Raw genomic sequence first — 133,448 nt, 5'->3', positions numbered from 1 at the left:
AGGTGTTCTCTGCCGTGATATTACTGGAATATTGCTAAAAGCGACGTAAATCCATTCTCACTCACTCATTGTCTTGCTAAAGGATTCAATACTGACCCAGCTGATCTGATTACAGGTGATTTGTTTTAAGGATGTAGTTTTGTTTGTTTGTTGTGTAAGGCCACACTCAGCGATATTCAAGCTATGTAACGGCGATCTGTAAATAATAGGGTCTTGACCAGACAATCTAGTGATTGACATCATGAGCATCGATATACGCAATTGGGATACGATGACATGCATCAACGAAGTCAGCGAGCCTGTCCACCCGATCCCGTTAGTCACCTTTTACCACAAGCATGCATGGGTTACTGAAAAATAATTCTACCCAGGGTCTTCACGGGTTTAAGGATGTACTAGTGAGTGGGACGAATCAAAGTTTCAGAACGAACTATCTTAACCCGTGAGAGATTCCGGGGTAGAATAGGTCTTCAGCAACCCATGCTTGCCGTAAAAGGCGACTATGCTTGTCGTAAAAGGCGATTAACGGGATCGGGTGGTCAGGCTCGCTGACTTGGTTGATGCATGTCATCGATCCCAATTGCGTGGATCGATGCTCATGATGTCAATCACTGGATTGTCTGGTCCAGATTCGATTATTTTACAGACCGCCTTCATATAGCTGGAATATTGCTGAGTGCGGCGTTAAACAAACAAACAAACAATATTTCATGTCGTCTGATCACTTGATGAAGTGAATGCTTAGGAGAGTTAATGCCTGACAAGTTTCGTAAATAATTCAGCCGTAAAAGACGCAGAAAAACATGATAGTTTAGAGGACAAACAAATACAATGTTACAACAGCCGAAAAAGATTTTTTTTTTTTTTAATTTTGACTTTTGTTACATTCCCATTCGATTCCCAAATTGAAACTAATTCCCTGATAGGAAAACTATTTTGGAATGATTTTGGACAATTAATTTGCTCAGTAAACAATCGGTCATGATTAGGATTACAGAATTAATTTCCAACATTTCAACCATCTATCATAACAAAACTACAGGCCAAATCCCTGGAATGAATGCCAGCGAATTCCAAAGGGACGGAATAATTTCAAAATCAAATAGAAAACCTAGAACACGTTATATCCGTGCGCTGGTATGCAATGAACAGATCGCCAAAACGGAGCACGACACACCGCTCGACAAACTAGCTCAGCTCTCTTTGGGACAACAGGCGTGTTGACACGGCTGGAGAGGAATTCCGTAAAATGTGCTTGATACAGTAAATACTCGACTGTATCTGTCGGAGAGAGAATTCAACCGTCATGAGTTAACCTCATCACTGTAGTCGACATAGTGATGATGAAAATGGATCTATCAGCCGAGTTGTGTCTGTCGTTTGGACTGTTTATTACGCTATTTCTGGGATGCAGGGGTGAGTATGTAAATCGTTTAATGGATATTTAGAGGGCGTTTCGGAACTAAGCAACTTAGCAACATTTCGTCCTAAACACATTGAACATATTTTTGGAAACTGAATTTGAATTCATTTTTATTTTGAAAGAAAATACTTCAAATGTTATGACCCGAGGGTGAGTCAATGTGAGCACTCTTGAGGCTCCAATTTAACTCTATACTTTACACAAACTCACACTTACTAAACTTGCGATCTAGAAAGATGTATGTGTCTGTCTATATTGCATGCCTTACTTGAATATCCGTATTTTTGTCAATTCTTTTGAAATTTCATTGTGAAAAAACTCCGTGAACTATTTTCAATAGTGTTGGAGAACCTATTACTAATTTTAAATTATCGAAGTATTGTCTATTAAGAATTGAATATTAAGTACAAACGCGAAAATCTTAAATAAGACTAATGCCATGACAAAACGGGTTATTCCTTCCTTTTCGAATCTGTTTTGATTTCTAGAATTAGTTCACAGCTTGACAAGAAGGAAGTCAGGATTCAACGTGTGTAGGCATTATAGTTGATAGATCCGCAAAAGTGTACTGACAAATACACTGGCTATCTAACCAACCGTGTGTTGTGTTAACCTGGATGAACAACAACGTACATGTAGGTTTATGATCAAGTCAAGTTAACGCTCAAGTCCCATGGAGCGAACATTACGTCACACAGGGCGAGGGGTCTTATGTTCATCTAAGTCCGCGTTTTGGTGAGAAGTACTGCCGCTATTGTCGGTCTGTCCGGAAAAGGCGGCTTCTGATGGAGTGTGATGTTCAGTGGTAATGCTGTAGAATAAGTGTGACATATTTATGATATTAGACTAACATCTAATCTCTGAAATGAATATATTTTACAGAAAAAACAGTTGTTAAATTATAGTTATGAAATATAATAAAGGAACCCAGAGACTTTCTTCCTTTTCAGCCTGATACGGCAGTAACCTAGACTTGCATGGGCTGTATTGGATATATTTGTTTCAGGGTCTGTATGACAGACTATTATGACTGATACACTAACAGTTTCACATAATACATTCAATTTTTTGGGGCAGTCAAGTTACTGGTCGCGACACTGATCGGTCAAGTAGTGGTAAAAGTGCAAGTAAGATATCGTAGTTTGTTTGTTTTTTGTTCTTTAACGCAACACTCAGCAATATTCAAGCTATATAATGGAGGTCTGTAAATATTCGAGTCTGGATCAGGCAATCCAGTGATTGACATCATGATCTTCGATCCACGCAATTGGAATACGATGACATGCACCAACCAAGTCAGCGAGCCTGACCACCCGATCCCGTTAGTCGCCTCTTACGACAAGCAAAGTCGCCTTTGCTGAAGACCTATTCTTCCCCGGATCTTCAAAGGTTGGATATAGTAGTTGTAGTAGTAGTAGTAGTAGTAGTAGTAGTGGGTGGGGTGTGGGATGGGAAGGTGACTTGTTTGATGTAAGTCATCATATCCCAAGTGTATCCCGATGCTCATGATGTCAATCACTAGACCTCCTGGCCCGATGTTTTAGAGACCACTACGACTGGAATACTGTTCAGTAAAAGTAGTAGTTTGTGTTTCATTGTTAAACGCCACACTCAGCATTTTATTCCAGTTATGTGACAGGTCACCCGCTAATAACCGCCTCTTAGGGCCAATCATACATGTTAGTAGTAGTAATAATAATATATAGGATAGTAGTATTAATAGTAGTAGTAACAGCACCAGTAGCAGCAGCAGCGGTAGCAGTAGCAGTAGTAGTGTAGCAGCAGTAGTAGTCGCTGTTGTAGTAGTAGTAGCACTAGTAGTAGTAGTAGTAGTAGTAGTACTGGTAGTAGTAGTAGTAGTAGCAGCAGCAGCAGTAGTAGCAGTAGTAGATATGCCAGTAAATATATCAGACGTCGGTTTGTAGTGCAGCAGTAGTGGCAGTTCTACTTCACGATCTAGAAGTATATCAATCATTTCAAATCAGATCTTTTACTCCGATACAATACCTCTCTACGTAGGATCTGAGGACACCTTCATATAATAGGCCCTGAGTGAACTTTAACCGCCCAATCTAAATGAAGACCTCGATTAAGAAATTCGATTTATACAAATGAAAACCCAAATATAATAGTAATTCTCCTTCGACGGTATTCCGTGTTGGGTGTAGATGCCACGGCGCGCAGAACGACAAGGTGTGTGAATAATCCACAATATATTGGAACCATTATAGTTTTCTCCTTTCGGAACTTCTCGGTTCAGTTCGCTTTCGAGATACAGAAATCAGACATACTGGTTTGAATTCTTAGCTTACTCGTACCGAGAATTTAGAAGCCTTAACGCCGATCGGCTGATTAGATCTTATCATAGAGAGGTATCACGTTGGGTCATAAGAGTGAGTGAGTGAGATGGGTTTCACGCCGCTTTTAACAGTATTTCAGCCATATAGCGACGATATGGAAGAAGACAGTAGCAGGGTCGTAGTATAATTCAGTATCAGTATTCAGTCGATATGAAAAAATATATGTTGGTATTGGTACAAGTAGTGATATCAAAAGCAACTGTAATATAATGATAGTAGAAACGAGTACTAGAAGTACGAGTGGCTTGAAGTAGAAATATTAGTAGAAGTAGTCGTAGAATTAGTAGAAGACGTATTTGTAATGTAGTGATGGTAAAAGTAGTAGAAATAACAATACTAGGCGTAGCAGGAGTTACTTCCAGTAAGTATTCATTAGGTGGGGACAGATCCCGATGTTGAATAAGGGGGGTGCGCACGAAGTGTACAGCATCACAAGATAGGGTGATAAGGATAAGGAAGCGCAAAAGTTTTTGCGGTATTTCGTTGCCAAGTTCCGAATAATTTGTTTATTTCTTGTTTAGTTTCCTTCAGCAAACCTGGGCTTGTCATAAGAGGCAACTAACGGGATCGGGTGGGCTGGCCGACTGACTTAGTTGTAAGAGGCGACTAACGGGATCGGGTGGGCCACCCACTTTTGCTAACTAAATGTAGTATGTTGGAGGCAGTAAAATTCACTGAGAGAGAATTTTGTTATTTTGGACCCCTCCCTTTTATTAATGATGGATCCGCCCTTGTGTAGCCATATATGTGTTATATGCATAGACATGTTTGTAGGTTGAATAATCACCGCAGATTGCTTCAATGGGACATTCATACGTTGTTGTTCATGTTGGAGTGCCTTGCAATGACCGCGTCTGTAGATACTGTAATATTAATGACGCGTTTACCCATACTGTAGAATACACAGTACACATATGTCGCGATAAGCTGACCCTTTGGTCACGTGTGTGCATGTTGAGGGGTGTGGCTCACACTGCCACATTGACTCTCTCGAAGAAACAATTTATCACTCTCAGCCCACGATATAAAGGGAGGTAATGATAAAGAACCTCTTGACCGACCGCTAAGATAAACACAATTATTAAGACTCGTAAATTATATAGTCTCTGTATTACAGGTCTGTTTGCTCAGGAAACTTTGGCAACGGATATTAATATGAGTCAGTTACAAACAATGTTTATGAGATGGGTCAAGTCGACGTTCATCCGGTAAAATCTACCTCTATATTTTTGGATATAATCGTTGATGTACATTTCACTTTCCTTTTCACTTCTGTCTTGGCATCTTTCCAAATTAGACTGAAAGTGCGAAGACACGCCCTTGTGTAACATGATGTGCTGTGTATAAACGAAAGGAATATTCACACTATATTTCTCAAGATTCGAATTACATTATTATAGGAGCAAGGAAGCTTTTACTTGTAGGATGAATTTTAATAAAAGCAGATTAAAACATCAAAACGCTAAAAAGATGTAAAAAATAAATTCATTTATCGTTAAGCATAAGACGGTCATTATTAATATACTATCAATATAATAATGGTTACAAGTTAAATCTGTGTCTTTCCGTTACCTCTGATTGCATATAACTGTCACCATGGTAATATTCCTTTTGTTCATTCTTGTTGTTTGAAAGTGACTTTTCAAAATGTCATTCTTCTTTAGAAATACCAAGAATTTGATTAAAAGAATAATATGTATAACCTAATGCCATATTTGCATATTGACAAAAAGCGTTATGAAATTAATTAATACCACCCGCTTGCATTTGATGGTGACAAAAATACTGGAGTAGTTTGCATACGTTGTTCTACAGATAATTGCAATTTCTAAGTTTGTTTTGCTTATATTTCCGTGCACTTTTACAAGTCTAATTTCAATTGAAGTTCATAAAATACACCATAAAATGGGTTTCACACATTGTACCCATGTGGGGAATCGAACCCGGGTCTTCAGCGATGAGCGAACGCTTTAACCACTAGTCTACCCCACCGCCCCCTTAAAGTATAATAAGAATGGCATACCCGACTCTGATAAGCATGTTATATATAGACATTTTGAACATGAAAACTTGAAATAATTCGCATTCGCAGCTACCCGTGGAGTGTGTGCACATTATAAGTCATGTCAGTCCAACACGTTGCTATGACTATATGCAAATCTATGATGAAATAGCTCAGGCAGATAACGGACCGAGGTACTTTTGAAAAAATGCATTGTTATCGTATTTCCTCGATTTTCGAGGGAAACTCCGCTGTCTTTTAACATTAACTCCAATAAGACATAAGTCGGAGGCTTGTTCTAGTCAAGGGTAAGGCACGGTCTGTTCAAATAGGTCCGCGCTCATGTGTTAATATTCATAGAATACAGGACGATGTACCCATTTTAATTTGTTTTCCAACAATGCAACATCAATATTCAAACTTGAATAAGCCCTGATATCAGAAGTTATAGGTTCTGTGCGGTGTCATTTGGACAAATACTTATCAATCAAACATAGTACTAGCATCTGCCATGGAATTCATTGCAAAGGACAAATATATGTTACCATGGTAACATGTAGGGGACAATATAGTTGTGTACATTAACAGCCGCAGTGTAGCGCCAGGCACGTGTCTCCATAGTGACGTTTGTAAGATGCATACGGTATACCAGATGTCCAGCACTGTATGTCGTGTTTATTATCATACTGCCAGTTTGTTGTTGATTAATTGTATGGATCTAATCAGCTGTATCGATGTAATTGGGAGATATTTACGTGGTCTATAGCAACAAGGTCGTGATGCCATGTTGGAGAACGTATAGATTTGCGAGGGTATCATTTGTACCCACATCTTCCCGAGGCAAGTGAGTTAACTGACTATAAAAAGTCCAGTTTCCACCCTTGTCGAACTAGGCTGGTATTATGAAGTTACATTTTGGCTGGACTAACGAGTCTATGCATAGTCCAATCAAAATCGCACAACGAAATCGAAATCCGGTTCGTAAAATGTCGTGCAGATTTCTGTTGATTGCAGGATTTGCAAAGCATGTGCACCGTCAACTCGTTGTAAACAGATATTTTCCAAGTCTTTTCATGTTTTTAATCAAGGTGCTCACGTGATTTGATGCACTTCGCTATGTAAGACTCGTTTCATCACAATATAGATCTTGATTATCGATCAGATCGTCTTGACTTGGCGCCGCCATTTTGTTTGAAACAAATGCAAGTGATACGAGAGGTGGAATCTGATTGGTCAATATGAGAAGCTTAGTACACAACGCGTAATAGCCACTGGTGGCGCTACGATCGAGCCCAGGAATTCCGGCCCAGTTCCGCAAGGGTGGAAACTGGACTTTTAAAGTCAGTTAACTCCCTTGGCTCGGGAAGATGTTGTATCCAGGTCTATATCGAACCCGGATCTCATGCACTGACTTAAAAATACATGTGCAATATCGAATTTGCATTTTCATGTTTGCTTTAATATCTAGGTTCGATCCTCCACATGGGTATAATGTATTAATTACATTTTTGGTTCCCCGCGATCCCCCCACAGAAATGTTCATAGAATATTGCTAAAACCACCCCCCCCCCCCCCCCCCCCCCACCTCTATCCCTCCCATATTCACTTACTTAATCACAAGTTCTCAAGATATCCGACCAGCCGAGGAAACATGAAATATTATAGTAAAGAATAATTAATGTAGAAAAACAGCTGATGAATACATGACTGCATCTTTAATAATAATATCCGAATGGCCCTTTTAGAAGGTGTTCTGATTGTATAATTGTACATGTACACGGTGATTGCAGGTAAGCAAAGCAAACTATGCTTGTCAGAAGAAGTGGATGGTCAGCATGTATCATCAACTCTATTGTTCGTGATATCAATCACTGGTTTGCCTGGTCCAGATTCGATCGTTTACAGGCTGCCCCTCATATATAGATGGAATATTGCCGACTGTGAGGTTAAACAACATATAAGCATACATTCTACCATGAATTTGGAATTTACTCGTCTCTTATTGGTCAATCAGAGGCTATTAAATCACAATAAACCCCCTCTGATTGAAACAGCTGGTTTAACGACCGCATCACCGCGGAAGCTAATATTCATAGAATAGTCCTTTTTTCCGTCATTGTCGGTAGGCATATTTAAATAATTTTTATCTACTATTACATGTTACAAAATGCACAGACGCGGTTACTACAATATTCAAAGGATGTGTGGCAATACATTTCGTGGAGAAAACACGATAGAAATCTACAAAGGGAATGTATTTATTTTTTGGAGACAACAGAGAGCTTGGAATTTTGGCGCTTTTCTATATACAACTGTGACGTCATATCGTTTGCGTCACCGCGCTCACGCTGTGCGTTCGGTTCCAAATTCAATTTAGCGCGGTTAAATCTACAGGCAACCTAGCTCTACATTGAAAACCCAGTATGTTTATCTCCTAAATATCACATTTGTGTTATAATATAGGACGTGGCATTGTACATGTCTGCCTGTAATAAAACAAGATAAGACATTTTATGAATGTTCGAAATTGTGTTTCATGTATTTATGCTCAAATATGTATATAGCTGCTTTACAAATACCTGGTATCACGCGGCCCATGATAACAGTCTATATGCAGGCATGTTAATATTGTGACAACCACACAACCCGCAAGGGCAGTCTTTGACGTATGTCTATATCAGAGGAGGAAATTCGCGCCTGCTTCTGAGATAACAATTAATCCACAAATGCTCTTCATTTATATATTGCACGAAGAAGAATTTAAAACAACATCAAAGTAGACTATATTGCTGGTGTGTGTGACTGGGGTACATGTCAGATCAGATTTGTCAGACGACATGCTGTATCATGAAATGTTTCAAGGTTTATAAACTACCCTCCGTCCCGTGGGGATCCTGGGTTAGAATTGATCCCCATCAACCTAAGCTGGTCGTAGGGGACGAGCAAGTGGATCGGGTGGCCGATGCATGTCATCGCATCCGAAGGTGTGGCTCGGTGCTCATGATATCAATCACTGACATCCGTCCAATACTCGAACGTACAGCTAGAATAGTTCTTAATGCGACGTTAAACAACAAACAAAAACATAACAAAATAGCCTGGTAACTATTTGTGTATTTGTTTTCCCAGAACGCATTTTTCTAATTCGTTAACAACCAGGGTGTCGTTGCACAAAACGATGTTAGCGCTAAGGTGATCTTAACGCCCACACATTAACACAGACTTACGACAGTTGTAGCGCTAAGCTATAGGTTGTTTCTACAAGGTCAAGTGGTCCCCGTTCCACAAAGCGACCGTGATGTTTCGACTGTCGTAAGTCTATGTTAAAGTATGGGAGTTACGATCATTTTAGCGCTACGATCGCTTTGTTGAACTGGGCCCAGGGCAGCATATATTAGAAAGGGCGGTGTTTCTTCTGCTACTACCCTGGTAATCAAACAATTAATTCCAAAGCCGGATTTTAGAGCGGAGATAACCTAAATATATGTATCGCCCTGAAAAGCATATCACGTTCACCCTTTTAGATAACCCACACGATGAGGAAAACCCGAACTTGTATGACCTAAAAAAATATTTTATATTTATTGCTGTCCAACAATAAATAAATTGTTTATTTATATCCGATTTACGGATTTATTGGCTGAATAACAATGAAGTAAGTCGGACACATGTATTGTAAAGTGCTGTATAAAGCATTTCTGCTTTTATTCTCCGTCGCCATGAACAGTGTATTTGTCGAGGGACTAAACTCATGAATTTTTCATTGTTGGCGGTATAAACCGAGACATCAGCAACATGGAACACCGAATACGGATGGTTTAAAGAAATAATGTTGTGTTTATTTTTTTCAGATTTCAAACGTCAAACCTGTATGTTTATGTGAGTTGATTTAGTAAAAAATACCAAATGTTTGGATTGGTCACGTGACTCCAGACACACAAACAGAGATACCAATTTAACAATGAATGGATGCACACTACACAGACATACAGATAGAAATCAGTCATTTCATTACCATTTTGATATTTTCTATATATTTTTCTTATCACGGAGTTACGATGTAGGGATCAATGGCTTTGGGAACATTTTAATGTAATTACACGTAATTAGTTTCAGTGAGTGTTTAGGTAATACTAAACACTATTCCTAAAGTATGTCATTTAGCCCTGAGGTACTCTAAGCGTGAGGTGAAATGGGGTTTACCGTCGCGTAGCGACGTGCATTCATGCACGTGTGTGTGTGTGTGTGTGTGTGTGTGTGTGTGTGTGCGCGTGCACTTGAAAATTAAATTTGACCAACAAATTACAAACGTTATCAAAACGTTACTTGGCAGGAAACAGTCACCGAAACACAACATATCAGAGGAGGAAATTCGCGCATACGTCTGAGATAACAATTAATCCATTATTGTCATTATTTACATATTGCATGAACAAGGATTTAAAACAACCCTCCGTCCACCATAATCCCGTGGGTATTCCGGGTAAAAATTGATCCCCAGCAACCTCAGCTGACGAGCAAGTGGATCGGGTGGTCTGTGTGTGTCATTGCACCCGAAGGCGTGGCTTGTTGCTCATAATATCAATCACTGATATCAGATCCAAACTCGAACATACAGCTGGAATAGCACTGGGTGTGGCGTAAAACAACAAACACAAACAAAACAAAATAGCCAGGTAAGCATTTCTGTATGATGCCCCCGAAGGCACATTACTTATTCCATTTGTCGTCAGTCAGGGCGTATAGAGAAGATAGTGTCTGATGCCAGTCAGGGCATATGGGGAAGATAGTGTTTAATGTCAGTCAGAGCGTATAGAGAAGATAGTGTTTGATGTCTGTCAGATCGTACAGGAAAATAGTGTTTGATGTCTGTCAGATCGTATAGGGAAAATAGTGTATGATGTCAGTGAGATCGTATAGGTAAGATAGTGTTTGATGTCAGTGAGATCGTATAGGGAAGATAGTGTTTGATGTCTGTCAGATCGTATAGGGAAAATAGTGTTTGATGTCTGTCAGATCTTATAGGGAAGATAGTGTTTGATATCAGTCATGACGTATAGGGAAGATGTTGTCTGATATCAGTCAGGACGTATAGGGAAGATGTTGTCTGATATCAGTCAGAGCGTATAGGGAAGATGTTGTCTGATGTCTGCCAGGGTGTATTGGGTGGATAGTTCGTGGTCATGTAGTACTATTTCTTGTCGTTGATTGGCATAATGCGCTTCGTTCCACGCAGCTGGGATACGATGACATGCATCAAACAAGTCAGCAAGCCTGACCACCCGATCCCGTTAGTCGCCTTTTACGGCAAGCATTGGTTGCTGAAGATTTATTCTATACCGAATCTTCGCGGGTCTATTAATCTCTTCTCATGTATTTGAATTTATCCATCCCTATACGCAAACATTACGCTCCAAACATCAATATCGCTTGACCGCACCAGCTTATAAACTGAAGAACGTTGGTCTACGATCATTCCTCAATACAGCTTGTGTCTTGGGAATGACGCTCCATGCTGCCAACAGACGCTGGCAATGTGGACACATTCAAACCCAGACTTGCATATGTATCTTCTTTGTATTACTCCCCACAACACCTGTTGTTGTCCAGTCTCCCCACGTATGTATGTTCATGTATCAAGTATATACTTTTTGTCCACACTGTAGTACCTTGAGCAACCCTTGCCCTGGAATGGCGCATAAATACTTACAGGTTGTGTTAGTAGTAGTAGTAGTAGTAGTAGTAGTAGTAGTAGTGTTTTGTTGTTGTTGTTGTTATTATTATTGTTGTTGTTGTTGTTTTGTTGTTGTTGTTGTTGTTGTTATTATTATTATTATTATTCCAGGTGTTTGCCCGTCTGTTAACTGGGTTGAGAAGGACAACATGTGCTATCTGTTCCAAGCTACGGCAGTTTCTCACCCTGATGCAGAAGCGTCATGCGCAGAAAGTGGCGCAAACATTGCTTCAATCAAAAACACTGACGCAGCTTATTTCGTCAAGTCGTTGTTCACCTCCAGCAGTGATATGAGGACGGTGTGGTCTCGCTACCTGCTGATGAGAGGCGACGGGGACGCGTATGTAACGACAAGACAACAAAACGTCTCAGACTGTATCGGATGCAATTCTCTAAAATCCTCATTCATTGGACAAGGGATGAATGCATCGTGCATTGTGATTGGTTCAATAACTGCATCTTCAGCTACGTGGAATACAGCGGACTGTTCCGCAGTGCATCAAGTGATATGTGAGAAAGCATCAGGTACATGTCAATTGGGAAATTGGGCAGCAGGGGATCGTGAGAAACACAGTTTTTTGTGATATTTATGAAACATATTGATGTTTTGGTTTAGTTACAATCCTGAAGCGCAGTGACTTTCTTGACATAACAGACTAGCTTGGCAAAAGAACAGACGTGTATTTATTTGTATATGACTGTTCTCATAGACCGTGTACGCCTTGTAGTTTTCTCTACAAATATGTGCTATTAAAACCTTCTGTAAGGAAAAGGCTCTCAAAGGTATGTCCATTACTCAAGCTGTTGGTTATTTATAAATACCGACTGACAAACATACATATAGAGAGAGCGAGAGCGAGAAAAGGTAATAAATTAAGGATGTGATTAAAATGATTTTTTTTCCATCTTTCAGTATTCAGTAACCTGGCAATTAAGGATATCGCCGCCATTGCCTGTCTAGCGTTCCTCGTCGTCAGTTTCATCATTGTCATCACCATCGACCTCTTGAAGAACCCCGTGCCTGAAGACAGGAGGCGGATCTTAGAGGACCGGAACCTGTAGACAGTGCATGCTGGGAGAACCTCTGCCTGAAGACAGGAGGCGGATCTTAGAGGACCGGAACCTGTAGACAGTGCATGCTGGGAGAACCTCTGCCTGAAGACAGGAGGCGGATCTTAGAGGACCGGAACCTGTAGACAGTGCATGCTGGGGAGACCTCTGCTTGAAGACAGGAGACGGATCCTAGAGGACCGGAACCTGTAGACAGTGCATGCTGGGAGAACCTCTGCCTGAAGACAGGAGGCGGATCTTAGAGGACCGGAACCTGTAGACAGTGCATGCTGAGAGAACCTCTGCCTGAAGACAGGAGGCGGATCTAAGAGGACCGGAACCTGTAGACAGTGCATGCTGGGAGCACTCCGTGCCTGATACAGGAGGCGGATCTTAGAGGACCGGAACCTGTAGACAGTGCATGCTGGGAGAACCTCTGCCTGAAGACAGGAGGCGGATCTTAGAGGACCGGAACCTGTAGACAGTGCATGCTGGGAGAACCTCTGCCTGAAGACAGGAGGCGGATCTTAGAGGACCGGAACCTGTAGACAGTGCATGCTGGGAGATCCCCGTGCCTGAAGACAGGAGACGGATCTTAGAGGACCGGAACCTGTAGAAAGTGCATGCTGGGAGAACCCTGTGCCTGAAGACAGGAGACGGATCTTAGAGGACCGGAACCTGTAGACAGTGCATGCTGGGAGAACCTCTGCCTGAAGACAGGAGGCGGATCTTAGAGGACCGGAACCTGTAGACAGTGCATGCTGGGAGAACCCCGTGCCTGAAGACAGGAGGCGGATCTAAGAGGACCGGAACCTGTAGACAGTGCATGCTGGGAGAACCCTTGTCTTGAGACAGGAGGCGGATCTCAGAGGAGAACTTCGTTACATCGTGACATCAGTCATTACTTGAAGTCATCATAAAATCCCTCATTGTGGCAGTGGAGCATTGCTAATTTTCAGTTTTGTCGAACTATTGTTAACACATTTCTGAGATGCAGTGTAAACCGGAGACTAAGACTGTGATATATGTTAGACATTCACGTTAGTGTATAGGACATTACTCGGCCATGTTCGAGACAAGAAGTGTCACCTCCTGATAGATCACTTTCAAGTGGAAGTTACGCATATCTTCACTGAAATAAAGCTAGGGATCATGAATATTTTGGGGGATATTTTTTGTAGTAAAGACTGGACACACAAGCTCATAAAAAACATCCACTAAATATTCGTGATCCCAAATTTGTTTGTGAAGTATAGAAGAGAACAGAAGAAGTCTATCACAGGGAGGTCTTTTGACAGTTTGACATGTTCCGCCGAGTACCTTCGACACATATGGGCGTCAGATAACGCATAAGACATGAAAGCAATGCATGATCAATGGAACACTATCGATACATTGCAGATGATGCAGCGTTATATTCCTTGTTGAAGTTTCACTATTCGTGTTAGGCGATATTTGATGAGCCCGAATGAATGAGTGAGTGACTGAATGATGTTTAAGGAGTAATCCTAACTCTAATCAAGCTACATTCCTTGTAAGTTACATTCAGCAACCATTTTGTCCACCGTATCCTCAATCCTCAGCTGTTTGTGATTGTGTATTGTGTGCATTAGGTTATTCGTTTTATACACTTTGCATTGTACTTGGAAATGCTTTCGTGTCGTGTGTTGATCTACACTGTCCTGTGCCCTGAAACACTGATTTAGTTACGTCATACATGTGATATTTCTGTGACAAGTCAAAAATATTTAGTCCCGCTTTGATTCAGTATCATCGGGGTACGGTTGATAAAGCGCTTGCCCTGAGAGAGAAAGTCGGTGGATTGATCCTCCAACCGAATCAAACCAAAAGTCGTTAAACGATGGTACGTTTTTTTACCCTGCCTGGCACTCTAGGAAAACGACAACAGTTCCGACTTAACTGCCGGGCAAAAGAAAGTATACACCCATGTTTGATGGTAACTAATATGAAACAAACACAAAATGGTCTGACGTATTTCATAAAGGTTTCATAGTTGTGTTTTGTACATAACGTTTGCCGTGTTTCGACGACTGTTTTGACTGTTTTTGATACTAATGTTTTGATAACGTTTGTAGTGTTTTGGACAAATCCAATTTTCAAGTGTATAATTTCTTTTACCCCGGCAGTTTGGTACAAACAGCCACACACGTCGCAATGTGAGTGAAATAATTCTTAACAGGACGTTAGACCCAATTTCACTTAACTTTACCCCATCGTTGTAGGCATCATCATCATCATCACCATCATCATCACCATCATTTCACCTGACACTCACCAAAAGGACTGGAGCATCAGTTGCAGTTTAAGGCAGTGAAAGCTGTGCAGAGTTGCTTCCCTTAGCCTTGTCCGCATACGCTGATATTGGATTTTTCATCCTTGTCGACATCAGACGCATGGTCGTTGGTGTCACCAAGGTGGTAAGCGTTTACTTCGAGCTGTCCTCCGACACAAAGCTGACACGGCGTGATAAATATAAGATACTGTGAAACTCTTGTAACGAAAGATACCACTCCGCTCAAAGCAATCCATGCTTGTCGTAAGAGGCGACTAACGGGATCGGCTCGCTGTCTTGGTTGTCATCGATACATGTCATTTTGTATTTGGGATAAAGCTTTCTTAGTAAAGTACATATTCTCGTACATGTTTGGGTAGAGTTCCGTCCGAGATTCGAACCCACACTGTCAGAGTGAGCCACCTATTCGCAGCACACATGGTAGTTCTTTAGGTGGCATCAGAAACTGTAATATTGACGAAGACATGGAGGATTTCAACTACTGATTCTGCGACGCGCCTTTATTAAGCAATTCAAGTGCTTGCCAATGACAACATGACGAGTTCAGGAGTAAAGAAACTTACATTCGGAATTCAGTACCCAGCGGAACTCAATTGCAAAGGCGCATCAGGACTCTTCGTAAAACTGCACGTTGTTATTTCTTTTGATGAAGACGTCACTGCACTACTTCATTAAAGGGGCGGTCGGGTAGCCCAGTGGTTAAAGCGTTCGCTCGTCACGTGGAAGACCCGGGTTCGATTCCCGACTTGGGTACAATGTGTGGAGCCCATTTCTGGTGTCCCCCGCCGTGATATTGCTGGAATATTGCTAAACGCGGCGTAAAACCATACTCACTTACTTCATTAAAGGGCAATAATACTCCAACCCTCAGTTGTCCTTACGGCGCTGCTTTAGCCCGCGTTATCACCAGATTCCAATCAGCGCTGAACACAAGTCAAACCAGTCGAAATTATAGACTAAGTCCATAAAATGCAAATTTTGAATCCCCGGAGTTGGAGTATTGTTGCCCTTTAAATCATCCCACGAAACAACGGAAAGTTGATGCAAACAATAAAAAGTTCCCCGTGAAGATCCGGGTTAGAATAGGTCTTCAGCAACCCATGCATGCTTGCTGTAAGAGGTGACTGTGCTTGTCGTAAGAGGCGACTAACGGGATCGGGTCGTCAGGTTCGCTGACTTGGTTGATGCATGTCATCGTATCCCTATAGTTCAGCTGTCAATCACAGGAAAGCTTACATTGTATGTCATTGTAATTGTCACCTATACAAAACCCTATATTCCCAATTAAAGTAATTCATTTTTGTTTTAAAGAGAAGTAAAAATAACCGCAAATGAAAGAAAGAAATGAAAGATTGTTGACAAAGGGAGGTAAGTCTTGTAGCTCTACTGTACCATCCTCATTATCGCCCATGCCAGGTGTTCAGTGATAAAGACCCTCTCAAACTGCATCCGTTGTTTTGAGCTTGTTACTTGGGGAGTTTGTAGCTTCGCCTGTGCGGGTATATTACCGGACATGGTTGCCCTGTCATGGACTGTTCTAATTAGATCTTGGATGCGCAACGACGTTCGACACTTGCCATGAAAATACACATAGGGTATAGGGATCAGGAGAATAAGGTGGTTGCTCAAGGAGTTCTGATCGGTTGATTCATTTCATTGCTTCCCAATCATACACTTGATTTGGATCTACTTCGTAGGAACACTTCGAGTGAATCATATATACATAGCAGTAACCACTATATGTTCTTGTGCATTTTGATAAACATTGCTCTGTAAATCGTTTAATGGAACCAAACATTTCGATAAACATTGCTTTGTAAATAGCCTAACGGACCCAAGTCCTATTTTTCCGAGTAAATTAACGGTGTATACTACATTTGAAGAGGGTTATTTGATTTTTACAAACAACAGGCGGGTGATGTGCGGAAGCCTAGTTGTTAAAGGCGGTCTCGACGAAGGCCGGAGTTCAGTTCCAATTCGTGCGTTCCCCATCGTGATATGGCTGGAATATTGCAAAAAAACGATGTAAAACTACATCCACTCACTCGTCGCCCCAACCTAAACCCTGATACACTCCATATACTTAAAGGGGGCACGGGTGGCCCAGTCGTCTAAGGCGCCGCGAATCGCTGTGCACAGTCGCGTCCCTTGGGCACGCAAGAAACCTATGATCGTGAGTTCGAATCCCGGTTCGCCCCGATTATGTTTCTAGGTTTGTCAGCACCATACCCGTGCCCGTGGCTTTCACCGATGTGGTAAACGTCCGAGACCTGCATCACTTCGGGCTTTCCTCCCACATCAAGCTGTCACGCCGTGATATAACTGCAATACTGTTAAAAGCGGTGTTAAACCCAACTCACTCACTCACAGACTACCCATCGCCCCCAGCCCCTAGAAAGTATCTGACAACATAAATACTTTTCACTCAATAGCATGAAACCAGAATCGTTGCTTTTGATATCAGCCACTGTTCTGTCCGACCCAGACACGATTATTAACAGACCGCCGTCATACAGCTGGAGCAATACTGACTGCTTCACTCAAATAGAAGCAGCAGAGCTGGTATGACCTTCCGCCACTGTCCGTGCCCGAAGGTTTCCCCGTGGACACTTATACGATTTAGGGTCCATGGTTTCCCCAAGTAGCCTGCATCACTTCGGGCTTCCTTCACACATTTAGCTTACACATTGTGTTTTTTTCTGCTCAAATGGACGTTCAACCCAACTAACTCATTCTTAACAGTGAGGGAGTTGTGTTTATTTGATTGTTTATCTGTTGATTAACGTCTGGAGACAATCATCATGAGCATCGATCCACGCAATTGGGATACGATGACATGCATCAACCAAGTCAGCGAGCCTGACACCCTGATCCCGTAAGTCGCCTCTTACGACAAGCGTAGTCGCCTTTACGACAAGCATAGTTGCCTTTTACGACAAGCGTAGTCACCTTTTACGACCAGCAAAATGGATACAAGAAGCGGACCATTATTACGATTCCAGACCTGTTGTAATGTCCTCCCGTGTATCGTACCCACGGATACGCCCATTCGTGACCACTCGCCCCTTTCCGTTGTCCCGGAATAACACGAGTTGGTCATGAATGGGATACGCCATTCATGTGTTACCACAGCAGGTCAAAATTTTATGTCCGCCTGTCACTAATATTTCCGAACAACAAATACCACTTTATTTTTCTTTATTCAATTAACATTTCTGTATATTTCTACAAATTGAACATGACAGTAATATTTACAAACACCTACAAATCATGTGCCAATATACAAAATGCTAAGTAAAAGACAAAGAACGGAAAGACAATCATAACGGGATCATAACACACAGCTACTGCTATAATGTACAGTCTGAGAAACTTCTGAAAACAAGTTATGCCACAGCATTCAAACAAAAACAAAACAACGTGACGCACCTGTACTATACATAACTAGCCTCCATTGCATGAAATGTTATATTCCCGAATATGAATCTGTGACAGTGACATGATAAAAGGATGTGAAACACGGACTCGAACCAGTTGAGTGCCTGTGCTTTCTTTAATACTTGTCTACCTTTGTTGACATCTCTTTGTTTGCGGATATCAATGAGTTAAGTATGAATGTGTTGTGTTCACAGCGGTATTTACAGCAACTATATCACGTGAGAGTCAGTGTTTACAAAGTAAGCTGCAGTTTGCATCATACATATACGTCCGTCAGAGACACAGGACAGTTCATCTCCAAGTCACGCTCAGGTTGATGTGTGTCACCTGTCTTGTGTGTGACACTTCCGCCCTGATCAATCCACTCCAAATTGTCCATGTCCTTCTGTTCTTACAAGGGGTAGATATATTCCGGTCTGGCGGGACTATCCAGCCAATCACAGTCCGTGTGCAGCAGCACGCGCTTCCCGCGTTCAACCAGCATCAGCTTCCCGTCCATGTCTGTCCCACCTGTAGACAGTAAGAGTGAGTGAGTGAGTATGGTTTTAGGCCGCTTTTAGCAATATTCCAGCAATATCACGGCGGGGGACACCAGAAATGAGCTTCACACATTGTACCCATGTCGGGAATCGAACCCGGGTCTTTGGCGTGGCGACCGCCCCCGTAGACAGTAAGAAAAGCAGAAAATATATATGACTTCATATTATTACGTATGCGTCTTATTCCGTTGTGTAGAGTTGCGTCCCTTATCCGTGCCATGATCAAAGGATCATTTTTCGATTATGATCCTACGTTTAATCTGTAGTTTTAACAAAAGTCGCATACCTATGTGACCTGCGTCTCCCCCCCCCTCCCCTCCCCTCCCCTCCCCCAACACACACACGTCAAGCTGACACGCCGTGATAGCACTGAAATACTGTCCAAAGCGCCTCTAAAACAAACTCACTCAATCATTCCAAGTTCGCCTGCCACATATCAACTGTTGCAACCAACGTCGAACAATGTATTTTCATCTGACCACGAGTCACAATCGCGAACTGACACTTCACAGCTTCTGCTGCAGCTACTGTATGTTATTGTATTATGAATTTGTGTAGCCCACTTTCAAATTGATAACTGCTCAAATGGGCTTTGGCCATGACAGATCTCATTGTTACCCAGGTCACTGGATCAGCGTGCAGTCGAGTTTCATTCTCATCGCCATGGGGAGTATATAACCCAAATAGCCTGTGATGCCAAGAAAGTTAAAAGTCTTATTACCAGATCCTCCTACCGGGTACCCATTCACTGTTGGGTGAACACAGGCATATTACGTCACCAGCCCAAAGAGACACCACAAGCGTTACGTGTGCTTCAGTGTGGGGCAGGACAGAAGCCCAAGAAACCATCAGGAGTCAAGCTGGCCAACAGGATCACCCATACAATTACTCTCCGCAACCGACGCTGCTTTGCTTCACCTGCACACGTGTGACCACGTGCCTCCCACTCCTCCCACTAGGTGTACCCTTATACACCCCGCTGTACCGTCCAAATAACAGTAAACCCGCAAAACGTCACTCATATAACACAATAAAATAATTTTGTTTGGGATTTTGTAAAAATTGCCATAACTACAGTAAACTACGTTTATAACGAACACGCTTATAACGAACTGACGGATATATCGAACATTTTTTTTGTCCCCGCCATTTGCTGTATATATGCTGTTTATATGCTTATCACGAACTACGGTTATATCGAACTAATGTCAGTGGTCCCTTTGAGTTCGTTATAACCGTAGTTTACTGTATTTAGTTTCATCTTTTAAATTTATATTTTCACTGATCTCGATCATTTGTCGTGTCGAGGGGCTTTGACTCATAAATATAATGCCATATTCTTTCCATGCTAAGGGGCGGTGGGGTAGCCTAGTGGTTAAAGCGTTCGCTCGTTACGCCGAAGACCCGGGTTCGATTCCATACATGGGTACAGCCCCTTTCTGGTGTCCCCCGGCGTGATATTGCTGGAATATTGCTAAAAGCGGCGTAAAGACTGACTGACCGTCCATGCTTAACACGTGCTCGTCGGCATACCTTAACATTGATATCCCACTCGAAAATAGGGAACAGCCAAAAGTCGATTCCCTTGAACACCGTTTTCGTCACAACCTCCCCAATCAGTAACCTGCAAGAAGATTCGGCTTTTCCAGGAATGACGAGTTGGCCAAATGGAACACCGACACAAACATTCATGTCGACTCGTGTCCACTAGTGAGCCTTTTCTTACAGGTTACGGAAAAGGTCGAGTTGTGATTGTGTTGAGACAGATGCGTAATGCACAAGAAGCGGACGTACAATACACAATACGTTCCTTTATACAATCGAAAACCTACCATCCTCCATCTTCCCGAGGCAAGAGGGTTAACCGACTTAAAAAGTCCAGCTTCCTCAGTTAACTCATTTGCCTCGGGAAGATGACCATCCTCACACGACCACATGATTTAGACCTTGTAGTTGTCTAACAGTATGTTTGTTTGTTTTACGTCGCACAGTATCCAGCTGTATGACGGCGGCCTGTAAATAATCGAGTTTGGACCTGACAATCCAGTGATTGATAGTGTCCAACAACACACCATCTGTAACACGCAAGCAGTCATGTCATCAGGCCGGACCACCCGATCGTTTCGGTTGCCTCTTACGACCAAGATAGGGGACCGTTTCTCACCCAGAATCCCCATAGGGCATTTAACAGTATGTCACTCCTAATTATACAAACATTATTTAGTCTATTCTTCTAGACCTATTCTTGTCAGTTCTTTTCGGTTTAACGTATAAAGACCGCCTCCGTTGTCAGGTGGTAGAGCGCCCGCCCGGAGAGTGGAAGGTTGGGGGTTCGATCCCCGGTTGTGTCATACTAAAAGACGTTAAAAAATGGTACTTGTTGTTACCCTGCTTGGCGCTCGGCATTAAAGGGCTAACACAAGGACTGGTCAGCTCGGAGTCAGTATACTGTGTCTGAGATGGGTAGCCATGTTAAACTGCGGCATGATATCTCAGTGGGCTAGCACTAAAAATCGGTCCAGACTAGTCCAGACTAGTACAAGCAGCGACACACACACACACAAGAGCTGACTAACGGTATCGGGTGGTCAGGTTCGCTGACTCGGTTGATGCATGTACCGTATCCCAATTACTGGATTGTCTGGTCCAGACTCGATTATTTACAGACCGCCGTAATATAGCTGGAATATTTCTGAGTGTGGCGTTAAACAACAAACAAACAGACAAACATGTTTATGTATATTATGTTGCTATGGTAACTCACTGTTGGTTCTGGACAGCTGGAAGTCGTAGAAGGGATCCTCCTCCAAGGGGTCGAGTCTCATGCACATGATGGCGTCCCTGTCGGTACCTCTGTAGCCAACATTTCTGAAAAAAAGATGTATATGTCATAGATATGATCACATGTCTGTTTATATAAACGTTTACATAAACACGGCATGGAACATCACCTCAAAAACTGATGAAAAGCTCCTAACTGAAATGGGGATCGGACATATATAAATAACACTGGATTTGTTTGCTCATACTATTGACCACTGGTTTTACCTTGTTTAATGTTTAATGCCATATTCTTCAATATTCCAGCTCAACAGACGACGAAAGAAAGTATACACTTGAAAATTGGATTTGACTAATAACTTTATCAAAGGCTGACATTCGGCGAAACACAACAACCAAAACACAACTATGATAACCGTAGTCAATACATCACAATCGAATAACCATTTGTTGGTTGTTTCATTTCCAGCCAGCATCAAACATGGATGTATATTTTCGTTAATATTACGGCGACATGTAAATGATAGAGTCTGGAGGAGACAAACCAGCTCTGTTTTTGTTTATAGCAGTGAATGGTTTAAGCGGCATTTAACAATATTCCAGTTGTATCACGGTGGCCTGTTTTAATAATTGGCCGTAAAAAACAGTGGTCGACATTATGAATGCCTCCTCACATCGTTGGGGTACGATGACACGCAGTCAGGACATGCAGTCTACCACGTCATCGCGCCTGTCCGCCCGATGACCAAATATGGAACCCACCTGATGACGAAATTGTCCCTGTCCCGCGAATCACAGTAGAAGATGTAGCGTTCGCCGTTCAGGAGCTGCAGCGTCAGGTTGCTTTGGGCGAACGTCAGGTGGTGCGCATGTCTGTATGTGTAGTTCCAGTCGCCGAGCAATTTGGAGGGAAACTTACATCCGGGACCTAGAGAGGGATGACTGATCATCAGTTATCGTGGGTGTTTGGAGGTTTTCGAAAACATAATATTGGGAGTCGAAACGGATGTATAGAATTATATGATAATAAGTCAATGCAATCGAAACATCGAGAATCAGAATGTGAAGAAAATTGAATGAGTGAGCCATTGTTGTTTTACGCCGCACCAAGGAATACTCATCTAAAAAACGGCACAAAAGACAAATCGAGTCCGGACCAGAAAAAAACAGTCACTTATAACACAAGCGGCCACTCGCGTCACTGGGGCACGATGACGCAATCAATCACCCCTCTGAAACCGGCCTATTTGTATAATAGTCGCGTCCTAAGACCAACAATGGGATATATATATACGAGGGGTGTTCATTAAAGATTTCCCCTAAACCACTTAGGGTTATCATATTTGGTTGAAATTTCACATGTGTAATGAGACATGTATCTATGGGTTATGTCTGAATTTGCAGCACCGAACTATTAATCTTACCACTTTTACAGGTGTTATGATCGAGTAGGGTGTGACAATGGAGCCAGTAGAATACCGAGCAGTGATTAGGTTTTTATATTTGAAAGGTCGCACACCAAAAGAAACTTTCGATGAAATGAAAGCAACTTATGGGGAAGATGCCCCATCATATGACGTTGTTAAACACTGGCATCGCCAGTTCAAGTGTGGTCGGACATCTGTGGAAACAGCTGCCATTCCTGGTCGCCCCCATTCAGCCATTGATGAGGACACTAACCATCAAGTGGAGACCGCCATTTTGGCAGACCGACGTATTACTGTTCGCCAGTTAGCACAAGATGTCTAGATCAGTGTAGGGTCTGTGGAAAATTTCATCCATGAAAATTTGAACATGCATAAGGTGTCTGCACGATGGATTCCCAGGTTGCTCACACCTTTCCAAAAGCAGGAACGAGTCAATTTCTCAAAGGATCTTTTGGACATGTGCCAAAAAAAACAGGCAAACATTTTTGACAGACTTATCACACAGGATGAAACATGGGTCCATCACTATGATCCTGAGACTAAAGTTCAGTCGATGCAATGGAAGCATGTGGAGTCACCACCCCCAAAGAAGGCACGTCTCCAACCCTCTGCAGGCAAGGGTCATGCTCACGGTGTTTTGGGACCAGCACGGAGTAGTGATGATGGATTTCTTGGCAAAGGGTACCACAATTACAGGAGCTTATTATGCTTTACTGCTGCGGAAATTGCGGGACGCTATCAAGCTTAAGAGGCATGGCATGCTGACCAAGGTGTCCATCTCCTGCAAGACAATGCTCCACTACAGGTCTCGGTCGACGGCAAGATTTACAAAACATGTGTACTGGGTGTCGACATAAATTTCCCATGATATTTTCATGATTTTAATGAAGGTGCTCAAGTGATTTGATGCACTTCGTGAGCCGTTTTATTATCTTGATTATCGATCAGATCGTCTTGACTGACCGCCATTTTGTTTGAAGCATATGCAAGAGATTGTGATTGGTCAATAGGAGGGACATCGAAGGGACATAACTCGTAATAGCCACTGGAGGTGCTACGATCGAGCAACGAAATTCCAACCTAGGTCGACAAGCGTAAAAACAGGACTTTTATAGTCAGTTACCTCACTTGCCTCGGGAAGATGTAGGGGCTACCGAGAGGCTGATAACGAACTTGAGCGACCAAGGAACGAATTTCTACAAGCACAGACAACGCTTATCCAGTACCTTGGTGGACATTTGCACAACGACTTGCCATCCCATTCTCATAAATGAGTCACACACTGGGTATTAGCTGTGCAATTAACCATACTTTTTTATCCTATTTGACCAAAGGCATATCTGACAATTGCGAAAATACCAATAGGTGAGTTTGATGTAACACTGCTTTAACAGTGTTTTAGTTATAATAACGTGCGTGCAAGGAAGCACGAATTGACGCAGGTCGTAGAGTTGTGCCACTTCGGTATGAACACAGGAGCACAAAGACAGTGCTGGCAAGCCAAGGGTTTATCTGGAATTGATGACCCGTAGATGTTGTTGCCAAGGGCATCCCAGACAACGTAGTCATATCTGAATAAAGGTAAGTCCAATTGAGCCAAACGTTGTAACAACGAAGCCTAATGACACTCACCGCGCCATCATTGATATAGTAGGTACACAAGGCTGTCCGTAGTTTCCCATCTCCCACCAGTTCCGAAGTAAATGAATAAAAGGTTTTTGTATCTCAATTTTCCCCGCCGCTGTGGAAAATTATGCCCCATGTGATAAAAAGATACTACTATTACACAATCATGAAAAATAAGGTCGACGTCATAAATTAATTGATTGACTACTTCCAAGTGTTTAAACTTCAATTCACACAGTAAGTTATTTTTATTTTATTTTTATTTCGCCCGCCCGCTTTCTTGTTGGCTGAGGTTGGAGATGAGAAATATAAATGTATGAACGGCCTCAAGAATATAGGTTCATTCATAAGAGGACACGGACAGTTTAATATGGAGTATACACATTTTCCTTTATAACGTTAGCAATGTACACAGCCTGATGTTACAGTTGGGCTTTAGTTTGTGAAACTCACTGGACTTCATTTGGAGTCTCCCACAAAAATAACTACTTGTGTTTGAGACATATCAGCAGAAAAATGATATTCATCTTCGATTGCATCTAAATTTCACACCATAAAACATCACCCCATCAGATTGACACCGATCCAGATCACGTCAACCAGTCAACCAGACACAGTTCACATGGTTCGTTCACAATTGATGTGATGGTCTTCCTTGAAGTAAGTTGCAGTTGAAGACGTCACCGCTGCAGGAACTACGTTCGCAATATCTGTACTTGAGTGTGTGTTTGGGTGTTTGTCCTGTATTCCAGTTATATCGCGACGTGTCAGCTTACCGTGGGAAGAAAGCCCGAAGTGATGCAGGTCTCAGACGTTTACCACATCGGTGAAACCCACGAGCACGGGTATGGTGCTGACAAACCTAGAAACATAATCGGGGCGAACAGGGATTCGAACCGACAATCATAGGTTGCTGTCGCGCCCAAGGGGCGCAACTCTGCACAGCGAGGAATAACTGTGGGGACATTGTGTTTCAGTGTCATTAAACTACTTGCAGTTATGTTGCGTTTCTTTCGTGTTTCAGTATAGTTACGGTAGATGGGATGCGTAACTTTAAATGAGCTTGAATCATCAGTGACATTAAGTGGCATACGAGTTGAATATCACAAGCGCATCTAACTCTGTATCTAACTGCGCCATGTGGATGTTAGTGTTTAGCTATCTCATCTTGGAACGGTGGAAATTGGCAATATCCTCCAATGTTGGCTCCGTGCCCTTCAAGTATATCACTTTGACAGCATGTTAACATTTGAGGTTTTTTAAAGACGTTCTTGGCAAATGGATAGAGATTTCGTGGTCAGTATAATTCTTGTTTGGGCTGTACTGTTACTATAACGGTTCACTGCAGAATCGGTGTATTGAGACAATGTATCTGGTCACGAGTATCGGTGTATCGAGACAATGTATCTAGTTACGGTATCGGTGTATCAAGACAATGTATCTAGTCACGGTGTGGGTGTAGAGAGACAGTGTATCGAGTCACGAGTATCGGCGTATTGAGACAATGTATCTAGTCACGATATCGGTGTATCGAGACAATGTATCTAGTCACGGTGTGGGTGTATCGAGACAATGTATCTAGTCACGGTATCGGTGTATCGAGACAATGTATCTAGTCACGGTATCGGTGTATCGAGACAATGTATCTAGTCACGGTGTGGGTGTAGTGAGACAGTGTATCGAGTCACGAGTATCGGCGTATCGAGACAATGTATACTCAACAACAAAAGTTCCTGTGACACCAATATTTTAGTATTTTTTTCAAACAAATAAAGTTTGGTTTTCAATATTGTAGTACATGTATGGAATCAAGTCACAAAAACGCAACTGCTACAGAAAAGCATGCATTCCATGCAAAAGTGACTTTTATGCAAGCCCCATGCATTTCACTACCCCAAAATGGGTATTAAAACATGTTCGTTTAGCATCGTGCTGACAACAACCAGTCAGAAAAACAAAAAAATTAGGCAATTATTCAACATTACGAAATGCCACGCCTGTCCGAAAATGGCAACAGACGAATGCAGTCAGAGACCATCCTCGGGGTGACAGGCCACGCGTAACCAATAATCGACAAGACAACTGGATCCGAACAACACACCTACGAAATCGATTCCAGCCAGCAGGAGTGACTGCGAAGAAGCATCCCTGGCCTTCGACGAATATCTTCACAAACCGTTCGTCGTCGCCAAAGATGTGAAAGGATTGTCGCCAGAAGACCCGACAAACGTCCAATTTTGACAGGAAACAACCGTCAAGCACGTCTACAGTGGTGCAGACAGTGTTTACTCTGGACGGCCATGCAGTGGGGACAAGTTCTATTCACTGACGAGTCTCGTTTTCACCTCTGCCACAGCGATGGGCGGTGTCGAGTGTACCGACGTCGAGGTGAACGTTACGTCAATCATTATGTCATGGAAGAAGATCGGTTCGGGGTTGGCAGCGTTATGGTATGGGTTGGGATTACGGCAAGACAGAGGACCCGTTTGATAGTGGCAGAGGGAAATCTCAATGGACAGCGCTACCGCGACGAGATCATCAGCCCTGTTGTTCTACCGTTTTTGCGTCGTCATGGCCCAGGCGTTACCTTTCAACATGACAACGCCCGGCCTCATATTGCTCGACTTGTTCAGGAATCTCTTCAACAAAACAACGTGAATGTCCTCCCCTGACCGGCTCGCTTCCCTGATCTCTCACCAATCGAGCACATGTGAGATGAGATGGATCGGCGCCTTCGACGTCAACCACGTGTCCCACAGACACACCAGGAACTTCGAAACATGCTCCAGCAGATATGGACAGATATCCCAAAGGACTTTGTGCGACGCCTGGTCCATTCCATGCATCGCAACCAGAGGTGGACACACACGCTACTGATTTGTAAATTGACATTTTGGCATGTTCATGGTTTTTTTTATGAAATCACGCATTTTCTGAAGCCAGTATGGCAAATTAAACCATTTGAACACTTACAAGAGTCTTGTATCTGTTGCAAACCGGAATTGTTTCAGATTTGGTTAAAAAAACATAACTTTGCATTAAATCTTATTCAATGTCACAGGAACGTTTGTTGTTCAGTATATTTCGTCACGGTATCGGAGTATCGAGACAATGTACCTAGTCACGAGTATCGGTGTATCGATGTAATGTATCTAGTCACGGTGTCGGTGTATCGAACACGGTATCGGAGTATCGAGACAATGTACCTAGTCACGAGTATCGGTGTATCGATGTAATGTATCTAGTTACAGTGTCGGTGTATCGAGACAATGTATCTAGTCACGGTATCGGAGTATCGAGACAATGTACCTAGTCACGAGTATCGGTGTATCGATGTAATGTATCTAGTCACAGTGTCAGTGTATCGAGACAATGTATCTATTCACGGTATCGGAGTATCGAGACAATGTACCTAGTCACGAGTATCGGTGTATCGATGTAATGTACCTAGTCACGAGTATTGGTGTATCGATGTAATGCATCTAGTCACGGTGTCGGTGTATCGAGACAATGTATCTAGTCACGGTATCGGAGTATCGAGACAATGTATCTAGTCACGGTGTCGGTGTATCGAGACAATGTATCTAGTCACGGTATCGGTGTATCGAGACAATGTATCTAGTCACGGTATCGGAGTATCGAGACAATGTATCTAGTCACGGTATCGGTGTATCGAGACAATGTACCTAGTCGCGAGAATCGGTGTATCGAGGTAATGTACCTAGTCACGAGTATCGGTGTATCGAGACAATGTATATAGTCAAGAGTGTCGAGTGCTTAGAGATAGACCATTCGAGGATAGGACTTAGGGGCAAACAATTTTGCCCGAGGTTTTTCCAAAATCATAATTTTGTCTTTTAATACGCTGAATATCCTGAAATGAGACAAAATGAATTTGTACCGAACGGCACCTCCTCTCAGAGAAAAAAAATGTATTGCAGGCATCGTGCTGACAAACCAATGATAATAGTCGTGGCGGACGTGGAGTCGAGTCGCGGTGTGTATACCAGTGTCTCCCCGCGCCGTTGTTAGTTTGACTACAGTTAACAAATTAGGTAAGGCGGAACGTGACAAGAGTCGATTTTCTGTCTCTATACCAATTGCCTGGTGACAGTGTATCAGGCTATTACTGACTGTGAAATGCTAATTGAATAGCGCGAACGTAAATGTTTTTTTGTCAGAATGATGTTTAAATGCAACCAGACCAATATTGAATTACCTGCTTCAGGGTGTTTTTGTTCATTACGCCAAGGCACAGGAGGCAAATATTTAACAAGCTAACTTATTGTCAAGCTTGATTTGGGGTTTATTTCCTGAAATTACTCTTTGAGTTGAGTAAAACGGTTTTACAAAACCAAAACAAAGCGGCACATTGATTTATTTCTGTGGGATTTAAGGTAGGCTGCTTCAAAATGAAACAAAACAATTGTGGCCAGATTATGCATGTAAATGTGTTTGTTTGTTGTTTGACGCCGCGCTCATCAATATTCCAGCTATATATATGACGGTGGTCTGTAAATAATCGAGTCTGGAGCAGACAATCCAGTGATTGATATCATGAGCATCGATCTACGTTATAGAGATACGATGGCATGCATCTGCATGTGTAACTGTTCTGCACGACCTTGGCGTTTCAAGGACTGAACGACATTCATGTGTAACTGTCCTGCGCAACTTTGACGTTTTATAACCTGACCGACATTCACGTGTAACTCTCCTGCACGACCCTGGCGTTTCACGGACTGCACGACATTTACGTGTAACTCTCCTGCACGACCTTGGTGTTTCAGCGACTTCACGACATTCAAATGTAACTGTCCTGCACGTTTAATAACCTGACCGATATTCACGTCTAACTGTCCTGTACGACTTTGCCGTTTTATAACCTGACCGACATTCACGTGTGACTGTCCTGTACGACATTGGCGTGTCATCACCTGCATGACCTTGGTGTTTCAGCGACTGCATGACATTCAAATGTAACTGTCCTGCACGACCTTGGCGTTTTATAACCTGAACGACATTTACGTGTAACTGTCCTGCACGACCTTGGCGTGTCATCACCTGCACGACTTTGGCGTTTCATGTCATTTGGTGTCATCATCTGCACGACATTCATATGTCTTGTCCTGCACGACATTGGCGTTTCATGGACTGCACGACATTCACGTGTAACTGTCATGCACGACCTTGGTGTGTCATCACCTGCACGACATTCACGTGTAACTGTCCTGTACGACCTTGGCGTGTCATCACCTGCACGACATTCACGTGTAACTGTCCTGTACGACCTTGGCGTGTCATCACCTGCACGACATTCACGTGTAACTGTCCTGCACGACCTTGGCGTGTCATCACCTGCACGACATTCACGTGTAACTGTCCTGCACGACCTTGGTGTGTCATCACCTGCACGACATTCACGTGTAACTGTCCTGCACGACCTTGGTGTGTCATCACCTGCACGACATTCACGTGTAACTGTCCTGTACGACCTTGGTGTGTCATCACCTGCACGACTTTGGCGTTTCATGGACTGCACGACATTCACGTGTAACCGTCCTGCACGACCTTGGTGTGTCATCACCTGCACGACATTCACGTGTAACTGTCCTGTACGACCTTGGTGTGTCATCACCTGCACGACTTTGGCGTTTCATGGACTGCACGACATTCACGTGTAACTGTCCTGCACGACCTTGGTGTGTCATCACCTGCACGACATTCACGTGTAACTGTCCTGTACGACCTTGGTGTGTCATCACCTGCACGACTTTGGCGTTTCATGGACTGCACGACATTCACGTGTAACTGTCCTGTACGACCTTGGTGTGTCATCACCTGCACGACATTGTTATGTCTTGTCCTGTACAACCTTGGCGTTTCACCTCCTGCATGAAATTGGGTTGTCCTGTCCTGCCCGTCTTCCGTTTCCAAGATGAACATTAGTTTGTCGTTGAGGAGCAGGAAGCACAAGGCGTATTATTACACCTGGGAGCTATTGCGGACTCAAACAATATTTGCAGTCAAACCAAAGTAACATATGCAATGAAACCTTGTTAATCTAGACAGTGGCGTTCCCAATTTAACTTATGCCCGCATTTGCAAATCATGATTACTGCCGCATTACTTTCCGGATTGAAAGGGTTAGACTGTAATAAGATACAGACTCTATAAGCTGGGACATCAATGTCACACACACGCACGCAAGCACGCACGCACGCACGCACACACACACCACACCACAGACACACACACACACCACACCACAGACACACACACCACACATACACCACACACACACACACACCACCACACCTAAACACACACACCACATACACACTCACAACACATACACCACACACACACACCACCACCACGCACACCACAAACACATACACCACACACACACACACACACACCACCACGCACACCACAAACACATACACCACACACACACACCACACACACACACACCACCACCACGCACACCACAGACACACACACCACACATACACACACACATATACACACACCACACCACAGACACACACACACACACACACACCACCACCACCACAGACACACACACACACACATACACACATACCACACACATATACACACACCACACCACAGACACACACACACACTACTTACTGCGTCTCTTGATGAAGGTGTACAGTCTCCGGTCGTGACCTTGGAGAAATTCACACGAGTTGTCGATGTTGATCTTTGACCCCCTGCCGATGACCTTGGGACTCATGATGTGTGAGGAGACCCCCGGGGCTATAAAGCATCAACTGAGTCTTACATCAGATACAAATGCACACATTAAGCATCGCAATAAACATGCTAGAATGCCTAGCTCAACTACATCATGTCAAATCTGGCCAATTTAAACGTCAGTAATCATACTATGATTTTTTACAGCTTATTCCCAGACGAGTCGCTAAGCCGTTATATTTTAGTCACACGTGCCGTTCATTGTTATGCGGCTTTCCGGAAAATGTGGAGGAGCTTGATTTCCCAAAGGTTCCATAAAACTTAAAATCAATGCCGAGACATAAATAACCTTTAATTCTTGTAGGGGTATATCAACACCATTTTAGGGGGCACGGGTGGCCCAGTCGTCTAAGGTGCCGCGATTCTCTGTGCAGAGTTGCGTCCCTTGGGCACGCGAGAAACCTATGATTGGGGGTTCAAATCCCGGTTCGCCCCGATTATGTTTCTAGGTTTATCAGCACCATACCCGTGCTCGTGGGTTTCACCAAAGTGGTAAACGTCTGAGACCTGCATCACTTCGGGCTTTCCTCCCACATTAAGCTGACACGCCGCGATATAACTGGAATACTGTTAAAAGCGGCGTTAACCCAAACTCACTCACTCACTCACTCACCATCATTTTACAAATGTCGTCAGATATTAGTCCGACCGCATTATTGTGCAATGTAAATCATTATACATACAATCACTTGATCATCAAAGTCACTGTGATCTGAGGGTTGAGGTTTTCTCAACATATATAACGTCTTTTACTCTGGATATAACGAACACCAAGTGACTCTAAAAGTTTATTCATTTTTTGTGTGTGTTTTTTGGTTTTGTTTTTTTATTTCATATTAACAGTAACAGTGATAACCTCTCCCAGGGCTTTTTCTGGTTTCCCCATCGACATTGATCACAGCGGCCTGCCTCACTCACTCTCTCGAGGGAATTGAAATTGTTAAAACCGACTGCTTGTCATCTTCCCGAGGCAAGGAAGTTAATTGAATATAAAAGTCCAGTCTCCATCCTTGCCGAACTAGGCTGGAAATTCGGTGCTGGAATAACGAGTCTATGTATAGTCCAATCAAGATCGCGTAACGAAATCGACATCCGGTTTGGAGCCTGCCGTGCAGATTTCACAGGATTTGCAAAGCATGTGCACCGCCAACTGGACGTCAACAGATATTTTCCAAATCATTTCATGTTTTTAATCAAGGTGCTGACGCGATCTGATGCACTTCGCAAGGTAAAATCCGTTTTAATATGATATAGATCTTGGGTTTGGATCAGATCGTCTTCACTAACACCATAGAAGGGACATCACTCGTATTAGCCACTGGTGGCGCTACGATCGAGCCAAGAAATTCAAGCCTTGTTCGGCAAGGTTGGAAAATGGACTTTTATAGGCAGTAACCTCAGTTGCCTCGGGAAGATGACTGCTTGTCTGTGTGTCAAGTTCTTAGTTTGTTTAAAGCCGCACTCAGCAATATTCCAGCTATATAACGGCCGTCTGTAAATAATCGAGTCTGGACCTGACAATCCAGTGACTGATTTCATGAGCATCGATCCTAGCAATTAAATTCAACCGTGAGTCAAGTAATGAAGATCAGGTGGGTACAATGTGTGAATGGAACGTGTCAGCGTGCCCCGACGGCGAGGGTAGTTTCCGATTATGTAAACCCGTTTGCCTGACTCAGACACGGTCATTTAGGGGTCGCCGGGATGTTCTTGTGGAAAATTGATGATTGCGGCGTAAAACAACATTTACTCACTCACTCAATAGATGTTCCCACATGTGATTGTAATAGTCTTTGTGTTTTGTCTATCCAGGACTACAGTAAACCTTAATACGGGCATACCTTTCACACAGGACACCATGCCCATGAAGATCCAGGTTGGAATAGGTCATCAAGCAACCCATGCTTGTCGTAATGGGCGACTAACGGGATCGGGGGGTCAGGCTCGCTGACTTTGTTGATGCATGGAATCGTATGCTCATGATATTAATCACTAGATTGTCTGGTCCAGACTCGATTAGTCACAGACCGCCGCCATACAGCTGGAATATAGCTGAGTGCGGCGTTACGCAACAAACAAACAAATACAGGATGCCATATAAATTAAATTAAGAGTATTGACAAAGTTTACTAAATGTCATAGACCTTCATTCAAGCCAAGGTCCACTCCAACTCGCGGCGTGCCTGTCTTTTCCGTCGCATTTCAATACGGTCTATCAAATACTCGTCACTCGTGTTTGCTTGGTTTTAATAGTCACAGCTCTTGCTGTCCGTGAAGAAATGAGATCAACTGAAGTTATTTCGGCCACGAAGGCTTATAAATGGCGCCGTGAAGTGTTATTTCTGTTTTTTTTTGTGGATAACCTATTATAAGAGGTTTGCTTTTGGTTCATTTCTGGAATAATTTAACATTTAATTGCATTGAAATATGTCGTTTGTCTTACAAGATTATGACTCATGTGCGTTTACTAATTAGTCCTTATCTTTTGTGTTATTTACATTCGCACAATAAGCCGGACGTCAGCTTACACTGGTATATCGACGCATCATAAACCCCGGATTTAATCAGTGGTTTTACGTTGTATACAGAACGGTGTGATAAGGGTTGTGATAAAATACATAGCCAGGAATTCCTGAGAGTGGAAACGTTCTCGAGACCAAGCTGCGAGTAAGGTTTTCACGAACATTTAATTTCGACAGAGAAAAACTTAAACACTATGCGGGAGTAACGAGTACAAATTTCATGACACAAAAATAAATCCGCATTTTAATGTGTGGTTTTCGGCTAATGTAAGGTAATCGTTGAGTGCAGAGGCCTGGGGAAGACATTGCTAGGATTATATGTCTAAGTCGTGAACAAACCACGGCCTCGAGTGCCGCTCGCCGATCGAAGTGTCAGAAAAAGTACATTGGGTCTCCTGATAAAAGAAGTAATATAGCCAAATGAATTACAAAAAATACGGCTTTGGAAAATTAAATGTTCCCCCTTTGCCCTTAGTTCCTGTCTGGGGTGTTACATGGTGAATAAGACCTGTGTGTCGACATTAAAACTCTGAACAACCACTTAGATAGGTGGTGAGGTGAGGTGAAATGGGTCGCTTACGGGAATATTGCTCTTATATAGCGACGTGCGTGTACGTGTGTGTGTGTGTGTGTGTGTGTGTGTGTGTGTGTGTGTATACTAGTCCCGAGTAATGCTGGTTTAATAGTGCTAGCACACTGACATACCATGCCGCAGTTTAACATGAATACTCCACTCAGACACAGTATACTGACTCCGACTCCTTGTTTTCTCCCCTTAATGCCGAGCATTCTGGTGTCCCCCGCCGTGATATTGCTGGACTATTGCTAAAAGCGGCGTAAAAGCATACTCACTAATGCCGAGCACCAGTCAGGGTAACAAAAAGTACCATTTTTAACGTATTTTAGTATGAAGCGAACCATAGGTTTTTCCGCCCTCTGAGCAGACGTTCTATCCACTTGACCACGGAGGCGGTCTTCAGATTTGTGTGTTCAGGCTTCAGGGACGAAACAGTCGACATACAGCGTTCTTGGGACTATCACTACCCGTTTTGAGTAATCACGAGTTCGAGACAAGAGGAATGCCGTAACAAGAGACTGCCAATTTGGATTGTTAACTTCGTGTTAACCGATATTTAGAGTGACCGAGTGAGTTGTGTTTAACGCCGCTTTTAACAATACTCCAGTTATATCACGGCGTGTCAGCTTTATGTGGGAGGAAAGCCTGAAGTGATGCAGGTCTCAGACGTTTACCATTTTGGTGAAACCCACGACCACGGGTATGGTGCTGACAAACCTACAAACATAATCGGTGCGAACCCACAATCATAGGTTTCTGGCGTGCCCAATGGACGCAACTCTGTACAGCGAACTGCGGCGCCTTAGACGACTGGGCCACCCGTGCCCCCCGATATGGAGAGTTTTTATACGTTGTACAATTACAGTGAGTAAATGAGTTGAGTTTAACGCCGCTTTGACAATATTCCAGGCGTATCACTGTCATAGCGACTGATTTACGACATCCATTGTCTGAAGAACATTTGATTGCAAAGGCTCATTACCCTGGAGCCATGACATCTATATGCCTTGAAAGACTTAATTGCTGTTATTTATTAGATGCTAATCCTTTTTGTTAATCCCCATTTTTGTGTACATCGACCGTCTGCCAACAGGATGTGCAAGTATGTCACTGATGATTTACTGTTTACATTTATATTTATTACTTACTAAATGTCAGGTGACCTTGGCTATATAAGCCTTGGTCCAGAGAGAGAGAATAGAGAGAAAGAAAGGTCTTACCCTTAGCCTAGCTAGGGTTAGGCAGGGTGCTCCGGAGCACCTAGACAACAACCACTACCACTATGTGCTGACCAGGCACATAGTGTCTTTTGTATGTATATATCAACATGTATAAAGTATAACTGTATATACCACAAGCCATCGTCTCCAAGTTGTCACTTCCTACTGAGAACCATACGTCGGCCCCTTGCATATACGAGTATGCAAATTGTTTATTAATCAACGCCGGACCCACACGCGTTGTTAATTTGGTGGAGCTATCGGGTATGACAGACTTCTTAGTCTGTCCTTTCCTGTACCTCTTTGCAGCATGGCATATGGTTCACAAAACTGTAGGAAGTGACAGTCTCTTATTAAAAGGATATACTACCTTCCTGGGGGCCAATCACCAAGAACGAAGAAATGGCCAAGATTGAAGAAAGAACAAGAACCTCTCCGATCAAGAACAAGTTCTCCGATCCCAAACCTTCCCTGCTCGAATATTTTAGCAACACTGCTAAGACTTCCCCTTCAAGATGTCGTTCCTGCACATGATCTAAGAAAAGAAGTATACACGCCTATCCCACAGAGACCCGACCACAGCCATCTTCATGCAGACCCTGCACAATACAGAAACCGCCCCACGGGCACCTACAAGATGGACACCGTGTACAAGATATCACATTGGGACTTACTAATTTGTGTTTACTTACATGGACTCAATCAAGGATATAAATTGTGTGACTGTTGAATAGTGCAACCAGGTATGTTTAATCAAAGCCAGTATATTAATGCCAAAATGTGTCTTTCCAAAATTTAGTTTTGTATGTGTGCAATATACTCCAAATTACATCTTTAGTCAAGCTAGATCTTTGAAGTTATTGTGTAGGGAATCTTTGAAATGTCTCCAGGCCACGCCAGACATATAGTTGCAGCTAGGGCCCAAACAAACCTAAGCTGTAGGGTTATCGAGTCACACCTCTAAGCTCGACTCGTAATTTCAAAAATCTAAACGACAAAATTTGTCATTTGTTACAAGTAATTAATGTGCACAGTTTGGTACAAAATTGAATGTATTGTCTAGGACTTTGAATTCAGATTAGGGATATTCTTGGGTGAGCCACCCCCACACATATGTTTATTTTATGTCAGTAATAAGTAATTAACAGCACAGCAGTATTCAGCATTTCAGAGTTTTGATATCGGAATTAAGGATTTTTTTTTCTTGGGCATCGCACCCACAATATCTGGGCAAGCTCCGTCAAAGACACGGGAAGAGCACCCATTGTACTTAAAAGGGCAATATTACCCACAAGTACCGTTTGAGTCACGCGGTAAAGCTAGACTCCTGGTTTCAAATTTTTTTATGCGAAATATTTGCTGAGATGTTTAATTTTTGCTTTTTATGACATTACTCATTATCATTATTCGGTACTGAGTCACGCACGCCAAGCCAGACTCCTGAATTCAAAGAACCTTCAGTGATATATTTATTGAATCTGTGCAAAGCGGTAATTACCTTGTAGTGAAATTGCACATTATAAAGATCCCTTGGTCAGTTTTCAAACTGGCACTAATTCAAATTGGCTAGATGATCACTTTCATACCGTCATTGCATAGATATATTTGTTGCATAAGGATTTCATATAACTGATTCTGATCACATTTGCATGGTTGTTTTCCTTGGTGAAAAAGTTCACACAAATCAATTTGGACTCATGTAAGCTTGGGGTCCAAGCTTCACGTAACGGAGGGAAGTTGTCATAGCGACTGATTTACGACATCCATTGTCTGAAGAACATTTGATTGCAAAGGCTCATTACCCTGGAGCCATGACATCTATATGCCTTGAAAGACTTAATTGCTGTTATTTATTAGATGCTAATCCTATTTGTTAATCCCCATTTTTGTGTACATCGACCGTCTGCCATCCTGAACAGGATGTGCAAGTATGTCACTGATGATTTACTGTTTACATTTATATTTATTACTTACTAAATGTCAGGTGACCTTGGCTATATAAGCCTTGGTCCAGAGAGAGAGAATAGAGAGAAAGAAAGGTCTTACCCTTAGCCTAGCTAGGGTTAGGCAGGGTGCTCCGGAGCACCTAGACAACAACCACTACCACTATGTGCTGACCAGGCACATAGTGTCTTTTGTATGTATATATCAACATGTATAAAGTATAACTGTATATACCACAAGCCATCGTCTCCAAGTTGTCACTTCCTACTGAGAACCATACGTCGGCCCCTTGCATATACGAGTATGCAAATTGTTTATTAATCAACGCCGGACCCACACGCGTTGTTATCACGATGTGTCAGCATAATGTGGTTTGAAAGCCCGAAATGATTCTTCGTTGGTGAAACCCACGAGCAGAGGCCTCGAGAAAACAGATGCGAGAGTAGGAGGGGGGTGTTTGGTTTCGAGCCGAATGGGTCATTTGAATATTCAGACGTCCGATCTTTTATAATGAGTGAGCAGGATTAAATGCAGCTTTAAAGTTAAAAAGCATGTCCATATATGGTATCCTTGTGGGGAGTCGAACACGGGCCTTTGTTGCTTCAGACTTACACTTAATACCCACTAGGCTACCCAATGAAACCTTGTATAGTAGAAAGAATTAAACTCGGACAAATTTGTCAAATGATCATTTGGCTTCAAATGGTTTCAGCGATATGAAGCTACGTGATCGTTTCCCATTTTCGAAATGTTTGGTCGGCACATCTACTAACGAACACTCACGTTCATCAAGTGTTGTGATACTGATGCTATAGGGTGAGTGAGTTTAGTGTAACCGCTTTGAACAGTATTCTAGTTATATCACGGCGTGCCAGCTTAATGTGGGAGGAAATCCCGGAGTGATGCAGGTCTCCAACGTTTCGGTAAAACCCACGAGCACGGGTATGGAACTGTTTGTTTGTGTATTTGTTTGTTCAACGCCGCGCTCAGCAATATTCCAGTTATATGACGGCGGTCTGTAAATAATCGAGTCTTGACTAGACAATCCAGTGATTGACATCATGAGCCTCGATCTACGCAATTGGGATGCGATGTCATACATCATCCAAGTCAGCGAGCCTGACCACTCGATCCCGTTAGTCGCCTATTAGGAAAGGGTGTGGTACCAGCAAACCTAGAGACATAAACAGGAGAACCGGAATTCGAACCCATGATGATAGATTAGATGACTGGACCGCCCGTGCCCCCTGATGCTATAGAGTGGGAAGAGAGGAGCCCAATGGTTAAAGCACCAGCTCATCCCAAGGTATATTGTGTGGCGCCACTTCTTAGTGCCTTACCTTGATACTGATGGAATATTGCCCAAAGCGGAGTTAAACTCATCGCACTGACTAACTGACACTAGACACACTTACACATGAGTCGGACGAGGCTGAACTCGGCGTTAGGGTGATCCGCCAGATAGCTAAACCCGATACACAAGACGCCATCCTTGCTGGGCTCGAACCGATTCTTCCTGGAAACAGAGAGTTGGTAATGTGAATACAAGACCCAGAACCAAGCCCATGAGAAACCTGGTCCAACAACATACCAGACTGTTAGATTTGATTTAATATACTTATGTATTTGTCATATTCGTGTTGACAGGAAAAGGCGTCGACTTGAAGACAAAGCGTTCATTTTACGCTGAAAACCAGGAAGCCCATAATGTTGAGTGAGTGAGTGAGTTGGGTTTAACGCCGCTTTTAACAGTATTACAGTTATATCACGGCGTGTCAGCTTAATGTGGGAGGAAAGCCCGAAGTGATGCAGGTCTAAGACGTTTACCACTTCGGTGAAACCCACGAGCACGGGTATGGTGCTGAGGAACCTAGAAACATAATCGGGGTGAACCGGGATTCGAACCCACAATCATGGGTTACTTGCGTGGCCAAGGGACGCAACTCTGCAGAGCGAATCGCGGCGCCTTAGACGACTGGGCCAACTGAGCACCCCATCCCACTTTGATTATGACAATGTACACGCCGAGCTACAGATAAACTGCGTATTTGCGTAAAATACCCCCAAAACTATTCAAAACCCTATTACTTCAAATTAACTTGCGTACAGAAACGCATGCATTAAATGGAAAATTCAATTGTTTGAAAAGAGCACGCGTAAATATCCAAAGAAGCTTTTACAGCATGCGTACAACGGAGCTAATTTCCGAAACACAATTACGAGCTAATTTACTTTCCGAGTCAAGCCTATATTCAGAACCGTTTTATAACATTATTTCATATTTTTTAAATCTCAAATGCTTACTCATTTTGGGAAGAACCCAATGGAGTGATGAATAGATGAGTGGGAAAATATTGGTTACCCAATGAAAAATGTAATAACCCCAATAAAATAAAAATTTCCGAGTTCAAACTCAATTGCTCAAAATGTTATCTGGAGCTCTGCACACGCGTTTGCCGGATGTCTACTGTTCTCTTTGTTCATTCCTGTAAATAGTTGCGTCCCTTAGGCGTGCCAAACAAATGGTTCGAATACCAACTTCGCCCTGATTAAGCTGCTTCGTGTGTCAGATGTTCGTGGGTTGCACCACACTGGTAGACGTCTAAGACCTTCATTACTTCCGGTTTTCCCTCCACATGAAGCTGAAACGCCGTGATACAACTAATAGACTGTTCAAAATAGCGTTCAATCAAACTCACTCACTCACTCATTTTTCACGCAACCCGTGAAGATCCGGGGTAGAATAGGTCTTCAGCAACCCATGCTTGTCGTAAAAGACGAATATGCTTGTCTTTGGACGTGACTAACGGGATCGGGTGGTCAGGCTCGCTGACTTGGTTGAAGCATGTCATCGATCCCAATTGCGTGGATCGTTGCTCATGATATTAATCACTGGATTGTCTGGTCCAGACTCGATTATTTACAGACCGCCGTCATATAGCTGGAATATAGCTGAGTGCGGCGTTTAACAACAAACCAATATTTGTTCACGCTGTTATTATATTCCCTTGCTGGATATAAAATTAATTTATCAAAAATAATATATATGAAGAGGCAAATATCTATATTGATACCGAGAGTAATAGATTCTCTAGAAAACAATCACAAACAACAATTACAAAAGTGGGGCTGAGTGTTTGTGAGATCGATACTGCGACAAGCTGTGTCCTGATGCTCTGTACTGACTGCAGGAAAGACGGATCCGCGTGTGCTTGTATAACTACAGATGAAATCACTTCCACTCGGACGCTGTCTTGAGCATCACAACGTCCTGATGACCATCGAACCAGAAAAAAAACGCGTAATTGTCACACTAGTTAACATACGGTCACGAGTCTTTACCAATTATTCTTTAACTTTTTTTTATCTTTCGAGTGTTATGTAGGCGGCAAGTCCACGTACATTCATATCCTTAACCAGTTCGTTTGCAAGGTTTTATAAATCGTGAACTCAATTCCATTAGACTGACATTAAGTCCAAGAAATACATTTATCTTATTTAAAAATTTATATCTGCAAAACAAAAGAATCCAAATTGAGCCAAGAAAAATCCTTAATTTCAGAGTGAGGCAATCTAGACTTGCCAAATCATTATAGACTTGAGGTGAGGTGAGGTGAGGTGAAATGGGGTTTAACGTCGTGGCTAAGATTATTGCACTGATATAGCGACGTGCATGCACGCGTGTGTGTGTTTGGCTGCTTGTACTAGTATATATATAGTGCTAGCACACTGAGATACCATGCTGCAGTTTTAACATGAATACCCCACTCAGACACAATATACTGACTCCGAGCCGACCAGTCCTTGTTTTAGCCCATTAATGCCGAGCGCCAGACAGGGTAACAACAAGTACCATCTTTCGCGGCCGGGGATCGAACCCTAGACCTTCCGCTCTCCGAGCGGACGCTCTATCACTAGACCACGGAGGCGGTCTATAGACTTGAGATAGACTTCTTTTTTAATTTCTTCTCTAGGACCTTCGGGGACACACTATAAATCAAGTTACCCTTTATCACACAGGATGCCAAAAGGCATACATTTTTGTTGGTTTGTCTGTTTGTTTGTTGTTTAACCCCGCACTCAGCAATATTCCAGCTATACAACGGCGGTCTGTAAACAATCGAGTCTGAACCAGACAATCCAGTGATTGTGGATGCCATATACTCTCTATAGGTGAGGTGATTATTTTGCGACGTACATGCACGTGTGTGTCTGTGTGTGTGTTCGTGCGTGCGTCTGTTTGTGTCTGTGTGTGTGTGTGTGTGTCTGTGTGCGTGCGTGTGTCTGTGTGTGTATGTGTGACTGTCTGTGTGTGCGTGCGTGCGTGCGTGCGCGCGCGCGTGTGTGTGTGTGTGTGTGGCTGCTTGTACTAGTCCGGACCAATGCCGACTTATAGTGCAAACCCACTGAGATACCATGCTGCAGTTTAACATGGATACCCCATTCATACACAGTATGCTGACTCCGAGCCGACCAGGAATCTATATACCTGGCAGTATCCACAATTAATTATAACAGCCGCCAGGTATAAGAGGATTGGGTTAAGTAGTCGCAATCCGATTTCAGCTAAGGGCGGATATGTCCAAGTGCTTATCAAGTATTTCGTTATATCCCTTGTTGAAAGTGTAACAATTAAAAACGAGAAAAAATAGCAAATAAGATTTTGTTTAATTATTGGTTTACGGAAATGAAATTCAGGCATTCTGTGTACCAATTATTTTTTCTTGGCATCCAATTTAAAAAAAACCATTTGAGTCACATCAGTACACAGCTGGCTCAAGTAAATCAGATTTTCACATAGAGTGTATGACAATCCGTGCTCATAAGATAAGGGCTAAATATTCTATTGATTTTGAAAGACAAAAAATAAATTTCAACACCGCCATCCGCGTACCAGATAAACATGACATGGCATCAAACTCGCACTGCGGCATCCGGTCTACACTTAACAGGGCTCTGCCTCCGGCGTACCAAGGGGATTGGCACCCCCATTTGTCGGTTGGGTGAAACAGAAAAAAATGAAACGAAAGAAGCAATAATATAATGACACCAAAGGTTGAGGATAGGCTATGTGTATCAACTGGTTGATTTTAGAGTAAGCAAGCTGGGTTAAACGCCGCTTTGAACAGTATTCCAGTTATATCACAGAGTGTCTTGCAGCTTAATGTGCGAGGAGAGTGATGCAGGTCTCAGACGTTAACCACTTTTGTAAAACCCACGAGCACGGGTATGGTGCTGACAAACCTGGAAGCATAATCGGGGCGAATCGGGGCGAATCGGGTTTTGAACCCACAATCATAGGTTTTGGGCGTACCCAAGGGACATAACTCGAACGACTGGGTCACCCTTGTCCACTCTTCATTTAAGAGTGTTTTTTTCAGGAACTGTGTTATTCATGTTGATGTTTATATTCTCTTTTTCACTCGTATTTCGACAATGTATTTGATCCCTGTGAGCCTTGTCCAAACATATCCACAGAATTTCATAATGATATTCAAAACTTGAATAATTCGTGAGGGAAAACGAACTTTTATCATAATTCGTAAGGATATATGACAATCAAAAACGAAGGTGTGTCTTATCCGTTTCTGGCTGAAAATGAACCTCGTGTATATTTTCACATATTGTATGACTGCGTTGTCAAGGATAGGATGAGCACGTGCCAGCTCGCGGGAGCTTGACGAAGGCGTGTCGATTTCACTGCCAGATGCACCATGCACGTGTTTGAAGTCACTCACAACGCCGCCCTAGATCTAACGGAAAGCACGTCGTTAATGAAACAACAAATATTTATGGAGGAGGGTCGAAGTGCCCCGTTCGTGTGTGTGGACCTACCTCATTAAGTAAATATTCCCTCTGCTCTCGACGCACTTATAACGGATCCTGTGGTTCCTGTCCGCGTGGAACTGAACAGCTGATCGACGAATCCGAATAAATGTGTTTCGATTCTGTCCTTGAAAGTACCATTTGTCCCTCAGTCGATGCTTGAACTCGCACCGACCAGCTGCAGAAACACAAATTTCATGAAGTAAGACATTACATGTTATCGTGACTTGTGTTGTAAGTGAAACCCCGTTAACCCGGACTATATGGTCCCCGCTCCATTAGGCCGGGTTAACAACTGTCTGGATTAATAAAACATTAGTCCCTATATGATTCAAGGGATAGACCCGTTTGAAATTGTCCGGGGCATGGTGTTTCCGGATTAACGGAGTTCAACTGTAGCTGTTAAGTATAACACCTACATCATGGTCTCTAATTACCGTGCCTAGATCAGACAAACCGGTTGGTTGGTTGATTTGTCGTTTAACGCCGCACTCAGCAATATTCCAGCTACAAGACGACAGTCTGTAAATAATCGAGTCTGGGCCAGACAATCCAGTGCTTAATATCATGAGCATCGATCCACGGAATTGGGATCGATGACAAACCGGGGATCGATAGTACAAGCACTGAGTCGCGCCGTCGGAGTACGAAAATAAAAACTGGGGCTCAAAAGAAAGTATACAATTAAAAACTGGATTTGAAAAAACAATTAAACGTTATCAAAACAAATGTTACCAAAACACTGCAAACTTACGATACAAAACACAACTTTAATACCCGTATCAAATACATCACCATCTCGAATAACCTTTTTTTTTCGTTTCATTTTTAGCCACCATCAATCATGGGTATTCTTTCTTTTGCCAGACAGTTGGTGGGTTGGTTTGTTGTTTTGCGCCGCACTCAGCAATATTTCAGCTATATAACGGCGGTCTGTAAATAATCGAGTCTGCACTAGACAATCCAGTGATTGATATCATGAGCATCGATACACGCAATTGGGCTCGATGACATGCATCCACCAAGTCAGCGAGCCTGACCATCCAATCCCGTTAGTTGCTTCTTACAACAAGCATAGTCGCCTTCTTTACGGCAAGCATGGGTTGCTGATGACTTATTCTACCCCGGATCTTGACGGGTGACAGGTTATTAGATCAGCCAGATTAAGCAGTACAATGCAGCCCATGCTGACATCCAATACTCATTTCAGTAACCAAGTACGTAGTTTCTGCATTAGCTCAGCCCACCGAAGACGCGGCTCGTTACCTGGCATCGGCAATATGAACGTGGGTGAAATACTGCTGAGGGACTGACAATTTGATGTACTGGGAGGGGATTTTTAATTAAATAATTTGTTTTTAGCTCTGACACACAAAATATCGTTCATTGGACGTGTTGATCGAATGTTGTTTAATGCCGCAGTCAGCAATATTCCAACAATCTTCGTTGTGCAGAGCTGCGCCCCTTGGGTACGAATTGCACGCCTTAGACGACTGGGTTTACACGAAATGGTTTAATCTCGTTACGCCGAATGCCAGGTTTGTACCAGCCCATGTATGTATTATTGCTGGAATATTGCTAAGTGCGGCTTAGAACCATACTCAATTGTTAATTCGGATGATTTATCTGTATAGTATTAACAGTAGTGTCCGGAATAACGGGGGTTCGTTTAATGTATGATCCATTACGCTCGTACGTAGTTATTTAATGTCTCCCTGGACAACGATCACACGCTCTACTCCTTTGATATATTCGGCCATGAAGCTAATTAATACCACTGGTTAGGTGCCGTCGGATATTTAATCACAGTAAATTCCCAAGACACATTGATAGTAAGGCTACTTTACAACGTATCTCTTTAATTAACGTGAGTTGGAATTCCAGATTTGTCTTGATTATGGTCACACGTTAATCCGCATCACCTCTATACTGGTGGGGTTCGCCTAAGTGGGGTTCGCCGAAGACCATCTTCCCGAGGTAAGGGAGTTATCTGACTATCAAAGTCCGGTTTCGACCCTTGCCGAACTAGGCTGGAATTATGGAGTTATATTTTGGCTGGATTAACGACTCTGTGCATAATCCAATCAAAATTGCGTAACGACATCGACATCCAAATCTTTTCATGTCGACATCCAAATCTTTTCATGTTTTTTTCATCAAGGTGCTCAGGTGATTTGATGCACTTCGTGAAGTTAGACCCGTTTATAATTTTGATTATCGTTTAGATCGTCTGCACCGTCATTTTGTTTGAAGCAAATGCTAGTGATATGAGAGGTGGAATCTGATTGGTCAGTAGGATGGCCATAGAAGTGAAATTCCAGCCTAGTTCGGCAAGGGTAAGAACTAGAATTTTACAGTCTGTTAACTCCCTTGCCTCGGGAAGATGTCTGAGACCTGCGTCAATTTAGATATTCTCACACGCCAGGCCGACTCGCCGTGATATATAGTCTGCAACCTCGGGGTATCGCGGTACTTGTCATGTACGCTAAACGGAACAAAATGTACTCACTAACCTTTTTGATTATTCGTGTTCTCTGTGTCAGATATCATTCATTTTATCAAACAATGCATATTTTACTGATAAAAGTTCATTTTTTACATTAGTAGCTCCGAGTAAAAGCCGGGCATCGCGCTCTGTTTGACAAGGGAGAGAACTCCATCGTATCGCAGTACAGAGAAAAGTTGTGTATGGAGGTCCGAATTGGACAAAAAGAGGACATAATTCTACCAGTGAGTGAGTGAGTGAGTTGGGTTTTACGCCGCTTTTAACAGTATTCCAGTTATATCGCGGCGTGTCAGCTTAATGTGGGGGGAAAGCCCGAAGTGATGCAGGTCTCAGACGTTTACCACTTCGATGAAACCCACGAGCACGGGTATGGTGCTGACAAACCTAGAAACATAATCGGGGCGAACCGGGATTGGAACCCACAATCATAGATTTCTGGCGTGCCCAAGGGACGCAACTCTGCACAGCGAATTGCGGCGCCTTAGACGACTGGGCCACCCGTGCCCCCCATAATTCTACCAACCGCTTGGTATGATCATGCCAGACATCAGTGATTTGTCCAGACAGATGCAAAGACAGCACAAGTAAAATTCTAAATGTGTTATCAGCAATAGGTATTGAATGCATTTTTACCGAAAAGTAAGAGAAAAATATTTTTATAAGTCAAAAACAAAATATCAGAAATGATATTTTAAGATTGTCTAAAAAAAAATTGGATGACAATTATTTGTCAGAAAATGGAAAAATGTTAAAAGTCAACAATAAATATATAAAAAGCACTCCTAGTCTGCCCAAAGTAGGTATTTATCTTTTGATTACTAGTGAAGAACGTATTTCTAAGTATGGCATTATGGCCCTTATGATCTCCCAATAGATTCTGGGCACAGAGCGGGAAAAAATGTGCGGACTACGTAACTTCCGTTACCTCATTAGTCGCCATGAATATGCAGATGATCTATAGTTCAGGTCCATAGAGAAAGTTTACTTGGGGAACTGCGGGTTATATCGTTGGCCATTGATAGATGGGGGTAAGGCAATATTTCAACAGATGCCAGAAATATGTATCAACGGATTAATAACTCCTTACTTACAGCAGACGGAACATTCCGAGGAAATTGAAATTGTTTACGAAGTGAGCACTTCCTGGTTACCGATTTGCATTAATAGACAGCCGCTAACAGGCGTGTCCCGCGTGAACTACCGGAAATCACAAATGCCGCGATACGATGAATGCCGCGGTACCATGGGGCCCGAGTGTACATAGAATACTGAACGAGCTCCCGTGTAATACCAATTTTATGAGACGACTGAATAGTTGTTGTATCTGACTCGCTTTCGCGAGTCAGATACCACAACTGTTCACGACGGGTTTTTTATTACTTGCCATTTATAACGTTTTTAGAATTATACTGTTGAGTGTGAACAGGCTGACACCTACACGATCCATGGCATAATCCAATTGAGTTTAACAGAATAATACTTCAAATACTTCAAAAGTTGAAACCATAAGTTGAAATCTGAAGTTAATACCATACAACGGTCCACCTGAATTCAGGCTTCCGTTCCACAAAGTTATCGTAGCGCTAAGGTCATCCCAACGCACATACTTTAACATAGACTTACGACTGTCGTTGCTCTACAGTACGATCGCCTTGTGGAACGGCAAAGTTTAGAATCACGTCACAATACCCGATGACGTAATTTGTGGAATTTGCTGACTTGGTTGATGCATGTCATCGTATCCCAATTGCGTGATGTCAATCACTGGATTGTCTGGTCCAGACTCGATTATTTACAGACCGACGGAATATTGCTGAGTGCGGCGTTAAACAACAAACAAACAAACAAACAAACTAAGCATACATCCATTGAATATTAAACAGTCGTTGTATAACCAATCCTTTGGACCCAACTCAAAACAGGGGTGCTAGATTAATGTTATAGATTCTCTGGTCAAAATGAGAGAAGAAAAATCGACTTCGAGGTGGTCATCGTTTTGTCTTTCAAACTGTTTTGGAATTCCGTACTAGAATTCTCATTGAAAGCTTACCTTCGATGATATAAAGCATACTTTTTTGGAGATAGATGTGAGAGTTAAAGACAGGTATATTTATAGTTTCCAATAGTGAGTGAGTGAGTGAATATGGTTTCACGCCGCTTTTAGCAATATTCCAGCAATATCACGGCGGGGGACACCAGAAATGGGCTTCACACATTGTACCCATGTCGGGAATCGAACCTGGGTCTTCGGCGTGACGAGCGAACGCTTTAACCACTAGGCTACCCGACCGCCCCAGTTTCCAATATATTTCATAATTTGTGATCAACCTTAGATGACGGAAAGCGCAGATTGGTAGACGTTCCTAACGATGTCGATCCTGAGGACATTGCACAGATGATAAAAATGATGATAATAATTAATTAAGTGTACACACGCCTCTATTAATGACGTAGTTTCCATAGCTTTATTGTAAAATTTCAACATATTTTTAACGTTTTACCATAGCACACTTGTTTTCAAAGTTTTGCACAACTCTTTGACGCTTTTCATTCATGGGAATATATTAAGATAAGCATGAATGTAAGTTTAGTTATCTTGATAAGCAAGGACTCAAAGGAGATATTTCCAAAAAGTTTTAGATCTTAATGGAGCTTTAAGGACCCTGTATTACACTTTATATAGCTAGAAGTCTACTTATCGACTTACCTCTGTACGAAACTCGATAAGTGTTGAAACAGGGTCTCAATTAGTATCGGAATTGGCTACGAAATAAAAGAATTTAAAAAGGCCGGATCAGGCAACTGTCGTTCGTTTTTTCAGTTTTCTCTGAAGTGGTATTGCAAAGAGCGACTGCTTTCATTTTGATTTATCTCCGAGCGTTGGCAAAGAAATGAGGAATGGGGCCCATGTTAGATACGTCTGTCTAGAGCTATTAGGTAAACCTGCCTTCAAGTAAAATACCAGGCGTTCGTCACCGGAGTTCTGAATTCTTCATCACCCTGAAATATGTGAAAACAATTATCTTGTTGTATGTGAAGGCTTTGTGCGCAGGTTGGGGCGACCTCCATTACTTGGCATGCACCGGGGCAACGGCAAATCCTATTGTATCTCAATGTCTTCAACATGTTGTGAGAAGAGTTCGGCTGTTTAGGCACGTGCGTGTTGAGATCAAGCTGTATATAATTACTTTGAAACGAATCTGTACCGATATAATGAAATAGATTGAATTTATTTTCATTGAAACGTTTTCTTTCAACAATTATTTGGCGAGGAAATCGTGAAAATATATGTCATCATTATCTCATGTCATCAAACGTTCCTTCGTTTCACTGTAGCTACTAGTCTGATCAAACGTTCCTTCGTTATACTGCAGCCACGTGTCTGATCAAACGTTCCTTCGTTATACTGCAGCCACGTGTCTGATCGAACGTTCCTTCGTTATACTGCAGCCACGTGTCTGATCGAACGGTCCTTTGCTTCACTATAGCCACGTGTCTGGTAAAACGTGCCTTTGTTTCACTGCAGTCACGTGTCTGATCATACGATCCTTTGCTTCACTGCAACTGAAGTCATGTGTCTGATCATACGATCCTTTGCTTCACTGCAACTGAAGTCACGTGTCTGATCATACGATCCTTTGCTTCACTGCAACTGAAGTCACGTGTCTGATCATACGATCCTTTGCTTCGCTGCAGCCACGTGTCTGATCAAACGGTCCTTTGTTTCACTTCAGCCACGTGTCTGATAATACGATCCTTTGCTTCGCTGCAGCCACGTGTCTGATCAAACGGTCCTTTGTTTCACTTCAGCCACGTGTCTGATAATACGATCCTTTGCTTCACTGCAGCCACGTGTCTGATCAAAATGTTTTCTCTACACAGTAGCCACGTGTTTGATACAATACTTCCTCTCTACACAGTAGCCAAATGTTTGATCATACGGTCTTTGACGTGTTTGATACGATGCTCCTTCCCTAGACATTAGTCAAATGTTTGATCATACAGTCTTTGACGTGTTTGATACGATGCTCCTTCCCTAGACAATAGTCAAATATTTGATCATACATTCTTTGACGTGTTTGATACGATGCTCCTTCTCTACACAGTAGTCAAATGTTTGATCATACTGTCTTTGACGTGTTTGATGCGTTGCTCCTTCTCTAGTAGTCAAATGTTTGATCATACTGTCTTTGACGTGTTTGATGCGTTGCTCCTTCTCTACACAGTAGTCAAATGTTTGATCATACAGTCTTTGACGTGTTTGATGCGTTGCTCCTTCTCTACACAGTAGTCAAATGTTTGATCATACAGTCTTTGACGTGTTTGATGCGTTGCTCCTTCTCTTCACAGTAGTCAAATGTTTGATCATACAGTCTTTGACGTGTTTGATACGTTGCTCCTTCTCTACACAGTAGTCAAATGTTTGATCATACAGTCTTTGACGTGTTTGATACGATGCTCCTTCTCTACACAGTAGTCAAATGTTTGATCATACTGTCTTTGACGTGTTTGATACGTTGCTCCTTCTATAGTAGTCAAATGTTTGATCATACTGTCTTTGACGTGTTTGATGCGTTGCTCCTTCTCTACACAGTAGTCAAATGTTTGATCATACTGTCTGACGTGTTTGATGCGTTGCTCCTTCTCTACACAGTAGTCAAATGTTTGATCATACAGTCTTTGACGTGTTTGATACGATGCTCCTTCTCTACACAGTAGTCAAATGTTTGATCATACTGTCTTTGACGTGTTTGATACGATGCTCCTTCTCTAGTAGTCAAATGTTTGATCAAGCCCTCCTTCTGACCACGGCATCCACAGTTGATGCGATCGTATTTCTCTGTCCACAATGGCTACAATTTGCAAAGTAAGCACCACGTCACACATGAGCCAATCCTTTTCTGCAGGAGTTCTGTAGGTTTTGGTCCGTCACGCCGTAACGTCCAATATTGGTACAATGCGTAAATACCATAACTGGTGCCCTTACGAAGTGAACTCACCAACACAGAATTCGTGAGGCCCCTGTTGCTTCCTGTATACATCTAAATTTATATGCCATTTTTCATTTTTGTACGAGTTTAAAAATTAAACCAATTCTATTACTACTGCGCGGATCACTTTTTAAATTTCTTATAATATGCAGCTCTTTGCAGACGGATTTTACGTATAATCAGCTATCATGAGCACGATTCTTATTTCAGGGGAGGCTAATCACTACTATTGCATTATTGTGAGTAACAAGCTTCGAATATAACCAACGGATATGGCGGCCTCTTGGATTTCCTTCCAGACGGACCTCATCTCATGGATGCTTACCCGCAGCCTTCAGGCGTAGTTGTGATCAAAACTGAGATGAAACCTCTATAAGCTGGTTGATTACTAACATACCTTTGTATCTGTTTAATTCCTCAATACTCCATCTAAATCTAAATTATTGAGTCCGGACCAGACAATCCAGTGATTGACAGCATGAGCATCGATCCTTGCAATAGGGATAGGATGGCTTGCAACCAACCAGTCACCGAGCTTGACCACTCGGTGCATCTAGTGGCCTCTTGCGACAAGCATAGGTTGCTGGGGACCTATATTGTGACCCGGAATCCCTATGTACTTCATGAGGATATAGTATGAATAACATTGTTGTTAACTAGGTGATAATCATCTGTGTGACGAAGACATTGGAATGTACACCGTCACGTCTCCACAATTGTAATAAGGAAGTTAATCATCCATATCTTGTCATTAACTACATATCCAACTTCTAAATGCCCTCAAATATACATTGTAAAAATGTGTTTATAATGGAAACAGCAACAAGACATTTTTAGGAACACCTTAACGGTAATGTTAAATCTAATCACGTTTATGGTCTTAACTAATGAAATGAGCTCTCGCCTGACAGCCAAAACACAATATCCCCATAGTGTTAAAATGTTTACTCATCATCATCATCATCATCATCATCATCATCATCATCATCATCATTACATCATCATCATCATCCTTATGTTGTTTAATCATCATCATCATCATCATCATCATCATCATTACATCATCATCACCATCATCATCATCATCACCACCACCATCATCATCATCATTACCACCATCATCATCATCATCACCATCATCATCATTACACCATCATCATCATCCTTATCCTCATCATCATCAAAATACGAATGATCAATATATTCAAACCTTTCAACTCATACGTAGCTGTTTCTTATCTGGCAAGGATATCAGCTGTGATACAATGGAATGGCATTTCACATTCATTTTCATCTCCTAGGAATGATAAAAAAGTACGAAATTGTAAATTACAAACCTGTTTCTGAAATGATGAATAATATAAGGCACGTACACACGCTCAGAGAAGTCTGCATAATCTGAAACATCACAACACATCAATGGTCGGTGTGTATCGAAACTGATCCACGGCAGTCACTCAACACCTCACATCTGAGGCCTTTCAACACAAACTGCCGGAAACTATTCATCTCCATAATGGAGGTTTAGGAATAAGTCGCACATCGATAATAAGAGTGTCGCAAAAAAATATGGATTAAAAGTGGAACGTTTTCTATTAATATTTCTTTGATTTTAGTAATGAAAGGAAGTGTATTAAGATCGTATACTCGGGGGAAGTAGGGAGACAAAATGTCGGACAGTGATGCTAAAAGAATATTCCCAGATCAAGAGACAAAATGTGTTGCATGCCATAGAAATTCCGCGCATTACTCGCTCTTCGGGGAGGTGGGCGAGGTGCGATATCAATTAGAGCAACTCGAACGGTCAGTTTCTTTGGCATTGATTGTATTGTGAAGGACGTGCATTCAAAATAACCTTTTGTTCTTCGACTGGTGAATGTCTGTGGGGCATAGATGAAGAATTGGACCATCTCTCCGAAGTTTATCAAATCCGGTCGACAGTTGAGGTTGGACATAAGTCGTTGTTGTTGAATGGTTCAAATATCGTATTGTCAGACGCCCTGTTTCGATACTATCGGTATGACTTAAAGAGTATATAAACAAGTAATGGTACTTCTTATGGTCTTTTTTCCTTCTTATTGATAATTTTCATGCCTCAAAAAATATATTTTAATGAGCTAGGCACAATATTGTTTTGTTGGTTCATGCTGGTTTTGAGGTAGCTTAGTGGTTAAAGCGTTCGTTCGCCATCCCGAAGAGCCGCGTTCGATCCCCACAATAGTACATTGTGGAAAAAAACTGTTATATTGCAAGAATACTGCGTAAAGCGTCAACCAACAGACTCACAGAGCGCACAGTGTAATGTCACACAATATCTAACGTGGAGAAATTAGATAAGGCGAACTATTACTACCTTGTTAGAACGTCTGGGGATGGGAGTTTAACAGGTATAAACAATATTTGGATAAACAAAGGTATGCGTACAGTAAACATTTCAATATTGATAAAGTAACGGTACCCCATAACCCCGCACGAGGTAAATCTACTTATCACGTGCAGGTGTGTTTACAAACGATAGTGTAACAAGAATATAATTAATTAGACACAGAGAAATTGTTTCAACCGAAAAATCATACCTTTTCACCAACATGGAACCATGCTGCTATGGAATTGTCCTACGACATCAGCAAGAAACGGGAATGCTGGATGTCGCCAAAGACGGGCAGATAATTGCAGCGTCCCTAACCATGACTAACAATGCTCTGTCCCCTTTGGCTAAATTTGTTTTTTGCGATAATGACATTTCATGGAATCACGTATTATATGTTGCAACGTTTCCCATAGAAGGTATTTTTTGTGCAAAGTCTCCGCATAAACAAGTTGGACCCTACGACAGACATACTGACGAAAACATGTTGATTCCAATTCGATGAATACAAATGTTAACATTCAAATGTGACAACTATACAATTTATCAATTATAATACCTAATGCTAGTTAGAATATTAAATTCTAAACTTAAAGTACAGTTTATACCAATAAAAAAGAGATAAATGCATTTTGTGGGTTATTTATGTGCGTGTTTAGAAGCATAATTCTAGGAGTAATATTACCTACCATTGTGAATATATCCTTGCCGTAACTGTCTTTAACATCCCATCACTGACGCGAACACACAAACCCTCTTGTTTATATCGATAACTGGATCTCCTTCTTCAAGCCAGGGCATTTTAGAATCACTTCCGCACATCCCAAGTGCTAGCAGAGAATGGCCAATTATAGCATTGGAAGCTAATTACTTCCCCTGCTTATAAGGGACTTTCACAATCGAATCAGCATGTTCAATCCATCGTGCGCGGATCCGAGAAGTGAACGGATTGCTCTACAGAAAAACATACAGCGCTCAACTATCGGCACTCCGAGACACAGCCCGGCCGAGATTCACCGAGGTCCTCTGAATGCACTTTATCGGATTCGCATGCTCAACAAGTGAAGAAGGGCCTTAATATGAAAGGCTCTATCATTATGGTAATTGAGTCAATTACATCTTCGACCTCTTCTGACCTTGTCGATTGCGTTTCTGGTTTAGCTATTCACAGCTGAATAATACTCTCTGAATTGAAAGAGATCTATCTGAGGAGATCGGAGATTAAAAGTGGGCGATTGTGAGGAGATTCAAATGGTTCCGAGTTAAAATGGTTAGAAGACAAAGGATCGTAAATTAGCAAGTACGACTAACATGTTTGTCGATTACGTGATGCAAACAGCAAGAAGCATGAATCGCACAACCGCCCAGACAAAACTTCTTCTCAGCGTTTTAGTGCATTTAGAAGATTCGTGTCATTTAAAGAAGCGTTTATGTCCCTTTTAATGATTTAAGAGTACATTACGGTGAAAGATTTGCGTCGGGAGTATTCGGGTCAAACGTTGACAGTAGGAGGATCAACGGAGATATTCTTCTTTTCTCGATCAATGGTTCTGTAAAGGAAATGTACGGGCTGTCTGTACCAGAGTTCTCAACAGGAATTTCATCACTCACTTCAACATTGCTTTTTAAACATGTTACCATTGCAATGTGCACGTACAATCAGATTGATCTGTTTTCAACAAAAACACCGCGGAAATTTCCGGAAATGAACTTCGGACAAAGACACCATTTCTACCGTCGAACATGTCTCTTTACTCGGCGAAAAAGAGCATTGATATCTAAATTTGGGTATTTTGATATTTGAAATACCATGTTCGTTTTTCTAATTCTTTGTGAATAGTAACCTGTTTTCTCAGCTACTCTGCTGTGGAAGACGGATTACGTGTTTGAAAGAGAAGCTGCAACATGACAGGATTTATTTTGTAATCTACTATGATTGAAAATTGAAAAGCCTGTCGTATTTTTTCAGATATTGGATGCAATGCTATATTTCAAGAGGTGCCGTTACGAATCGAAAGAAGCGCCCGTGCAATCTCAAAGCAATTAACCTAGTTCGAATATAGCAGCAGAACTCGTGGCTTACCTCCAGAAAGTATCGAGAATGAAGGTTACGGTTTATTATGAGAATGAAGGTTACGGTTTATTATAAGAATTCAGTGGGTGGTTAGGGTGCCTCGTCAGTATACTGACACTGCTATCTTTTATGACGCGTGGCAAAGAATTCTTCTACGTGATCCACGTCCTTTGTTGGAGTCCAGGATTAAATACATCCTGAGTATCAGAGGATATTCTAAGGGGCACTGACATTAGTGGGTTGGGTTTAACATGGCTGATTCAGTTACATCACGGTGACGCATTGTAATAGGAGCAAGGCCAAAGTGACACTGGACGTTTTCTGCTTTGGTACTTCAATGATGTTGACCGACAATGGAAAGCAATCTAGGCGAATCTGGAATCCGTACCCAGAAACAGCGGATCATGGCAAGGCTAAGGGGCGTTACTCCTATAGCAGCTATCGGCACCGCTGACCACTAGGCAACTCTCTCTCTCTCTCTCTCTACGTACCCTTTTTCTTTCTCTCCCTTAGTATCACTCTCTCCCTTCTCATTCTCTCTTCTCTCTCTCTCTCTCTCTCACTCTCTCTCTCTCTCTCTCTCTCTCTCCCCTTACCTTCATTCTCTTTCCCCGTGCTATCTCACCCACTTCCTTTCTCTCCCTTCTAATTCTCTCTCCCTTCTTTTTCTCCTTTCTCATTCTCTCTTCTCGATCCCCCTCTCTCTCCGTCTCTCTCCCCCCCTCTCTCTCTCTCTCTCTCTCTCTCTCTCTCTCTCTCTCTCTCTCTCTCTCTCTCTCTCTCTCTCTGTGCAGTGTTTTATTGGCTATGTTTGACGGCACGTGTCGAGTATGTTCAGTCAGACGACGGCATGGCTGCCTAGTCTCAATTTTCTTAATCACATCATCCCTGTAATCCACCGTAGGGAAATATATCTCCTTCTGTATGAAGCCAACTTTCAGATGACAGGATCATGTGCGTTTGGGGAGAAGGGTATTTTCTAACTGGGCGTAGGAATATCTGCGGCATGACCGATTGCGAGGTCCCAGCTGGCGTGTTGAAGATATCGGGATTATATCTCCGCCGATATATTGAACATTTCATTGCTATCTTTTTGAATCGATGACAGTTTATACCGCACTTGTCAGAAGGTATCACTTTCCTCGTATTGTTATCTCCCTTTGATGGGCACTTTTATGGCTTTGAGATTGATTTTTCTGTTTGTCGATTTTATTCATATTCATCATCGATTGGTCCAGCTCTTCCAGAGTCGATGGGGGCTTCAGCGAAAGAAAGATAGGCTTCTACCCTTCCCTCACTGTAAATCAAACTGCAAACGTAACAAGTATATACGTTTTAGTCAAAAGATCATTTATAGAATATTATTGTATGTTAAGCTTTGTCAAGAGGAACGATTCTTTTCACAGCTTCATTTTAAGCTGAATCAAGACTGACATTTAGTCCCAGAAATATTGTTGTGTATCTTTTTTAATTTTGTCAAATAGTGCCCCCATTGCTCTAATACGCATGCAACTGTTTAATCGCATAAGTAAATTTACTTAGTTTATTTACACAGGTCAAAATATTATTTTCACAGAGGCAAATTTCCTCATTATGTCAATTGACCACAAGGCCACGGTCAAACCTGACAGGAAACAAAACTCACGTGGGTATTTGTGTTTACCTCCAAGTAGAATACTGTAGGTTTCTTTTCGTGCATCCATTGACATATGAACCCAAAACTTCTTGGCATAAGATGTTCCGTCATTTCATAACGACTGAATCAAACACATTCTTGTCCAGTCGAATTCTATTACACCATTCACTTCTAACATGGCATCGACTGGGAGATAGTCTTTAACATTATGTACAGTCTCTTTAAGGATGTTGATAAAATTACAAGCTTTAAAAATATTTACCTAACGTTCAATAATGATGACTGCCTGGATAGACTCCGACCTCGAAAATGTCGGACATGTCCATTTTACGAACAGGTGGGTTAAGTTTGATATTTCCCGCATACTCTCACAGTCCTCACGTTGATCATCCGTCGTTCGGCAACTGCGTCTATCTGCGCAGTCCAGCTACATCTACGGGGAACAACTTACTTGATACATACCTCTAAAAAATAACGTTATCCGATGTGTTTCATCAAGTTGCGAGCGCATATTCGAATCTCCAGAAATGTGTATTGTGAAATAAACCACGCTTCGTTCTTCACTGTTCTTTGCGATTTATCGCGCAGCTCTCTTATATTTGACAAGAAGATATCCTTTCCATGGTGATATATTGAATTAAACTAAAACCATTACAGCCTACCGGCCAAGGTAAGTGATATAATACTCGCCGTGTTTTAACGCCTTGTGCTCACAGTAAACGTGCAAATGCTTGAGTGACCCAGTCGTCTAAGGCGCCGCAATTCGCTGTGCAGAGTTGCGTCCCTTGGGCATGCCAGGTGTAACGGGTTTCACCAAAGTAGTAAACATCTGAGACGTGCATGACATGGGGCTTTCCGCTAACACCAAACTGACACACTGTGATATAACTGGCCTCCTGTTTAAAGCGGCGTTAAACCAAACACTCTCACACACGCGCACATGCTTTCGTGAGTCAATACGTTGCGTACCTTAGCCGTGCCAGGATCCGCTGATCACGGATTCTAATCCCAGATTATTCGACACCCGTGCTGATTAGCTTCCCAAATTAATAGGCTAAACGTCTACGACCTGCGTCTGAGGTCTGACACTGACGACGTGAGGAACCTTGGTTAGAAAAGGTCCCTGGGATCCTGTGCTTGTCGTAACACTAAAGGGACCGTGTGGTCAGACTCGGTGACTTGGTTGATTGCGCGTCGCTTCGTACCCCGGCGGTGTGGACCGTTGCTCACAATGTCAATCACTAGATGGTCTGGTCCAGACGTAAGAAGCTACTACATGGATCTGGTGGTCGGGTTCGGTGACTTGGTTGACACAACGTGTCATCGTACCCCGACGGTGTGGACCTCGTCACACATATGATCATCTCCTGCTTGACCATTCGTGACAAACTCGTGTTATTCCGGGACAAGCCGAATAGCGACTCGTGCCCCTCTTGACAACTCGTTGCGTAATGTTTCACACATTTCCCCATATATTATATATATTTCAGATGCAATTTAAAGCACATCGGGACGTGTGGAATTATACAGTATGATTGAACCCATATAACTGTGTCTTTGGTATATTTTTAGACGCAAGACATATGTTAAATCAAAAATAATTTTGAGGGATTCTTTGACGAAGAACTTGAAATCATTCGTGCATTCTGATTGGTTTGTCGTATTTTCGCACATAACATTCATCGACAGAGGGACGAGTCTTCTTGCGGGTTACGGAAAGAGGCGGGTGGTGACGAATTCTGCTTGACAAAAATGTTATTCATACTATATTATAATCAGTGAGTGAGTATGGTTTTACGTCGCTTTTAACAATATTCCAGCAACACCACGGGGGGAGAAACAAGAAACAGTCTTCACACATTGTACCCATGTCGGTAATCGAACCGGGGTCTTCGGCTTTGACCACTAGGCTACCCGACCGCCCCATTATACATACCCGTAGGAATTTCAGGCCCCCAACAATCTATATACTTGTCGTAAGAGGCGCCTAAATAAACCGAGTGGTCAAGCTCGGTGACTTGGTTGGCTGCATGTCATCGTATCCCTATTGCAAGGATTGATGCTCACAATGGCAGTCACTGGATGGTCTGGTCCAGATTCGGTTTTCTACAGGCCGCAGTCATACTGCTGAAATAAACATGACATGACCGAAACAGTGTTCAAAGCGACGTTAAACGCACTCACTCACACTCACTGTTAGATCTACAAATTACAAACAGTGATGTTTTTTAACAATGACATTGGAACACTTATTGCCTTATAGGTGTCAACCTCTAGATGTCCGACAGTCCGAGAGAAGAGTACAAAAGAAGAAACATCCAATTGGAAACAACTTTTTGTGTGCACTTCGCCATGACCCCCCTCCGCCGTTGTTTAGAACTAGTCTCCCGGCACGTCCCACGGACGTATTGGCTAGGCTAGAACCTTTAACACAATCGTTAAGCAAAAGTGTAAATATTGGTTCAAGTTGCCGTGCGTGATCCCAGTATTTGACTCAGATTTGGTGATGTTAGGGCGCCAGGTCCCCCAATTAGTGGAGAATAACCGCGTTGGACTGACCGCATAGGTAGATCGTATGTTTCGCCCAATTGTTGTCTTAGAAATGTACCTTCATCTACGGAATCCTCTGAGTAACGGTAAAGAGTGAGTGAGTGAGTGAGCATTTTTGCTAAATACCGCATCATTAATCTTGCAGCCAGGGTAACGGTTATAATAACGGGGACATAGGGAATAGGTTTTACAGGTTCTTGTGTTTGTTTGTTGTTAAATTCCCTACTATTCCAGCTCTGTGATGGTTGTCTGCAAGTAATCGAGTCAGGAACAGCAAATCTAGTGATTGACATCGTATCATGAGCATCGATCTGCGTAATTGGGATATGATGTTATGCAATCAAGCAAGTCAGCGAGCTTGAACACCCGATCCTGTTAGTCGCCTCTCACGACAAGCATATATATGTTGCTTGGGGTCGTGTTTCTTGTTTCCATACGAATCCACGATTCGAAGCCGGTGTTCGGCATGACACGCGAATCCTTTAACCACTTGGCTACAAAAACACTCTCACTAAAGGTAGGCCAAATATGATGTGTGCCAGTGCACGAGTCTGAAAGTTCAGTATCGACTCTTTATATATTCAATGCTTGACGTCTGTAGTTGGACAGTCAACCTTCAGCGTGGGCTGTGGCCCGGAACTGGACCGGGCACCCCAGTGGTCAAGTCAGCACGCTCCACGTTGTCTTTGGCGGTCGGGTAGCCTAGTGGTTAAAGCGTTCGTTCGTCACCCGGAGACCCGGGTTCGATTCCCGACATGGGTACAATGTGTGAAGCCCATTTCTGGTGTCCCCCGCCGTGATATTGCTGGAATATTGCTAAAAGCGGCGTAAAACCATACTCACTCATTCCATGTTGTCCTCCGGGGTTCGAACACATGATGTCAGTGAGTTTGGGGTTTCTGTGTGTCGCCCGTTTAGAGTTAGTGGGTGTGGTTTCATGCCGCTTTTAGCAATCTTCCAGCTATATCACCCTCTTAGATACATCAGTAATCCTATATTGTAGCCATTATGTTCGCCCTATAACTTAACTCTGGCAACAAACAAGGAATCGTGGGGATATTTCGAATCACGGAATCTCAGAAGATATAATGAATGATGAATGAACTTCCTATAAAGTTGTATCAAGAGAATGGGTTGTATTTGAGGCCTCTTTTAGCAACGTCACGGCGGGAGAAACCAAAAAATGTGCTTCACGCATTGTACCCATGCATGTGGGGAACCCAGGTCTTCGGCGTGACGAGCGAACGCTTTAACCACTAGGCTACCCAGCCGCCCCAGTTGTAGCAATGTAAGCTTAGTGGAATTCAATGGCGGGATTATTGTCGGTCGGGTTGTCATGCTCTTTGACTTGACTGGTTCCGTTTCGCGGTTATCAATGTCGTGGATGGCTTCTCGTGCCGTCACTGGTTTGTCTGGTCCATGCTCGATTATTTACAGGTTGCTGTAGTGCAGCCGGATTAGTTTTGATGCGAGGTTAGCATCATTCACCACTCTCTGGTAACTATCTATAAAGGCTTCCAATGTAAATATTTTAAAGAAAAAGGTCACACTACGTATGATTGGTATGTTTTGCAATTTCAAAAGTGCCTTTTAAAATAGTAATGTAATGTGTTTTAGGACTTTTTAGAAGTGACTAAAAGTTAATTACGTCCTTAAAATATAGCATCGTAAATACTGCTCGGTTTAAGTACACCACGTTCATTACATAGCGTTCACAAGATTGTAAGGTATTGACGATGTTACCTACAAAATCTAATTTATACTAAACCGGAAGTTTATATCAATCTGAAAGTCTTGTTTTCAAATAAAACCCCAGTTTGTTTTTATTTGTTTTCAAATTTGAATCATCTCCTGTACATATTGAAGTGTTGAAATATAAATTTCAGTTTCTTCCACGTGACGAGAATTAGTATTTTCAAGCAGATGTTCGAATAACTACATACGATTAACTTTTCTCATTTACAGATAGATCGTTCCATTCGAAAAATAATGAAAACCAATATTGTGTGAAAGTCGTTTTATTTCAAATTTCAATTTTTTAACGGTATGCAGGTTTAACTGGTATTATATGACTGACTTCCCCTGGAGACACCTGTCCGAGAGGTGGCGCTGTTTCGTGATGGGCAAAGATGCGGACACTTGTTGATAGAAGTCACACCTGAGTCTCAAAACGGGCAGGGAATATTTGTGTTTGTGTTATCAACACTCCAAGAGTCTCTGTGAGGTAAATACACAAAAACCGCGTCTGATCAGGCGACTAAATTCGATTTTTACCCCTGTATTTACAATGTTTATGTTAAGTCTGTCACACCTGTGTTCAACTTTTGTTTGAAACCCAGCATGTGTAAATGTTTTGAAACACTGTCGCGTGCTCATAGCGATCATGGCAGATGCTCATTGATTTATAGATGTCAGCTGTTGTTTTTATGTGAAAATATGAAAGCGATGACGACTGTCGTTATCAGTAAAGTTTCAAGCGACAGAACGCTTTTTTGTTGTCATGATCACTTTGTTGACGTTTTAACTGTAAGCAGGTAAGATTCAAGTATTCAGGTGGTATGAATGAAATGTTATCTAATGTCATGCCAGTTTGTTTTTAAGAAGCTTGATACACAGTTTCACGTTTTACAGAGTGTTTAACAAACAAAAATGATCATGACAGACATTCTGAATATTAAACACCTCTGTACATCTCGATATGAACTTGCTGGTAATCATTCGGCCTATATGTCAAATTATGACAAAGAAATTATTCAAAAGAAAGATTGGGTCCTGTGATCGAATGAAACAACTGAAAGTTGAAAATAGAGACGTGTGCGAAAATATTAGATCTGGGTATTTCATTGTGTCATTTTTTATTTTTTTTTAAGTACAGACAACAGCTCACTGTTTTTTTTCTTAAAAACTGATGACCATTACACAACATATGCAAGTATGGGTTGTGTATATTGAAGTGAGAAGAATGTTGCCCCGCATTGCTTCAGGTTCACAGTTGGTGACCTAATTAACATCTGTATATCAATTAGCACAGCTAATAGTATGGTCCAATGTATGCTTTAATTATGCATGTTTTACGACAAATCCTAATTTGCTAAACATTTACAAGGGTTATAAAACTATTTACCAGCAGCATGAATAGGTCCATGCCTTTTGGGTAGTGGTTATGGCAAAGCATTACATGGAGAGCAATATCTAATCAGGCTGTTATCTATCACTGCTCTGGAGCAAAGCATTACATCCTTACCTGTCCAGACTCTGTAATCTATGATCATGATGCTATTGAAACGTTACTTGTCAAACATGCCTCACACATGTGTGACCGATGACATTGAGATCAAAGATAAGGTGATCAGTCATGGTCAAGTTGTGGTACAAGCCTTTTCAATCAAGTTTGTGTTACATAATTCCATCTTATGAATGTTGTGTTAGTAATTTACACTTCAATCAGCTTTTAGCATCGATACTGCTTCATGATTGACTTGATGTCACCAAAGGATTGAGTGTAAGTGTTTACATGGCATGACGCATCTATCAAGGTTTGTAAAAAAACTCCATGGTAAATTGTCCTTTGTTTTCTTCAGTGTCATGTTAGAATATAAGAGGTTAGACTAAAATCTAGTCTCTGAAATGAACATATCGTACATAAAAACAGTTGTTCAGTTATCTTAATAAAAATATAATAAAAAGAAGCCCAGTGACTCTCTTCATTTTCAGATACTGCAGTGATCTAGACTTGCCAAATATTATAGACTTGCATGGGCTGTATTTGATATATATTTGTATCAGGGTCTGTAAGACAGACTAATAAGAGGTGGAAATAGCTGCTTTTTTAAAAACATTTTTTGATTTGACAAAATTGGTGAGTATATGCAAATTGTAACAGAACAAGTTACAGTCATTTGAGTTAAACACAAACTGGTTGGCAGCAACAAGTTCTTGTTGGACATGGAATATAATGGTGATGTGTGTGTATGTAATTATCACAAAACATATCGTATCAAGTATTACCATATTTGTCAGTATTTGGGGTAGGCGTAGCGTGACATCCCCATTTTGCGACCACCTCCGTGGTCAAGTGGTAGAGCGTCTGTCCGGCGACTAGAAAGAAGGGGTTCGATCCCTGGTCAAGTCGTACCAAAAGACATTAAAGGATTTGGTATACTGTGTCTGAGTGGGGTATTCATGTTAAACTGTGGCATGGTACCTCAGTGGGCTAGCCGCACACACACACACATGCATGCACATCGCTATATAAGTGCAATAATCTTGAACGCAACATTAAACCCCACTTCACCTCACCCCTTATTTAATGGACCACTGGGCAAACGCCAGTAAACTTTAATAATGACCGGTAAGTTTAACTTCGGGTGGTCAGACTGGCAAATGTAAAACAGTTAATGTCAGTCTGTTTGTGTTACAGAATGAAAGACAGAAATTGGAGGAATATTTTTGTTATCAAGATGGTGAAAAATAGGACTTTCCTGGAGTTTTGAGATGTAGTTTGTTGTCATTGTCCAATCTTTCACCAAAGTAGTAATATCTGAGACCTGCATCACTTCAGGCTTTCCTTCCACAGTAAGCTTACACACTGTGATATACATGGAATACTGTTCACAGCAGCAGTAAAAAGACTCACTCATTGTCAAATGAGTTGCCATTTCAAGATGCAGTATTATCATCATCAAGGCAAACAAGACAATGTGCTTATAATGAGCCTGTTAATCAAAATTCTCTAAAGCATTTATGTCAACTGATAATCACACTATGACAATGTTGTTGTTATTTACAGATGTGTTGATTCCAAGTAGCAGGGAGGATGTGGAACCCATCACATGTTCAGTTTACAGGTGAGATACAGTTATGGTTACACACTGATTCTTGCAGGGAAAGTATTAACCCGCTGTCATGCCCACACACCAATCTGTGGGTACTGTCCTGCTCACACACCAATCTCTGGGTACTGTCCTGCTCACAGACCACTCTGTGGGTACTGTCCTGCTCACAGACCACTCTGTGGGTACTGTCCTGCTCACAGACCACTCTGTGGGTACTGTCCTGCTCACAGACCACTCTGTGGGTACTGTCCTGCTCACAGACCACTCTGTGGGTACTGTCCTGCTAACAGACCACTCTGTGGGTACTGTCATGCTCACAGACTAATCTGTGGGTACTGTCCTGCTCACAGACCAATCTCTGGGTACTGTCCTGCTCACAGACCACTCTGTGGGTACTGTCCTGCTTACAGACCACTCTGTGGGTACTGTCCTGCTCACAGACCACTCTGTGGGTACTGTCCTGCTCACAGACCACTCTACGCCCTACGTTACAAATGGCTGGACCATCCCCTTTTTTCAATCCTGGCCCCGCCCTACACCTTATGCTTATAGTGACTGCCACTTACAGCATGTACAAGATTGGAAACTGGTTATCTGTCTTGCCCGGGATCCCTACAGGGAACTGAAGAACTGGTCTGTCCTCATGCTGGACATTTTTCAAATAATCACGATAAAGGTGAACAAGTTGCTAGAATAATTAAACTCTGACATAATATAGCACCCAGGGCAATAATTCTATTGGCTACAGTGTGGAATTGTTGTGTACTGGTAGACACTGGGCCTTGCGTAATTGTAGACACAATGTTTGACTTGAAGTTTGCCCTGTACTAGAAATGTACCTCAAGGACATTTCCTGGAAGTGTTCTGTTGTGTCTAGGCTATTTACACAAGGAAATGAAAAACTTCTGCTTATCTGCTAAGTTGAAGCATAGACATGATAGAGTTACAAGTATTAAATATATTATGGGCAAGCACCGAGAAATTGGTTGAAGCAACTTTTTTCAAATGTTGGATAATCATGATGTTTTGTGAGTTATGGAGCTGTTTTGTGTGACATGTATATGACATTGTGTAAATGATATCTGTAGATAATAATTAAGTATTTATATTTATTTATAAAATATTTATTATAATAGTGATGATTATTGCTCTAAAAATTCATATAAAATAGTCATCAAAGCGATCATTGATAAATTATGATAATTTGAATTTTTTTCGCATCAAACAAAAATTATTAAATTACAGTAATTATTAGTTTGAATTTGCTGATACGTAACTGTGTTTGAGCCAATATGAAAACAGTGCTTAGTTTACTGTGGTGATATATGATGTTTGTTTGTTTGTTGTTTAACGCCGCACTCAGACATATTCCCGCGGTCTGTATATTAATCGATTGTGGGCCAGACAATCCAGTGATTGACATAATGAGCATCGATCCACGCAATTGGGATCGATGACATGCTTCAACCAAGTCAGCAAGCCTGACCGACCGACCCGGTTACTTGCCTATTACAACGAGTATAGTCACCTTTTATGGCAAGCATGGGTTGCTGAAGACCTATTCTACCCCGGATCTTCACGGGTCTGGTGATATATGAATCCAATGGCATCCATGCCTACCAAGAGCAAGTTGATTGCCACTGTTGCTATCAGTCATTTCAATAGGAAATTCATCAAGTTTATGGTCATTACCTGACAAAATAAAATATGTTCTCAAACTAAATCTATATTTCCAATTTCCTAATTATTTTGTTCTATATTGCTCAGATATGACTGTAGATTGATAAACGACCTGACTGTCAGGATTGAGTTATTGACAAATTATTCAACCAGTAGCCCCAGCATTAATGATAGGGCATATGACTCCTGCATCTGTAACGCTACATGTGTTACAATACAGCTGATGTCTTGATAGCAATAGGGGCGGTCGGGTAGCCTAGTGGTTAAAGTGTTCGCTCGTCACGCTTAAGACCCGGGTTCGATTCCCGACATGGGTACAAAGTGTGAAGCCCATTTCTGGTGTCCCCCGCCGTGATATTGCTGGAATATTGCTAAAAGCAGCGAAAAACCATACTCACTAATTGATAGCAATAGGTTGGGAAAAACAGCCTCAGAAATTAGTCTTGTTTAAGAAGAGTATAGAAGAACCTCAGTATTTTACAAGTTCTCAGAGCTTGGACCTACTCCTGCTTGAACAAGACACTTTCTGTCAGTTGTATTCTGTTCCTATTTGTAGCAAACTTGATGCATTTACAGTCCTCAAAGGTTACTGGTCAATGAGGACTACAATCAATGGATTTCACTTGTCCTTGGCACAGTTTAGTCGTCTCAGGCGAACAGATGACATGAATTTTGAATGCTGGACTGTCAGACACTTGTCCTCATCCTGAGGCAAGGGAGTTAACTGACTGTGAAAGTCCAGTTTCCACCCTTGCTGAACTAGGATGGAAAATCTGGATTCAAACGTAGCCCCACCAGTGGCTGTTATGAGTTACGCACCTTCTCTGTTCCTCCTATTGTCCAATCAGATTCCACCTCTTATATCACTTACACTTGCTTCAAATAATTTATGTATGTTGTAATATCACGGGTCTTACTTCGCAGAGTGACACAAAGTTGACACCAAGTTTTCGATATACATGCTTTGCAAATCCTGCAATCGACAGAAATCTGCACGGCAGTTTTATGCACTGGAATTTTATTTCGTTATGGGATTTTGATTGGACTATGAATAGACTCGTTATTCCAGCCCAAATATATCTCCATAATTCCTGCCTATTTCGGCAAGGGTGGAAACTGGACTTTTATAGTCAGTTGACTCTCTTGCCTCGGGAAGATGACACTTATTGCATCAGTTGACACCAAACTGTTGTGAATCTTTACACCCCTACTCAAACTGCATATCATATGGAACAGGAACTACTTAATTATGTCTTTCAAGAACTTGTCAGGAAGGTGTGTGTAAATGATTAAGAGGCCATTATATATGTAGTAAACGTACACTAAGCTATATGTGTCGCCATGGTAACCACCAGGTAAACAACCACACTAACCGTGGGTCATTGTGACCTTTCAGATCATGATAGTGGGTAAACAATTAAGCTGTAACCACTTTGATTGTGAAGTCTAATATTTGCATAGTGATTACGAGCTTGTTTAATGATTTTGATCTAGATGTTTTGTTCTGTAGGTTTGCAGGCTGAACCTTGTCTGTAAGGCATGCATTCCCCAGTCCTAAAAATTTAAGTAACACATCTGTTTTACTTAATACATTTATGATTAGAACGGAGATAAAAAATCATTAATGGTGACTTACATCATGTACATGATGAAAGAAGTCTGCCGGTATGGTTTTGTGTTCTCTGCACAGCTTGAAGTGTCGTTATTGGGAGTGCTTTATCTACATAAATGTTGTCAGTTTCTATTGCAATTATAAGCTATACAGTCAGTAGACTAAATAGAATCAAATTGCAAAGATACGGACTTGTTTGGGTCAGTGGAATATTGTATGTCCTCTTCTCTTGTGTCTTAAGAGGGACATTGAACAGGCTAATTTAAACGTAACCATCAAAGCGTTTATGACTTGGCTGAATAATGAAAACAAGTTATAATGTCTACAAAAAGTTTGAAACTCGTTAAGTTATTGAGCTCTTACGATAATAATTGTGATGTAAATAACTTGGGGGATACATGCAGGCACTATAATTCTCTCCTGGGGGTATTAAATGTGTTTTTAATTATAGCCATAGATTAGGAATAGACGTTTTAATGACCTGTATGGCATGTGTACACATTAATGATACTATGTGTTCTGAATCGACCCTATGCTGACATGTATCGCCGTAATGTATTGAAGAATAAACTTTATGCACTCAAGTTCAAGCATTTGACATGTTCAAAAGTTAATGATGTTTTCCTGTTATTTCAATTATTGTTGTGTTTCTTTGTATATAAAAAGTTTCAAATTAAAAGTGAAAATACAAGGGGCACTTGCAGAAAGTCTAATGGGAAAATTCAAAGTTTTAGGATGTCTGTAGATTTAAACACAGCAGAGACCATCTATTATATGGTCTCTGAACACAGTTACAGAAAACATCAGTGTCCTGACAACCTCCTTAGTTTCTAACACTGCATAACAATATGTGGGTCTGTTACTGTCAGTTTAAAAAATATAAGTTGAGGGTTAATGATCTCATTGTGGTTTTATTTAAGAGACACTGAAAAAAAATTAATATTAATATGGTAATACAGCCCTACATTTTGTATATTTTTTAAAAATATTTCGGGAAACTTGTCAAGTTATTAAGTTAATAATACTTCATTTTTATACAATATGAAGTCATAAAGACAACTTGTGAACAGCATGTTCTGCCACGTCTATTAGCTGGCCTTATCCCAGCTTACAGGGCTTGACTGTTTGTTTTGAAACCTGATCAACATTATCCTTACATAAACATATAAACAAACACTTAACTGCTTATCCCAGGTGAGCTGATTGTTACGAGGGATAGTTCCTGTGTCCATGAATCAACAGGACACAGCAATTATCATGGTAATGAAGCCAATGTTAACAGCAAGGTGATAATATACACCAATAATTGAATAGCCTCAGTTGGTCAAGTAGGACGCTTGTCCACGCGTGTGTACAGTCCCCATCAAGGGGTACATATCACATTAGCATGACTGAGGTCTTGTGGGTTCTTGCAGCCTTCATTGACAACATGATTGATGGTTGTATATGAACATGTGTTGATTGCCATACATCCTGACTGTGTGATATAGTAATGTATATCATATTTATGACAGATTGATCAATATAATGTTTGATCGAGGTCATAAGGTTATTGATGTTGTGTTCAGATGTATTCTTGCGTATTTAGAGCTTTTTTATAGTTATGTGGATTAATCAATATGTTGGTCGCATTATTGGCATGTTTAAGTTGAAGACTACTTATTAATGGAAAACATTATGTCAGTGATAAATATTGATCTCAGATCATGAAAATATAATGGGATATTGCACATTTTATTACATCTTCCGAGTCAAGAGAGTCAGCTGACTGTAGAAGTCCAGTTTCCACCCTTGCCGAACTAGGCTGGTATTATGGAGTTACATTTTGGCCTGACTAACAAGTCTATGCCTAGTCCAATCAAAATCACACAACGAAATTGAAATACGGTTTGTAAACTGTCGTGCAGATTTCAGCCGATTGCAGGATTTGAAAAGCATGTGCACCGCCAACTCGTTGTCAACAGATATTTTCCAAATCTTTTCATGGTTTTAATCAATAGGCCCTCGTGATTTGACGCACTTTGCGATGTAAGACCCGTTTTATCACAATATAAATCTTGAATATCAATCAGATCATCCTGACTTGGCGCCGCCATTTTGTTTGAAGCAAATGCAAGTGATACGAGAGGTGGAATCTGATTGGTCCATAGTAGAGCCTTAGAAGGGACATAACTCGTAACAGCCACTGGTCATGCTGGTGGCGCTACGATTGAGCCCAGGAATTCCAGTCTTGTTCGGCAAGGGTGAAAACTGGACTTTTGTAGTCAGCTAACTCTCTTGCCTCGGGAAGATGATTGTATTATTAAAAGGTATGCATTTGTCTGTGGTCTTTCGTACAGCTTTTCAATAGTCATTTTGGACACCAGGACGGACGTCCAGCTAGTCTACTAGTCATTTTCAATGCCATGACAGATGTCCAGCTACTCTACTAGTCATTTTTGATGCCATGTCCGACATTTAGCTAGTTTACTAGTCATTTTGGACACCGGGACAGACGTCCAGCTGATCTACTAGTCCTTCTGATGCCCTGACAGAAGTCCTAGTCTCTAGTCGTTTGAAACTAGTTATTTGTGTATCATTTATACTGCATTGTGGCAAAAATGGCCTTTAGTATAGCAGTAGCTCTCCTGTGTTGGTGGATGTGAGGCCATGTTGAACCCTGTCATGGCCTTTTTGATATGTAGAATCATACATACTCTAACATGCTGCTTATGTGCATGAGATAGATTGTAACTGGCTAGTCATGGAAAGGACAGAATATATCTGTTACGGGCAAGAACAATTGCTTCTAGACAACTAGGATTAAATTAGTCTCCAGCAGCATGTGACATCCTCATATGAATTAAGTAACCTCAACTAGGGCTGGAGTCTACAGTCCAAATGTACCACCCAGGTACCCCTCACCCTATTACCCGACCCTACCCGGGTACCCATCACCTACCCGACCCAACCCAGGTCCCATCACCCTATTACCCGACCCTACCCGGGTACCCATCACCCTACTACCCGACCCTACCCAGGTACCCATCACCCTATTACCCGACCCTACCCAGGTACCCATCACCCTATTACCCGACCCTACCCAGGTCCCATCACCCTGTTACCCGACCCTACCCAGGTACCCATCACCCTATTACCCGACCCTACCCAGGTACCCATCACCCTATTACCCGACCCTACCCAGGTACCCATCACCCTATTACCCGACCCTACCCAGGTACCCATCACCCTATTACCCGACCCTACCCAGGTACCCATCACCCTATTACCCGACCCAACCCAGGTCCCATCACCCATTTACCCGACCCTACCCAGGTACCCATCACCCTATTACCCGACCCTACCCAGGTCCCATCACCCTGTTACCCGACCCAACCCAGGTCCCATCACCCTATTACCCGACCCAACCCAGGTACCCATCACCCTATTACCCGACCCTACCCAGGTCCCATCACCCTGTTACCCGACCCAACCCAGGTCCCATCACCCTATTACCCGCTGTAAATATCTAGAGATAGGTACAAACTGTCTGATTTGGAAAAGTTTCACCATAGCCCTGGCAAAATTTATTTAGATACATGTGTAAAACAATCTGGTCATGCATACACTGAAGTTTACTGCATGAAGTTTTATCTTAATTCAAATATTTAAAAGTCAGAAGGAATGGTGCATAGTCACAGTTTTAGTTACAGTTTTAGATCATTTTTGTCATTAAAGTTTAATGATTAAACAGTATATTACGTGACTATCTACGGGTCCGGGTAGTCCTGTGGGTACCCAGGCCCTTCTCAGGACCCACTTGACCCAAGTACCTGAGTTACCCGTCCCAGCCCTAACCTCAACATATCTTTATGAATTTATTAGTAACCTCAACATGTCCTTATGAATTTAATCTAATCTTTCACAGGTCCTTATGCATTTAAACTAATCTCAACTTTTCCTTTGATGAATTTAAACTAGCCTCGACATGTCCCTATGAATGTAAACTAACCTTGATGTGTCCTGAGGAATCCCAGAAGCCTCAGGGTTACAGATCAGCACCTGTGCTGCACCTTTACCTCAAACCAGTAATTCCAGCCGCAGTGAGCCTCACAACCAATGCAAATTGAAAATGGGGATCGGATACCTGCAGTTACCAGTGCTTGAAATTATAGGTAATGGGCGTCCAGGGGTCCCTGAGATTTGCACCATTAGTATTTGAATTAAGGAACCCTCCATACCTTTAACATTTAACACAAGAGCTATGAAAAGACCCCCTCATGTATAACATCAAATACTGAAATTTTATTTGACGTCAAATGTTCATCTTGTCACTGGTTGTTCGACTGCTAGGTGATGACTCAGCTCGCAAGTCAGTGCCACACACGTGTAGCCCCTTTGCCAACAACAACCCACCGGTCATGAATTGTAAATGCCGAAAGGTTACTTCATGCTGAATATGACACAGTATCTTCGATGATTTGACCACACAAAGATCATGCTAAGTGCATGACATATTATCACAGTAAGGAAGACCTGTGTGCATCTTATTGCTGGTTTGACCAAAGACATATATATATCTTTGGTTTGACTTAGTAAGATTACAACTTAGCAGAGCCCAGGGGTGTCAGTGGATTAGCTTGGGTTCTAAGTGACTTAAGTCTATTGCTTGTTCAGTGTTCCTATTTACCAGTATTTACCCGTTTTTTACCTGTAAAATTAGGCTTGGACTGGTTATTCATGTGACTGCCAGTCCCTGTAGCAAATAGGGTACCTTATAAATCTTTGCTGTTGAACAAAACATCGGCGATATTCATAAAAGTATATTTTTTCAAATGAAGTCAGCCTGTCTGTTACCATCAGGGTTTCCCCTTGTTGGTTATTATTGCAAGGAAATAACATTTTGCTTTGCTTCGATGTTAAAAATATATCTGTAGCGACCTTGTCTTGAAATATATAAAAAATAAATAAATAAAAGAACTTTGTGGTTATGGTGTGTGGATCTAACTAAGTTACTTCAGAGCCGACTTCAGTGCATTGAACATGATGTTGTAAGAACTATAACCAGGAAATATTTGTTCGTTTGTTTATTTGCTGAAGTTGGAACTGACATAAATAAGTTGGGACAGGTAATTTTTAGACGCCTCTGAACTAGAGAAGAGAGCAAGAGAACACATTGCAGGCCGATAGGATAGTACTGACTATGGAGCAAAACAGTCCTCGCTCCCAGACACTGTTGAGCTGGTATGTGTCGTTATCCCATTGATTCCGTCCACGGCAGGTCAGCACCTGGCATCAGGCAACATGTGTTACTGCCCTGACCCACACAGGTGAATAACAGATGATCAGGTCAGGGGTTATGATGAATCAAAGAGGATGTGTCTGTCTATTGTCCTCTGACTGCTGCAGTGTAGTGACAGCCTGATGTGAACAGTCTGTTGTGAACTGTGATCGCTGAATGCTGTTTGTGCCAGGAGTGCCAGGATGCATGTGAGTGAGTGAGTATGGTTTTAGGCCGCTTTTAGCAATATTCCAGCAATATCATGGCGGGGGACACCAGAAATGGGCTTCACAAATTGTACCCATGTCGGGAATCAAACCCGGGTCCTCGGCGTGACGAGCGAACACTTTAACCTCTAGGCTACCCGACCGCCCCTCGCCTGGATGCATGTACTGTTAGAGCAATGTTTAAGACATCTTCCCGAGGCAAGGGACTATAAAAGTCCAGTTTTCACCCTTGCAGAACTAGGATGGAATTTTGGAGTTATATTTTGGTTGGACTAACGAGTCTATGCATAGTCCAATCGAAAACAGATTTCGGTCAATTGCAGGATTTGCATAGCATTAGTACAAACAAATCTTTTCATGTTTTTCATCAAGGTGCTCACGTGATTGGATGCTCATAATAGCCAATGGTGGCACTACGATCAAGCCCAGAAATTCCAGCCTAGTTTCCACCCCTTCAAGAAATTCCTTTACCATTATTTTCAAGGGGATGTAATTGGAACCTTGGAACCACAGATTTGTCTATTTTTGTCTCTGCTTTTTAGGGCACAGCAATATCACTGTTAAAGAGTTGCCCCCCTTTGGCATGCATGAAACCTATGATCCTGGGTTCAAATCTTAGATATTCCCTGATTATGTTCCTAGGTTTGTCACTGTGTCAGTACCATCTTGCTCGTTGGATACACCAAGGTGGGAAAAGTCCGCATCACTTCAGGCTTTAATCCTTCCCCCATCCAGTAGACATGCCAGGATATAACTGAACTACTGTTCAAGTCAGAGCTAAACCCAACTCGCTGACACCTACGTCTATGCAATGACTCCAGATTGAGCCATTATAAACATACACTAATCTCTAGTGTACAAATAACTGAATTCTACACTGAGTCTGTCTGACCTGTGTCTACTAGTTAGAACTGGTCTTCGGCAACCCATGCATAAGAGGCGGCTAACAGGATCTGATGGGCAAGCTCACTGACTTCGTTGATGCATGTCATCGTATCCCAATTGGGTAGGTCAATGCTCATGATGTCAATCACTTGATTGTCTGGTCCAGACTTGATTATTTACAGCCCGTTGTCATCTAACTGGAATATTGCAGAGTGCGGCGTAAAACAACAAACGAACAAAACCAACTAACTGTGAAATAAAACAACATTCACTCACCTCCTGTGACAAAAGACAAGATATTCACATCTAAATATTTTAAACAAACACAACTGAATTGACCAGACATCAGCCTGTGATCAGATTCTGCCGCATTCCACATTACTCATTCATGTGCCTCTGAAACCACCCTGGCTGTTGACTGAGTGGGTGTATTTTAATGTTGGTTTGATTGACAGGGAAGTAGCCATTCCTTTGAAATACCTTCCATTCAGCCAGCTCTGTCCCTGCTTACCCAAACACGGTGTTACAAGGGCTGCATTGTAAGTCAGCAGACAAACTTGTTCAGCCATTTTTCTTTGGTTTGTCCTGGCACTCATGGAGTGTCACTAGTTCGGCATTGGACATGTTCAGGACATGTATAATATTAGATTTGTGGTTTGGGTGAATATGGTGGAATTAATTCTTTTTTGATGTTGATGTTGTTGGAATAGTGTTTATTTGCCAAGGATGTGTGAAGTGTCTTATTCATAATATTTGTATAAACAGAACAAGAAATGAAGAAATTATTTGAACTGACAAACTCTGATGGCACTTTCATAAGTCTTTGTTCATGGTTATAAACTAGTATTGGCATAATTTTGTTTCTTTTTCTTGTTTTTTTGTTTCTTTTCTTCACATTAGAATGAATTCAAAGTATTTTCAGTGTTAACTGTAAATATTTCATGGATGAAATTAAGCATAATAAAGTCAGGGGTCATTGTCTTAACCCAATTATTGATATTTTAATATTTACAGAGTGAGTATGGTTTGGCAGTTATTCCAGCAATATTATAGTGGGTGACACCAGAATGGGCTTCATACATTCTGCCCATATGGGAAATTGAACCAATTCCAGAGCTTGGCGTGATGATTGAACACTTTGACCACTCTGCTACGCCACTGCCTCGTTTCAAGATTTAGGAGGCCCTGGATCATGTGGATTAAATTAGTATTGCACAAATCAAGGACACCCACGACACGTCATTAATTTTATTACACTGATGTGTAGTCTTTAGAAATACCGTGGTTGGACAAAATATGTATTTCTCAAGATCAATCTTGTTTTGACAATTCAATTTTGAAAGGTTAAATCATGAATGTTCCTTTTTGTGTTCGCGTAGACATTCCCGGAATGAGATGGAAAGCTGTGATTGATCATAAGTCAGTCATCAAAGTGATGATCGTTCCTGGTTTATGATCAGATCCCGAACACTAAAACCAATTCAGTATCGTCTGATATCCCACACTCCCATAAGCCCCTACAACAACGTTCCTGACGCCCTCAGCAAGCCATGTGTGAATATGCACACCTCTCCATTCACTCTAATGACCTCCGTGTACACCAGTGTATTAACATAATACAGTGAGAATATTCACCCGGCAGAATATAACAGTCTATAACTCTCCCCACTGAGGGCCAGGTTATGTCAGCGATGAACTCACAATGACAGGAGTGGAGGTCAGTGAGTTTGAGGCCCACCCAGGTACATTAAATCTCAAGCGAGGAGACAAGTGACCTCGAGGTCAACTCCTTGCACATATCACCTGTTCTTCTTGTTCGGGTTTGAATATGTCTGACCTGGAATGGGAGAGCTGGTTTTTGGGTGATGCCTAATACAGGAAGTGTTGCTGTCACTGCCGATGTATCATGCATGCTTTGATCGGAGTCGGTGACCTTGGTTTGGCGTGTCTGCATAGCTGGGACAATGTTTGTTGAATACCATTAATTTGTGTTTCAAGTCAACTGGTTGTACTCGGAAGTGATAGACAAATATAGTTTATACACTGACAGGTACATGTTCTTGACTTCTCTTACAGGGAAGCTATATAAATTTATTCTCTATAGTTGAATTACCGGTTACAAAAGTTGGTGAAGTGCTGTCTCGAGCCAATTTGCAACCCTAGCAAATTTGATTTTAGTCATTCAAAGCCTCCTATACTTGTCTGTTAACTCAGCTGAGTCAAGTATTACCAGTGAGCATGAAAATCAAGGTATCGTCATTTTCTTTGTCCTGAGGTTAAAAGGTATAAAATTTAGGGCTCCCTGGATTTAAATACTAGGAGCAAACCTCAAGGACTAAGTCCCCTTTCATTATGAAAACTCATCACTGTGAGACAATGTGCAATTTGAGTTTTCATGTGATGATACGATACACGATACGTTCTCTTCCTTATCGGAATAAGCCGATACACTGCATAAATGAATTACTTACTACTGCTCCCACTCACCCACCAGCTTTTGTCAATCAAATATCGCAAACTGTATTGTAATTAGCGTTTGAGTTTACTGCTAAAAATAGCCGTGGTACGGACATGTGTCTACATTAGCAATTCCTTTGGATCCTGCTCTGAAATAATTATAATCAAGAAGTTTACACGTGATCATACGTTTATATGTGTTTCATGATACATATCGTATCGTGACCTTTCTGTTTCATTTCACCCCTAAAGTCTTAGTTTCATACGAGGCACAAATGGCAACAAGGTGTTTGAATTTTGAGTCTACCTCCACTGAGGAGATTGGCGAGATTCACACCATGCCTAGCAAGTTCAAGACATTAAGACAAAACCTTGTTGGTCCGCTGACTCAATTAAATTAATTAATTAATTTGATCATGCTGATAAGGAAGATCAATCTAGCAATTATAGATTACCCAAATACACAGAGACAGTCTGAATTTCCTGCATTGCACTCATTACAGTAGACCAAGACTGACAATAGCAGGCTGTCTTTAGGAAGTATTGAGCCTCACTCACCATGCTCACTCACTCCAATACAGAACCCTTTTTATGGATAACAACTTGTTTTATTCTTTGTAACAACTACAGAGTTACTTCATGCCCCTTCATCAGGTGAATACTGAGTCGAATGAAGTCTTTGATAGGCATTCAGAAGTTGGAAGATGAATTGGCAAGAAGTAGCTCTAAAGTGTCGTTACACACACACACAAAAAAAAGTTGTTATCCATAAAAAGTTTTATGTATTCATGTTCTTCCAACTTCTAAATGCCTGTCAAGGGGCACTAGACGACTGGGCCACTGTGCAGAGTTGCATCCCTTGGGCACGTTTATAAGAAACCTATGATTGTGAGTTCGGATCCTGATTCGCCTTATTATGTTTCTAGGTTTGTCAGCACCATACCCGTGCTCATGGGTTTCACCGAAGTGGTAAATGTCTGAGACCTGAATCACTTCGGGCTTTCCTCCCACATTTAGCTGACACGCCGTGATATAACTGGAATACTGTGAAAAGCGGCGTTAAACCCAACTCACTCACACTCACTCAAAATGCCTGTCAAAGACCTCACTCACTCATTCAATTTTTGACTGAATGGTGCATTTAAGACATATTGAATACAATTGCAGGTTTTTTTTATAGAAAAGTGAACCTTGTAAGACAGATGTTTTTTCTAAAACAAGTGCTTATATATGTGGAATTTTATTGATTACCCAAGTAAATAATTTATTTTTTTTAATTAGGTCACGCCTGCTATGAGACTACTGTTTCCTGATTGGCTGATGATAAAAGGAGCTAGTCTTGCATTAGTGTCTGAATGATGTCACTGATTTTGTATCGTCTATTCATTAATGAACAAATAAGCAGTTTGTAAAGTTATTATTGTTGACATACAATATATTTATAAGACGTTATTTCAATATGTTTTTGCATGTATAGAGGTATGAGAGAGGATTGGGTGTCACATGACCTAGTTGTGTGGATGTTTGCTCATGCTATCAACCATTGGCTGGCCCGATTCAGACTCGAAGACTCTCACACTGCCGTGAGCTTACTTGCATATTATAGGCTGAGACGCAACACTCTTTTCATCCACTCACTCATTCACTGTATTTTCCTCATGAAAATACTATAGTTGTTACTGCTGTACAGTAAGGGTGTATCATTCAGCCCTCGTTGAATGCTGTCGATTATCTAGCATTTAGAACGTAAGGTAAAAACGAAAATGTTTACATCACTGTACATGGTTTTCATGTTTTGTGATAACTTAAGCATGATAAGAAAACAATATAATTAAAATTGTGTCTGGTTCCTCCAAGTTCTGGTGTTAGCTTAATCACATTAGTCTAGGCTATATATTGATATCATGCACATCCAACGCGGACAGACATAGTAGATTTCTGGAACATGATGAGAGATATTTGAAATTTTGATCTGAGCATATTAAATTATGTTGAAACTTTGCCAATTAAGCGGTTACGAGAAAATGTCATGTTCGAAATACAATATTGCCTGACTGATTAAAATTCTGATAAATGGCATATAAATGTTGAAGGTGTTATGTCAGATTCAAATTTGTCATTAGAATTATTGTGATATATTACCAGAAAATAGAATGAAAATTGACATCCCGTACGTTTCCCATTGATGTCACCGTACCCTTGGTACAAGCTGTACCTTTATGATCAAGAGCCTGAAGGCTTGATCTGGTCCGTTTGGGGGAGAGAGTTTTTTAAATGCATAGTTTGTTCAGAAATTGTGCCCAAAATTAATAGTTTGTAGTCAGTGGTGAAAAAGGTGAATAGGTTCTTGGCAGTGGTGAAAAGGTGAATAGGTTCTTGGCAGTGTTGAAAAGGTGAATAGGTTTTTGGCAGTGTTGAAAAGTTGAATAGGTTCTTGGCAGTGGTGAAAAAGTGAATAGGTTGTTTTGTCGAAAATACCCACACATCAATTTGTGTTCATATTGAAAAAATGAATAGATTGTTTGAATGCGTTCAGTAAGTGAATAGTTTGTTGGATACAGCTGGGGAAAAAATAGATTGCTCTACAAATGTCCTTTAGACCCCATGCGTACGAATCAAATGGATGCTCCCTTGGATCTGCTCAAAGGCTGACTTTCTGACACAATCCCCAGCAAATTGTCACTAGAAATAGTTCTAACTAATGTCAGAGGTAGATGTAGCTTGGATTTCACTGGCAGGACAAGTAATGAGAAAGTGGCTTCCCAATGTTGAGTGTTACGTTATTACATTGAATGCAAAGGGTTATTAAGTTAGTGGTTAGTTTGAAATCTTAGAATATTTGAGGAAAGTATGCCCAAAATAATAGTTACACTGACATACAACAGCTGCAATGCAAATTGTAAAGTGACAATTATTTTGCATGGACTGTCATTTGTTGCGAATTCCCTGATGCTTTTAGTCCACTGCTTAGTCCTATTAACACCCTATCAGAACAGTAGATCAGTATTAAGCATATACTGTTCTGTAGACGAAAACCTGCTTTGCCTTTATTACCTGTCCCGGCTCTCATCCCACCTGTGTAAAACATCAGAGGCAGCGGCCTAGTGCTTCACTGAACACAGCTCACATTACCCACACAAAGGACACATAATAGGCCATTATAACTAATTTGAATACACAGATCACCCTGTTCCCAGCTCCGTATATCCGTGTATATCCGTGTATATCGCAATATGAAGTGTGACTGTGTTAACCCAGCAGGGCTGTCCTGTTGTGTGTGTGGTATTACATCGAGGCGGAAGGTGATCACTCTCCAGTCTGTGGATGAATGCCGAAATTATGCCCAGACGAGGGTCCCGACAGCTTTACTGATAACTGTAAAACGACTCTAAAGCTATTGTAAGTGTAAGATCAGTGTTATTTTTATCTTAATTTTTTGTGTAAAATTGCAATTTAAATGGAACTTAGTGTACACAACTATGATATTATGACTGTTTATTGGAAAAGTAAAATAGTGACAAGTTATGAAAATAGTGTCATTCTTGGTCCCACTACTTTTTTTGATAGTTATAGAGACAGTTAAAAAGTAACATGCAAGCTGTTGGGTTCCAATTAAAAAAAGAAATCAGAATCAAGAATATATGTTGCTGTGTTAAGTATTTACTAGATAAATAAAATTACAAACTGATTCATCTAAATTCATATTACCTTCTACTGACAAAAGGTCTAAATTTGACTATCGGCAAATGTCTACCCCATTTGGACCCTCATTATACAACAAGGGATAGACCTGATCTTGGACATAGACAAGGAGTTTGCCTGATGTAAGTGCACAACACATAGGTTAGGTATTTCCCCTTGACAGTCAAGGGAAGTGTATGTTAAAGGAGTTTTTTATGGATAAATCATGTCGGGGTAACATTACAAGGATGTGACATTGCTAGTCACAGGGATAAGTATGTGTGTGACGTCATCATCATAGTTAAGATCAATGCTGAAAGTCAGTTCGGTGGTCTTGTGTGTCGAACACAAAAGCTGCAACACAGTAACATCCTTCACTGTGACATTCCTGTTCTGCAGGGGAAAATTAGGTGGTCCAGTCGTCTAGGGCGCTGCAATTCCCTCTGTAGAGTTGTGCCCCTTGGGCATACCAGGGCACACTTGCACAAAGCGATCTTAGCGCTAAGATGATTGTAACTCCCATCCTTTAACATAGGCTTACAATAGTTGTAGTGCTAAGATCGCTTGGTGCAAGTGGGCCCAGGAACCTTTGATAATGGGTTTGAATCCCACATTTTCTCTGATTATGCTTATAGGTTTGTCAGCACCATACCTATGCTCATGGGTTTCACCAAAGTTCTAAGACAGCATCACTTCGGGCTTACTCCTGACATGCGTGATATCAATCAAATCCTTTCAAATCCTCGTAAAACCCTCTCACTCATTCCTTCTCTGCACATAATACCTGGCACCTTGATTGAACATAATTTCAATAAAAGCGTTTATTTGAGTAAACATTGAAGTATCCATTGATTGTTTTGCACCAAGCTGATTGTCAAGCCAGTTCAATATTAGTGTTTCTCTGAAGTGTCTACAACCAGTACGCCATTAGTCATGGCGGCTGTTCTCACTGTGTGCTGGGAATAATGAAGAGTTACATGTTTCAACTGTAGGATGCTGGTACCTACTTGAGATCTTGAAGCATCTTGGCTGCTTTTTATTACTCATTGTTCTTGGTCTTATTGGTAGAAAAACCCTGGCATGCTTGAAATAGCACAATAATGTTATTGGCATTAGCAACACTTGACGTGATCGATCCCAGGAGGTTTATCTAAGAAAGACTTCTCATTGACCCTACAAATATTGAAACTATGACATAAGGGTTTCGGCTGATCATTGTGATGGATGCCAAATTTTATCTGTGTACTGTCCAATTCAAACCTAAAGATAGTAACAGCGAGTAGTAAACTTGACCCTTTCATGTTTTTAGACTCATAACTCTTATATAAATGCATTTCCAGAGGAATGGTTTGGCTGTATTCAAAGATAAATTGTTTGGAACAAAGGGTATGACACTATCCGTGATATTTTATAACTTGCGTCAGACAGAGATTGTGAAAGCTGGGGACTAGGATGGGGTGCAGTGGAAAGATGATCGGCGGAGAGAGGAAGGTACCCCAGCCGCATCATACCAAAAGATGTTAAAAAATAATAATTGTTGTTACCATGTCTGGTGCATTATGGGGTTAAAACAAGGACTGGTGGACTCAGAGTCAGTATACTTGGGTGTCCATGTTAAATTTTAACATGGTCAACACTATAGAACTGGCGCAAGTTTGGACTAGTGCAAGCAGCTACACACACATGTGCATGCACGTCGCTATATAAGTGCAATAATCTTGAATGCAGTGTCAAACCCCATTTCACCTCACCTATGGCTGGACCCGTGAATATCCGGATTAGAAAAGGCCTTCAGCAACCCATGCTTGTCGTCACAAGAAGCGACAAACGGGATTGGGTGGTCAGCCTCGCTGACTTGGTTGATGCATGTTATCGTATCCCAAATGCTTGGATCGATGCTCATGATATCAATCACTGGATTATCTGGTCCAGACTCGATTATTTACAGACCACCGTCATATAGCTGGAGTATTGTTGGGTGTGGCTTTAAACAAGTGACAAGTAAACAAGCAAACAAACAAACAACACCTGTTTCTGGTGCAAAGTCAACATCAGACTTTATGGAACCTTATGAAGCCATGAGTTGTTGTGTGTTAATAAACAGTAGTAAACACGAAGCAGTATGAAGCTACAACTTCACAGCCAATACATGTTGATACATCATTGCAAGGATGGCTCTCTCTGTTCCGTTTGAAAGGCTGTATCAAAATCTCATTCCTATGCAACTCAAACCTCTGAGGATCAAACTTCACTTAATTTGCTTGTTTTCGCGGCTTGAAGATTAGTTTAATGCAACAGGTTCAGCTATAACTTGCTTCTGGAATCGATTAACAGTCTAAATTAAATTGAACAGAGTTAAATACCTCAACTTGTGGAACAAGCCTCACACGACACAGAACATAATCACATCAGCAGCCAGTGCCGGACCAGATGTGTCCAGTCGCCTGCCTCCTTGGCAGCGTATTAGATCATAAACTAGCAGCCAGTGCTTGAATCACTTATTGAATAACATGTAGATGATTGAAGCATTAGGGTACAAATGACAGGTTTACCAGCTTGGGCTGGAGCCAGAGAGAGTGTTTATAGTTTGTGTAACCGAGTTAAGTGTCTTCCCACGCAATGTGACCGATGTCATCTTGAGTAAACAGCAGTATAAGATCTGACTTGTCATTATTCTGTGTAATACAAACTTGATAAATCATCACTTTTTCAAATGGAGGAAATTATGTGAATTTGAAAAAGTGGGTAATTTGCTTTTTTTATTACTGAAATGAGATTATTACTACAAATGAAAAATCTTCAATTAATGTGCAACATTAAAATGAAATCATCATTTTTATGATCATTATGTTATAATCAATTTGAATTTTTAATGTTCTGTGTTTAGCATGGAAATCAATTGTCCATGTCATTATAAATTCAATCAAATTCAAATAATACAGCAGCAAATTCTGGACTGTCATGAACACTCATTTATCGCTCTAAAAATCTGTGTGGAATTACTATCGTTTTGTTCAGATTACATTTTAGAATATTTTTAATGTAAACTATGCCATGCAAAATAATTCATAGTTTCCAAGTGTTTTTTATTGAGAACCTTATTTGCTACACAATGCTATAGTGGTGTTGTTCTATGCTACATCAGAAAAAGTTTTGTGCACATGATAATTATCGCGTGCACAACAAAGTTGGCGGGGGAAATAGAAACAGACTACGTCCGTCCGTCCGTCACATTTAGTTTCAGGAGCATAACTCAGAAACCGTTCATTATTTTTTCATGAAACTTTGCAGGTCTGTCAAGTACATGCTGAACTGGTGCCTTTTGCTATTTAGAAGTTTTTATTTTTTACGTTTCCATGGCATCAAGATGGACTTAGGTTCTGTGAGGGTAGGGTTGGTTTACGGAGCATAACTCATAAACTGTTCAATTTCTTTTTCATGAAACTTTGCAGGTCTGTCAGGTACATGCTGAACTGGTGCCTTTTGCTGTTTAGAAATTTTAGAAATTTTTATTTTTTACGTTTCCATGGCAACAAGATGGACTTAAGTTCCAAACTCTTCTTTTTTTTACAATTTCCATGACAAGTTCCACCTCAGTTAAAAAAGGTTAGAGTTTGTTTAGATTTAATTATGTCATAAATTCTGCAACAGGGGCGGGGGATATAGCCACGTTAGTGGCAAACTCTTGTTATCTTTTAGCGTATCAACCATGTCAACAATTTAGGATGTGGTAATTGCTGTCATGAAACAAAAAGAGATTTCAAAGTATCCAGAATCTATGAGTAGAAGTTAAGCCATGCCAATTTAATTGCTTGTTTTATCTTGCCTTTTGACATTATGTCAGAAAACAAGTATGGGACAATAGAATAAAATTGCCATGTGGTTAACAATTTATGAAAAGATGCAAATCTGTATAACCGATAAAAGGCCATGTTCCCCAAAACACAGATTGCCTCAATGTCAGGCAGTGGTCGGGATCGTTTGATTTTGAGTTGAATGCCCTCATTTCCTTATCACCATACAATAGACACACATCACTACTACACGCCATTATTATAAACGGCCGGTTGTATTCATAGAGCATTGTTGTGTATACATAACTGTAAAGTGTGGACGATGGGTTTCACTTGAATGCGGCATATTTAAGACAATTATTCACCCAGAAGACGTAATCATATTTTAACAATTTGTTTTTGTCAGTCAGGATTGGTTCGTACAGAAACATTGGTAACATTGCTACATGACCATGGTAACAATGTACAAACCTTAGTTCATGATTAACGACATGTTTCAATCAGCAGAACGGTCATGATATTCATGAAGACATGCACTACTATAATATAACCATTTTTACTTGAAAGTTATTATTTTATTTGGTCAATTTCTTGTAGACTAAAATCTACTGTATGGCTCCTAATTTTGCTCATGACTCTTCAACATGTTCAGGGGGCGGTTGGGTAGCCTTGTGGTTAAAGTGTTTGCCCGTCGCGTTGAAGACTAAGGTTCGATTCCCGACATGGGTACAATGCATGAAGCCCATTTCTGGTGTCCCCCGCCGTGATATTGGTGGAATATTGCTAAAAGCGGCGTAAAACCATACTCACTCACTCAACATGTTCAGAACTGTATGCATTAAGTTTTCATCAGCTAGGTGAAGTCATGAAAGTCATTTCTCCAACTCATGTCATCTTATAAGTACTCCATGTTAGAGATTTCATGTTAAAAAAATGTGAATTCTATTTCTGGGGTAGTCAAACAAAATACTTAATGCAGTTGTGAAATCCTCTCCCTCTTGGGAAATTACTGATTTTGTATTTTTTGTTAAAAAAAGGAAGATGTTATTGATTCTGCATATCATATATCCCCCCGTGCAACTGTTACTGTTAGTGACCCAACCAGCTTGTTCATGTTTTCATTAGTGCCGAGGAAAATATTTTTTAGTGACAGCTGTTCTCAATGATAGACCAGTTACACACACATGCAGATAACTTTAATGAGAGCAAGTTGAGTACAGCCTTGAGATGTGGTGTAGGCTTTTAAAGTGCAGTGTTAAATGATAGGCACAGTTCTACCACAGTAAGTGGGTGAGTGGATGGTTTATGCTGCTGTAGCCAAACTGAGTCTTCAGGAGAGGTGGGGTTGCCTGGTGGGTTTGTCACGCTGTGTTTACTGGTGATGTGGTAAACCTTACAATCATCTTAAGGATGAAGTCTTTTCCTCCAATACAGTATCTTTGTGCATGAAGGTCTGACAGACCTTCCAGACAGGTCTTGTCAGATGAGCCCTGAGCGTATGTTGACTGCCAATCTACATAAGAGTAACATGGTTCTTGAGCTATTCAGACATCAGCTTTCTAAAATGATTTGGCTTCATTTTTTAAACATCTTCATTCAGAAATTTCAATCATTACAAAAGAAAACCCACAGAGAACTCAAGTACATTCCATGGTGCATAGAAAAAACACAGGAATTAAATATCAACACCAATCTAATAGCACAGCCTATTTTATGTTCCATTCAGAACTTTCTGTTTACATACATTTTCTGAGAATTAACAAGCCTTGGCACTGATCGACTGATTCGAAAGTTTTCAGAACACTTTATGCATTGAGATATCATATTAAGAGTAACAAATCTGACTTTGATCAGCGTGGACTCCCTCACAGGGTACAGTGTGAAGCCGTGCAAACTCCAACTCGCTGTGAAGAGTTGACCCACTCACTCACTCACTCACTCACTCACTCACTCGTGACTAGCACTGCAAACTATCTACTACCATAGAATAACAACATGCCCAAAGTCATCTATAAAGTATTGCTCCACACGAAAGAGACCTATTTCCTTGAGCTGTTTTCCAAAACTAGTGTAAACATATCTAGTACACTTAAGCTCTTGGATCAAACAGTTTGTAGCTTTGGTTCTTTATTAAGTAAGCTGTAATATGGATGTCCTGATTCACACAGTATCACTGAAACTCCCTATGCCTGCTGTATTGTGAAGGGTGTCCCATCCATTGTTGGGGATATTTACACAGGCAGTTAGCATGCAGGTATACCTGGCGCTATGTGGAAATAACTCTTGAGAAGTCTGATATTGGACAATGGCATCTCTGTGGTCAAGAGGTCAGGTGGGCATTTAATAGATGTGATAAGGTTGTATCCACATACACAGGTGTAAGTTCGGCGAGTGTATTGAATACTGGGAATGATTATTGTTGATAATACTCACATCTAGACACTACTGTAAGTCTTCTAAAAATATGAACACTGACGATGTTGAGGTTGTATAGGCAGTCTGCAACATTTACCACTTGTCAAAAGTCAACGTCCCTAAACATTTAGTCTGACATACAGACCCTGAAACAAATAAATCCAATACAGCCTGTGCAAGTCTATAATAGTGGACAAGTCTAGATTACTGCAGTTTAAGAAGAGCGTTTCTGGACTCCTTTTTATTATATTTTATCAAAATAATTTACCAAACGTTTTTTCTCTAAATACTTTCATTTCAGAGACGGTGATGCTAGTCTTCTAAATTCCTTTTGGGCTATCTAGTTAGTTTAACTAATATTTGCTGGTACCATTATTATTGCTAGAAGTTGTTGATAGAGTATGTGATTGGGGGTGGAAGGGCCTCATGGTAAAAGCTTTCCCTTATCATGCTTATCGCATCAAATTCCCTGGTTCAATTCCCAGTATGGGTATAACGTGTGTAGACCATTTCTGATGTGCCCTGTGGCGGTATTGCTGGAATCTAATTAAAAGGAGTGGAAAACAATTTCACTTACTCACTGATTTATGTTTGCAAATTGAATGGGGTTTTTTTTACATCGCAAACCATTTGTTGATGAGAAATAAACATGATAAATCACATAGTAGGGGCATGATGACACGCAGCCACGCTGCCACGCTATTGGCCAGGTCGGACATTGTTACCACCACCAACATGGCCTGGGGTACCGAGTCCTGGTTCCTCCCATTAGTGATGACAGGTAAGGGCTGTATTTCACAACAAGCTTTCACATGATGGAAGGAATCCTGTGTATTTGACATGATTTTCATCTAAAATACTTCATCATATTTCTGATTGGTCATGTTGCCAAACTACTAGTTCGACAAAAACACTCATTGGACTGTAACAGAAATCGTTAATCAGCTCATTATAATCGTACTTCAATCAGCAGAATATATTTTCGTTTTCAATATCGGGTAGCCTAGTGGTTAAAGCGTTCGCTCGTCACGTTAAAGGCCTGGGTTCGATCCCCGACATGAGTACAATTTTTGAAGCCCATTTCTGCTGTCCCCTGCTGGAATATTGCTAAAAGCAGAGCAAAATCAAACTCACTCACTCACTTGTAGACAAAAAGTTAAACTGTGTGGGGCGATGCTCATCATATCAATCGCTGGTTTGTCTGGCCCAGATTATCAATTATTCACAGGTTGTCCTACAGCGGGAATATGCCAGGTGCAGGTTTAAGCAGCAAGAACAAACATGGGCTCTGTATGAAACCTGTGAGAGGTATTACGGTAGTCGAGGTGTAAATGTTGTTCTACACAACTGTGCCTGATACTGGAGATAAGACTCAACATGTAATGGTCGAGAGCTGACCATTAAACACCTAGCTATCTGCAGCCTATTAGAAGATACACTGTTAATGTGTTTGATATTGCGGTGTTGTCATGCACCCAGCTATTACAGACATGATACAAGATAGGACGTTCATGTGTTTATGAGAGTCGTGTTCTCACATGTGGAGCTGCACAAGTTTATCTCTGCCTGCAGCATGCAACACGCAAACACAGGGCTGTAATGATTGGAAATAAGCCGTGTTTATTGAAGTCGAATCCTTTGAGAGATTAACGAGAATATAATGCCACTTAATAGAGCATTTACGATGAAAATAATTTCTTGGTGTTTAATGGTTCAGTGGTTGTATGAAGAGGTCATGGAGAGGTTATGGAGAGATTAAATGTAGTGATATTAATTTGAAGATGAAGCATGTTTTCCATACTGCTAATGTCCGAGAACATATGCACAAGTTCTTGCATTAACTATTTTCATTTTGACCAGAGCTTGTATCAGAACTTCATGCATCCTAAGAAATTCATTTTTCAAGTGTAAACCATTTTCGCTAGTCCTCAGAGTTTGCAGCTAATCTTTCTTGAACAAAACAAAAAACTTTGCTGGTTACATTCAGGAAGAGAATTTATGAATATCAACTTCTTTTTTATTATCATAATAAGACCACGTCATTCAAAGTAATTTATCTATCACTGTTTTTAAATGCAGAATATTTGTATATTTTAATTTTCGGCTAATCTCGTCAACATTCGCCAATAGCTTAAAGAATGGTGTAAATCCTGCTGGGAATGGTGTAAGTCCCCATGGTCCCTAGTATGGTGGCCTAACTTTAGTTGTTGGTGATTAATAGCCTGTTTTTATAATGTGTCGTCTGTCATAATCCAATCATTTTATTGATCTAAAACTAGTTTTGAATTATAATCTGTGATATCTTGCTAGTTGTTGTACTATATGCTATACCTTGTTCAAGTCACGATATGGCTAAAATATTGCCGATTATGACTTTAAATGTTAACTCACTCACTCACTTTTTATTATCATAATCATGATAATAAAGAAGTTGACATTCATAAATTCTCTTCCTTATGTGTTTCACTTCTAAATGCCTTTCAAAGACTTACATTTAGTTCCACCTTTGTTGCAAAATTGGATCATTGAGAACTGGATCAAAATGATATCCCTCAAATGCTACAAGTGAATAAGGACTTAGTGACCATCATTGGATGTTTACTTGTCCTCGACACAGTTGAGCTGTTTAGTCCTGGCTTGGGTGTCTGTGTGAACATGAAGTCTCAGTGCAAGGGTGTTCAGTTCTATCTCCCTCTATGCCCCACGTGACAGTAGCTTAACAATGCCAATGTTGTAACAAGCATAGGATGGTGTCACTACTCAAGGATACATGAAGCGTGGCCCTGAACCCATATTTCAAATACGAATTTAGCAAGGATATATTTTCTTTTTCATTTGCATACACGTACAGCAAGTCCAGTGGATACTGTTTGTCTGCCTATTCGTGATACAGTGCTTGTATTCTTCAAAGACTAAGTTATGACCAATGTGTCTTTTCGAAATAAGCGCTACGTTAGGCTGAACATTCTGAATGAATTCTCGACATCAAGCAGTCAGGGTGGCCTCTTTGGGATGTGGATTTTCAATTCCTACTGCAGGACCCGGTTTTTCGCGTGCGTGGGCAAAGTCAATGAAGCGCGTGTAAAAGGACTTTGAATATCCTGTGTATTGGTGTCACTTCACCGTTAGCGCTTGGTTGATTCCCGGCCTTCATTACCACCAGTAGGCTCGTTTAGCTGTCCGCGGCCTGTGCGGTTAGCGGGTGAATGTGAATACATGGAAAGACGTGTGTGTACTTGGATGTGTGTGATTTAAAATTGACGTGTTGCACTATCAGGATTGTTTGAAAATTATTACGTGAACTTCACGAGTTTAGTGGTTTATCTATTCATCATAGCACACAATGAATGGTCTACGATTTAATATGACATTCAGTTGATGTTGAGAGTTCACACAATGTGTGTGGGTATTTCCTATATCAATTACCCGTATTTTCTTGAGTATGGTGCGCACCCCCCTCTAGGGCATTCAGTATTTTGGGGGGAAAAATCGAATGCTAAGTGCAGAAAAAAATTACACCGTAGATCTACCCCTTCAGCGAATTCCGGTAAACGAACGGGTGATGAAAAACTTGGTCAGTACAAATTCGAAATTTGAGATAAAAAATCACCAGACATGTTTATTTACCGTTTAAATTGGATTTTGTGTTCTGCCAGGCGTTGTTTTACATCCAGGGATTAAGATTACCTTGTGTATTTTCTCGTAAACTAAGCCGGACACAGCAATCAGCTGTACACACGTATTCTTGGAATCTACCGGTGATTCGGTCAAGACACACCCAATGATATATAACTTTACAGTATTTTAATTCAAGGATCGGCAAAAATTGTATCTGAAACTATTTTTTATCAGGAATAATATATCCCAATATCTTGTTAATTTAGTTGCGGCTTTTACTAAACAGATTTTAAATAATAATATCCCTTAGCGAAGCAGCTGATCGCTATTGCCGGGTAATTCTTTTTCACATGGAACCAGTCTGACCAGTCACCGTCAAGGCTCTCGCGCACGTGATCGCGAGAACTACGTGTTGACATAGAATCGTCAAACTGTAACAAATATGACTTTTAACGAGTCAAAGTATGGCATTTATGATATATGTATCCATTCTCTGTGAATTAATGTTCGTTTCAAGGCGTCAATAGCGGTAATCTGACCGTGGTTGCTGTTAATAAAGGTGAGTTGCGCGATCTTCCGCTCGCTTCACACGCGATTTCGCCGAAATTAATTAAAACAATATTAAAAGGAATTTTGAATCAAATTAATGAAATAAGTTACATGCATAAGTCCAGATATACAAAAAAACAACACTTTTTATAGCCAGACAGTGTTATTACATGATTAATTTTCGTACTTCAGTATGGATTTGTTGACATGGTATTTCCGGTGTTACGTGCTCACGGCAATATCTTTCCATGGGGAAAAAAATTATAAAAACTCATTGTTTCGTGTACAGTGCGCACCCTCTTCTACACAGCTGTGTTTTTTTGACAAATATTTCTCACTATACTCAAGAAAATACGGTAGCAGCTGATTAGTTATTTCATCCACGTCATGGAACAGTTAAGGCATATCTTTTTGATCGTTTATTTGAGGATGTTAGAAATAAAAGTCAACGGAAGAAATCCGTACGCCTGTTGTCTTGTTTCTTTGCTTTATGAAATATTTAGTCCCACCAAATATACATGTTCATTCTGAAATCATGTTCAGATGTCATCAACAGCTCCATTTATTGGTGAGCACTTACAATAATAATTATGGGATACATCAGCATCACAAAGAGCACCACGTGTTTCAGGCGGGTGTTTGTAGCAAGTTCAATTGCGCGTGTTATGGCAACAGTATGTTGCATTAGCTATAATTTACACTATAGCAAATGCAAGAATAATAACATCAAACATAAATATAAATGGGGAAGAAAACATGATCTTTTTCAATGACTAGACAGATGGTTTACGTACTTGTCCGTTGTCGACAGGTCGGAATTCGCTTTATGCAAATATTTTTACCCGGGCATAAATTCCATTGGCCAACTTGGTTTTTCAAATTCTGAAAACACGTGGACAGTATGTTTTCTACACACAATGTTGCCTGTGATATTCACTGTGCGCGCGTGTTTACGTGTATGTTTCATCGTTTCTACCGTTATTTATTGGAATTAAAAAATGCACTGCGGTTAAACGATAATAATTGACTCCCGGACTTCATTACGGCGAGGTGACTTGTTTCTTTGTGGGGTTGTTTAACACCGCACAGCTGGGTGACTGCGGACTGTAAATAATCAAGTCTGAACCAGACAATCCAGTGAATTCACGAGCATACGATGACATGCATCAATCTATGCAGCGAGCTTGACCATCCGATCCCGTTAGTATTGGTTGCTGAAGACCAATTCTAACCATGCTAACCCGGATCTTCACGAAGATATTGATATTAATAATACTGTGTACTTATTTTGTTGTCATTTAAATGTTACGATAACGATGCTACACAGTTTTGGAAGGTCCAATGAATTAACATTACGTCGTCCAGAACGGAAAAATAGACACGTTTTGTAATTTTGAACCGTTGTATGTACACTTAAGGACATGGGTATTTTCTACAGCAGCTGCCAATAATATGTTGAAACATGACAATCACAAGTTAGTTGTAGTAGTGTAACAAACAACCGCGATGTGGTTCGCTATGTTAACAATGAGAAGAAGAATCGACAATTTGACAAACACTAAGCACACTATGTTGATATTTTTTTTCTTGTTGTGGGAATGTGACCGGGGCATATTTCACTGTGAAACGTCCTCCTAAGGTCGGATGTGTTCATCGTACAGTCAGGTCCTGTTAATCCGTCATTATTGGTTGCATATAATTATGTCGGATAAACGAAATTAGGTAGTATTAACGTTCGTGATCGAAAATCGGACAACTACACGTTCGATAACAATTCAAACACGTTGTACTAAAAAAGGAAATAATCATATTGTTATGTTACTATGTTAGCGGAATACTTTTTCAAAAACTACTGATACGGACTGTTTGTCTGACTTAAAATTCTTTATAAGGCATAGTTGGGAATGCAAGTCGCCAATTTGAAACTAGTGCCGCAAATGCTTAGAAAGCTGCTTTCTTAGTGGCTTATGTCGACTTCCTGTTAGTAATTTCATTGGTCGGTGAAACTTCGCGGAAGGTCGTTCTGACGTGACCTGTAATGTCCACAGCGGTTGCGAGAATTTGTATATGAGTTTAATGAGATAGAGGTAATCGAGGCATGTGATTAATCCTGTTTTGTTTATTTAAAGCCGTAATTGTTTATTGTTAAGCAAGTTTATCTCTGCAGACGTTGAAATATGCAGCTACTCGACTCGTCTCGCATCAAAACACTTGTCTGTGAACTCGCGGGCAGATAACCACGGAGTACGTTGATCACTGTGTCGGATTAACGAGGCTAATTAAAAAGTGATTTCAGCAGTTCGTTGCAAATATGGTGTGTCGATGTCGGGAGTGCGAGGCTGTCGAATTAACGGGTCTAAACAGCGATGAAGTATATTGTAGATGTATATTGCTGCACGGTCGATTGTCAAACAATTAAAATCATTCCCGGGTTCACGTTGCCATACAGCCAATTCAAGGAATTCGAGACGTGCACGTCTGTAAAAAGTTGATATAAGTGCCTTAATGCATATCCCAGAAACTAACCCTTACTTGTTGACAAAGAAACTCGTAAGGTTGTGTCATTGTAAAGTACAGCCTGACGCGTTATTGTTGTGACTGTTAATTTGACGCATTCATTACTGGATGAACGTTTAGGAGTAAATCAGACCTCTTATTGATATGTCCATGTATTTGTACATGTTTATGTACATAAAACATATTAAATTAACTGAAACATGAGGCACTCAAGATGGGTGACAGCAGCATAAAAATGTATTATATTAAAATAGCATAATATTTTTAGATAATAATTTGTTTTAAAATATTTTACCCCGTTATCAATTCCATATGATATTGGGCAATTCTTGGTATATTATTAATGTTAAATGTGTTCATATACAATCATATAGAAAATATTTCGATATTGACATCAATACGTTAATTTTCGCTTCGCTTCGATTCTCTTACACTTTCACAATTCTTCGCCAGTGACTGGACGGATGAACGATCGAGCGAATTCCGATTCAAGTAATCGTTGCATTCTCGCAAAACGCCGCGCCTGTGATGTCGATACATAGTACTTTGGCTAATTCGTGGTGTCATCAACTATCATACCACGGAAAGAAATCGTGATTCTCTCATATATGAAGTTTATATATATATATATATATATATATATATATATATATATATATATACCTTCTGAAATGAAGAATATTTTGGCATTAATTACGGGATATTGTGCCAAAGCGTGCACGGTCTAATTGGCTTTGTATATATATTAGTTGCTGATGGAATGTGCAGTTATCCCCCTGTTTGTCAATGTAAACAAAACAAGAGGCGACATATTTTAACGTGGAGGGGTAAGTTCATTTATGGAGAAGTCACGTGCTGTATTGCGTCATCCCAGTTGACCGCAGGGTGATCACTGGCTCCCATAAATTTCATGCTGTTTCCCATTTGATTACGCGTATTTGGTGATAGCACAGGGATTACCTAATAAAATAATATCCAAAAAACAATGAACACATGGTATTTTTATTTGTTTAAAACACACGACGTAGGTTTTCCGTATCTGGACCTAATTATGATCCGACTTCCATCTTCATCAATTTAACAAATCAATCTTTGCTGTGACTAGTTTTGAACATCAGGCTGTCGCGTATGTAAGAGTTAAAACTAATCTGAAACTACATTAAAAGTGAGAAGAAGTGAGTGCTGAAATCATACTGGGTATATAAAAGTCCAGTTCCCAGTTTTTTCTGTACCAATTCATCATGGCATCATTGAAAAGCAGACGACAAGCATTGCGGAGAAGTCAGCGTTGATCAAGAGAGAAAGAGATTCACAGGCTAAAGACAGAATCGGAGGCCTTGGCATGAAGCAGGAAAAGACGGGGTACGACCAGACACTGGACAATGCACTGTTTGCGTGAGTTACGCTATCCCGACATGACGGGACACCCATCTGTGGCGAAGTTATGAAATTTCAAGCCCAAAAGATTATTTCCTTCATGTATATCTTACCATATTTGCATTCAAATGGGCCCAACAGTCAAAGTAGTTAACAATAACGGAACATCAAAACTTCTACAAAAGATCGATCTTACTCATTTATGCACATACGTCCTCAAGTGTGCATATACAGTACATGTATTTGACTCCTCTTTAGTTCAACTATCACCCGACCTACATTCCATAATTGGAATAACACGGGGGTCGTCCATGGGCCCCGAGACCCGCGTTATCGCGGGGGATGACTGTATAACTGCCAATCACAGTGGATAATTAAATATACAGAGTTTCCTGTGTATGGCAGATGTGTATGCCGATTGAGGAATTTGCATTATTTCTAGAAGTACTGTATGCATATGAAATATATATTAGAAAATCACCGTGGGCATGTGGACTGTAAATGTCAAATGCCCCACAGCATATTAACAATATCAAATAACAATCTTATGTTATCCCATACGCATGCAAGCATTATGAAATCGACGCTAAAAACAAGGAAATAAATCTGTTTCACCCAAGGTGATGTGTTTAAGAACATCGGTTTTGTATGAAATAAGACACCCCGCAACATGTAATAAGGGTTAATCATATTTTATTCATCTGAGATTTGATAACAGGCCAAACTGGCTCATGTAAATAACGCTCCCTCCAACACAACATATATTAAATACCTCATTCAGCAATATTCCAGCTATATGACGGCGGTCTGTAAATAATCGAGTGTGGACCAGACAGTCCTGTGATTGACATATTGAGCATCGATCAACGCAATTGGGATTGATGACATACATCAACCAAGTCCGGGTCGCTGACTTTGTTGATGCATGTCATCGTTTGTTTGTTTGTTGTTTCACGCCGCACCCAGCAATATTCTAGCTATATGACGGCGGTCTGTAAAATAGTCGAGTCTGGACCAGACAACCCAGTGATTAATATCATGAGCATCGATCCACGCAATTGGGATCGATGACATGCATCAACCAAGTCAGCGAGCCTGGCCACCCGATCCCGTTGGTCGCCTTTTACAAGCATGGTCACCTTTTACAGCAAGCATGGGTTGCTGGCATGTCATAGTATCTCAATTGCTTGAATCCACATGCACATCAATTCCAACACATTTCTCCTGGGTTTTTTATCTTTTTTCGCCACGGCGTAAGTCATGGATGTAATCAAGGTAATCGCCGTTTCACTTCGACTTACCCGATTTCATAATGTTTTATGCAGTAACTAAACTGAGCAAAAACTCCGTGAAACTATGTTTACCACAAGTTCGGTGTCGCTGTCTCGGCGCCTTATAACATGTATTAAAAAAAAAGCCCGCAAGCGCTTAGCACCACTGGTAATGCAAATATGATTCGCCAGGCATTTCCCTTAAAGAACCACCAGTTGAAATGGGTAAAAGACATATGCGCAACACGTTGGAATTTAATGCTTGCTAATCGTATATTTAAGCAACATTTATCCAATGAGGACAGTCGGGATTTTACTATCGATTTTATTTGTGTGGCGGCAGTTTCATATATAATATCACCCCAGATCCATATTGGTAATGCTTTACGCATGGAAATCAACCGCGATATCGTGGTTCTAAATATTTGAATCTGCTGTCACAATTATTTTGATTGCTATTAAAATTCCACATGCCCCCCAAATCCCAACACATTTTCCCTGCTTTGATCTTTTTTCACCACCGCGTTACGCATGGAGGTTGACGAAAATAGTCGAAAACAACCGTGTGTTCATTTGTGTAAGCATTTTCATAATGCAGTGTCGATACGGAACATTGAGGTAAACATCGCCATCACACACACATATATGCTGTCACAATCAAAATCGCTAATATTATACCACATGTCCCCCAATTTCGAACATATTTCTCCTGCTTTTGATCTTTTTTCTTGTAATCTCCGTTTTTGACGACTGTTGTTTTCGATTTATATGTATGATAAAACAACACATACATATTCGTCAGGCGGTATCCTTGGAAACCATCATGGTTATCATGTTTAAAAATATTGAAATCTGCTGTCACAATTCCAACACATTTCTCCTGCTTTTTAAATGTTTTTCGCCACCGCGTTACACATGGAAGTTGGCGAAAATAGTTAAAAAACTGTTCCGTAAGCATTTGCGATTCTAATGTTATCAAATTCGTGGATTCAAGGAAATGCCATAAATCCCTGTATAACAACTTCTGATAAGTTTATTACATAAACAGAACCACCTGCCCGACATGCTCATTACCGAACATTTCAATACATACACGGCACAGATCACTTTTGCGTCGTGCCATGACCTCATTGTAGACATGATAGAGCTACTGGTCACCGACCAGTTATCGCCATTTGTTTTTTCATTTCTGTCACTCCGTGATTTCAATTCGTGAAATAAGATTCAGTTGATCTCTGTTAGAACTTTCGCGTGCCACGTGCCACGTGATCACGCATGCGCTTCAGTTATACAAGTGACATTACCAATTTGTCGTCTGCAATCTGACAAACCAATGTTCCCCAAATTCGATCTCTACATGCTTATCTTATGTACTATGGATTTCGATATATACCCATGCTATGTACAGCTCAAATAGGTTCCAGAATTGTATTTTGAGAAAGAAATGACTGACCGATAGAAAGCAATGCCAGAACGGAAGTGCGTCATTGTGGGTTTTTTTAATGTTTGAGTGAATTAGTCGCGTTAGCCCGCATGTCTTTGATAAAACTGTATTCGAGCTTGGCGATTATTGTGGGTTTTTAAAAAAAATATTTCCTCACTAGTGTTTTGTTTATCATTTTCGGATAAATATTTCTCTCTTCTAATGAAAACGAGCAAAATTAAAATGATATCCCGTGCGACAACGGGGAGTTGGCGATAATTTATAGCCAGTAGCAATACAGTCTAAATAATTATGCCAAATAATATGTAAAGCGCACAGAAAGGCTTGCATTTCTAATTTCAGAATAAGCGCGTTTGTTTACGAAATGTTGTGTCACATGATATGCAAATTAGGTGTAATGCCAGGTCACCACTGCGCCGGAATAAAGCTTTTTGCCGGATCATGGTTGGTCTGATTACAACAATGCTTATGGTTTTTACTGAATTGTTATATTCTGACCGTTCTTCAGATGGAAATCGCGCGGATGTTTAAAATATGGAACTTCGTGGACATATCGTGGTTGGTTACCACATGTGACAAAGATTTCTCATGTATATATTCTGGCATTAAACATCGTGTCCGTGCCGATAACTCGAGGTGACAAATGCTGACTGACATGACTAACATCACACGAACGTCTTTCGCATGCTCGAATTATTCCGTACCGTATCGCCACATAATAAAGTGGCGGAAGGGAACATTGAGGTGAGTATCGCCATCACACACACATATATATGCTGTCACAATTAAAATCGCTAATAAAATACCACATGCTCCCCTAATTTCCAACATATTTCTCCTGCTTTCGATCTTTTCTGAAAATGTATTTTCTTGGGGACTGTAATTTTCGATTCAATTGTGTGGCGGCAGATTTACATATAATAAAATCCCACATATATATTTGTCAGGCGATATCCACGGAAACCAACCGCGTTATCATGGTTATAATATATTGAAATTTGCTGTCTCAATTCCAACACATTTCTCCTTTTTTTTCGCCACCGCGTTACAGTGTTCCGTAAGCATTTGCGATTCTCATGTTATCAAAATTGTCATACAAAATTCATGAAATCAAGAAAATGCCATAAACAATATAAACATAAACAACTAAACAACTAAAAATTCTCTTGCAAAATTCGTGGGTTCGAGGAAATGCTGGCTTTGATTTTATTAACGAGGTGCCATAAATCACTGTAAAAACAACTTGGTGACACTGACAAGTTTATTACATAAACAGAACACCTGCCCGACATGGTCATTACGTAACATTTCCTGTGTGTTACAGCAAAGATCACGATTGTGTTTGTAGGAATTACCATAATTAATTCACATGGTGTAACTTGCGTTGACCATACGATGAGACCTGACATTAGGCACAAGTAGTCAGCTGATCCGGTCGAAGAACTCTCAAGTTGTCTGCACATCCGGTAAAAGTGCCCTCAAAATGTAACGAAATGTCATTTCTTGGGTACCTGAGACAGTCAAAGCTTTTGAGAATTTCCTCATTCTCTCTCCAATGTCTTTTTGTTTGAAGGCAACATTGTATTACGCTTAATAATGACGATGTACTTAGAGTTGTATATTTTATTGCCGCTTCTTCTTCTTGGCAGCTGATGGTAAATAAGCCGCACTCGGTTATCTCCCTTGAACGCGCGCGAATGGCTTGCCCACCAATTCCAACACATTTCTCCTGCTTTTGATATTTTTTCGCCACCGCGTTACGCATGGAAGTTGGCGAAAATCATCGCGTTACGGTGCGTTATAGTATTCCTTAAGCATTTGCGATTCTAATGATATAAGTTTTATTACAAAATTCATCAAATGAAGTTTGCAGTTGCCAATTGAAATGACCCTACTGTTTTGCATCATTTTTTTTAACATTTTCCCTTTCTAAGTCAAGATTACTGTTATTTTTTTTTCAAAAGTACATTAATACAAACATAATGAATGTATGTTACTATTTGTGTCTTTCTTCATGCAAGTTAATACTTTTTTTATAACAAAAAGGGGGAAAATATGTAAAATCAGGCAAAACTGAATTTCTACACAGAGTTATGGGAATTGAATTGCCGTGCCGGCAAGAGGCCACCCTAACTGTCAAGGTAACATCCCAAAATTGAGTGAATGCCATCAATGAATATTGAACTTAATTTCATTTGTCTGTACATTTACCGGTAATACTCAGGTGAACTTGCCTGTGATTGGTCCCTATAATCCTCTTGTTTTCCCAATCAACACGCTTCATTGGTTGCCTCTACCTTAAACATTCCTGGAAGTCCCCAGGTAGCCTAGTGGTTGAAGTGATAGCTTTTACACTTATCCATGAAGATTGATGCGTGTCATCGTGTCCCAATTACGTTGATGGATTTGACAACAAACAAACAAATATAACTGTTCTTGGTGCCATAATATGACTGGGTTATGATATGAACACTTTAAAACCACCCTCTCACAAACTTGAATAAAATGTAGGGCTGGCTATTGACAGAGTTTATAGAGATCAACAATCTCCAACTATCTAGCGATCAATTAGCGATAAATATCAGAGAAGTAACTATAAGCAAATAAGCAAGAAAGTCCCAAAAGAAATCAACAGATTTCACTGGTGAGCAGTGACACATTAATGCATGGATTACTTTATGGACATTTGAGATACACAAAATAACAAAACAAAAACATCTCAATCTTTCCATCCTCAGCGATTGACATGACTGATAACAAATCTGTTTCGGTAAATGTAAACTTCCATCACAATAGTTTATGTAAGTTATTATCAACAACAACAATTTCATATCGATAATCGTTATTATTTCTTCCCATCGATGATAACTCTGATTATCAATCTTTTTAGCCACCTAAGTAAACAGTGCTATGAATGCACATTTGGGTTAGCTGCAGGAGCAATTAGATCAAAGTGAGCTGTATTCATTTCATGTAATATGAAATGGTAATCATGAAGTAATGAACTGATCATGCAATGTTGTGTATCTGTTCACAACTACAGATACAATAACACGGAGTTAACCAGGACAACCAGTTGTTAAGCTTGTCCATTACCTGATTACAGTAATTGGGAATGCTCTTTATGTCTTCGTGTGTGACAGACTGTTGCTTGGACAGTGTTAATTATTCTATGTTTGATGTTTGTTGTCAAATCCTGTAGGCTGTGCTGTGTGCAGGGACTGTAAGCGCAGATGCTTTGAACGTGCGACACAGTGGAGGTGCATGGCCGGCCGCTCAGTGTTGCATGTCACACAGCTCTCTTCCCGCACACTACTGACGACTACTGGCCAACTATACAGAAACAAGCCACTATGTCGGACAGCACCAGTCTGTGGACCATATGATGTTGAGAATAAGCTCTTACTCAGAATAAATAAATCTAAACTATATTTTGTAAAATCTGTAATAAAAGTTGTCGCAGGACATGAGGGTTACATGAGGTTTTTCTGCATCCTGCGATAGTGACCACGACCCCAAGTGATCAGCTACAATGAATTTATCTTACCGGCATGTTCAATATGACGTTGTAAAAGAATTCAAACAAATTCAAAAGTGATAGAAAACAGGTTTTTGATTGAACTGAGATTAGCTTCCACAATGTCATGTGACTTCCATTGACTCGGCAAAAATGTGTCGCTTTTCGCTTCGAAGCAGGGTATAAGGGATTTATTCTGCTTCTCAGAAATCCACCTGCAGCCTGACTTGTTGCCAAAACTTGTAAAATGCCTTAGTTATGGCACAGTTAAACTCTGATTTTCAGTATATTAGACTATTCTTTTGTTAATGATAGCAATTATCCCAGTAGTTTCTGGTTAATTCTGACTCGAGACAAAGGTGCTGCCATGTTTGTTTGTAAACACTGAAAGTAGTCCCTACTTGACCTTTGATCTTTGCATCTCTATCCGCATATTATCTGAACGGATATCATATTTATCCGTTGGCTTCATCCTGCTGAGTAGCCTATCCATTGTATGATGAATACCAAAAGGTTGCTGTGAAAGTATATTAAAGATGTTGCTATCCATAAACTGTCTCAACTTTGCCCTGCAGTTATTTTGAGCTCTGGTTGTAGCTCGTCTAAGAGATGGGAAATGATAGCATTATGAAAACTGAAAGACAGCTGTATTGCAGGATTAATAGCTGTTATCATCAGGTTTATTGGTGGTACTTAAGGTGTATTTGGTACATATTGCACATCAGAAGCAGAAATTACACGGTTGGTAATTGGGATATTAATGGGAATGCTCAAGTACAGAAACATGTACTGCAATACTTGAGTTCATGTGAGAGCAGTTCTCTTAACCAGCTACCTAGCAGGTGGGAACACACTGTCTATGGGGGAAGATGTGGAGTGTATGGGAGTGTGTCACATGCTGGTTACAGGAATATTGTACTCATTATGTACAAAATTTGAGTAGTATCTGTCAGAATAACTTTGCTGTAGTTGAGCTTCTGTGCATTCAGCTTTTAAGTAACCAGAGGCGACTATGTAGTTGTTATGGAAATATATGCATGATGTCATTGAAGTGAATGTGTGACATCATGGAAGCATATTCAGGGCGTCTTGTACTGTATCACGTTGCTGTCATCCCCACTGATTCATGTCTCACGGCTGTGTGAGGACACAAATCAGTCTGGGATCCTCAGAGTGGGATGACGGCGACATGATACAGTGCAGGACGTCCTGAATATGCTTCCATGATGTCATGCATTCACTTCAAAGACATCATGCATATACTTCCAAGCATATTCAGGATGTCTTGCACTGTAACATGTTGCTGTCATCCCCATCTGAGGATCCCGGACTGATTCATGTCTCACGGCTGTGTGAGGACAGAGATGGAGACTGCTACACAAATTGCCTTACGTTTTGTGTAGGAATTCCTCGTACGGGTGGCAGGGTATTCTAAATTCTGATGGATGATGTAGTATGAAATACACACACTGGTAACCATGGTAACATTTGGCATTTTGAACATAATAATGGCATAGTACCAGATTTCTCAAATAATCTTTCACATTATTGCCAACAGTGTCGGGCATGGAATGGTTCAATTATGAGGGAATTTTATTTAAGTTAGTGGTGCCTTTAAGTTTTCAGTTTTGTCTCCTGACATTACTAAGTCAGCAGGTCCTGTACCATAGGAGCCTTTTCAATGAAGTGTGCTGGTACTTCAATTTCATTTACTGATGTGAAGGGCAGTTGATATACAGATTTCTTGACATTTTCAAAATATTCACACACACAGTCACACCAGTACCTCCGAGATCTGCTCATTAGTCGTGGAGATACCATGCACGCAGAAACACTACACCAGTACCACTGATGTTCTAGGATCTCTTTGATGGCCCTTCAAGTGGTAATTTGTTGACAGGCTGGGAGCCCCTACAAGTGGAGTTGAAGCCCCATGTGGAGTGGTCATTTCTGGTGATCAGAGGCTTGGCTCCCATCATGTTCTGATGTAGGTCAAACAAGCCAAGATGGCCGTTGAGACAAGCTGAAAGATGTGTTCTCTTGTCTTATGCAGGGTGTCAGTTGGAATGTGTTTAATGGAAGATTATCTCCCTTTACTGATCTGTCTTGGTCAACATGTAGTGTGTGACTGTCAAAGCTATTAAGGAATCAGGTCATTGCTGTCACTAATGTGTTAATTTGCTTCTAAGACAGGAGCAGAACTTCATCAGGATAATATGTTTAGGAACACTCTCAGAATAAGCCATTTTCTGGGTCACTTTCAGTACGTCTGGAAACTTAGAGGAATATATTTTGTGTGGGTGTGGAAATCTAAAAATGTTTGCTTGTCATAGTAGCAATTTATTTTCAAGAATTGAAGGCTATTTCACCAGTATTTTATAGACACAATTTATTTTAGTTTCAGAATGAAATACATTTTGGATATGCACTGTTTAATAGATATTAATTTTTGTGACAAGAACCCAGGCAATTTATCTCCAGACTGTAACTGGGTACTCAAGTTTTATGGTTTAAGTTTGAATTACTCCACCGCAGTGTCAGTGTTAATTGGATAAGGACCAAATGCATTTTAGACTCATGAATTTTGGGTAACTGACTTTTATTGTCAGGCTATGTTCACACATGCCTTGAGTTCAGTAAACATTATGTGAATTGTTTAACCCCTTACTGTCAAGACAGACCAATGAATCCTTCCATTACAGAGTGGACAGTCTTTGTGATGATTTGTATACATGCTTGTAGACCCCAGTACACAACCACCATTCTTTGTGACGTGACAGACAATTAGTGTCCAGCCCTCTGTAAACTTGTCGGCCAAGGGGGTCATTGTGGGGGTGATGTATTGTTGGGTACTACACCCTGATGGACAGATGAAGTCTCATGTACTGTGTTGTACTCACCATCTTATGTAGAACACAATAAACGAACAGGTTAATACTAGGCTAGGAGAATAGTGGAACACAGTGACCAGAGATTGAGGAGAGTTGGAACACTCCGTGACACTCCCTTGATTTACACTGGCTTATATATTCAGGATTGAGTGTTAACCGAGTCAGACAGTCAGCTGGCATGTCACTGTAGTCCCTCTTTCAGTTTGTTGGATCAGTGATGACATTGATGGGTGTGATCCACATAAAAGTTTAGTAGGACAATGAATGTGGTGCATTGCATCGAGCAAAGAATGAAGGCAGCACAAGGATGGCAATTAACTCTAGAACCAAACAAACCCACAGAGCAAGTGGAATTTTATTTCTGCCAGCAGAAGGTTACAAATCTTTATTAAATAAGACTTTTAAATTTCAATTGCTAGTCTGCCACAAAATATGTTCAAATATTAAGACTCGGCCAGAATGTTACTGCACTGGCTTTGTGATGCAAAATACATTTCCAGCATGTGTCAAAATCCTCACTGGCCCTACAGGCTGATAGAAATACAATTCTTATGCAGGGGTATAGGTTGGAATGTGTTTAATGGAAGATTATCTCATTAATTATAATAGTAATGGTCATACGCTTATATAACAGTCAGAATTATAATTCTATTAGCCCATGTTAATTTCTATTAGCCTCAGGCCTATGGTCAAACATTAATTTCCATCCCTGCGGCACCTGAGTGATTTTCTGCACATAGGTACTCAGGGACTTTAAAATGATGTGATGCTGATGGGATGAAAGTTTCATAATGTTTTATAACGGTCTGATGTTATGCTGAAGCATGTCTGACATTTGGGGGATGTTCATTTATGTTGGTAGTGATTACTTCAATACTTTTCTGGTTGATGTCTATCATCAGGAACCTGTTCCAAAGATCTTAGGGCTACAATCAGTGCATATGTTTAAGAAGGGAAGTTTTATGATACGATCGTCTTAGTGCTAAGATCTCTTGGTGGAGCGAGGCTCAGTGTTGTATGTATGTAATCACTGACTGCATGTGCTCAGCATTCAAGATGTAGCCAGTTTGATATTGTTTATCAGATAGGAAGCCAGGCAGTGATGTGCCAGGATCTGCTGAACATTGTTTTGATTCTCAGATTCATCTTGATTATGATCCTCATCTTGAGGTTTTCACCGCAGTTGTATACATCCATGGTTTTACCACAGCAGTCAATGTGTAAGACCTGCATAACTTACTCTTTCCTACATGCACACTGTGATATGACTGAATACTGTTAAACCAAACAACTCACTCAATACACATGCAGTGGGCAGTACTTGTGTAGCAGCCAGAAGTCTTGTGATGGAATCTGAACCACAGACCTTCTGATCCAAGTCTCACCCTGTCAGCACGATGACACAGTAATAATACCATGTGTGGGATGACTCCACACACTGCTGCACTCTACCTCATCAACAGAAGACATGTCCCACGCCACATTGTAGGGTAATTTGTAACTCAAATTTAATATGAACGTGCCAATGTAGCGGCCATAAAAGTTTGTAGTCCTGTGTTGGGATTCTAACCATAGACCTTCGGATCCTAAGTCGGACGGGCGCCTAATGTCTGCATGACCAAAGAGGTTAACCCTGTCAGCAAGCTGACATTGGGGAAGGATGTCATGTGTAGGATGACTCCATGCCCTGCTACACTTGTATGGGTTGGTCAGTAATTATTAAGTAAACTTAAAGTAGGCTATGGACAGACACTGTTGGGTGCATTGATGCTGTGCTGTCTCCCTGTCTATGGCATACTATAGACCAGTCAGTGTTGAGCATTGATTGCCTCATCCTCCAGATGGTCTCTTCCACAGGACGTTCACCTGAACACTGATGGTCACTTACAGGGCAAGCTTGTGGCAGTGGTGTCTTAATGTCAGTACCATTCTCTTCCATATCTACAGAAGATGGGGACTTGATGACATTGCATTTAAAGATTTTATGTTTGAGACAATAGTTCCTTCTCAGTCTGTGCGGAAAGCTACCAAGTCTACAAGTCTGAGAACCTGACTATCGGCATCATGTGTTATCATGTAGGGGGCTGCAGTGATCATGGTGATATCACTGGAATATTACCCACTGCACCACTGAACATTATTCATCCAACATTTTCCCAAAACATTTGTGAAGTGGCTTTCTGTAGTATGAGTATGTAGCATTCTGTGTAGACAAAATACAAGACATTCTACACAATGTGCATTGACCTTATACTTGCTGTAGACAGTGGTAAATTACTTCATAGAGAACACAGACATATCAAAAATTGAGAATTATTCTGTTGATCAATGTTGACTCCTGATTAATCCATGTTGTGCTTTGTTTCAGTTCTTAGAGCACGGAATCTGATCAGCAAAGGAAAAGGAGGTAAGTTATTAAACCTTACATACCTAGAGAGGATCCCTTGCTTAAACACATATATATGTGTGAAAGACAAAAGAATAATAAAACAATATTTGAGCTTGAACTTTTTAAGCAAATTAATTGTTTTTGCAAGTATTACCAGCTTATGATACGCATACAGTAGGTATCCAACATGACTCGTCTCCCTGTGGGGATTCCTTGGCAGAACGTCTCAAGTCACATAACCCAATGCTTGTTACAAAAGTGGCTAAAAAACATCGGTTGATCACAATTTAGGACCTGGCTGACTATGTGTCATTGACCCCATTGGAATGGCTAGGTACTCATGCTATCAACCACTTGTTTGAGTGGCTAAGACTTGACTACTTACAGGCTGTAGTGATGGTAGTATTGCTAATATAATGAGAGTATTGGACGGTCAGAGATAATGAGAATATAGACATAACAAATGATTAAATCTTTCAGACTTCAAGCACCTATACGATAGATTTGATTCTTTCTATTTTAGAAAAGGTTTAGTTAATCTATTTCATGATAGATATAATGGCTTTTAAACTGATGATTATGCGCTAAATTTTAGTCATACCACAGTGAAATGTTCAAATATAGTGTTTTGAAAGAGGGTTTGGGAATGAAGATTGTATTTTGTGATCCTTCGTCCGGGAATCGTTACAAGTGATGTTTGATGCAGCGGGAAGTTGTGCAGTGATCAAGGTCATTCTCCTTGTCCTGTGGATTACACACTGCGTCTCTCTCCACAAGCACCTAATGAGGCGTGATATTATCTAATCAGAATTCTCTTTCGCCTGGAGGGTTTTTTATCAAGAAGTTTTAAGCCTGGCCTATCTAAATAATCAAAATGACGCATTTAGAATGAGTTCTTGTTAGCAATAAACCCCAGAATGTGTTGGCAATTTGTCAAAATCTGACAGTAGAACTAACATTGATGATGAGAATGATTGGTGAACAAGCCATAAGCGTCATTTTGGAATAAAACCGATTATTGTCGCAATTTGTAAGTGGGCTTTTCAGTGAACACTTCACTCACAGAAATATTTCACAAAGAAAATGGTGATGGTGTGTCTCTAAATTTGATGATAAATTGTCCAATTAGCAAATCAATAAAAGGGATAAAAAATAAAATAAGGATAAAGGGAGTGGAAAGTTTTGAATTTTGGTTTTGCAATGGTGACATTAATTGGACAGCATTATGCTGGCAAGATATATTTTGTAATGTCATACATATTTCCACGTCCCTACTTCAACCTTCCTGTCTGTAGGTTTCTAGCTCGTTATATAAAATGGATGTTTACGATATTGTTTTCAAGTACATTGTTACATTGTTAACTATCTAAACTTGGCTAGTGTTGGGCCAAATATTTTGTCCAGATTAAAAAGAGGTCCGGATTAGTGAGATTCTAGCAAGAGTTACATCCCTTGTTATCTTACTCAAAATGACATGTACGAGTTATTTACTTGATGTATTACAAGAGGTGTTTTCCTGTAAATACAGAAGTATTATCCTCGCAAACCCTGGATTAAACTCGTATTCCATTACCGTATTCGACGTAATAACCGCCCTGCTCTAATACGCGCCCACGGCAATCTTTGCTAATATATTGGCAAGTAAACAATCCCAATTCCTTCCGATTGATCAATGTACACAAGATTTATTTATTCGTGTAAAATCCGCACTCGTGTGTTATATGCCCCCTTAATTATGGGCAATTGAATTCTGGAAAAATATATCTGTATATAATTAGCTCAGTAGCCCAAATTAGTCAAATGTTAAAAGCTGCCCCAACGGATTGTAGAATTTAGGGGATGTTCTTGTACATTATCATGATGCAGTTAGTAAATGTGTCAGGTTTGCATCCCGGCATTTAGCTACCGGTAGACTTGCTCAGAGGCAGATATTCGGCCCTTAAGTCTCCAGCAAATGTTAGGGCGGCCGGGTAGTCTAGTGGTTAAAGCGTTCACTTGTCACGCTGAAGACCCTGGATTGATTTCCGACATAGGTCCAATGTGTGTAGCCAATTTCTGGTGTGCCCCGCTGGATATTGCTAAAAGCAGTGTAAAACCATACTCTCACTCACTCACTCACTCACTCACTCACTCACTCACTCCAGCAAATGTCTGTCAAATTTCCCAATTTGAGTTGAAAACTCCCTAATTCCTCAGAATTTTCTGGAGCATTGAAATATCAAATTTTGAACAATATCAGAATATCTTAATTTGCCTGCGAAGGGAACTGAGTTTGAAATCCTAGATATATCACTAGCGTCCTGTGTATTACTTAATCCAAGTAGTAAATTCAGTACTGTTTCATTGTATTGACAAGTGATCCGGATTAGACAGAGGCCGGTTTGACAATTTCGATGTAAATTGCTCTTTGACCTTTAGCTGGCTACAAAGCAAGGAAAGATAATACGTTTCACAAACATGTAACCATCAGTTCTTTGTATTCAGACAGAATGATGCAAAAAGGTTCTTAAGCTCTGTACATGAGCTAGTTAAGTCTGAATAGAAAAAAAGTAGTTGTCTATCACACAGACATGTTGACAGAGTCTTCAGTTCATCAGATAATTGTGTTATCAGAAAACCCATGATTGGTACCCTCACAATAATGGAGTGGACATAACTCAATTTCCGCTTGCAGTACGATTTGCGTTTAATTGTTATGACTGTGGTTGTAGTGGTAACATGAAATGTAGAAATCCACACATACAGCGAGAAGGTTGATGTGATGGGGTAGTTGAGACAGTTGTAAAAGTATTGATCTATCGACATCAAAGCTGGCCACAGACCCATTGAAACAGGATCAAAATAGTCCTTGGTGTGTAGCTTTTTCAGCATCCCACTGCATACCGTAAAACCTCAGGCTTAGGTTATATTTTTACCAACTAGGTCGATGTATGTGTCCTCGATGAGGATTCCATGTTAGTATTGGGCCATTTGTAACTTCGGGGAGGGGCACCCAAAAGATTACCCCCAAAACGACAGGTCGGCTTGGCATCAGTATGATGTATCTTTGTGAGGTATCTATGTTAAAATAATTTGCAGCATGGTTTCTCACTGAAGGTAAAGGTTTTGATATTTTGCAAGCTGAGCATTTATGCATATCACATGTGACTTAAATGATACGCAAAGCCTACTCGTTCAACAGTTATTGCGAGTTTCATTTGGGGGTGACCTTTGACTATGCGCCTGTCAAATGGGTTCGCCTGTCGCATTGAGAGCTTTGCCAAAGACCATAGCAAAGAGGGGCGGTCGGGTACTTAGTTGTTAAAGCATTCACTCCTCACGTAGAAAACCCAGGGTTTGATTCCCGACATGGGTACAATGTGTGAAGCCCATTTCTGATGTCCCCCGCTGTGATATTGGTGGAATATTGGTAAAAGCGGTGTAAAACCATACTCACTCGCTCACCCATAGCAAAGACTTTGGGTTTCATCCCCACCCATGTATGGACAGAGGTAATGCTTAAAGAGACTAAACCTGGCAACATTATGTGAAAGGTTGGGATGTAACTGAATTACAGTTCAAGGTGGCATTATTCCCAACTCACTCCCTCTTTCACAGGTAACATGTCTTCGGATGTCCCAGTGTAGAGTATGATGTTATTTAGGCTTCAGTAATTGATTATTTCTCTGTGTGATTCCCTGGAATCGGTAAAGAAAATCTGGAGAGACACCAGAGGTCGAATAGCTGATAGTCAGTTTTCATGACTGACTACGGTGGTCAGTTTTACAATGTCCATTTCCTGGTCAGCGATGTAGGCAACTGCTGGTTGTACACAATCTTATCCCAGTCAGTCAAGCAAAAACTTGTTTATCGGTTGCCATGACAAATGTATTCATCAGATGAGAGAGTTCCCGGTCAGATTGAATTCCCCCTCCCAGCAGACAGTGATCTGCTGAATTAGTTGGCACCACAAAGGACTGTCCGACCACATGCAGAGCATGTTTCATATGGCCTTATGTTGGGACATCCTAGTGGTGGGGTGGGCTCTTTGTATGTGACAGGGGCTTATTGAAATTCGCTGTCTTGTTGGTAAAGATTGAGAAATATCAACTTCCTGTTTTCCATTTCTGACTCTGGTGATTAATCTCAGATTATCTGTAATAATCCAATTGAATATGAACATCTAGAACTGATGATATTGATATGATCATTGCCAAGGCGTCCTGATGACTGTGAATATCCATATTTGGGATTTATCACTTTAATATCTGTGTGAAGTGTAGGACATAGTGTTTTAGTTGACACTGTCACCATGGTAACAGGGTTAGGCCACATCAAGTTACAGAAGTGTTCTTTTGTAGATAATCATGATAATACAAATAAAGTTAAAATAAACAGATTTGTGTAATAACTCCCTCAGAAGGTAAACATAAATGAAGAGTTTCACAGGTAACGATGTGTTGTCTGTTACAGGTAACAATGATGTGTTGTCTGTTACAAGTAACAATGATGTGTTGTCTGTTACAAGTAACAATGCTGTGTTGTCTGTTACAAGTAACAATGATGTGTTGTCTGTTACAAGTAACAATGATGTGTTGTCTGTTGCAGGTAACAATGATGTGTTGTCTGTTACAAGTAACAATGATGTGTTGTCTGTTACAAGTAACAATGATGTGTTGTCTGTTACAAGTAACAATGATGTGTTGTCTGTTACTGGTAACAATGATGTGTTGTCTGTTACTAGTAACAATGATGTGTTGTCTGTTACAAGTAACAATGATGTGTTGTCTGTTACAAGTAACAATGATGTGTTGTCTGTTACTAGTAACAATGATGTGTTGTCTGTTACTAGTAACAATGATGTGTTGTCTGTTACAAGTAACAATGATGTGTTGTCTGTTACAAGTGACATTGATGTGTTGTCTGTTACAGGTAACAATGATGTGTTGTCTGTTACAAGTAACAATGATGTGTTGCCTGTTGCAGGTAACAATGATGTGTTGTCTGTTACAAGTAACAATGATGTGTTGTCTGTTACAAGTAACAATGATGTGTTGCCTGTTGCAGGTAACAATGATGTGTTGTCTGTTACAAGTAACAATGATGTGTTGTCTGTTACAGGTAACAATGTTGTGTTGTTGTCTGTTATAGTTAACAATGATGTGTTGTCTGTTGCAGGTAACAGTGAATTATTCGTTAGTTACAGGTAACGATGTGTATTTGTTACAGGTAACAATCAAATGTTTGTTAGTTACAAGATTCAATGTGCTCATTAATTATAGGCAACAATGATGTGTTCGTTAGTTACAGGTAACATTTATGTGTTTGTTAGAGGTCCCAATGTGTTTGTTACAGGGAACAATGATGTGTTCATTAGTTGCAGGTAACAGTGTGTTTGTTACAAGAAACAACATGTGTTCATTAGGTACTGGTAACAATGTGTGTGTCTGTTACAGGTAACCATGACATGTTGTCTGTAGAGATAATGGAATCTTGTTAATTACAGATGACAATGATTTTGTTAGTTACAGGTAACAATGATGTGTTAGTTACAGGTAACAATGTGTTTGTTTGTTACAGGTAACAATGATGTGTTTGTCACCATACAGCTGGGAAAGGAGAAGTATCAGACATCCACCATCAAGAACGCTCACAACCCAGAGTGGTTCGAGGAGTGTGATCTGTAAGTTAGACTGTTGCATTTTGCTTCTCTCGAATTCCAGAACTTATTTCATGAAAATATGGGGCGGTCGGGTAGCCTAGTGGTTAAAGCGTTCACTCATCATGCCGAAGACCAGGGTTCGATTCCCGACATGGGTACAGTGTGTGAAGCCCATTTCTGGTGTCCCCCGCCGTGATATTGACGGAATATTGCTAAAAGAGGCGTAAAACCATACTCACTCACTCACTCATGAAAATATACGAACCCATATAAATTATTGGGCATTTTCAAAATAGTATTCATTGTTCCATTGTTTATAATTTCCATCAATGTTTTTTTAAGCTAATTGATTTGTATCCTCCTGCATCTTGTCTGTTTGGTCCAGAATATCTGTGAATCAAATCCAAATGGTAACTGACTGTACAGTTAACGATGCAGGAGGAGATCAGGCCAGTATTGGATGTAAACATGTAATGCTTTCATCTGGCAGTCCCATCCCGCACATGCACTCTGAGATTGAGGTGAACATCTACCACCGAGGGGTCCTGTCTGATGACTTCCTGGGGTACGCCTCCATCCCCATGTGGGACCACAAGGTCGGAGAGAGGCCCAAGAGTCAGTAAGTAGGGGCCATAATTGGGGGAGGGGCATAGACGATAGAGGGGTTCTGTCTGATGACTTCCTGGGGTACGCCTCCATCCCCATGTGGGACCACAAGGTCGGAGATAGGCCCAAGAGTAAGTATGTAGGGGTCGCTAAAGAGAGGGCACATACCATATTTTGTGGATGCAAGTGTTTATGTAGACCTATTCAGAGACTGATATTCGGCCCCAAATCTGCAGCAATTGTCAGTATAAATTCCCAAATGGGAATTAAGAACTTCTCATGTCATATAATATAGGTAGATCTAGTATGATGGCATCGTAGAGGTGGCTTGTATTCCACTTATATGACCATGATAGATGAACAAGCTACATTTTACATAATTGTATTGAATGCAATGTTACAATTCAATGTTAAGATACCTCTGAAAATAGGAAAATAAGAAAATAAAAACTTTCCGATCTTGAACAAAATAAAAAAAATCCCAAATTGCCTGCCAAGCTTAGGGCACTTAGTAGAGAATCCTAGATAACGCCCTGGGGTGACAGTGTAGGGATCACTGGTGATATTCATATTAGAACTATCATATTATTGATTCTAGGTACTGTTAGCTATAGATATATCTATTCCACATCTTCACAAATTAGTTACGGTGATGATTTGTAAATGACCTGAGGCAATGAGGTCCAATTGAGTCCATATATACATGTCATTAGTCTTGGTGTCATCCGGGGTAAATTGCAGGTCTGAGATTTGTCCTCCAATTTGTGGCTTACATCTCGGACCTTGCCAAATATTATATGAGAGAATATTACCCCTAGAGGCACGGATGGTGAAATTATTTTCAGTAATTCTCACTGAACATTGTCACAGCGGGTCCATTTTTTTTATTGTTTGTGAAGAGACACATAGCAATGTGATGTCAAATAATTGAAGATGACGTTGTCCATTGTTCATGATGTCCTGACGATTTTATGTGACGTCTGAAATGAAGGCATCAGCTGTGATGCACTGATAACCACCACTGTCCTAGAAAAACACAGTCATCAGCTATGACGTTGTTTCTAGTGTGCAGTCATTCCGACCTTATGCCACAATAAGATTCAAATGACATCAACAATGCCGTCCGAATGATGGAAAAATAACCTGGTGCTCAGGAAGTGATATTAATGCACTAGTGCACATTCGATTTTTATGAACTCGGTTATGTCTAACCCTATTGGTAATATAGAGAATCTCACGAGTTGATAAAAGTGGGAAAACTCCGAGGCTCGCCAAGGATTTTTACCACTTTTATCAACGAGTGTTGATATATTTGATATCAAAAGACACGAGGGTGAGATTTTATTTATCATCCAACATCATTCTTCCAACTTTTTCAGTTTGTAGACAGTAATAAGCAGTGTCTTAAGTGTAAAAAGTACTGCTAACAGCTTCAGTAGCGGAGCCATTAGTAATGTCATTTGATTGTGAGGTCATGGTAACCAATGACGTCACAATGGTCTGCAAAGCATCGTGATGCAATTTCATTGCAGCGATATCTACAGTGTAGATATCGCTTGATCTCACGATCTTGATCTTACGATAAAAAAAAATAACATACTTGCAAATCAGAAATAGGAATAAATGTTCAAGGATTGGAACTTACATGATCATTTCATTTTGGACAGATAATCCGTCTTTCTTCATTGCATGTAGGTTATTATCAAATACTTTCACTCAAATGATCACTATTCCTGCAGATACCGTATGGCAATAGTCTTTACGATTGGTGTATGTCAATTTAATCTGTCCGAAGGGGCGGTCGGGTAGCCTTGTGGTTAAAGCGTTCGCTCGTCACACCGAAGACTCGGGTTCAATTCCCGACATGGGTACAATGTGTGAAGCCCATTTCTGGTGTCCCCTGCCGTGATAATGCTGTAGTAAATATTTCACAGCAGGTTCCAAAGGAAAAGCTAACTGAAGACACATGTTCGTAGGGGCTATTTTTAACAGTAATCTTGAAATGCTAATTACAGCATATATATTTGACTGACAAACAATTAGTAAATGATTTATTTCAGCAAGTGTATCTTCTTGTATCGATACAGAAAAAATGTATTGTGTATTGAATTGTTACATGGAAACTATTGTTGTATCATTTCCCCCCAAGTTATTTTGACGAGTTGTTCGTGACTAACCTCTGTGCAGGTGTGTTCTAAAGAGCTGTAGTCTCCCATCTCCCCAGAGAGGCAGCACTAGTTGTTGCACACATTAACTATTAAGTACATGCAGCACTTGTCAAGTGAATGTCTGATTACTGTTAAGTGCTGATGTTATCAATACCCTTTGTATAAGTAATGTCACTATCTCAATAATCTCCCTTTGGGGATTCTGGATACGAATTGGTCCCGAGCAATCTATGCCGGTTGTAGTAGGTCACTTAATGGATCGTGTGGTCAGACTCGGTGACTGTGTTGATATATGTCATGGTGCCCTAAAAACTGATGAAGAAGTAAGTATATACTCCGAAACATTGTGTTCCTCATAATAAAGAAGTTGACATCCATAAATTCTCTTCCTTATGTGTATCACTTCTAAATGCCTTTCAAAGACTTACATTGATTTTTCTGGTCTAGACTTGATTATTTACAAGCGACCATCAAATAGCTGGAGTATTGCTGAGACGTTGATGTGTTAAACAACAAATAAACGAGAGAAGAAACACTTTAATAATAAATGGGCCAATCTGGTCTGAAAAACAAGTGTTGTCTTTACAACATATGATTAATTCATCACCAGCTGAAAGACGTGAATGGGAGGCAATTGGATGATTAATCTTCCTGACAGGATTCTTAAAACAAGACCATCTATGAATTATTGATAAGAACTTTTTCTGTCGTTTGAAGAAATTGTAGAACTTCAATACCAGAATAGCCTAATTAGTGGCGTAATTGATATCTTTATGCGGAGTGCTAGTCAACATTCTCGTGTTGTTTTAATGGGAAATACATGTCGGAACTAAAAGTTGTTAACAAAGAGTATAATTGATATGGTAAAATTTGAATGAGGTTTGTATCGTGCCTTTGTTTCGAGCTGGTTGTTTATAGCAGTTTATGGAATCTGAAATGTTCAAGGTCAGACTTGCACTGAAAAATGTCCTCTAAGCAGACATGAACTGAAAGTTCTAGTGAGCTAATGTTATGATACCTAGTCTTCCGTAAGTTCATCTGTTAGGTGGGGAACAGTGTCAGAGGGGCCGCAATTCGTGAAATAATCTTGGACGTGACGTTAAACCTGTGACTTGGGTACTACCAGGCTAAGAGCACCCCCTCCTTTTCAAGTTTCAGATTCGTCTATGTCCACTTTTGATCAGGATAATTTTATCTTTCCATGATACACAAAACTGTTTGTCATATGTCAACAGTATATATAAATAAAATGACATATCTATTCATCCCTATCCACAGTTGAGTAGTATATATAATGTTCAGCAACACAGTCCTTCTTTCTCCTGGCTCTCTGATCACTTTGACAGGATTTTGTGATGACTCTATATTTAGCTGATACCTGTGTTGGAAATGCCCTTTTGTGTGATGACTAGTTTCTATGCATAGTCTTTAGTAAATGAATGTTATGTTTTGGATAAATACTGAACCAATGTGTCCTGCAGATGGGTGACGTTGAAGAACAAGCCGTCTAAGGGTCAGGACAACAAGTTGCGAGGGGAACTAGAGGTCAAGCTGACCTTTCACGTGGAGAGTCGGACGACCACGGGACCAGGACTTAAGAAACGGTCGTCTTCAATACGGAACTTGGCCAATGCCGTGGGTGAGAGACTTTGTAGTTGATAAGGACTCATGGATAGTGCTTACACATTAGGGCTGGGACGGGTATCTCAGGTACCCGGGTTGGGTGGGTATAGGACCCGGGTACCCACAGGACTACCCAGACCCATGGTTAGTGATATATTGTTTAGTGACAAAAAGCATCTGTAACTCTATGGTTACACTACAAGTCACAAATGTTCGCATTCCTTCTGACTTTTCATATCTTTGAATAGTTGAGTCAACTTCAGTGTATGCATGACCAGATTGTTTAATACATGTATCTAAAATCGATTTGCCAGTGCTATTGTTAAAAAATGCCCAATCGGACATTTGTACCTATCTCTTGAGACCAACAGCAGGTCCCTGGGTAGGGTTGGGTATATAGGGGGCTGGGTACCCAGGTAGTAAGTTCGGACTTGCCCCAGCCCTATAACACATGTTTTGAGGAAGAGGCAATTCCAGTTTTTCAGTTTTTGAAATTACTCTTTGCATGCAGTCATCTTCCGATATGAGATGAAACATCAGACAGCCACAGACAGCTGGAGTCACTGTGACCTCTCATTTGTTCATAGTTTATAATCAGCTGTTCTCACAATGTCTCTTAAGTCTTAAGTCAAGGGGCACAGAAAAGTCCATTTGGTTACATATCAAAAGATATGTTTAAAACATATATACCAATATCTTTCTTAATCACATACTCAAGGTAAGTGTACATTGTTTCATCATGATTTTTTTAACAAGGATTCAATCGCAAATCCAAAAACCCACTTAAACCAAGATGGTGGCCTCCATGAAACAGCTTCAGGTTTTCGTTTCAATCTCTTTCGATGAAAAAAAGATAAAACTTCACCTACACTTGCCTGTACATTTAGCATTATATGACGACCTCTTGCATGGAATGCAGTCATTCTTAATACTGTGATGTCTCAGGAATCTAAAAAAGACCCAATTCTAGACCCAAAACATTTATTCTCATCAGCATTTAAATGACATTTTTCACTGAGATTGGAATTGGCTTTTTTAAGAACAATATTACTGTTGATGATGCTTGAAACACTGATGATGATGGAAATAATGATGATGAGGAGGAGGAAGATGATGGTGATGATGATGATGATGATGATGATGATATTTCAGGTGACAAGCTAGGTCTGTCAAGAAGCAAATCTTTTCGAGAAAACAGAAAAGACCCAGAAGGAAGCAAATCTGATCGTCGTCAATGGCGACCAGGAACGGATCCCCTTTTTGAGGAAAATAAGGAGGTGAAAGGTCTTACTTAGCAATTATTGCATCACAACGACTTAATCAATTGACATTTGACTAAACAATAACAATTGACGAACAATCAGTTGACGAAAATAATTATCTGCATGCAACAATTATGACTGCTGTATTCCGTAACATTTGTTGCAGAAAATGTTGCATTTGTTATTTCCTTGATGCATTTTGTACAAACAGGTGTGCTCTACATATGCACAGAAATGCTTGTCTCATGGCATTACTACAGTATACCGATGGGGAATGAATATTGGGAATGTTTGTTTTCTTTCAACAGAAAGCCGGTGTCAGGAACATTTTGTAATTTTACAATTTTACAATTTTACAATTTTTGTTGAGCAAATCAAGGTCATTTCTTTAAGCAGTGGTTACAGTAATCACATTACTTAATAATTGCCTTTTGGCAGTATGACATGATGGAAGAAAACAATTTGTTATTGGAAACGTGAAAGTATTACAAACAATATACTGAGCAATGCTTCATGTTCAATTGTTTCTGTGCATACCGTATATCATAAGTAGTCTACACACATGGTGGCTGTCTACAGTACCTGTCTATCTCTGTCATATTCATGTACTCTTGATCTATATCTAATGTTGCAATACCTTCATGACTACTTTCATAAATGTATGTCATAATAAATATTTTTTGTCATTTTAATTCAGTAAAATGTAAATAATGTAATTGTCATGTTTTAATTAATTCAAAGGATGCTTGATTCTATTTATGAATGATTAATTGACAACAAATAGTTTAATGTACATTAAATCTGTTATGATTATGATCAGTTAACAAGTGACATGAACAGTTGTGTGCCAAATATTACAACTGGCCATGAAAGCCCACAGCTCTCTGTGTTCCGTGATACATAGAGAAATCTCATGATTTTATTCTTGCCCTAAAGTTATCATGAAGATCATTTTAACACTTTTGAAAATGTGTATCATATCTGGATGGAAATAGTATAGAAATACATAAAGCCACATTTATAGCAAGAACCATTCCCTTCTTAGTCTGTGGGGATTCTGGGTTAGTCCCTGGTAATGTATGTTAGTCACAAGAGGTGACCTAATGGACGGGGTGAAACTGGGTGACTTGGTTGGGGGGGTGTCAACATACCCTGAAGTCGTGGATCGTTGGTCACAGTACCAGTCACTGGATTGCCTGGTTCAGACTCGATTATTTCTTATTCAGGCCTGCGTTATAGCATGAATGTAGCCAATCTCATTAAAATCAGATCTTAGTTTTCGCTACTGCTAAACAGAGATCTGAGGACATCCCTTTACGAACTGCTGTTCGGAATACCCCGTGTTAAATATTTCGAGGTTGCATAATTAGAAAACACATTCAGACTGTCACTTTCATGATCTGGTAAGCGACGCTCTGACTGGTTGGATGAAAGGTCGTTCTGACGTGACCCGTAATGGGATGTCCTCAGATATTTGTTTAGCGGTAGCAAGAACTAAGATCTGATTTTAATGAGATTGGAATGTAGCTGGAATATTGCTGACAGTGGTGAAAAACAAGTCAACAAACACTAACATGTTTCCTTCTTTATCTTCTATTTGTTTGTTTCTTGTTTATTGCCTCATTAGTAATATTCCATGAATCTACCTCTCTAAAACAACTACATTTTTAGAAGGATTATGTGATAATGAACACTATGTGTTGCCAACTAATATATCACCAAATGTTACCATGGTTATAGTGTCAGCTAGAGATGTGAACGTTGCTGATGCTACACCATCTTCCCGAGGTTGTCTAGTTCGTTTCACGATTTTCATTGGACTATGCATAGACTCGTTAATCCAACCAAAATGTAACTCCAGAATACCAGTCTAATTCGGCAAGGGTGGGAACTGTACTTTTACAGTCAGTTAACTCCCTTGCCTCAGGAAGATGATGCTACACTGAAATAGCAGAAAACTGTGGATTTCATGGCTTGTTGACCTTGTGGCACATAGTGTAGTAATTGTATATTTACAACCACATATCATCCCTTAAAATGTACTAATATGTTTACATTCTCACTTTTGCACAGCCATACGTTATACCAGATGTTTAAATTCAGTTAAGGAAAGATCTTTTCGTGTGTGGAAATGTACAGTAACTGTGAGAAGTATTTGGACTGACAATAGCTATGACAAAGGGCAGACAATTCATAATTACCTCCCCTTCATCATAAATGTCTATCAGCATCTTTGTGATGGCGATATCAGTATGGCATGTAAATGTGAGATATGGTCCAGAAAATAACACTGATGATTTGAGACAAAATTAGAAATTTTGAACAGACTATTATATATAATCAACCAATTATGGCTGCCAATGACAATTTCGATAATAGTACCTCTGAATATTATGAATACACAATACCTCACTCTGACAGTATGGGTTCGAATCCCGGACGGGACTCAACCCCCAAAAATGTATGAGAATCTGTAAGTGTTATACCAAATATAACGTTTGTTACATACGAATAGTATGTTTTGATTTAGTTCCTGATTAATGATAAATGATAAAATAAAAAATTTAAAAATGGATCAATTATCTTATAGGAACAACAAAAAAACATTTACTCCTTACAATTAATAAACTATTTAGTATACATCTGTTAACATCCTGTTATTTTCTGGACTTGTGTATGTTACCATGATAACCACCATCATGCTCTAGGTATCCCTCACTCACTCTATACATGTGACCACTGTCTAGGCCAACTCTGCGTACCTGCGTCGGACGTCTAGCTCGCACCCTAACCTTCGCCATGTCGGACAATCACCCAGCAATAATTTCCCAGCGCTCGATGTCGAGCGATCTAGCTGGACACCTAACGATCAGTCCGGGGTTGGTATATGCATAATTAACATTCTTGGATGCTGTTTCAGCCCTAGCAGTACTTGGTTTAATGTGGTGGCGGGTGGCATGTTTTCAGGGTTTTCGTTTTTTTTATGTCATTATCAGTGTTGTACTTCTATAAGTGAGTGATTTGGGTTCAAGTTATATCATGGCTTGTCAGCTTAATGTGGGAGGAAAGCCCAAAATGATGCAGGTCTCAGATGCTATAACCACTTCGGTGAAACCCACAAGCACGGGTATGGTGCTAACAAACCTAGAAACATAATCAGTGAGAACCCGGATTCATACCCATGGTCATAGACAAGTGGAAGGCTGACCCAAAATAATATAGTGATATATTAAAGGTAGACCATATATTGTCTTTTTGGAAGATATGTGACATTATTACTTCATAGTTCTGATTTGGATTTGTAAACTTGGAAATTGAATTTGGCCAACTCTTTTGGTCAGGACATTTTTGGAAAATCACTGAAGTAAATCAATCCTTTGTTGCGCCATGCTTGTTGTGGTGCTTACCAGGAAAGATCAGCTGGTTACAGTATTTGGCTTGGCAGAATGTATGTCATGCTAGCACAGCAATCTGAACACATGCTCATGCTATCAACCAATGGTTTGTCTGGCCCAGACTCAATGATTTCCTTGCCACTGACTGCAGGGTAAGTCAACATTCACTTGCTTAATAGAATTAGGAGACAATTTGCCAAATTGTCTTCATGATAAGAATCTGAAAGTTGTTCTGTGTTTCTACAAGCATTCACTTCAGCATTGTGTGTATGATTTCATGTAGGCCTAAACTCACTTCTCTCTATATTCTGCATGAGTAACATGTGCATGTATTGTATATCTCGCCTATGTAGTTAACCTTATGTTTGCATGTGCAGCTGTTATCCTGTCCTAACCAATATGGATGGGGACACTAATAGCATGAAATGGAAAAAAGAATTATGAATGTATTTGTTGGTGATTGGTAATAACATTTCTTTCATGATTTATTTTGCAGTTTTTGAAGGCATTATCCTCTCTAGACATCAGATTTATTGTGTGTGGATGTTAGTTTATAGAGACGATTTTATGTATGCTTCACTCTCTCTCTGCACGGCCATTTTGAATCTTGTCTCTGTGGTGGTTATGTTGTAGTTTTCCAGATCTTGTTTGTAGTCCCTAGCACTCCATATTGTCATGAGCTGGTCAGTGGGGGTCAGCTGGTCGCAGTGTGTTACAAGGCTGGTTGACCCTGTGGGGATTCCTTGTTCGAATAGGTTCCCTGAAACTTGTGCTGGTCGAAGAGGTGACCAAATTGATTGGGTGGCCAGACTCGGTGACTTGGTTGATAGTTTGTCTTCGTACCCGACCATGCAGATCGTTGTTCACAATATCCATCACTGGATTGTCTGGTCCGGGCTCGATTATTTACAGGCTGCCATCATATTAACTGTAATGTTGCTGAGTGGCGTTAAACAAACAAACAAACAAACCAGGCTGGTTGTATGTCCTCATTCCCTAATAATTTACAGGATGTTGTGATATAACTGGGATATTGTTGACCACACCGTAAAACAACAATAATTCACATGCATTTATTCATGTAGTCTACAAAATATTTGCCCCCTTGAAGCAAGGGTCATGTAAATGCTGCAATTATATATGTATACATTGATGATGATGATGATGATGATGATGATGATGATGATGTCTGTGTACAGGAGTCGCTGTCTCGGAGCTACAGCATGTCGGCAGCCTACATCAAATCCATGTCCCTGGACCGTGGCAGCCGCAACATCAACAACAACCACACCCACTCCCAGGATTTTGTACAGGGTGAGGCAATTATCATGTCATGTGTTAGTCATGTATATACATGTATAGCATATATGATGCTTAGGTTGTTTTGAACTGCATATGTATTGCATATACACGGCATATACCCTTCATAATGCATACCGGGACATCATACAGATGAAATGTAATGTATATATATCATATGCTGTGTAAAACCCATATACATTTTCCAAATATGCATATGCTGCATAACATGCGTATACCATATATATAAAATGCATATATGTACATACATCTTCCCGTGAAGATCCGGGTTAGAACAGGTCTTCAGCAAACCATACTTGTCATAAAAAGCGACTATGCTTGTCATAAGAGGCAACTAACGGGATCAGGTGGTCAGACTACATGGACTAGCTGACTTGGTTGATGCATGTCATTGTATCCCAATTGTGTAGATCACTGGATTGTCTGGTCTACACTTAATTACAGATCACCGTCATATGGTATCCCAATAGTGTAGATTGATGCTCATGATGTCAATCACTGGATTGTCTGGTCCAGACTTGATTATTTACAGACTGCGGTCATATAGCTGGAATATTGCTGAGTGTGGCATTAAACAACAAACAAAGAAAACAAAGCATACATCATTAATGATACAAAACGGTTTGTATCCAGCAGCCATGAATCGTCAAGTCATGATGTAGTTGACTGTGTTGCATCCCTTAAACTGGTTATGTGTGCCACACTGTGGCTGTGGGTTTGAATCCACTATTCACCCAGACTATGGTTCTAGTGTGTCAGCTTACCTGTGCTTGTGAGTTCCACCAAAGAGGTTAAGGTCTAACTAGCAACACCGATCTGACATGTGATATAATTATTTTAACTGTTCAAAGCAAACCAAACTCACTCACTCACTCACACTGTTGTAGCCACAGACACCCCACCGGCAGCTCTGTACTTGCCGGGAAACAGAAGAAGCTGTGTGGAGTTCTCCCACTACACTCTCCCACCACCTCCGTACAACCCACAGCAAGTGTCCCAGGACGATACAGCCATAATAATGCATGGCCCCATGCGTACCCTTGCCCCTCGAACACAGCTGGGTTCTACCTCCTCGTACGTGGAAGCCATCAAGAAACGCGAACGATCGTTGTACGAGAGTATTAAGGAACGAACTGAACCTGAGGAGTCGTCCTCGTCAGATGAGGTCGATGCTGGTTTGGCCCGAGCCAGACCACGGCGTCTTTTTCTCCGGGACTTTAATCGGGAAAACGATGCGGATGTGGAGAGTATGAGTGAAGTGCCAGTGAAACAGGGGGTGATGCAGAACGGGACTGGGGAATCAGGGGAGACAACTTCGGGCCCTAGTGTAGGGAATACTGGAGATTCGGTTGCTGAAAATGGTCACAGAGATTCACGCCCGGAAGGGATGCCTAATGGGCATACACGGCCGGAATACGATCAGCACCATCCCTCTAATAGCAGGAAGGTTGTGTCAGTCAGGGATGACCTGTCAAAAACCGTGCAGTCTCTGAGGAGGGAGAATAGTCAGGGGGAGGTTGCCCTCAGAAAGAAGTCCAAGAAAGACAGGATCAGGAAACTCAATAAACAAGGTGAGGAAACATTATTGACAAGATTGAGGGGTTAGTGACTCAGCCATCGTAGGCCATGCATTAGGACCCTGTGATCATTTTGAATCCCACGTTTGCCCAGATTTTGTTCCTCAGTTTGTTCTCACCAAACCCTCATGGGTTTTCAGAAAAGTGGTAAACTTGCTGAAATATTTCTGAAAGGAATAAACACAATACTCACTCAATAAGGATAGAAATTAGTACAAACTGTGTTGTTGTTTTATTATTACTGTTGTTGTTGTTGTTGTTATTATTTAATTGTTATCAAGGTTGTGAAAGCGTTCTCAACATGTAGGCCCTTTAAGAAGCCATAGAACATTTCTTTCGTTCAATAACTTGACTTCCATAGCTATATTGCCATGGTTATTAAGGAGTTTATTAGAATAATTTTCTACTGATAACAAAAAAGTGAAAACCTGAAAGCATGGTGATCTGGTCAATTTGAAATAGGATTTTGGTCATTGGTATTCTTTTTATGTTTGTCAGAACAAATGTTTTACACCCAGGATTGAACTCTATCTTTGGTAGTTACAAAGACAATAGTCTAATCAATCAATCACAGGTGTGTTCGTGTTCATCTCATCCTAAGTACTTTTCAAGATCAGACAACTCATGTGACCACCATGGCTTCATCAGTTAGTTTGTTAGTGTGTACTGCTTACAGGATCCAGTCTTCAGCAACCCATGCTTGTCCCTTGTGAATATCCGGATTTAGAATTGATCTTCAGCAACCCATGCTTGTCATAAGAGGCGATTAACGGCATCGGGTGGTCAGGCTCAGTGACTTGGTTGATGCATGTCATTGTATCCCTGTTGCGTAGATCACTGTAAATTGTCTGGTCCAGACGTGATTATTTACAGTCTGCCGTCGTCGTATAACTAGAATATTGCTGAGTGTGGTGTTGAAAAACAAACAAGCAACAGTTTTACTTACGAGTAACCAACATACGCAATGAAGCTTATGGAGTTTGTTGTCACTGTAAGATCACCTTGGTCCCCATGTGAAGTTTGTGGATCTGTCCTGCAGGCCGGCGGTACACAGTGCAAGGCCTGGACTTCCGGCCCCCGGGGCTGTATGATGACAGCTTCTCCGACATGAGTGACACCACCAAACACAACACCCCCAACATCGCCCACGAGGACCTCATGGCCATGTACAGAAACCTCACCAAAGACGTAAGCTGGCCATTTTCTTAAATGTTCTCACAAACAAGATGCTAGATTTTGTAGTTAACAAAAAGATATTCTCTTGACAAAAACCCCACGTCCCGTGCACTTGAAACACAAATTCACTCTCGCACTCATTTTTTTAAGTAGGCTCATTTGTCGTTCATACAAGGTTGACATGAATCTCTTTTGTCACTTATTTGTTTGTCATATATGACATGTAGTTGTTGATCCTAAGATGCGACCAAATGGATCGGGTTTTAAGACTAGGTAGGTGTCTTGGTTCAAAGTGTGCCTTCGTGCCCCAACAGCGTTGATCGTTGTTCACAATATCAATCACTGGTTTGTCAGGTCTCAGGATTATTATTTGATTATTTACAGACCAGCGATATATAGCAGGAATATAACTTGAGTGCATCATTAAACAACAAACAAACACACAAATAAACAACCGTGTGGTAATTGGTGCTGATGTTAGACTGCCATAGACTAGAGCTGACTATGTTCAAGAAAACTGAATAACCTCCCCTGTGCATTGTCTCCCTTGTTTCAGGAACTTGTCCATATAGTCATCCAGAACAAAGCACAGATGATTCGTAAAGATCGCTACATAGGTGACCTTGAGAACTACATCGATGACCTTCTTGTCCGTGTGATGGAGACCCAGCCACGACTGTTACACCGAGCACGCCCACCCAGACGTTAACTGCCATGCTAACTGCCATATCGAACTAACACTGCTCTACCATACAATATCATCATGAACATAGTGATATGGAAATAAGAATATCTGTGTTTTGACACAGTTTGTTGTGAATGTGAAGACCGCAATACAGTTGACGGGATGTCAAATTTTATGTAAGACTTTTTAAAATATCAAAAAGGATTGATGCATCAGCCAATGGTGAATGAGTTATGGTATAATGTGAGATGTGGAACACCAGGGAGGAAACAGTTCCATGATGAACCGGTGCTCTGCGATATTAATGTCAACTATATGATACAGGATTTGCTTAATTCTGTATTAGTGCGAATAATTTCATAAATTGTTCCAGTTACCTGTAAAACATTGCCAGGTCACCTTTATTCTGTTACATCAAACTAAGAATGTTATTGTCATGGATACTCCTAAATGGTGCATTATAACACATATAGTGTCGTGAAAAATGTATTGCAATTCATCTCCCCTGGTTGGATGTATCACACTTCAGTGTATAACTTCAGTCATGTATTCTCATCACCATCTTCCTGAGACAAGGGGCTTAACTGACCTTAAAAGTCCAGTTTCCACCCTTGCCGAACTTGGCTGGAAATTCCAGGCTCAATCATAGTGCCGCCAGTGGCTATTACGAGTTATGTCCCTTCTGTGTCCCTCCTATTGACCAATCAGATTCCATCACTTGCATTGTATCAAACAAAATGGTGGCACTCTGTCCAGGCAATCTGTTGGATAATCAAGGTCTATATTGTGAAAAAAAGAGGCTTACCATACGAAGTTTAAGTTAAAAACATGAATTGATTTGCAAAATATCTGTCGTCTCCCAGTACTCAGTAAACATGCTTTGCAAACCCTGCAGTCGACCAAAATCTGCATGTTGAAATCCATGTTGTGCACGAACCGGATGTCCAGTTAATTTCGCAATTTTGATTGGTCTATGCATTGACTCGTTCGTCCAACCAAACTGTAACTCCGGAATTCCAGCCTAGTTCGGCAAGGGTGGAAACTGGACTATTATAGTCATGCCCTTGCTTCATGAAGATGTCATCACTGACTATTCAGAAAATTCATACACAGAGGGCATGAAAACTGACCTCCAGCTGGTGTTAGTGACGCTCATGTGTCATCGGTCATTCTGTTACAAGAAAAAAAATCCACATTACCTAAAAAAAGAAAGAATGTGTCATAATAACGACCAATGTGTTAGTGCTCCATTAGAAGTCTCCCTCACATCCTCATGAGGATAGGAGTGTTTAAAAATTGGGTGTCCTGAGATCCTCCGCTGCTGTGGTGTTTTAACAAAGAGACCCTATGTTTTAACGTTTACTATTAGGGTGATGACAAGTGTCCCTCAATTTTGTCCTGGCACATTTATGTTGCTAATGAACCCTATGTGGATTCCAGGTAAAACTTTGTCCCTAGAAACATTTGCTGGTGATTGCCATCAGGACTTCTGTTTTAATACCAATCATTGGTTTGTGTGTGCAGAGAAATAGCTGGAAAATTACAGAGTTAATCTATTGAATACCAAATAAGAATATCGGCTGGCTCATCAGCTAGCCATGAACCAAGGGACAAGTGGATGAGTCAGTCATGACGCGTGATTTCGAAGTACGTGTACAGGGAACGTCCTGAAACCTGCTGTAAGCCAGTGCTGAACAAGTGAACCGAATCTCGGGATTTACTTTCATAAACATTCCAAGAGAACAAATATCACTTTTTATGTTTTTATGTGTTTTTTCTCAACGACCACATCCCAGTAAGGAAGGAAGTCCAATGCTCACATTAAGTCAGACATTATTTATATCATGCATGATGCATATTTTTGTATATGTTTACGGTTTCCTGTGTTGTCCACAAGACCTAGGTCATTGTGACCTCTACAGCCCTGAGTGTCCTGTGATGTCAACAAGACCAAGGTCAATGTGACCTCTACAGCCCTGAGTGTCGTGTGTTGGTCAGTGCTTACTAGTGTGTTACAGTCTCGCCTTCAGACTCATGATTCAGCATTTTACTTTACATGTGGATATGAATTGAATTTTATTCATCAAGCACTTGCTTTTTAATTGCATTTTTTAATTACTTTTTTTTAATTAGGTCGATACAAAGTCTTATGATTCTGATTTTTTTGTTTTGCCAAAAGCACAATCCAAGGGCGTAGTTAACTTTTTTTGACAAAATATTTGTACAAGTATCACTTGTCCCCAACTTGATTCAAATAAAACTGTTTTCTATAAAAAACCTAGGGGGCAACTGCCCCCGCCCCCTGGCTGGCTATTGCACTGCAATGTAGTGTGATTACATTTTTATTCTATTTTCTTTGTGTGTGTATGTGTTTTAGGGGAAGGGGGTGGCAAGATAGCATAATAGCTTTATATTACTATTTCACCTGGGGTTGGCACATTAGAGTTACATATTGAAAACAAGCCAGATCCTGTGTTCTAAAATTTACTAGAAAAAGGTTCATGTTTTGATCAACCATCACAATGGTTTTGGAAAGAAACAAATCTGAAAAACAAGTAACTACAAAAGAAGGCCTCAGTTATGAAATGAACTTTTGGATAATTTTTCCAAATTTAATTTTTCCATTAAGTTAGAAAAGCACAGGAGCCTGCTGAATGTTGGGTGATGGGACTACAGTAAAGCTAGGTTATGTGGGTGTGTTGTCTGAACATCAGGGAGGGGAAAAACACATACCAAATAATACACCTGTCGTGCACAGTATGTCAAAATTTGGAAACCTAGCTGAAAGGGCAATTGAATTAAAGAGGGGTTATAGTCCAACTTACAGGCCTACAAGTAATCTGACAGTTAATGAACCCCCACAGAGACAGTGTTGCAGCTTCACACCTGGCACTAGAACTAATCACATTTTGCCATAGAGGACTGCGGGGGTTGCTAAGTGTATGGATTGACTGATGTAATGGTGGGAGGTGGGATGCTCTGTCATAGCGGCCTGAGCTTTATATGTTTTGGCCAAGACAGAAAAATATTTTGTGACATGTAGTTTTTATTACGACCAGGGTAACAATATATGTTGACGTCTAATAAACTAAATTAGGCCATGTTGGTAAATGTTTTGGTTTTATGGAAGAGTGAAGCAAGTCTTTTTTCTTTTTTTTTACCAGGATATATTTTGTTGGGGTAATAATTTCACATTCTCCCTGCGATTGATTCATAGATGGTTTAGAAGTCTCGACAGATGAAGGGGGCACAGGTAGGGCCAGCTATCTTAAGGCCTACAATTTGCTGTGCAGAGTTATGTCCCTTTGGTGTGCAAGAATCCTGTGATCAGGGGTTTCAGTCTTATATTCACCTCGTTTATGATTATTGGCTTCTTAACCCGGTCGGGTAGCCTGTTGGTTAAAGCATTCACTCATCACGCCGAAGACCTAGGTTCGATTCCCAACATGGGTTCAATGTATGAAGCCCATTTCTGGTGTCCCCCGCTGTGATATTGCTGGAATATTGTTAAAAGCGGCGTAAAACCATACTCACTTTCACCAATGCTGTAAATGGCCAAGACCATCAGTTTGAGGTTTACGCTCAAATTTTGTTGACACACCACGATATAACCCAGAGTTGGATTATGTATTCATGAATATGTTGAAGTACCTAAAATGTGCCTTCCAAAACAACAGATGTTTTTTTATCTGGTAAACAATCATGATGCATAATCAGGACTTTGACATTCCACATGTAAGTGTGCCTTCCGTGAACATTTATTTCTTGAAACAGTTATTTTGCAAATTGTCATTTTTTGTGTGGATTTATGTACAGATATTATTTTTTATTTATATTTTGTGGTCATTCGGCAAGAGCCAGTAACATCATACAAACCAAAGTCAGATATTTCTGTGAGCTATTTGAATGTCTGTGTATTGTGTTGCTGTAATGTCAAGGTCAAGGTCAAGGTCATGGACTATTGACCCATATAGATAGAAAATACTCAAGACTACCTTTTCATTTACTGGTTGTAAATAGTCATCAGTTTCAAATCACCCCATATGTGAAAACTGTACGTGTGATTTTCTTTCATTCATGGTGTCCAATGTGAATAGATATTTTTTGAGTGAAACAATGTGATTTCCTGTGAGATTGATACAGCAACTGATATCTGTGTATTAGTCTTGCCATGTTTATAAGTTTGATAGACAAGGAATATCTGATCTCACAACATCATAATGAGTGCCATATAGATGTTTAGATAGAACACCGGTTTTGATAAATTGTTCTTTATTTCGTAGTCCATACTCTCTTTAATTCTAAAGGAATAGTCACTTATTACGTACTGGTATTCAAAAGCTCCTGTTCTTAATCCCAATGTATGAGATAAGCTAGTCCTATCTATAGCAATACGTATGGAGGTACCTACGCATAATATACAGATATTTGCTGGAGAAAATCCCATGATCCTTTTTCATTAAGAACCAGTGTTAAGTATACCTTTATACAGTAAGTAATGTATATTTTGGACAGGCTCATTGTGTAACATACACATTTGAGATTTTTAATGATCTGATTTTTTAATTTGTATGTTTTGACTTGTTTCTGCTTTTACTTATTTATTCGTCCTCTGTGCAATCTATCACTTGTTTATACGACACGTTCTCTGTATATATTAGTTCAGGTCCATACAAGATTACACAACCCTCTTCGTGTATGTGTGATATATAAGTGCAGGTCTACACAAGTGCTTCACAACAGACCTGGTCAATCAATAGAGCTCCAGTTATCTTTTAATAGTTATGTTATTATTTTTGAAGCTTCCAGTTTCATATCAAAGAGTCCTTGAAGACATTGTTTCTACACATGATGCAGTGTTCAACATTGTTACTGTTTATAATGTGCATTAATAACAGATAATGATATTTTGGTGATGACTCTTATCATTAGGGCTGAGACAAGTCCAAATTTACTACCCGGGGACCTGACCCCTATTACCCGACCCCCTATTACCCTACCCCCTATTACCCTACCCTACCCTACCCTACCCTACCCTACCCAACCCCACCCCACCCCACCCCACCCCACCCCACCCCACCCCACCCCACCCGAGTACCCACTGTAGGTCTCAAGAGTTGGACTCAAAATGTCCAATTGGGAATTGTTTTACCGGAGCCCTGGCAAAAACTATTTATATATGCGTATAAAACAATCTGGTCTTGCATACACTGAAGTTGACTGAAGCTTTATCTTTATTCAAACATATAAAAGGAATGCGTGCATAGTCAGAAAGAAATGCGAACATTACCATCTTGTAGTGTAACCTTGGAGTTTTATTGTTGTTGTCATTAAACAATATGTATCATGTGACTATAACAGTACCTGAGTTACCTGTCCCAGCCCTACATTATATGCATTAACGTCTGTCATCATGAGGTTAAAGGCAGTCAGGTAGCCTAGTGGTTAAAGCGTTTGCTTGTCACGCCAAAGACCCAGGTTCGATTCCTGACATGGGTACAATGTGTGAAGCCCATTTCTTGTGTTATTGCTGGAATATTGCTAAAAGTGGAGTAAAACTATACTCACTCACTCTTGAGGTTAAAGTCAAGGTGGACATAACCAGAGGTCTTAAATATGGTCGAACCTCGCTGTGTCCAACTTTTAGGGACCTGGGGGAAACTTCAAGCTTTCCAGAGTTCTGGACATCAGTGAAATGTTTTGCTTAATGTGGATACTTGGGACTCCCAAATGAGTTTGAGACAACCAGGGATTCGGTACATCCAAGTTGGACACAACGAGGTTCCACTGTACAGGGTGTTACTTCTTCTATTTCCAGCGGCTGGTCAACTTTTCCTAGGGGTAACCAGGGGTCAGAGAGTTTGTCAGATCTTTCTGTGTTCTGATTTACAAAGCATGGCTATGAAGGAATGCCATTTGACTCAATGTAAAATAATCGTCCTAAAGACGAGGTGCCATATTAACAGGGCCTGGACTATGACGGTTTCACAATATTCAGTTATGAGGTTATGAGGTCGAAGAATCTTTATGTATCATGACTGCCGCTGATACAATTTAACAAAAAAATAAGCCATCCAAGAAGTTGATTTTTATTTTTTCAGGTCAAATATTCATCATGAATCCAGAATATTACTCACAAAGATATTACTTTCAAAGATGATTTGACCAATTCTTTTTCATTTTTTTTCATATTAGCAATGTCTAGATACAGGAGAAACAAGAGGTGTAAGGTTGGCTGCAAAGAAACAATCTCAATACAATTTGAGAGATTTGAATGATTTGAGGAAAATTGAAATATGTTGATTTTGATGTTCTATTTTACACAAGAATGTTGTATTATAAGTTTTAATAAAACATAATCATATGTTACTTTTTGGAAAAGCATTTATATCATTATTATTATCATTACTTAATGGAGGACAGGGTTGTTCATTACAATAATGGAAAAAATATGGCCAAGATAAAAATCGGTCCCTGAAAGAATAGATTATGAGAACAAGCAAATTCCTCCTGAACTTGTTCGGTCTGTTAGTGTCATTACAATGGTGCTTCATCATCCTGTGTCATCCACAGAGCTTTGTTCATGCACATGATAGACTCCGACATAAGCTGATTCATTCGTATGATCACTGAACAGTACAGCCTCTTCCTACAGAGATGTCGTCAACGTATGTCTGCTTGTGAAGACACATTTGTCAAGACATACAGCATTTAGTCTCCATATTAACATTTTAGTGTGAATCGCCATGCCACTTAAACAGAATAAAACATTATCATGACATGGATGATTGTTCAAGTCAGAAATTGTTGTACATGGAAATCGTAACATTTAACTCATGAATGAAGTTCACTAAAGAATCATTTGCGATCATGTCTTGGTCCTATTATACTTATGCTATATACAAGGACGCAGTCAGTTTGTTTGGCAAAGTATTGAATAATAAACTAGACAAAAGAATCTGTACCATCATGTTTAACTGTTAAGGAATAGACCCCCAGTACCATGTGCTTGTTGTCACTTCCATAGGATTATAGTGCTTACAATCTGTGCCCTGGGCCCAAAGTGATCTTAGCACGAAGATGATGTAACTTCCATGCTTTCAATGATTATAGCTCTTCGATCACTTTGTGGAAGCCCTGGCTAAATTTGTCAAGCAAGGTTTGGGGGTCCAGTCTTGATTATTTACATTCTTCTAGGATATAGCTGAAATATTGCTGACTTCAGCATAAAATAACATTCACTCACTCATGAACAGACATTTTTCTTTAAAGGAATAATAGAAGGGAGTGCTCTGGCCTGAAATGTACCTTGAAGTCCACACAAAAGCATGGTGTTACTTAAAATATATTTGTTAATCAGATACTTGAACCTTTACGTGAGTACCTGTTCTGTTTAAGTGGTTCCCACTGCAGGAGAGTGCAGTAGTTCAGTTGAATGGTGCCTTTATATTTTCACCTAGCATATGGCCATTACATTGAAATGTATTTTGTCTTTTAGTGTTATAGAATTAAATATAATACATTCCTTTTTCACTGCATCTTGTTATCCTTTATCAAGAATTTGGAGATGAGGAAAGTACTTCATAAATTGTAATGGCATTCCCTGACACTGTGAATTATATTGCTCTTGATGTCAACCACTGGTTGGGTTTGTTTAGGTTATATTACCTTTAGGGCTGCATGGTACAGCTGGAATATTGTGCTGACTATATAACCTACAGGGCTGCATGGTACAGCTGGAATATTGTGCTGACTATATTACCTACAGGGCTGCACGGTATAGCTGGAATGTTGTGCTGACTATATTACCTACAGGGCTGCACGGTATAGCTGGAATGTTGTGCTGTCTATATTACCTTTAGGGCTGCATGGTACAGCTGGA

At 40.7% G+C, this 133,448-nt stretch overlaps 3 protein-coding genes across 4 annotated transcripts; 2 read left to right on the top strand and 1 right to left on the bottom strand.

Annotated features, from left to right (window-relative positions):
• Nucleotides 1-1,196: 1,196 nt before the first annotated feature.
• Nucleotides 1,197-14,955, top strand: LOC139467040 (uncharacterized). The gene is made up of 3 exons (XM_071248752.1): nt 1,197-1,416; nt 11,631-12,044; nt 12,433-14,955. The coding sequence occupies exons 1-3, from the start codon at nt 1,341-1,343 to the stop codon at nt 12,579-12,581; spliced, it is 639 nt and encodes a 212-aa protein (XP_071104853.1). The 5' UTR covers nt 1,197-1,340; the 3' UTR covers nt 12,582-14,955.
• A 3,117-nt stretch (nt 14,956-18,072) lies between these two features.
• Nucleotides 18,073-54,472, bottom strand: LOC139467039 (uncharacterized). Its single transcript, XM_071248750.1, has 8 exons — nt 54,124-54,472; nt 52,404-52,464; nt 43,579-43,747; nt 39,159-39,259; nt 31,355-31,483; nt 22,404-22,569; nt 21,625-21,728; nt 18,073-18,831 (listed from the first exon to the last, which is right to left on the bottom strand). Exons 1-8 carry the CDS (start codon nt 54,124-54,126, stop codon nt 18,713-18,715), a joined length of 852 nt encoding a protein of 283 aa, XP_071104851.1. The 5' UTR covers nt 54,127-54,472; the 3' UTR covers nt 18,073-18,712.
• Nucleotides 54,473-61,807: 7,335 nt separating this feature from the next.
• Nucleotides 61,808-127,030, top strand: LOC139467038 (rab11 family-interacting protein 1-like). Of its 2 annotated transcripts, XM_071248748.1 has the most exons (12): nt 61,808-61,918; nt 64,484-64,541; nt 106,093-106,131; nt 111,673-111,775; nt 112,245-112,373; nt 116,010-116,167; nt 117,304-117,428; nt 120,161-120,292; nt 122,008-122,122; nt 123,016-123,699; nt 124,745-124,893; nt 125,438-127,030. In XM_071248748.1, the coding sequence occupies exons 2-12, from the start codon at nt 64,511-64,513 to the stop codon at nt 125,588-125,590; spliced, it is 1,818 nt and encodes a 605-aa protein (XP_071104849.1). In that variant the 5' UTR covers nt 61,808-61,918; nt 64,484-64,510; the 3' UTR covers nt 125,591-127,030. The 2 variants fall into 2 exon arrangements, with proteins under 2 accessions (XP_071104849.1, XP_071104850.1); XM_071248749.1 differs by lacking the exon at nt 120,161-120,292.
• Nucleotides 127,031-133,448: the final 6,418 nt, after the last annotated feature.

The sequence above is a fragment of the Haliotis cracherodii genome, unplaced genomic scaffold (genome assembly GCF_022045235.1).
Source record: "Haliotis cracherodii isolate W230 unplaced genomic scaffold, xgHalCrac1.p SCAF_19, whole genome shotgun sequence".
Classification (NCBI taxonomy): domain Eukaryota; kingdom Metazoa; phylum Mollusca; class Gastropoda; order Lepetellida; family Haliotidae; genus Haliotis; species Haliotis cracherodii.
The sequence above is the reverse complement of the archived record's forward strand: the minus strand, read 5'-3'. Positions and strand labels throughout refer to the sequence as shown.

What these genes read in the sequence shown, in the direction of transcription:
- LOC139467040 (XM_071248752.1), top strand. Translation starts at nt 1,341, where the DNA reads ATGATGAAAATGGATCTATCAGCCGAGTTGTGTCTGTCGTTTGGACTG. An exon ending in GCTATTTCTGGGATGCAGGG is followed by an intron (nt 1,417 to 11,630) that starts GTGAGTATGTAA and finishes TTATTATTCCAG; the next exon opens with GTGTTTGCCCGTCTGTTAAC. An exon ending in GATATGTGAGAAAGCATCAG is followed by an intron (nt 12,045 to 12,432) that starts GTACATGTCAAT and finishes TCCATCTTTCAG; the next exon opens with TATTCAGTAACCTGGCAATT.
- LOC139467039 (XM_071248750.1), bottom strand. An exon ending in ATTCATCATTTCAGAAACAG is followed by an intron (nt 43,748 to 52,403) that starts GTTTGTAATTTA and finishes GTGTTTCTGCAG; the next exon opens with CTGGTCGGTGCGAGTTCAAG. An exon ending in GGGAATATTTACTTAATGAG is followed by an intron (nt 39,260 to 43,578) that starts GTAGGTCCACAC and finishes CTCTGTTTCCAG; the next exon opens with GAAGAATCGGTTCGAGCCCA.
- LOC139467038 (XM_071248748.1), top strand. Translation starts at nt 64,511, where the DNA reads ATGTGGAACCCATCACATGTTCAGTTTACAG. An exon ending in CACCTAACGATCAGTCCGGG is followed by an intron (nt 120,293 to 122,007) that starts GTTGGTATATGC and finishes GTCTGTGTACAG; the next exon opens with GAGTCGCTGTCTCGGAGCTA. An exon ending in ACAGAAACCTCACCAAAGAC is followed by an intron (nt 124,894 to 125,437) that starts GTAAGCTGGCCA and finishes CCCTTGTTTCAG; the next exon opens with GAACTTGTCCATATAGTCAT.